This window comes from Xenopus laevis, chromosome 5L (assembly GCF_017654675.1).
Source record: "Xenopus laevis strain J_2021 chromosome 5L, Xenopus_laevis_v10.1, whole genome shotgun sequence".
NCBI lineage: Eukaryota > Metazoa > Chordata > Amphibia > Anura > Pipidae > Xenopus > Xenopus laevis.
Genome location: NC_054379.1, coordinates 33875679 through 34019857, shown reverse-complemented (window position 1 = coordinate 34019857; position 144179 = coordinate 33875679). Strand labels below are relative to the sequence as shown.

General features: G+C 38.8%; 2 protein-coding genes across 8 annotated transcripts; one reads left to right on the top strand and one right to left on the bottom strand.

The window, feature by feature from the left end:
- Positions 1 to 28942: 28942 nt before the first annotated feature.
- On the top strand, positions 28943 to 96652 carry vrk2.L (VRK serine/threonine kinase 2 L homeolog). Of its 6 annotated transcripts, none has more exons than XM_018261641.2 (16): positions 28947 to 29182; positions 35016 to 35156; positions 38570 to 38625; positions 44463 to 44532; positions 46354 to 46441; positions 52122 to 52230; positions 53483 to 53575; positions 57906 to 58038; positions 70370 to 70490; positions 79347 to 79405; positions 81044 to 81228; positions 85349 to 85447; positions 88222 to 88302; positions 89959 to 90057; positions 92702 to 92809; positions 96214 to 96652. In XM_018261641.2, exons 2-16 carry the CDS (start codon positions 35030 to 35032, stop codon positions 96478 to 96480), a joined length of 1695 nt encoding a protein of 564 aa, XP_018117130.1. In that variant the 5' UTR covers positions 28947 to 29182; positions 35016 to 35029; the 3' UTR covers positions 96481 to 96652.
- fancl.L (FA complementation group L L homeolog) lies at positions 96435 to 131831 on the bottom strand. Of its 2 annotated transcripts, NM_001095692.1 has the most exon segments (14): positions 96536 to 96571; positions 99942 to 100013; positions 103062 to 103178; positions 106383 to 106464; positions 106542 to 106587; positions 108111 to 108194; positions 109870 to 110020; positions 117109 to 117177; positions 120146 to 120242; positions 125550 to 125647; positions 125859 to 125915; positions 127550 to 127610; positions 127991 to 128049; positions 131651 to 131740. In NM_001095692.1, coding segments are annotated over 14 exon segments (1119 nt in total).
- Positions 131832 to 144179: the final 12348 nt, after the last annotated feature.

Genomic DNA, 144179 nt, shown 5'->3' with positions numbered 1-144179 from the left:
ATATGCCCCCCATTGCTCATTGGATACTATTTTCTATAAAGTTATCATTAGGTGAAGATAGAAAAACTGATTAATTAGAAACACAAAAGTGGCACCAAACACAAAAAAGATGGCATACACTGGCCACATTTATATTTACAGGGAGATATCAATGGTTTCTGGAAGGAACAATTCCTTGATATGCAGTAGGGAAGAGCTCTCTTCTATGTAATTTTTATAATAAATTAAATGTTGTGTTTTCTACCAGATCAAATAAAGCATCGACTCTTGCCTAGTGTGAAAAGTGTAATCATTCAGTTTTGCTGTTTTACCACTAGTCTATGCTGTTGTATAAATTTTAGATTTTTGTTCTACACAGAAAGCAAAATCAGTCTGATGAGCTGTGGAGCGTTCCTATACATAATTCCTATTAGGCTAAAAAAGCAAGTTTAAAACACCCATAGAAATTAGACAATATACATAAACTAGTATTCAAATACAGAATTATACTTGGCCTCATTTACTAATGCATGAGCCACCATTCGATGCATAAATGTAAGTCTGCATATAGTAAAACATTGGGGAAATATTAAAAAGCCATAAACAGAAAAACATTTACAGATATAAGAGCCTATTTTGCAATGTTATATTCTTAATTAGACAGTTATTACACCGTGCACTTTAATTGTGCATAGTGCATTTTTAAGACCTACTTATAGATGGCTTATAAAATGCAAATTTATTTCACTGGTTGGTGGGTCTCTACAGTTTTTTTTGCGAAAGCTGCATAAACTTTGTGCAAAAAAAAAATATTGTTTGCACAAATAAAAAAAAAATAACTGCATTGGCCATACCTTTTCCCATTAATAATGATATTTCTCCATATATATCATCATGATTATTTATCTCTACGGTGCCAGCAAATAATGCAGTACATTACATTAATTTATAACAAACAGGGATCTTACACTGTTGTAACAAACAAGAGTAAAAATAAGATCAGAGGGCCCTGTTCTCAAAATCTTACAATCTACATAACTGTTGCACCCAAATTACCTTATGCCTAGTCCCCATATGCTGCTTACACCTATTAATTTGAATGAGGTACAAGGTATATCATGCAAAGAAGCAAAAAGCTTTGTACTTTACATCTGCTATTGAACAGATCCAGGCTCGGACTGCTTTCTTCAGGCCTCAGGCCCTTCCTTGGGCCAGTCAGTAGGAAGAGGAACCACAGGGTGCGGATCTGGGCCGGCACAAGAGCAGGGGGCTCAGTCTGACCCTGAACAGATGTAAAGTATTGGTGCCCATTGTACTAATAGATGATAAAACTTTGTGCCTAAATAATTATGCACAATTGTGCATAAAGTAAATATATCCCACCTATAACACAACTATTTTGTCAAAGATGCTTACTTTTGTCATGCGTCAGCTGAAAACACATTTCTTAAAGTGCTTTTTATAAAGAGAACAAGTTTACCTGCAAATTACTTTTTTTTTTTTTTATTTATTAGCCACCTGATAAAAGTTGAAAATGCTGGACTACAAACACAAAACCCATATAGAAATCTAAAATTTTAGATACACTGGGCCTTTAAAGGTGAACTATACCCTAAAAATGAATAAGGCTAAAAATACCATATTTTAGATAGTGAATGTACTGCACCAGCCTAAAGGTTCAGCATCTCTATAACAGTAATGATACAGGCCTTCGCAGTTGTCACAGGGGGATCACCATATTGGATTTTTTTAGAAGTGTTGGTGACACTCACATGCTAAGAGTACTCTGGGCATTTGTTGAAAAGCTAAGCTTAGGAGTTGTTGCAAATTACTAAGCATGAGGTTTCCATGTCAAATAAAATGATGCTACAGCTTTCAGAGCTGCCACATTTTAATAATCTGAATTATTTACTAAACCTTATATTGTGACATTTATATTATATATATTCAGTATATTGGGCGTTGTTCCCTAAACTCAGTAAGTGACACCAGCACAGAGCATATGCAGTGAATCAGCAGAAAAAAAGATGGAGCTATAGGGGCATCTTTGGTGGCATAAGTCTTCCCTGCTAAAGGGCTGGGGTTGCCGTGGGCTGGTACAAAATCTAAAAATATAATCTGCAGCATTTCTGCCCTTCTGGTCTCTTTTAAAGGGCAAGTCAACCCCAAAACAAAAGAAAACATAATTCTAAGCAACTTTCCAATCCACATTTATTTAAAAATGTCAGTGCTTTTGAAAGCAGCATTTGCTTGGTTTTTACTTTTTAAACAATATTGATCAAATAAAGTAGAACAGATCAGACGATGTTCTGCCTCTGACAGCAACTGTACGAAAGTTATGTCCGACAAAAGCTGGTGACAGTCTCCCGCTGATATAGTCAGACCTGCAATACATGCAGAGATATTATCGGTAGACTACGGAAATTTTCTAACCTGTCCGATCAACTGAACGAAAGATCGCCATCTCACGAAAAATGTCGGGACCCACATGGGCCAAAAATCTTACGAAGCAGAGATTCATATGATCAAATCTTTGCGACTATGGCCAGCTTAAGTTCCCCAGCAGAGGCAGGTCTGTTAATCAGCTGCCTTGTCTTACATTGTATCAACAAACAGTCATCAGGGCAGAGAATAGAAAGGGACAGAAACACTGCTTTCAATAGCAATATATATACAAATAAATTAAAACCTATAGACACATTTTAATGAATGTATATTACAGTTACTCAAAATTATGTTTTCTTTTATTAGACAAAAAATATTTTCTTTCTAGGTTGACATTCCCTGGCTGTACATTGTACCTGGCTGTGCTTTGCAACACTTAGTGGGCAAATAATGTGTTTATTTCCATTAAAAAAATGTTTTAACCAATATATTTGCATTTTGTTGAAAATTCACAATTAGGGGTTATGTTTCATGTACAAATCAGGAATTTTGTTGACATGGCAATTGCCACTGTATGTCAGTTTTTAATTATGTTACAGTAAGAACAGATGAAAATGGAAAAAATGGCAGAGTGAGAAATTTTTGAGAAATTGAATTGCTTTCTGGATAATCAAGCCTCAACTGGGAATGTATGCTCACTGTCTATATTCATTTGTTTGATATAGGGATGCACCGAATCCACTATTTTGGATTCAGCAGAACCTCGAATCCTTCGCAAAAGATTTGTCCGAATACCGAACTGAATCCTAATTTGCATATGCAAGTTAGGGTTGGGAAGGGGAAAACATTGTTTACTCCCTTGTTTTGTGGCAAAAAGATACGCGATCTCCCTCCCCGACCCTAATTTGCATATGCATTCAGCCAGGCAGAAAGATTCGGCCGAATTCGAATCCTGCTGAAAAACGTTGAATCCTGCATGTTTTATGGTACAGAGTTGCCAATAAAAAACATACAGATATTAAACAATTGCAAAAAATCGGTCTCAAATACAAACCAAATCCATAAATATTAGTGGAAATATACATCAATAAAAGACTGTTTGGGGCCCATACACAGGCCAATAAGCTTCAGACTTGATGTGGAGTAGCCAATAACATGAGCCTGTGTATGGTCAGTTTACTGTCTGCATTATAATTCCACAAGCATAAAATTCAGGCTTCTATTGCAAACTGGTATCATAAATAATTTTACTTTAACATTGTAATTAGCAATTATTTTCCAAATAATTGTTCTATATTAATGTACATTGCTATAATATATTTCAATTATTTAAACCCACTTGTATTAAATTTGAATGACAGAGATCCTGGTTTAATAGTAAACCTGCTAATCTACTAATCAGTTGAAAAACGGTGGGAAATGAAGAAAAAAATATCTTCTTGGTCTCCACTAGGAACATATCAGATGAATCTTAAAAGGGTCCCATTATCTCCATGGGTTTCTCTGTTGAAGTTAAAAATCTAAAAATGGTTTTCATTCATTTCTGATTAATATGCAAAATTATTTAAATGAGATTGTAATTAACCATCTACTCAGTAGAAAACCTTTTCATGATAATTTATGATAAACTCGGTTGCAGCTTTGATTGAGATTGATTTTTGGTGTTAGGAAACTGTCATGAATATAAAGAAGCAGCTGAAAGAAAAAGGTCTTTAAACACCTTACTTTTTGCTTGTCTCATTACTGCTTGTGTTCACATATACAGAGCCTTGCAGACGCATTCACCCTCCTTTTTTTCCATTTTGTTGACTAAAGGTTTGCATTTATGATGAGTTTCATTAATTAAAAATAAAAAACTGAGGCATCCTGATTGCATAAGTATCCAGGTCTTTAGTTATGGCAAGCTTAAATTTGTTCAGGTGCTCATAATTACCTCGACAAGTCACACAATTAGTGGCTAGAGGGTCTTTGCACAATAAGAGAGGCTCGTATGATTTCAAAATAAATACACCTGTCTCTGAAGTGCTACTTGCTAAGGTATTTAATTTCATGCAAAGGTGCAAACCATGGGAAGAGTGAGGAGGGGGCACAACGCAAGTGAAGACACAAAAAGCACAAATGAAGAAAAAGAAGTGCAATGTGAATGAGGTTTAAACAAACTGGCAAATGCAAGAGTTGAAAAAGTTGATGGCATTAAAGGGGTTGTTTGCCTTTGAGTTAACTTTTAGTTTGATGTAGAGCGTGATATTCTGAGACAATTTGCAATTGGTTTTCGTTTTTTATTATTGGTGGTTTTTGAGTTATTTAGCTTTTAGCTCTCCAGTTTGCAATTTCTGCAATCTGGTTGCTGGGGTCCAAAAGACCTAAGCCTGACTTTGACCACTGCTGATTTGTTACCTGAACTGACCATGTGCTTGCCTTCTGACTACGCCTATGGATCCTGATTCTGTATTGTACTGACCGTTTGGTTTACGACTTTGGGCTTAATTTCCTGACTCCGCTTTGCTTTAACTCTGTCAATCTTGTGTAAACATATGGTTCCCTTGTTTGCTCAGAATGTCTGCTTTGAAACTTTCAAATCAAGACCTGGCGGCATCCGAGTAGTGGAGTGCTCCTCATGAAGTGAATGGTGTCGATTTTAGGCAGAAGAGTGGGTTGTGACCAGAATTTTAGAATTTGTTCTGGGTGTCATTTGTGACAGCTGGAAAGAGTCAGAAGTAGGCAAATAATTAAAAAACTATATAAAAAAAAAAAATGAAAGAGGTTGTTGTTCTCTGGGTTTTGGTAACTTGTTGCACCCCTTAGGGCAGATACACATTGGCAGATACAGGGAGATTAGTCGCTCGTCGACAAATCTCCTCTTCTTTGGGGCGACTAATCTCCCCGAACTGCCTTCCCTGCCTTCCAGCCGGCTAGAATGTAAATCGCTGGCAGGATTGCACTCGGAGCGTTTCATTTTGTGAGACCTGTCACACGAGATACATTTTTCTGGACATTAACATTGTATACACAGGTACAACATTCACTACTTCAGTCTACATTAAACCTATGGACAGAAACTATTTATTACTTCGTATCATCCTCCAGGGCTGTGCAAAGGTCTTCCCAAAAGCCAATTACTACGTATTACCTCCACTGCTGCTTTATATGATAAAGAATCAACTGAGATGGCGAACAAGTTTTTGGATAAAGGATACAATAGAGCCAGCTTTGAGCCTTATAGAATAAGTGTGCGTGCTATCCCTAGGAAAGAGTTACATTTTAAAAAAAAATGTGAATCCTAAGAAGACAAAAAGAATTCCTTCATTACATCTTTTGATAGCAATTCTAAAGCTATTCGTAAAATCATATCAAAATATTGGGCTATCGTAAGTTCTGATCCCAAATATGGCCATTTGTTCCAATCACCTCCTATGTTTTCATACAAATGGGGCAGAAATATCGATGACCTCATCAAACCTAGGACCCTATATAGGCATGGATGCCATGTTCCCACCAGTTGTAATTCTAATGGTACTTTTCCTTGTAGGAACCATGTTTTCTCCATTTTAACAGATAAGAAAATGTCTCCGATAATCTCCTAGGGCTAGGCAAACTCCTTACTCCCCTTCCTATATATGCAGGATGAGTTATATACTTTGTATCTATTGCGAATCTATATGTTGATGCATTTTTGCCAAGTTATTTCCTGTTTCAATGCCTGTTACTTTGTTTCATCGAATTAGTGTAGTGGCTTTTGTTGCTCACATATGGTTTATCACACCCAGTGTTGGACTGGGATGCCAGGGGCCCACCAGAAAACCTTAGACCGTGGGCCCACTTTCCAAACTATTTTTCCTCCTCTCCTCACTCAACCTCTTTATTCTCCTAGTCTTTTATATCTACTTACTATATTCTTCCATTATTAAGCATTTTTTCCCACTGACACCTGGGCCCACCGGGAGTTTTCCTGGTTTCCCGGTGGGCCAGTTTAAAAACATTTTTAACTTTTTTCATGGACTATTATTTTCATGGACTTTTCGTTCAATTCCTTTGCATTGGAACATGTTTTTTGTTCCCATGGACTACATTTCAACATCACACTTGTGTGATCTTGGATTATCCACTTGTGGTGGTGGGTTGTGTGTACTGCCATAATAATTGTACACCTAATTTATACACTTTTCCATTATGTATGTAAATCTTTCAATTTATTACCCTATATATATCTGCTCTATCACAGGTTCTGTACACTTAATAAAGGGGCGTGGCCCCAAAACATTGCACTTCCGCACAAATGATTAAAGCAAGGGTTTCTCTGCAAGCAAAAGCCTTGAGTGCTGGTATCTTTGTTCTATTGGTATTTAAGAGGTTGCCAAACCCTCCATTATTAAGCAATAGGCAGCACTCCTTATTGGTTGTTGAGGGTGTGCGCCTGCTCTAACCTGTTCCGGCGGCCCCTTTCTGTGAACCTTTCTCAGCTGTGTAGCTTTTGCAGCAAAGCAATATATTCACGGGAAAGCAACTTTGTCTGCTACTTTACATCACAGAAAGACTTACATAGAAGCTTCACAAGGGGAAAGGAATGTTTTCTAGTGTATTTTGCAGTTCAAAGGATAGGGAGGATAAGGTTCTATACACTTTATTAAGTACTGAAAGTACATTTTAGGAGACAATTTTAATTTGAAAGACCAAGTATGGAGAAATGATTACCCTCCCCCAGTATAATATAATTTCTCAAGGGGCCAATTACATCTGTGCTGTTACATAGCACACTCTTTAATCTTGAGGAATGGAGTGGGTTATTTTTAGGTTGGCATTACAGAAACGAAATATAAAAGGATAATATTTTCATACATTTCTGGACATTGTTATACATTTTCTTTTAAAAAAAGAATCTACCTGTGCATGCCTGCATTTGCCAAGTTAGGGTATTTGAAGAAAATTTCCATTTTGGGATTGTAATTTAGAGCACTCTAGCACAGAGCTGTGAGGAAGAGCATTCATTTTATTACTTCAATCACTCTAACTGCTGCTCTTTCCATTCCTGAATTTTGTTTTTTTGTCATAAAACCCTGTTTTATATGAAAGTCAGCAAGCTAGACCCCTGCAGGTAAAATTAGTATTGATGTCACAACTAATCTTAAGTTACTGAATGCTGCTGACATCGATATTAGGTTTCTTTTTATTTTTATGTTTGAGTTTGACAGTAAAAAACGTACTGAAAATGAATGCTATATTCCCAAAAGTACAGGTGTTGATTTGCTTAAAGACATATGTAATTTTCTCTGAAAAAAATATATATCTATAATTTACAGATATGCAGTGTTTTTCATTGGTTAGCAGATTATCTTCCCGTTGGAAGTGTGCAAAGATATTTGAAAAATTACACACACGCACACATATCTAGAACACAGCAAGGCCCAAATACGTGGGGGCAGTGTTAGAGGTTTGAATGGTAAAAAATTAAATCATCGAATTTGGGTGAACAACCCTAAAACTCGAATTAATCAAGTTTTCCAAGGGAAAAATTTGAATTGCTTGAATTAATCGAGTTTTCGAGCGAAAACCACAGAAAAAAAACTGGACCATCATGAAAGCTATTAACATCTTCAAATGGTTCAAGGGACCTCTGACTCCAACACGACCTTGACAAGTTTTAGCTGGAGTATTTTTGAATTCAAGCTATCTCCAGCTTTGGTATGTAATAAATCTCGAAAAATTCAAGTTTTTTTAAAACCCCAAAAATCAAGTTTTTTTTAACCTGAATATTCACGTTTTTGACTATAATGTTCTCAAATTCAATTTTTTTTGGAAAACACAACTCGACCTTTAATAAATCTGGCCCTTGTTCGTATGAAAAATAATATCCAGGTACCAAATCCAATGGAGAAAAGGAATGCAAAGTAAGAGTTTGTACTCAATGGATTTGAAGACATCTGCAATCTTTTATTACACTAATGGTTTGAGATGCCTAAGCACTATCATCCCTCATCAATTACCACAACATTCAAATAGACATACACACATATACAATTTTAATATAGCCCTCTAATTAGCACTTAAACATTGCTTTTCATAGGTTGGCACATTCTCTGGCCCCATGTTTTGTTAGTACATGTATGGGATCCCTTGTCCGGAAATCTGTTATCTAGAAAGCACTGAATTACGGGATGACCATCTCCCATAGAGTCCATTATGAACAAATAATTCTAGTTTTAAAAATGATTTTCTCCATAATAACATATTTCTATATCTCTATAACAATACAGCACAGTGGTGGCACAATAATCCCATTAGGTTTATGTAATGTTTGAATTTTTGTTTAGCAGACTTAAGGTGCGGTGATCCAAATTATGAAAAGACCCATTATACAGGGCATTGTGGATAATAGATCCTATACCAGAGTTCAAGGGGCCAATTCACTAAGGGTCGAATATCGAGGGTTAATTAACCCTAGATATTCGACTAGGAATTAAAATCCTTCGACTTCGAATATCGAAGTCAAAGGATTTAGCGCAGATAGTTCGATCGAACGATCGAAGGATAATTCCTTCGATCGAATGATAAAATCCTTCGAATCGAATTCGATTCGAAGGATTTTAATCCAACGATCGAAGGAATATCCTTCGATCAAAAAAAGTTAGCCAAGCCTATGGGGACCTTCCCCATAGGCTAACATTGACTTTGGTAGCTTTTAGATGGCGAACTAGGGGGTCGAAGTTTTTTTTAAAGAGACAGTACTTCGACTATCGAATGGTCGAATAGTCGAACGATTTTTACTACGAATCCTTCGATTCGAAGTTGTAGTCGAAGTTTGAAGTAGCCCATTCGATGGTCGAAGTAGCCCAAAAAAAACCTCGAAATTCGAAGTTTTTTACCTTCGAATCCTTCACTCGAAGTTAGTGAATCGGCCCCCAAGTGTATACATGCATACCCCTGTATTTGAAAATGTATGCTCTTGCACAACTGCCTTTTTATAGTATATGTATTTAAATCCAGCCAAACAATAGCCAAGCACAAGTCTTAAATTTGGTGAAAAACTGGATTTCTATTATCAGTGTACAAAAAACCAGATACTTAGTACCTGTATAAGTGTTTTGGGTCAGATACCGAGACCCTCATAAGGAATCAGGTGTGTAGATAGATAGATAGATAGATAGATAGATAGATAGATAGATAGATAGATAGATGATAGATAGATAAATAGATAGAGAGATGATGATGATAGATAGATAGATAGATAGATAGATAGATAGATAGATAGATAGATAGATAGATAGATAGATAGATAGATAGATAGATAGATAGATAGATAGATGATAGATAGATAGATAGATAGTTTTACATATCACAGATCAACAGCTTTCAACTTATAATATAAATATGACATTTGCCTCAATAGATTTACATTTGAATTCCTGCTGTCAGTTGTCAACGAAACACAAGAAAGTGGGATGTATATGAGGGATCGTATACAAATTTCCTCTTGGGACTGTTAAACATACCAGTGGTTCCCTCTTTTAGTGTATAAATATCAAAGACAACATATCTAAGATCCATCTTTATCCCATTTGACATTCTACTATAGGTATATTAACATTGTGATTCTGATTTTGGGGAGGTTCACTATAACAATATATTAAATATGTTAAATACAAGAAGTTGCAAAACATTGAAAGAGACCAAATTCGCACACTTTTACAGAAGAAATCTATTAAAACAATGTATAAAGTGGAGACAATGGATCAAGCTAATAAAAAAAGACAGTGGGTCCCAAATGAATATGTTTATGCCTCAAAATCACTAAGAGCATTAGTTGTACCAATTTCATAGTGTCATTTTTTTTTAATTTGCCTATATGGACTGTCATATGTTACTAAAAACTGACTTGACCTTGAGACTTCAAACTTATGGCCACCACTAAGCAACTAGAATAGGATTACAGGTATGGGATCCATTATATATAGACTCCATTTCATCCAAATAATCCAAATGTTAAAAAATGATTTTATTTTATTTATTTTTCACTGTAGGCAGGTTTTGCTTCCAATAAGGATTCATTATATTTTAGTTGGGATCAAGTTCAAGCTGTTTTATTATTACAGCGAAAAATGAAATCATTTTTAAAAATTTGGATTATTTGGATAAAATTGAGTCTATGAAATACGGCCATCCCATAATTGGGAACTTTCTGGATAATGTGTTTCTGGATAACGGATCCCATACCTTTATATGTTTTTAATTGGGTTGATTCCAATTGATATTTAATTGTAAACCTATTTTTAAACTTATGTTTTTTTCTGTCAAGCTAGCCTGTTTGGTTTTAATTTGGTAAATTGGCAATTTTAGTATAGTAAATCTGGCTTCATTACTCAATCAAAATGAGCTGAAATTAGCCTCAAAGGTATTTCCCAATAAGAGAATGTTTAAGGCCTGTCTCAGCAGTGTATCTCTCAGTGCCTTGGGAGCAATTAACACATGGTCTTAGAGCAAAACTGTTTTTAAGTGGACATTGCATATTTAACTGTATATATTTTTGACCAAAAAAAAAAACGGCAAGGCAATAAAACCTACTGGGAATATGCATTAAGCGTAACACAGAGCAGTTTCCTAATAACTCACTTGAGGCATAATCGCTTGCGAATTATCATTTATTTAACTCATGGGGATTCCCAGTGTGTTCTCTCTAACTGCTGCTAATGAAATTCTTTCAATTTGAATCAATGTAAAAATATAGTCGCGAGTGCTCAATTTTACAGCACGTCGGCCATACAAATGTAATACATATTAGCCTATTGATTCCTTAGGCTGGTTATTAGTACAGCTATGATTACGGCTCATATTGTATATGCAAATACCGCACAGGCAGTCCTATTATAACATTTAAGAAGTAATCAAACCATGAATTACAAAAAGAATGGCGCTTATTTAAAAAGTCAGTTTACAGTGACAAATATTAATCTAATCTAATTTAATATTAATCTATTTAAAAACAAATCTACATTTTGATAGAGTAGTATTAAAGGCAGGTAAAGTTTATGAAAAATGTGCTCAGTTAAAGGGGAGATAAGCTTTTCATTGTGCTTATCTCTGCAAACTACATGACCCAAGATGACTATGAAGATTTCCATTCATCCAGGTCACGGTATATCTAAAAAAAAAGAGTTTATATGCCGAGAACTTTCCACACCAGTCAGTTGAACTGAAGAAGCCGCTCGGATGAGTAGTGAAACGTCTTCATTGATCACTCAGCAAGTCCAGTTGTTTTAAAATTTACCTATACTAGATAAACATGACCCAAGCTTTATTACAGAAACAAAAGGATTGTTAATGAAGAATCATCCCTAATGGGACTACCTAAGTCATTTTGCTAACATAGGGAAAGTACTATGCAGTATTTTCTTACCAATTTTAAATGTGGTTCTAACACCTGATATAAGTGTGCACCATTTAAAAGTGCTCAAAAAGTTGCAAGTTGTGGCTAACATTTTCAAGGCTAACCTTACTTCTGGTGTGTTAAAAAAAAAAGGCATTAGCATGTGATTAGTTTGCAGTAAAGCTGTTGCAGCTATTAATGTGGGAACTAGTGATGTGCAGGTCGGGTTTTTACGAAGAACGCCCTCCCTCCACCCGCACCCGCCTACTGGCTTCCTTTTATAGACTCGGCCGAGCAGACGCAGCGTTTATATAAGAAGAAGTCGGAAGGCGGCAGTACAAGTGCTCGCCACCTGCGAAGAGGAGTGCGAGGTTGGCCCGAACCCACCCAACCCACAGGTATGGGGCTGTCAGTAGCTACAGGGTTCCCCAGCTTTAACAGATGCACTTTAAAAGTGTGGTTCACCTTTAAGTTAACTTTTAGTATGTTATAGAATGGCCAATTCTAATCAACTTTTCAACTGGTCTTCATTTATTTTCCTTTTTTATAGTTTTTGAATTATTTGCCTTCTTCTTCTGACTGTTTCCAGCTGGGGTCAGAGGGCACTGACACCATCTAAAAATCAAATGCTCTGTAAGGCTACAAAAATGTATTGTTATAACTACTTTTTATTCCTCATCTTTCTATTCAGGCCTCTCCTATTCATATTCCAGTCTCTTATTCAAAGGAATGCATGGTTTCTAGGGCAATTTGGACCCTAGCAACCAGATTGCGGAAATTGCAAACTGGAGAGCAGTTGAATAAAAAGCTAAATAATTCAAAAACCACAAATAATAAAAACACATTGCAAATTGTCTCAGAATATCCCTCTCTATATCATACTAAAAGTTAATTTAAAGGTGAACGACTCCCTTAGTAGGTGCAGCATGTTTGAAAAATAGTGAGAATACACACGCAATCCATTTTATCTCAATCACCCTTGAACTTGCAATCGTAAATGAGGCATTATTTATAGGTTTTGTTACCCATTTCCCTGGTAATTGCTTCTAAGAATAGTTATCAGGGAAGTAAAAATTAATGTACAGCAAGGAGCAGCTGGCTGGGTGGTAGCTATGCTAGATTAGGGCTTGACGATTGATGTAGCACTAGTATGAATGATTCTAACTGAATTGCCTCTTCTGTAATTCAGGCTGATATTCATACTTTTAGGACTAGGGAATGCTTACATTCCTATACTACCTTTCAAAGCATGTTTGACCAGTGAAAACATTTGAAAGGCGCTACAGTTTTAAGAAAGGGTTACTTTCCCTTTAAATTTACTATAGAATTTGGAGACAAAAGTTAAATTGGAGGAATCTACATGGCCACATATCAACACATCTCCTTAATTTTAAAAGCTACATCTCAGACCCTCCAATAAACCACGTACAGCATAAACATAGGTTTTTTTTTTAAAATACAGTTGATGTGTTGAAAAGGCAATATAAATACAATATAAATACAAATCCTCCCCATGTTTTTGTGCAGCATTAACTGTATACAACATGCAAAGAAAAGAGCCTTTGAATTGAACAGCTGAAAAATTACAGTGGCTAGAGACAAAAGGAGAGGCAGAACAAAGGTTTATAAAGATTCTAAATCACACACAAAACATTTGTTCTGCTCCAGCTCTTTGTGAACTAATTGGATCTCCTGGAGGGACAGGTAATTGTAGTTGCCTACATAAACTGTCCTGAAGCTCCCTTGGAAAGCTCCAGTAAGCTCCCAGTGTTAGCAGCTATCAAGGATTTCACAGGTCAGTCATTGGATCGATACAGCTAAAAGCAGCAGGGACTATAATGTCGACAGCAGGTTTGGAGGAAAAAAAAAAAACCTTGCTAGTGCCAGTTTGCTCCCCGTCATACAGCCACTCACGACAGCTTAATTAACCCTTGGAAAATACAATTTATCTTAAGACTTGCCAGGTCTATTCTTGGCCGTATTGGTGAAACGATAGCAAAGATAGCTGGCAGCGCCATATTCCCATTACTCTGTTACAGCTCTTACAGCAAGTTAGATAACATAATTATACGTGGATGTGAAAGTCTTGTTTAGAAGTACAGAAAGAATAAACAGAACACAAGGCACCTGAGCAGGGTGTTAGAACTCGCAGGTGATTTTAGCAACAGCTTGGCTACAAAGGACAGACACCAGGCATTCAATGTCTGGGGACAAACAGAAGGCTGGCCTAAGTTCTTGGAGTTTACAGTGTCTGTAAAGTGCTTATAGTTGTTCTAACAGCTACTAAGAATTTAAAAAAGAAACTATTCCAGTGCACAAAGCAAACACTTTTCTTAGTGTTAGAATTTGCAAATTAGAAATTCGAATTTGTAAATTAAAATCCTAGAATCATTATGGTACATCTGCTCAAATTAATCTTCACAGCAAGATAAGTATCTGAGCGGGAGACAGGGTGGCCCGGGGCACATATTTACACATACTATAGATTCTCAGGTTAGTTCAGTAGGTAAAAGTTAGAGTACAGTGGAAATTACACATAGCAGAACTTGTTTTCAAGTTGGTGAAAGTTCATTTCTGATGCAGAAAAACATGCAAATAAAAAGAGGGATGACTGGATGCAGATAAAACCAAATTTAAAAACATAGTATAAAGGCAACCATATACAGGCCGACCAGATACACTTTCTGCCTGATCAGCTCACAGAGATTGTACGATTGGCATCACACGGCATACCTTCCAACATTTTGGGAATAGAAAGAGGGACAAAAAGATTTGCTGCAATTTTTTGGACCACGCCTATTTTTGCGACCCCCTCCTAATTATCATGTTCATGGGCAGGTTACCACATTTCTGTGTTTTTTATGTTATTACTGTTTTGCAAATGAAGGTAAATTGCCCTTTAATCTGCAAGTCACAGTTTCCCCAAGAGACCTTCTTATATTAAATTGTTACAACTGTTTCTTTGCTTATCTTAATTTTTTACAAATGTATCTAAGTGCACCTGCCACATATTCTGGGCTCTCTGCAAAAAGTCAATTAAGTTTTAGAAACTTTGAATCTTTTTCTGGCTGTTCAGTGTAGGAGATCAAAGAGAAAGGGCATTTCAGTAACAATCCAAGGGGCAAATTCACTGACGGCTTAGCTCACAGCGCAACACTTCGCCAGGCGTAGATTCGCCAGGACAACGCTAATTCACTAAAATCCGAAGTTGCATCCAGGGCACCGAACGCTGGCAAATTGAGCTAGCGCTACTGCGCCAAGCGAATCCAAGTTGCGCTAGCATAGTCTAATTTGCACACGGCGGGAAGTTAAAGTTGAATGAACGTATATGTTGCAGCAAATACATTACACTACACAAGCCCAGGAAACCTTAATAAAATAAAATAAAGTTGTTATAATGTCCTACACATGAGCCCAATGTATAGTTTATGTGCCATATGGTAGTAAATGTAGGGGGAAGCCGGTTACCCCAAAAAAAAATGTATGTTCTTTTTCAGCCTATCACCCTGAAAAAGGAAAGTATGCTAGCTCTATTGCACTTCGCCTGGTCTGAGCTGGTGAAGGCAAGTCTGGCGCAAGAGGTAACGTTCAGTAAAATCCGCATCTTATTGAATTTGCGTAGTTACGTCCATTCGCCAGAGCGCAAATTCACCAGGCATTAGGGAGCAAAGTCCTGCTAGTGTCTATCTCCTTTGCTAGCAAAGTTACACTAATTAAATTGGCGAAGTACAGAAATTACGTCACGCTGGTGAATTTTCACTAGCGTAAGTCACTTCGCCCTTTAGTAAATTTGCCCCCAGGACTGTGGGTTGGAACTGGGCAGTTGGGAGTTATGACACCATATGGCTGCCTTCCTCTGCTCAGTTCGAGTCTTTTGTGTTGCAGCTCCTCTTCACCTCCTTTGCCGATGCACCATGAACTGGTCAACAAGATACATTGCCAAATTAAAATGTTCAGAGTTGTTGGGTTTTGATGCTGGTTTTTCCATGCTGGTTTTTTGGCGTCAAACACGGAAAAATTCGGGGGTTTTGTGCGAAAATACAAAAAAGTCAGTTTTTTTTATTGATAAATAAGGGCAAATTGTGGATTCTAGTTTTGTCAATCTTTTATAATTTAAAAAATCTGAAAAATTCAGATTTTGATAAATAACCCCCCAAAGATTTTCTTCTGAAAACTCTGTAAGTCCAGCTATGGTTTCCTGTTCATAAAAGTGAGATTCAGCAGCTTCATTCTATTGACAAAGAGCCTGAACTCTGTCATTTATCAGCTAGTCAAATTATGCACAGCACAGAGGCTTCTCTTTCTTAGCCTGCATATGGTTTCCTGCACATTATGGTTGTGTTATGGCTCCCAGTCATTGGTGCATAGAAGCTATAGAAATGAGACTTTATTAGTATCTCAGTGGTTGTTTCAAATAACGACAAAACAGTTGTTCATTATTGCTCATTAGATTCATATTAGACTCATCAGCAAGCGCAATACAGCCTCTATTCATTCTCAACTGCAAAATAACAGATATGATTTGACACCTGTGATATTTCAGCATTCATTAGATGCTAATAACACCAAGAGGACTTCAAAGGCAACACATGATGAACATAGCTGTAAAAATGCTGCTTTCCGTTTCACTTGTTTGCAGCAATTTTTATTAGAGCACAGTAAGAAACCCACTTTTTGCCTGCACACAGCATAAAAAAAATCATATTTTAATCAGCAAAGTAATTGTCAAAACAATGCCACAATTCCATTCATAACACATCGGGGAAATTAACTTCGTATTTACAGATTCATGCTCGTCTTAGAAAACAAAGCAGAAATATATTCAGTTATATTGCCCTAACTGCTACACTTGGCTGCTATTACACTAGTAAACCCAGAAATAGAATATCTATTTCTTTGGTGTTTTTACAATGCATCTGATTTAAAAAAAATATATATTTATAACTAATTTCTGTTTTATGTTTTGTCTACCTTTTCCCCTCCATGCCATTTACTTCTCCTGCTATCTCTGTCTGCTGCTCATTTTCCAAACCCCACTTACAGCCCCTTACTGTTGTTTATTCCCGGCTGGAATGTATTATACTTTTATTACAATATTTGCCTTTTATCCATATCATCAGTTTGTATAACCATCTTCATCCACAGTAGCAGTATGCTTTACAGAAATGAGCTACTATACTAACATGCTCTTAAAAGGAGATTTATCAAATTGTGAAAATGCTTCTTGATTTGTAATCATATTGCACAAGTTTCTCATAGACTACAATGTAAGTGGAGTGATAGAAAGGTTTTTAAAGGATAACTAAACTCTAAAAATGAATATGGCTAAAAATGCCATGTTATTATATACTGAACTTATTGCACCAGCCTAAAGTTTCCACTTCTCAATAGCAGCAATGATGTAAGGACTTCAAACTTGTCACAGGGGGTCACCATCTTGGAAAGTGTCTGCGACACTCACATGCTCAGTGGGCTCTGAGAAGCTGTTTAGAAGCTAAGCTTAGGGGTCGTCACAAATTATCCAGCAGAAAATGAGGATGGCCTGTTACTGTATATAAGCTGATGCTGAAAGGCTGATTATTAAATTCCGCTGTTAGTTGCACTAGTTTCTGGGCTACTATGTAGTAATTATCTGTATTAATTACTAATCAGCCTTATATTGTGACATTTATTTTCTATGTGTACTGTATATTGTGAGTCGGTCCCTAAGCTCAGTAAGTGACAGCAGCACAGAGCATGTGCAGTGAATCAGCAGAAAAGAAGATGGGGAGCTACTGGGGCATCTTTGGAGACACAGATCTTTACTGCTAAAGGGCTGTGGTTACCTTGGGCTGGTACAGAAGCCCAAAACATAATGTACAACATTTATAGCTACTTCTTTAGTTAAGCTTTAGTTCTCCTTTAATGGGACAAATAACAAGGTGTCCATTGGTTTGATTGGATCTCAGCAACTTTGAGCTTCCAATTAAAAAAATAAATAAAACTAGTTACAATCTTTAATAATGTTTAGTATGAAATATGTATTTTCATTATAACTGCTTAAAAAAGTCTTGAAGAGGGGCACTGGTAAATTTTGTTTATTTCCCTTTTGTACATTGAATATAAATACAAAAAGGGCAAGATGAGGAGGTGAAAATGGAAGTTAATTAGATACACTTCAGCATTCCCAATTAAAAATTGGAACATTTTAGCCTTGTGCACGCTTGCATTTTATATGCAACAGCAGTTATTATGACTACTGAGATATACATTCAAATGCAGGGGCAAAGAGCAGTCACGTCGACAGGCTTGCATGGAAATGGTGGTGATTATCCTTGCTCTGGAACTGGGTGAGCTGCAATTTTCACGCTCCCACCGAAGTTGAAGTATGCTGTGATTGTGCAACGCAATGCACATTTAGAACACTCAGTGAAATTCCAGTGCAGTGCTTGTTTTTTTGCACCTTTTAGATGCACACGACCATTATTCACCACCTTGGTACAGGTAAGGGATTGTTATCCAGAATGCTCGGGACCTAGGGTTCTCTGGATAATGGATCTTTCCATAATTTGGATCTTCATACCTTAAAGGAACAGTTCAGTGTGAAAATAAAAACTGTGTAAATAGATAGGCTGTGCAAAATAAAACATGTTTCTAATATAGTTAGTTAGCCAAAAATGAAATGTATAAAGGCTGGAGTGAACAGATGTCTAATAAAACAGCCAGAATCCAACTTCCTGCTTTTCAGCTCTATAACTCTGAGTTAGTCAGCGACTTGAGGGGGGGCCACATGGTACATTTCTGTTCAGTGAGTTTGCAATTGACCCTCAGCATTCAGCTCAGATTCAAAAGCAACAGATATGACCCATGTGCCCCCCTCAAGTCTCTGATTGGTTACTGCCTGGTAACCAGGGTAACAAGTCAGTGTAAACCAAGAAAGCTGAAAAGCAGGAAGTAGTGTTCTGACTGACATTTTAAACATCAAATCACTACAGCCTTTATACATTTTTTTGGCTAACTAACTATATTAGAAACATTTTTTATTTTGCACAGCCTATCTATTTACCCAGTTTTTATTTTTACACTGAACAATTCCTTTAAGTCTACTAGAAAATCATGTAAACATTAAATAACCCCAATAGGCTGGTTTTGCCTCCAATAAGGATTAATTATATCTTAGTTTGGATCAACTACAAGGTACTGCTTTATTTTTACAAAGAAAAAGCTAATTATTAGGATATAATGGAGTCTATGGGAGATGGATTTTCTGCAATTCAGAGCTTTCTGGATAACGGGTTTCTGGATAACGAATCCCATACCTGTACACCCAACCCCTTTTTAGTAGCTAGACAGAAGGACTAGGGAATGCTATTACTACAGGTATTAGACCTGTTATCCACAATGCTCTGGACCTGGGGCTTTCCTGATAAGGGATTTTTAAGTAATTTGGATCTCCAAATATTAAGTCTACTAAAAAATAATTTAAACATTAATCAAACCCAATAGGCTTATTTTGCCTTCAATGAGGATTAATTATATCTTAGTTGGGATCAAGTACAAGGCACTGTTTTATTATTATTACAGAAACCATTTTTAAAAATTACAATTATTTGACCCAAGTGGAAGTCTATAGGACATGGCCTTCCGGAGCTGAGCTTTCTGGATAATGGGTTTCCAGATAAGAGATCCCATACCATTACAAAGTATGTGCATTTGTTTATATTAATAACCTATACTAAATATATATATTACAGTGTGCCTTACAGTGTTATATGATTACAAACCACAAAACTAGCCTGCTACACTTTGTTGACTGGAAATAAATATGTTATTCGCACTGGTTAATTACTTACTTCTTAATTTGTTTTGTTTTCTGGTTTCTTTTTTTTTTTAAATTTGTCTTATAGTCCGGCAGTTGTATCGGTGTAGCACTAATTAGATAAGAAGCTATGGGTTATGTCTCCTACCATTTTGTCTCCTGGGTAGAATGAACCAGAGGCCTAAAATGATTCCTTATTCCAGTGTAAGTCTGGGAAACAATACTGAGCTATTAATAGCTTATGGTCAGGACTGTCTCCCATTAGTATGCCATTAATGTAATGACCCCTGTACTACATTTAAAGATCATCAGGATCAATTTTTATTCTGAGGTCAGACATATTGATTGTGTAGTAAAATGAGTCACATTTAATATATCCCATCATGATAATTAGGTTTCTGCTGAAATGTAGCAGTAACACTTGAATAATGAACATTATTGCGGATGAGGCATATAAAAGCGAAAGAGTGTTCACTGGGTAAAAGCAAAAATATCAGTGCAAAGTAATTATGTTATTATTGCCAGCGTATAGTGCTTATTATGGGCAGTGATTAATACACAATAAACATGGTTACAGTAAATCACATTACATAGTTTCTAACATTTTAATTATTACAGCTAGGAGAGTTGGGAATATTCCTCACAAATGTATTTTTTTATGGCCAAACAAAATTCTAACCAGAAGAGAGATTGTGCTGCTAAATTTTGAAATTTAAAAAGTAGCCGAATAAGGTGGCATTTAGAACAGTCAGTGGAGTCTACTTGCCACCTGAAAGTATGCATAAACCACCATGTGGAAATAGCAACTTCTATAGGCACCATAATTACACTTTAAAGGGGAACTAAAGTCAAAAATCGAATAATGCTAGGAATTCTGTACTTGTAAACTAAAAATAAACATGAACTTAATGCACCAGAAGCCTAAATAAACAAATGATTTATATTTTCAAAGTTGGCTGCAGGGGGCTGTCCTCCTGTAACTTTGTTAAACATCTTTGCAAGACCAAGACTACGCACATGCTCAGTGTGGTCTGGGCTTCAGTTGGGAGGTTAAGCTTAGGGATCGTCATAAATTATCAAAACAGCACATGTCAAATAATATTTGCCATAGAAGCCGATACCGTAAGACTGATTCATAATCAGAATATGCAGACTGCACTGGGTCTGTGGATACAAATCTCTACACAGTTACAGGGAGATAAACAAAGCTGCTTGAGTTCTGGGAAGTAAGGTGGGGGGGGGCTCACCCTGACTTTTGAAAGTATGATTGTTTCCCTGCATAGCAGTTAGGGGAATGTCTGAAGTTACCTATCTGCAGCTGTCAGAGCATGTAAAACGAGGGGGGATTTCACTGCATACAGTCATGTTTATTATAAAAACGGTATACATTTTATTAAAGTATATTGGAGATAGATTTGTGTTTCATTAAAGAAAGTAAAAATGGGATTTTATGTTTTTGCCTTTACATACCCATTAAGTTATGTGAGCCACCTCTACTAGAAATTCTCCCAAAGCTTATATTTTGTATAAATGTCTTAGGAAACGAAATCCCTGAACAATGTAGGTCTCCATAAAAATATATTAGATAAAACATTGCACATATAAAATCTTGTTTAATCTAAATAAACCATTTTCATACATATATGTTTTCAGTAGAATGTGCCACTGGGTAGTGATTAATAGAATACTGCCATTTTAAGTAGGGATGCGCCGAATCCAGGATTCGGTTCTGGGTTCGGCATTTTACAGCAGTATTTGGGCGAATCCTCGTGGCTGGCGACCCAAATTTAATTAGCATATGCAAATTAGGGGCGGGAAGGAAAACCACATAACTTTTTGTTACAAAACAAGGAAGTAAAAACATTTTTCCCACTTATTCCCTTCCTGACCCTAATTTACATATGCTAATTAGAATTTGTTTTGGTATTAGGCCAAATCTTTCATGACGGATTTGGGCTGAATACCAAATAGTGGATTCGGTGCATCCCTAGACCATGTGGTGTTGGATAAGTATTCATTTTGGGGGTATAGTCTTCCTTTAACAATCCATTATACTTTAGTGATAAAAGTCATGTTCAAATACATTTGTTGTAGGAAATCTTACATCAATATTGACTAATATGGGATATGAAGGGCTTCCCTTTATCATCTTTCTGTTAACATAATTATAAAGTAAATGCAAAAAATTAGCTTGTAAAATCTGTGGAACTAATTTATCATTAATTTGTAAAATTTAAATAAAGATTTACAAAATAAAAATGTATAACATAAAATACTGACCAAGAGCTGAAGATAACACAAAAAATTGTGTTTCCTAAAAGCTAATACATCTGACCTAGTGCTTTTCAGACTGCAGGTTTTTTATGCTTTCAGATTTGTTTCCTGAAATTGAACATTAGGAAAGATTTTTTGAAAATGTGAGATCAGAGTTTACACCAGAGTAACTCACCCATTTCTATTCATTAGTTTGGGATTTTTAATAGTATCCAGTATTTATCAATGGTAACTTTCACCCATAGGAATAAATAGAAAGTGGGTACAAGTTCAACTCTATCCTTGCAATTTTCATAAATTTGTCCCAAAGATTTTGTTAAGATTATTATTCACTTTTGACAAACCAACAGGGCAATCTAAAAGAAGTGTGCTTATCTGTCAATTGACTGATGGAGGGTATTTTAGTCTTTTATCGACCTGCAGGCAAGCAAAACAACAGAATAGAGGTTGACTATAAAAAAAACACTATTTATACAGCATTACTTACGAGACGGAGGGAGCATTAATGGTTATGCAGTGCAGTATATTTACTGCACTGTACACAACTCAAGCCACTCAGTTCTGAGTTTGCCAACTGTGTTGCTAACACGCACAGATCTTACGGTGGCCATAGACAGGGCTGGAAAAAGGTGTAGGCAGAGTTGGCATGTGCCTAGGGCGCAAAGCTCTGCCTCCTACCCCATGTCCGGTCCCCTCTTTATTCTCTGCCTGGCTGTGAACTCTTCGTGCAGGCCTATGTGCAGGCCAGGCGTCAGGGAGCCGGGATGCTCCCACCAGGGAGGTTGTCAGGATCAAGGAGGAAGCCCACAAGGTAATCAAGGTCGCGGTGTCCAAAAGGGGTTAACCAGAAGATTTATCAGAGTCCAGGCAAGAGTTCAAGGGCAGGCAGAATAATCAGCAAAGTCCAGGCAAAAGGTCAGGCAACAAACAGGAACAAGATTAGTCTCAAAATAGCAGACAGGAAACCCAGGAAACACACAGAAACGAATCCTATACTTGGGCGCCATTCTGGCGTCTTGGTAGGGTTTTTATATTTGAATTTGGCGCCATAGTGACGTCATCGGCGTCCTTGCGCCGACGTTGACGCGCTGACGTTATCGCGCCAGCGCCGCTACCCACTTTGGGAGCGACGCCGGCAGGGGAGGACACGCCGCCCAGAGCTCTTGGAACTGTTTCGGGTGGCGATCGTGACACCAGGTTGCCTAGGGTGCCTGGCCCGGTGCTGGCCATAGATGTGACAATAATGATCTTTCGTGCGACCAATACAGACTTGTTAGAGCTGAATCATCAAATATACAGACAAAAACAATAGAATTCTGCCTTTATCTGACAATTCAGCACTAACAGTGGCTGATGTTCGGGTGCCTTTGATCAAAATTTTCTGGCCAGCACGATCAACGAACTGACCAATATCCAAGTCTTCTACCGATATGGGTCGGCTTGTCTCCCACCATACATACACTGAATATTGTATGAAAATTTTTTCATAAGATATTATCTGTGTGGCTGTGCGTCTATGGCCACCTTTAGGGTGTTGTCCATGTTATATATCTGTGCACCATTAGCTCTACTGTAAAGCCTGCAGGGAAATCTGTGCCACATCCACAGGCAGAGATTTCTACTTGGCGGTGTTATTCTGTATATTGTAGAAAAACAGGAAAAGCAGGAGCAGTGGAGCAAACAGGCTATGTGCAACTGAAAATGCATTCAAAATGGATATTAACCTCAAAAATACCAGCAGGTGCAAGTAAAACTTGCTTAATTTCCTGGTGTTAACACTAAGCAAAATATATTAAACGGATTGTTTACATTCCGACAGTTTTTTTTTTAGTTTTAAGATAGTTCACCAGAAATAAAGACTTTTTTCATTTACTTTCTGTTTTCTATTTGTACTAATATAAATTTTTCACGGTCTTATGTCTTTCTAAAGCAGCTCGGGGGGGGGTCGCCGACTCTGGAAACTGTTCTTAATTGATACATTAGTAGATACATTTCTTATTTGTGTCCCTGCTTAGCAGAATCCGTGAATTTTTTTTTAAAAAATGTAAAAAAAAATGTTTGAGTTAAAAAAAAACTACATTTTTTATTTATTTATTATGCCCCAATGCTGCAAATAGCCTGAATCTAAAAATACTCCAGCTAAAACCTGTCGAGGTCATGTAAAAGTCAATGGAAGAGGTCCCTTGAACCATTTGAAGATGTATGTAGTCTTCATGAAGTTCGGGGTTTTTCTGTGGTTTTCAACCAATAGCTCGATCAATTCGAGTATTCGAGGTCCCTCCCCCCCCCGATTGCACTGATTTGAGTTTTTGAGATTCGAGCTGTGAGTTAATTTGAGGTATAATAAAACCTCACAAACCTAACCTTTGATAAACAACCCCCTAAATTTGATTTTGAAATAAAGGTCTGAAAAAAAGTCTTTGGAAGGTGAAAAAACCCTTTAAACGTGTCCATTAAAACTATATTCATTCTTACTTTACCTGCAAGGAAAAATAATGTGTACTGTATATTTTTTAACAGGATGATTTAACATAGGTGGAAAAAATAACTATTGTATTCCAGTTTACAACTGACTAATATTTTTTTAATCATTTAAAAGACATTTTTTTAAAAAAAAAAAATAACCATGTATCCGATTTTATCCAGAGACACTGACTTTAAATAAAGATAATACTGTTTCATCTGGATCTCATCCGCGGAAATATATACACAGATTTCAGAGAAAGAGGACCACGTTATTTGACTGAACTCTTCAATTAGCAAAATACATTAAAGGATGTCCACAAGGAAAAGTTAATCAGTCACAAAGTTGGCAAATTATATCTCATGTCATCCATATCCAGTATCCATCACTTCTGGACATAGCACATTAACTGACTCATTAGCTATTTCAAACCATATGGACATAGGTTTGGGTGGGTTGCTTTGATAATATGCTGAGGTGATCTTCCTAATTAACGCAATTATGTGATCTCAATCATTGGGCCAGTCATGCTAAATAGTGTCACAGCCTTTAGAATGGGTATCAGCGCAACCAAGACAATGACAGAAACGAGGACCATGAACTCTGTTGCCTGCGAGTCCCACTGTAACAAACTCATTATTTTAAAAGTTTTAGCGGACTGATCAGGCAGATAGGAGAGCATGTGCTTATTGATAGTGAAAGCAAACAGATTTCTCCATTTCAAAGCTGGCAAAACTTAACATCTTGCCGTTGCTCGGTGGTGTTTTGGCTGAGTAGGTATGTCAGCTGTGTAAATTTAGCAGTGATATTTGGAGATATGTGCCAGACTGGAAAACATGTTAATACAGGATGTGCTAAAATGTCAGTATTAAATACCACGAAAATGTTTCTGTGCAACAGTGTTAGTGAGTACATTTGTTCATATGCTGCAGAAAAATGTAACAAACCTCTTGTGTACACCTAATCCTAAAAATAATCCCTGTAATTCGTTTGGATGAACAGACTGGCTTTTCTGAGACAGATTTTTTCCTTTCCAAACCTTTTAGAAATTAAAATGTAAAAGTTTTTAATTTCTCTATTGTGTTCTTAATGTTGAGTTTATATTTGCAAATATTATACCTGTGAAATAATGACCTGACCTAATGGCCTGAGATTTTTCCTACTTCGAATGAACAAAAACAAAACCCACAATGATACCTTATTTATTAAAAAATATGAATATTAATTAATCCAATCATGGAATAAAACATTAATATCTCAAATTACTCATCAGCAAATTTTAAAAACTGAATATATAGTTTACATTTTGTCTAGTTCTCATTGACTTCTACATGACCTTGCAAACTTTTCGATGCTAAAAAGCCTTTTGTGTTTTTTTTCCACTTATTATAAACTTTTATATTCATTCATAATTTCTGAAGCAAAAGAAAAGACGATATTGTGGGAAAAATAAAAACATTATAACACACAATGTAACCCCCTGAGAGTTGAGATGCGTGTTATTTAAGGCTATTTAATGGTAGGTGCCCTTTAAGTTGAGTGTATAGCATCTACAGTATTACACAAAATTCGTTCTGCTTAGTTGCAATGTTACAATGTAAGAAAACTCACTTCTTAATGTGGTGATGTGATTTCTCTGCATAGATTTAGAAAAGTGATAGGCATTCTAATGTAAATAAATGCCAGAAGACTTAAAAGGGAAAGTCAACCCCAAAATGAAAATTTACCTTATAAAAGAAAACATAATTATAAGCAACTTTCCAATATACATGTATTAAACAATTTCAGAGCTTTTACAGTTATTTGCAAAAACAATTGCTATTGAAAACAGCATTTGCTTAACTCCTGGTTGTTACTTTTTAAACAACGTTCCAAAAATCTTAGTTCCCCAGCAAAGACAGGTCTGTTAATCAGCTGCCTTGTCTTACATTGTATCAACAGTCTGAGCCATCAGAGCAAAGAATAGACAAGGACAGGCAAACACTGCTATTAATACAAATAACTTAAAAACCAAAGAAAAGTTGCTTAGAATTATGTTTTCTTTCATTAGGCAAAAAAAAAAAAATAATCATTTTTGGTTGACATTCCCTTGGCTGCCAAGGACTGAAAAGAGGACATAACATTGGCAACAATTGGCCCCTCTTTCCCACAATAAGTAGACACCAACACACATTTTGTTTAAATTTTTTGTAAAATGTACTGAACTTACACAATATGCCAATTGCTGCTGTAAAGTCCACCAAAAGGCTACCTCACTATTGTCCAAACCCCTTTAACCTAAGGGTCAATGGAGGAGTAAATTTCTTAATCTATGCAAATAATTATATTCCTGTGGGCCATGGCCCCAGACTAGCCCATTCAGGCTGGTTTCCGTGTAGGAGCCTTTAAAGGAACAATAACGTCAAAAAATAAAAGTGTTTTAAAGTATGAAAAGTATGAAAATATAATGCAGTGTTGCCCTGCACTGGTAAAACTGCGGTGTTTGCTTAAGAAACACTACTATTGTTTATATATATAAGCTGCTGTGTAGCAATGGGGACAGCCATTCAAAGGAGAAAAGCGGTACACAGCAGATAGCAATAAAGCTCTGTCTGTCTAATACTAGTATTACAAAACAATTATGCAATATACTGCTATTTAGGATTATTATAGTGTGTTTGTTTCAGAAGCGCTGCTACAGTTAAGGGTAGGGATGCACCAAATCCAGGATTCGGTTCGGGATTCGGCGAGAATTCTGTCTTTTTCAGCAGGATTCGGATTCGGCAGAATCCTTCTGCCTGGCCGAACCGAATCCTAATTTGCATATGCAAATTAGGGGCGGGGAGGGAAAACGCTTGACTTTTTGTCACAAAACAAGGAAATAAAAAATATTTTCCCCTTCCCACCCCTAATTTGCATATGCATATGCAAATTAGGATTTGGATTCGGTTCGGTATTCGGCCGAATCTTTCGAGAAGGATTCGGGGGTTCGGCGGAATCCAAAATAGTAGATTCGGTGCATCCCTAGTTTAGGGTCAGGCCACACAGGGCGTTTTGGGGAGATTTGGTCGCCTGGCGACTAATCGCGTCGTTTTTGCGGCGACCAATCTCCCCAAATGCCTTCCCTGACTCTGTGCCTGCTAAAATGAAAAAACGCCGCCGCTAATCACACGCGGCGATTCGTCTTCCGAAGTCGCCCGAAGTTTCCTCGTGAGGCTCTCCAATTTGCAAATTTAAGCAATCCGGTTGCTCGGGTTCAAATTACTCACAACAAACAAATGACTGGCACAGCAAGGTATTCATTTAGCTGTCATTTATGAATGTCCCTTGACAAATGGTCATACCGTCAAAATGTTTAATATAATAAAAAAAAAAAAAATTGCCTTGTGTCGTCATTTGTCTGCTATCAGAACAGACACATGCTCCAACATGGAGGTATAGTTGGCACATTTTTTAGAAAAAAATAGCGGCCTTCCTATATATTTATCTTTTCCCCCTATTAATAACATTGGGATCAACCATCATTTTTACCGGCCAGGTGGTAACCCTACATGGATGGCAGAAGAGTGTCATCTGCAGTGTAGGGACGCAAATGGAGGGGATAGAAAAATCGAGAGAGGAGCACCACTGTGCTGGAAAACTGGGGAAATGACCTAATGGGAGATTGGGGGGAGTGGGTCAAATTCTTGTAATTCCCTGCAAAATCATGGGAGAAGATGTCTGTAGCAGTGGCGTAACTATAGACAGCAGACCCTGCTGTCGCTGGGGGACCAGGGGTGCTCAGGTTGAGGTGTCTGATGCAAATATATCTCCCCTCCACACTTTCTATCTTTGAATTCTGTGTACGCTCCTGAACACCTCGTCGTGAGCCAGTGGGGGAGCCTGGTTGTTGTGTGCGCCAGGGCCCTCTGAACTTTTTTTGCTGGGGGCCCAGCGACTTCTAGTTACACCTAGGGTTGCCACCTAGCTGGTATTTTATCAACCTGACCAGTAAAAATTATGGTTGATCCCAATGTTATTAATAGGGGAAAAATATAAATATATAGGAAGGCCGGTATTTTTTTCCAGAAAAGCTGGAAACCCTAGTTACACCACTGGTCTGATAGGAAGTGTCCTATAATACACATGCTCTGCTGGGAGTTGCAGGGAGTTGCAACTTAACAGGCATGTGTGAGAAAAAGTAAAATCCGAAGTTGCGTCCAGGGCGAATTTGCGCTAGCGTTACCGCGGCAAGCAAATCGAAGCTAGCGTTGCCTAATTTGCATACGGTGGGAAGTTAAAGTTGAATGGACGTATATGTTTCAGCAAAAACATTACACTACACAAGCCTGGGAAACCTTAATAAAATAAAATATAAAAACCCTCTCTCGTATAACATTTTTCGCCAAGAAATAGTTTATTCGTTAGAAAAGTTTTAAAAAAACATTTACTGAAGCTTTAATAAAATAATTTCATCCAGAAATCCGACTTTTCACGAATAGGAATACACAACATTTAATTCTCAGTGAGGGAAAATGATAGGGAGTAATCTATGCCCAATGTTCAACTGTCTGCAAAATATATTCCCCTTTTAAAACTGAACTGTTTTATACAGCCTTAGGGCCAAGTTTGAAACCAAAACAGAAAGGCAATTGGGAAATAAACTCCCTCTCTCTCCCCCCAGCATTAAGACATGGATGGTACCTCCTTACTTTGCAGGGAACGTGGTTTTTACTGTGTCCAGTCTTGAAGTTGGTGGTCACGTGACAGAGTTGTTTCTGTTTCACTTTCCGGCAGTATGTGCAGTAATTCATTCGGAGCGGCAGCACAGCCACAGGAATGCGTGTTTGTTGCCTCATAGTGAAATTGGAAAAAGGCAGCCTATTTCTATTCCAGCGCTGTGTGTGAGAGAGGGAGAGTCTCTGGGGACAGGAGGCTAATAGGAGTTCTGGACCTGATCAGAGAAGTACGTATATTGTGCAGTTATGTGTCGTGTGTGGGATCCAGTAATGATATAATATAGATTTATTCTATTGCCCAGCTGTAAAATGTCTTCTTTCTGAGGAGTTTATTTGATTTATTGGCAGCAATGTACTAACGTGTGTGTGCAGCAACAGTTACACAGGAGAGACTCCATATTAGGTCTGATAATAGTGGGAAATACTGGGGGAGGGTTTATTTACACTATCATTATTATTTCATTATAATATACAGCCTGGTTATTTCCCTATGGGACCAGACTGTAAATTATATCCTTATAATACACAAAAGCCATGAATATCTTGTAAATTATATCCTTATAAACGGTGAGTTCTGATGTCATCAGTTATAAACGGTGAGTTCTGATGTCATTTCTGTCACATGACTCACTGAAACTTGTGTATTATAATAAATTAAGTACCCCCAGTTGCAAAATATGAGGATATTAGTCTTTACCTCGGAGTTCCATGACCTGTATAAAAACACGAGGCCTTCGGTAACTTATAATATCCTTATATTTTACAAGAGGGGGTACTTTATTCACTATATAAACGGCGCGTTCTTACGTCAGAACGCGCTGTTTATAGCAGGGTCCCCCAGCCGCCGAATTTGACGCAACACATTGGAATTTGACGCAGCGTGTTAGAATTTGACGCCGCGCGTCCGAAACTGACGCCGGTGCGACCAAAATTTGACGCCGGTGACCAGAATTTCAACGCCTCTAAAGGGGGTCAACCTTCTTGGCACTGTTACAGAAACAATGTATATAGTTGTTCGCACTCACCGATGAAGATGGGTGGCCCGGGTGCAGCGCCCTGAACCCGCAGCTTGGAGTGAGATGCAAGAAAATTCCGAAATGAGCACGCACTCCTGCGGCACAACCAATGCGGATAAAAATTCGATCTTTATTCCATAAATTAAAAATAAAAGTCCTAACGCGTTTCTAGAGATGATTACCTACTCGTTAGGACTTTTGTTTTTGATTCATGGAATAAAGATCGAAATTTTTATCCCTATTGGTTGTGCCGCAGGAGTGTGTGCTCATTTCAGGATTTCCTTATAGGGTTGTTCACCTTTGAGAGAACTTTTCGTATGATGTAGTGAGTGATATTCTGAGACAATTTGTAATTGGTTTTAATTTTTGGTTTTTGAGTTATTTAGCTTTTTATTTAGCAGCTCTTCAATTTGCATTTTAAGCATTCTGGTAGCTATGGACCAAATTGCCCTAGCAACCATGCACTGATGTGAATAAGATACTGGAATATGAACAGGAGAGGCTTGAATAGAAAGACGAGGAATAAAAAAGTAGCAATAATAACAATACATTTGTAGACTTACAGAGAATTTGTTTTTTAGATGGGTGAGCGACGCCCATTTGAAAGCTGCAAAGAGTCAGGAGAAAAAGGCAAATAACTATGACTATAAAAAAATAGATAATGAAGACCAATTGAAAAGTTTTTTAGAATTGGCCATTGTATACTAAAAGTTGCCTTAAAGGTGAACCACCCCTTTAACTACAAACCAAACATACAGTACAAACCAGTATTGAGTAATGAGGACAGTCTGTAGGGGTGGGAATTAATATATGTGACATACAGGTATGGGACTTTCTGTTATCCAGAATCCTCTGTATCTGGGCTTCCGGATAAAGGATCTTTTCCGTAATTTGGTTCTTTATAACTTAAAGATATACTGTCATGTCAATAGTGCCGCGCCAGTAGACTTCTGCACTGAAATCCATAGTTCAAAAGAGCAAACTTATTTTTTTATATTTAATAATGAAATCTGACCAGACATAGTCAGACATATTGGGGCTAGACATATTGTCAGTTTCCCAGCTGCCCCCAGTCACGTGACTTGTGCGCTGACAAACTTCAGTCACTCTTTACTGCTGTACTGCAAGTTGGAGTGATATAACCCTCCTCCTGTCCCCCCCCCAGCAGCCCATCAGCAGAACAATGGGAAGCAAACCAGATGGCAGCTCCCTAACACAAGATAACAGCTCCCTGATAGATATAAGAACAGCACTAAATAGTAAAAACCCATGTCCCACTGCAAGCCCATTCAGTTACATTGATAAGGAGAAACAATAGCCTGCCAGAAAGCAGTTCCATAGTGCAGCACTGGCTCTTTCTGACAGCACATACGGTTGCCACCTGGCCGGCAAAAATTATGGTTGATTCTAATGTTATTAATAGGGAAAAAAGATAAATATATATGCTGTTTTTTTTCCTGAAAAGGTGGCAATCCTAAAAGCACACGACCAGGCAAAATGACCTGATATGGCTACCTACACAACACAATATTATAACTAAAAAAATACACTTGGTTCATTAATTATATTTTACGTAGTAGAGTGAATTGTTTGCAGTGTAAACAGTGTAATTTAGAAATAAAACTCCACCACAAAAATTATGACAGAATCCCTTTAAGTCTGCTAGAAAATCATGTAAACATTAAATAAACTCAATAGGCTGGTTTTGCTTCCAATAAGGATTCATTAATTGGGATCAAGTACAAGTACTGCGTTATTCTTACAGAGAAAAAGGAAATCGTTTTTAAAAATTTGGATTATTTGGATAAAATGGAGTCTATGGGAGATGGCCTTTCTATAATTTGGAGCTTTCCAGATAATGGATCCCATACCTTTATATTTATAACATACACTTAATTTGTATAATCACAGATTTGTAATGTTTGGTCGTTTCATGTAAAGAGGAAATTGAAACCACTGAGGGTTCACTGAGTGATTCTGATTGCTTACCTCATACCCGAGTACATTTCTCACAACCTTCTTCCACGTCTTTCTTCTTTATTTTGGGACTTACATTTTGCCCCCCCCAGTTATTATACTTCATATTTAAAAATGTCATTTCTTGCACTTTGTTCTTCACACTTCATGAATATGTATTATCTAAAGCTACAATCAAAACAATACATATGGTACTGGATTAGGCAATGCATTTGTTTATGTGGCTGATTAAAAAGGATACAAAGCAATCACATTAATTAGACTTACTCAAAATGTAACTACTTTAAAAAACAAACGTGTTAAAGGGCACCAACCAAAGGTGCGGGCTAACAGAGCCTGCATTCCAGTTGGGATAACAATCGTTTTTATAAAAAAAAAGTGCCCCCCGCCAGCGCTAGGCTACCCGCACCGGTTCACTAGCATGTGTTATCCCCCAATTGGAATGCAGGCTCTATTAGCCCGCACCTTTAGTTGGGGATAACATTTTAGCCGAACAGTAGTTTGTGCTTGATTCCAACTAAGATATAAATAATCCTTATTGGAGGCAAACTATCCTTTTAAGTTTATTTAATGTTTAAAAGATTTTTTTAGGAGACTTTAAGGGATACTGTCATGGGGAAAAAAAAATTTTATATTTAATTTTGAAATCTGACATGGGGCTAGACATATTGTCAGCTTCCCAGCTGCCCCCAGTCATCTGACTTGTGATCTGATAAACTTCAATCACTCTTTACTGCTGCACTGCAAGTTGGAGTTATATCATCCCCCTCCCCAGCAGCCTAACAACAGAACATTGGGATGGTAACCAGATAGCAGCTCCCTGACATAAGATAAGAACAGCTGCCTGGTAGATCTAAAGCTGGCCATAGATGTTAAGATTTTTAAAAGATCAGATCCTGATCGTGAAACCACGATCTTCTCAGAACGATCGTACAAATTTACCATCAACTAAAAAGACCAATTTGGCAGGAAAACAAAGGGGAGCTGCCTGCTTGGCCCTGCAAACATAGATAGATTGCACTGGGACCGACAAAGATTTTTTGACCTGGCCGATCAATTTCCTGACAGATGTTGGCCGAAAAATCGTAAAATGTGCGATCGGTCGAATCCCACTAACCGCACGATAATTTCAAAGGATTGGTCGGACTTCCCTAAAATCGGTCGTTCTGCAATAAGAATCGTCGCGTCTATGGGGAACTTAAAGGGGTTGTTCACCTTCAAACAACTAGTTGGTTTCAGATAGATCACCAGAAATAACGACTTTTTCCAATGACTTTCTATTATTATATGTGTGACGGTTTTTCTAATATTAAAGTGTAAATTGTCATTTCTCTCCTTCTGAAGCAGCTCTGGGAGGGGGGGTCGCCGATCCTGTAAACTGTTCTAAATGGATACATTTAGTTGATACATTTCTTATCTTTGTCCCTGCTGAGCAGAATCTCTGGGGTTCATTACAGGCAGCTGTTAGAATTGATACAATTGTTGCTAATACTCCAGAGATGCTGCTGAGAAATGGATCAACTCAATGTTGCAAAATTGTAACAGTTCAGAGTCTGCACCTGAATTACTGAGCTGCCAGACTCAAACACCAGAGACACGAACATTCACCTTTACACTTAGATTTTGGAAAAAACTTAAAAAATAAATAATGGAAAGTATTTGAAAAAAGTCTTTATTTCTGGGGAACAATCTAAAAACAACTGAATTGAAAAAAGTGTTTGGAAGGTGAACAACCCCTTTAAGAACTGGATCCAGGATCACACTGCAGCACATTCAGTTACATTGAGTAGGAGAAACAACAGCTTGCCAGAAAGCAGTTCCATTCTGGTTCTGGCTCTTTCTGAAAGCACATGACCAGGCAAAATGACCTGAGACGACTGCCTACACACCAATATTACAACTAAAAAAAACACTTGTTGGTTCAGGAATGAAATTTTACATGGTGAAGTGAATTGTTTGCAGTGTAAACAGTGTAATTTAGATATTAAAACAACATCATAAAAATCATGACAGAATCCCTTTAAAGTAAAGAGATCCAAATTACAGAAAGACCCCTTATCTGGAACCCCCAGATCCAGAGCATTCAGGTCCCATACCTGTATATGTATAAAAAGATTCTGAAAGCCACACTCGCTTCTATCTGAGTGCCAAGAAAAAAGAAGGCATAATACAAGCAATAAAGGTGCTGTGCATGCCAATGTCCATGTTTGTTAAAGACCATTATTCCATAAATTTCACCAAGCAGGAGTAATGAAGTTTATAGAATAAAGTTATTTAAGAAACATGACCATTCGAGTGTGGACCCCCTTTGTTTTATGTATATAGTAGAACCCCCATTTTACGTTCTTCAGGGGACCAGAAAAAATGGTGTAAAATCAGGGAAAAGTATTATGCATAATATATAGGTGGGACCACAAAACAACAATGTAAAATCAGGGGATGTAAAATTGAGGTTTCACTATATATATATATATATATATATATATATGTATATATATATATATATGTATATATATATATATGTGTATATATATATATATATATATATATATATATATATATATATATATATATATATATATATATATATATATAAAGGTATAAAGTATATACCGGTATATATTTGTCTAGAATCTTGGGGTTGGCACAATATTCTTTGGGGGGGGGGGGTAAACGGAATATACCAATGGATCTTCTAATGAGAAACTGCTTGCATATTGATTTCTTTAAGTTCCAGCACTTGGTTGCCATTCTGACAGCGTGAGGGACAGACACACTTTTGCTTCAGTCCAACACCTCTATTTTAAACTGAGCATACGCATTCTTTTAGGCTGGCCCCACACTAGGCTGTTTCTCGACCCTGTTCTTTTATTAAACTGACCTATGGTGTTTTAATTATAATATAAAATATTGTTATGTGAAGTGTTTCCCCAACTGGGACCTTAGGAGTTTCCTTTACAAGTTAATTATTGTTGCTGCAAGTTTTTCTGGCAAGAGTGCAAAGTAATGAGGAAGCTATTGCAAGCTGAATGAGTCATGTTGCTTTTTTCATGTTTGCTCTTTATAGAGTCTGAAGAGAAAATGCCCCCAAGGAGAAGTAAACTCCCTGTTCCTCTTCCAGAAGGATGGAAAGTTACAGACACCAGCAAAAAATCTTGGAGGTTGGGTAAAATGATCGGCAAAGGCGGCTTTGGGCTCATCTATTTAGGTAACTTTTTTTTTTCTTGATAGCTCACAAGCTTTTAAAATTAAACAACTTAGCACATTTTTTAATTTGGATATGACTGTACATGCATGATGGTTAATGAGTAAAATGGTTTTTACACTGAAATAAACTGTTGGTGAGGTGAAATAATTTTCCTTTCTGACTTGCATCACATATGGTATCACATCACATATGAAAAAAAAAGTTCTCTTCTATGGTTCAGACTCCTGAAGCAATGCAGCAGAGGTCTGTTCTCTACGACTGTTCATCTGCTGACTTTTGCTACATTGTTTCAAGAACCAGAATCAGCAGTGCAGGGAATAGAAAGGACAGACCAATACTACTTTGTTGATTTAAAAAAGTCAAGGTAGCAGACTCCACCAAGTGATATCAAAATGCGAACCAAAGTATTTAAAACAAATCCATCTTTATTGAACAATTTTAAAATTCCCCTGCCCGCGAATTTTAAAATTGTTCAATAAAGATGGATTTATTTTAAATACTTTGGTTCGCACTTCGATATCACTTGGTGGAGTCCGCTACCTTCACTATTTTGGATTGCTGTTTGCCGCGGCCAGAGCAGATCCAGCGGACGCACCAGAAGGCAGATTGCCCGTGTGCACTCACGGCTCCATTTTTGTAATGCTCTCCTCCTCATTTACTTTGTTTATTTGCATTTGCAAACATTTTTTTCCAAAACATTTTTTTCTAATGAAGGAATAGAGAAAAGGTGCTCACAATTGTATTTTCATTTGTTTTTGAGTGGACATGCCATTACATTTCTGTTGGTTTCTGGCTTCATATACCAGACCTTCAATGAGCAGCTCCTTTTCAGAGCTGGTGTGTCAATCACCTAGGGGTTAAACAACAATGCAGAAAATTAATAAAAATTGCAGCGTTGCTCGGAGGAGCAATCTCACTCGTTTTCATTTGGGTTTAGACATCTAAACCCAAAAAAGAAATTGATGGTTAAGTAATCAGAGTGCCTCTCTGATTTACATCTGTTTACATCCATCTTCTGTTTTTTTTGTATTTTTTGGGATACTAGTAATTTGACTGTTTAGATCCTTTTCAAGCGAATCATGTCATAGAACTGATAACTTTTGCTACATATAAGGAGTAATGGTATGGCGCTGAGGCTGCTTATACTGCAGTTATGGGCAAGGATAAATAATATTTAAGTTTACAATCTGTCCCTTTGCTGTATGACTTTGCATTCCCCTATGCAGTTACATACATGGGTTTGGCAGTTATAATTGCCAACACTGTGCTTATTAGTTGGTTTGCACATAGGGGCCTCAGTTTCACGTGCAGCTCACTTCTCATCATGCTTAAAGGAACTTTAACATCAAAAAATGAAAGTGATTTAAAGTGTTGCCCTGCACTGCTAAAACTGCTGTGTTTGCTTCAGATTCACTAGAGTCCTGCAGCGGGTCGAGCAAAAAAAGCAGGTACAATGCGGAATGAGGGTGGGATTTTCAGGTGCGGGTATATTTGCTGGTCGTGGGTCGGGTTGGGGGCCTCATCTAAATTTCTTATGTTATATTGTCTATATTTTAGTCCTTTAAAATTTTTACAAAACTTGTTGCTGTCCACTTTTAATGAAGTCACTTCCGGTTTGTAACAACATCACTTCCTGCTTGGTGGTCAGCGGGTTGCGGATAAGGCAGTTGCGGGTCCGGGTCGGGTAGCGGATCAAAGTGGTTAAATGTGCGGGTTGCAATTAGGGTCGTGGGCTGGGGGTTCGGGTTAGGTCCGGGCCTTCGAAATTGGTTCCGCTCAGGACTCTAAGATACACTACTTTAAATTAAAAAACTGCTGTGTAGCAATGGGGGCAGCCATTCAAAGGAGAAAAGGCTCAGGTTACACAGCAGATAAGCTCTGTAGAACATAATGTTATCTGTTATACACTATTTAACCTGTGCCATATAGACTTTTTTCAATTTCTGCCATTGCTAGTTTAAAGTATATGAACTATAGTAGTGTTTCTGAAGCAAACACATCAGTTTTACCAGTGCAGGGCAACACTACATGATATTTTCATTACTTTAAATCACTTTCACACAGCATTTTGCTGCGGCCTACAGATGGAGTACCTCAGGCAAAGCAACTGTCTCCACCTATTATTACTCCCTATATTACTGAATGACATGCTACCTATTGAATTAACACAGAGTGCTAACAGACTGACTTCTGTACCAGAACGTTCCTTGTCTCTACTCCATGCTCATCAAATGTGGTGCTTTTCATTCCCAGAGTAAACCCAGAGGGAACTTCCTCTGTTCTCCACCTGAGCGCAGCAGCAAGCAAAAGGCGTAAGGGCTTATTTACATTCACATTTGCAGTTAGCAAAGTGCAATTTCAAGAACATGTATTTTTCACATAATGCTGCATTTTCCCACAGAATTCCAGTATTTTGCGATCACTAGGGATGTTGTGTCTGACGCAATTGCAGCTGATCAAAAATAGTGCATTTGCCCTTGCACTTCATCACTTGACTAATTGATAGTTGGCATAATTTCCAGTTTTCGGTGTGCAAGTGATGTGTGCACTTTTTTCTGTAGATGCAAGTGCGCTGCATCGGTTGAAGCCGGGTGCTGAGGGAAACCTGGAGGTACCGCCTGGTCTGGAGTTGGCAGTAGCTCCAGGGTTCCTCTGCATTAATACAAACAGCAGCACTCGATTTGGAAGTCAGAGGCTGTAAGCACAACTATACGGAGGTTCAAGGAGTACATTTCGATGCAGGCACCTTTAAAGGGGATAGATTTTAGTATGTTATAGAATGGCCAAATATAAGCAACTTTTCAATTGGTCTTCATTTGTTTTTTTAATTATTTGCTGCCTTTTTCTGACTCTTTGTATTTTTTAAAAGGGGAGGCACTGACCCATCTAAACACAAATGCTCTGTAAGGCTACAAATGTGTTTGTATTTTGTTTTTCGTTTGTATTTAATTATAACTCTTTCTATTCAGGCCCTCTCATATTCTTATTCTAGTCTCTTATTAAAATCAGTGCATGGTTACTAGGGAAATTTGGATTCTAGCAACCAGACTGCTAAACATTGCAAATTGGAGAGCTGCCGAATATGAAGCCAAAAAAACACAAATAATAAAACATGAAAACCAATTGCAAATTGTCTCAGACTATCACTCTTTTCATCATACTAAAAGTTAATTTAAAGTTGAACAACTCCTCCAATGGAGTTTGGGATAAATTGCACAAATGTAACTGCTCTTGTGGCTGTAAATGAGCACTCTAGTCTAAATCATTACTTTCTAACAATATTCTTGCAAACCTATAAATCCAACTCCCCTGCACCCCCTAAATATTGGTTGATGATTCTCACATTACCATATGCTGGAACCTATTCTGATATTGCTTGAAGATTAAAGTTAAATTCTTTCCTTCTCCAACAGCTTCTCCACAGTGTGATACACCAGTGGGCGATGATGCAGTCCATGTAATAAAAGTGGTAATGAGCTATTTTTCTAAATCTCATTTGTGCATCAGAAATCTGTAATAAGTAAATGCATTTGCTTTTGATTTGTTGCAGTAAGCACATAGTGCAAGTGTCATAGTGAGTTTCCTGCAATAATTGAATCAAATACCAGATACAAGAAATAAAAAAAAATGCATCTTTTGGTAACACCCAGTTTCCAGTATTTTGTAAATTATCACTTCAAAAAAAATATGGGTAATATTCTTTTTAGCATACCGTATATACTCGAGTATAAGCCGTCCCGAGTATAAGCCGAGGTACCTAATTTTACCTCCAAAAACTGGGAAAGCTTATTGACTCGAGTATAAGCCTAGGGTGAGAAATGCAGCAGCTTCTGGTAAGTTTCAAACAAAAAATTGAGGGTTCTTGCGCCCATTGGAGGTGCTGGCGTCTCGTTTTTGGATGCCGGCGACCATTCTTGGACGCCGGCTAATATTCTTGGAGACTATTCTTGGACGCCGGCGACTATTCTTGGACGCCGGCGACTATTCTTAGACGCCGGCGACCGTTTTTGCGCTTGACCCGAGTATAAGCCGAGGTAGAGTTTTTCAGCATATTTTGGGGGCTGAAAAACTCTGCTTATACTCGAGTATATACGGTACTCAGTCTCTGCTGTAAACAGGGGCCAATATGAGTAGGCAAGCTTTACACTGGCATGGTATCCACGGTAAAATAAAAATATTCCTCCCATCTTAATATGAATTTAACAAATATATTTCTCGGAGGCTAGCAAAGCATTAAAAAGTGAATTACTCCCCAAAATTATCATCCTCTACTCCTTCCTACTGTGCCATGTTTGTGAAAGTAAAACAGCAGAGCACCTGCAAGCATTTAAAGCTGCTATTTGCACAGCAGGAATTCTATGGATGAATCAGACGATGCATATTGAAACTGAAAAATTAAGGAACACTTTGTGGTTCCATCATTTCCATTGTTTTTGGTTGTTTTGTTTCATATCAGGTGTATGTGCCTGTACCTAATGCTATTTGTATTTTTCTACTGCTGTTTTTAGGAAAAAGTAGCTTGTGTGATAATGGCAGTACAGGTATGGGACCTGTTATACAGAATGCTCAGGACCTGGGGTTTTCCAGATAACATCTTTCTATAATTTGGATCTGCATGCCTTAAGTTTACTAGAAAATCATGTAATAATTAAATAAACCCAATAATAAAAATTAATTATATCTTAGTTTGGATCAAGTACAATGTACTGTTTTATTATTATAGAGAAAAAGGAAATTATTCTATCTGGATTATTTGGATAAATGGAGTCTAAGGGAGACTTTCTTAATTCTGATATTTCTGGATAACGGGTATAAACATACCTCCCAATATTTAGGAAACAGAACGTGCGACATTTTTTTAACACGCCCATTTTTGTGGTCACACCCCCTAATTACCATGTTCATTTTACATAATTTGGCAGGTTATGAAAGTTTGAACACATTTCTGTGGTTTTTATATGTAATTACAGTTTTGCAAATGAAGGTGAATTGCCCTTTAAGCTGTGAGTCTTCATTCTTATCTTCTCAAACTGTTACAAAAGTATTTATTCTGGGCTGTCTGCCAAGACCCAATTAAGTTAGAAACTTTGTATCTGTTTCTGGCTGTTCAGTGCAGCAGATCAAAGAGAAACTTGGGACTTATCAGTATAAATCCGTGACAGCGGGTTGAGCAGTCAAAAGCGGGATTGTCCCGCTTAAAACGGGACAGTTGGGAGGTATGGTTTAAGGAAAACGGAACTCATACATGTGGTGACCTGTTTGTTGAATAGAAGAGAGAGTAAAAATGTTCACCACATGGGTTTGTCCTCTTCTGGCTTAATTTATCTGTTTTTTTTTGTAGGTTTGCACAATTTGTAGTAAAAATGCCCTTTGTTTTACCTTCATTACACCAATATGTGACAGAATGTGATTGCATGCCTGGAAAGGCAGCCAACAGATAGATAACAAATAGGAGTGCTTACAGTAGACTTGCCAACTCTATTTTCATTGGTCATTGCTACAGAAGATTGGAGCCTACTCTGAAAAAGTTGGGGGTAATAAGGATAAGAGAAGAGTACTAAATGGTAAAAGTTAACTGTAAATGAGCACTAATAATTAAATACATTCTGAAGAAGCTTTGTCTCCCATTAAGTAAGCCTTTTTGAAAAGAAAATGCCTGATTTCAATACCCTTGATTTATTCAAAGGCATACAGTACATTATCCGCCTGACAAAAATATATTTCACTCATTAGGACATCATTAGGAAATGTTTCCTTTTCAACTATAATGAAAAAAACCCCAAAACACATGATTGTGTAAGATGCATTTAAATATATTACGTTTAAGTAATTTTATCTCTTCTTTACATCTTTAGAAGGAAACATTTATGCAATTAACACTGAATAATAAAGATTGCTTTTTATTATAATATTAGCAAGTTAAAAAACAAAAGGTTTACCTAATCTTTGGGTTAAACAGTGAACTACTGCATATACCTCCAATGTCATCATGCATTCATGGTAAACTAAACCCCCCTAAGAGACTCCCCATCTAATAGCCCCCATTGCCCCCCCTTCCTGCATAGCCCACTATTTAAAGGAAAACTATAACCCTCACACAATGTATGTCTCTATAAAAAGATATTGCATTCATTTTTCATAACAATATACTTTTTTACTAGTATGTGCCATTGGGTAATCATAGAATAGAAAAAATAGAAAATTGTCATTTTAAAAAAATAAGGGCCGTCCCCTGGGATCGTATGATTAACCATGCACAATAACATACCAAGCAAACCAGACTTGTTAGTCACATGAGCCAATTAACAGACAGAGTTCTGTCTTATGCTTCCACACTTCTTCCTCTTACAGTTAGAGCTGTAGTATTTCTGGTCAGGTGATCTCTGAGGCAGCACACAGACCATCACAAAATGGGGGTTCAAGGCAAGAGATGTAAAAGTGCAATATTTACTTAAATATATATTCCAGTTTGATAAGATTCTTTAATGTACCACTTAATTTGATATACATTATCTGTTGCTCAAGTATTCATTTTGAGGGTATAGTTTTCCTTTAAAAAAAAGTGTCCCAGAAAGTCACACAGACTCACGGGTGCCATGTTCAGTATCTTTGGATCCTCTTTGGATCCTTTTCGGACCGTGTATGGAGAGTCCCGCCATTTTTCTTCTGCCAGAGATAGGTCATTTGGACGATCGGACAGGTTAGAAAATTTCTGTCAGCTACCGATAATATCTCTGCATGTATTGCCGATCTGACGATTTTCAGTGGGAGACTGTCACTAGCTTTTGTCGGACATAACTTTCGTACGATTGCTGTCAGGGGCAGAACATCGGCTGATCTGTTCTTCTACTATTTTATTTAATCGGAAAGGTTAGTGGCAGGTCGGGAGATGGGGAAGTCTGATTGTTCCAGGATTCGAACGATCGGATCTTTGCAACTATGGCCAGCTTTAGGGTGCTGCTATCTTGTTACCATCCCATTGTTCGGCTGATGGGGGAGGATGGGAGAATGGTGATATCACTCCAACTTGCAGTACAGCAGTAAAAAGTGACTGAAGTTTTTCAGAGCACAAGTCACATGACTGGGGGCTCCTGGGAAACTGACAATATGTCTAGCCACATGTCAGATTTCAAAAACAAATATTGAAAAATCTGTTTGCTCTTTTGAAAAACAGATTCCAATGCAGAATTCTACTAAAGCAGCACTATTAACTGATGCGTTTATGAAAAGGCATGACAGTATCCCTTTAATCGTATTGACTGCCAGTATGATTAATGCTATGAAAGCTTGCACAACAGCCATGCTGCCCTGTTCCTGATTTACTCTGCATCAGCGTAGTGGGGGAGAGGGAGGTGCTTTTTGTCATGGAAATGGGTGATCTCTGATATCTGTTTCTCAGACTGTCACTATCTTTCCACTGCTTTGGGCCCCTAGGAGAAACCCCACAGTTTGGGCACCACTGTATGATAAAACAAACCTTACAACACTGGCAATGTAATTTGTAATTAAAGGGGTGGTTCACCTTTAAGTTAACTTGTTATAGAATGGCCAAGTCTAAGCAACTTTTCAATTGGTCTTTATTATTTATGTTCTATAGTTTATTAATGATTTGCCTTCATCTTCTAACCCTTTCCAGCTTTCAGTTGGGGGTCACTGACCCCACCTAAAAATAAATGTTCTGTAAGGCTACAAATGTATTGTTTGTGCTACTTTTTATTACTCCTCTTTCTATTCAGGCCTTTCCTATTCATATCCCATTCTCTCATTCAAATCAATGTTTGGTTGCTAGTGTACTTTGGGTCCTAGCAACCAGATTGCTGAAACTGATATTTGGAGAACTTAATAAAAAGCTTAATAACTCAAAAACCACAAATAATAAAAAATGAAAACCAACTGCAAATTGTCTCGGAATTATCACACCATTATCTACATCATACTAAAAGTTAACTCAAAGATGAACAACCACTTTTAAGTAACTGATTATTATAAATCTGTGTAGTATTGCTCTTAAACTTGATAAATTATTTGCACGTATAAGATACTACCTTTATAAAGAATACATAAATGAAAAACTTGCCATATGGAACTTCATATGAAATGATATACAGTAGCTAGTGATGGGTGAATAAATTCGCCTGGCACAAATTTGCGGCGAATTTCCGCCGGTGGCGAATAAATTCGCAAATTTCCCGTGAAATTTTGCAGGTGAAAATCCGCCGGCGTCAATTTCCGATTTTCCGTTTTTTCCGTGGAAACATTCGAATTGCACGATTTTTCGATTCAAGATTTTTCGCGAATTTTTCGCCGTTTCACGAAATTCACCCATCACTAACAGTAGCTTCTAGCTACCTCATTTTCGACTGTCGGTGTTTTCCAGACATTTCTAAAATATGCAAAATTAAATCTAGCTATAGTCAAACAGGCTAATCATTTAAATGAGGTGCAGTTTGAACAGATTTGGAAAAGCCAGATTGGAAAGCCAGATTTGTGCCGATTGGCTGTCCCACTGGGCAAACAATTAGATCATAAAAGCTGTAAGGAATTGTGGCTGCTTTAATTCTCGTTAAAAAATGGCTGCAGACATGAAAAATATGACTTTAAAGGGCAAGGCAACCCCAAAGTAAAAATTTGCCTTATAAAAGAATACATACTTCTAAGCAACTTTAAAATATACATTTATTAAAAAATGTCAATGCTTTAAAGTTATCTGTAAAAACTATTTGCTATTAATAGCAGCATTTGCTTAACTCCTGCTTGTTACTTTTTAAACAACGATGCAAAAGTCTTAGTTCCCCAGCACAGACAGCTGCCTTGTCTTACATTGTATCAACAGTCTGAGTCATCAGTGTAGACAGAGAATAGAAAGGGACAGACACTGCTTTCAATAGTAATACATATACAAATAACTTAAACACCATAGAAAATGTGTAATGAATTCATATTGCAAAATTGCTTAGAATTAGGTTTTCTTGTATTAGACAAAACATTAGTTTTTGGGTTGACATTCCCTTTAAGATAATAACTAACCAGAAAAGTAAGAAATGGAAGTAGTTAGCAGACCAGCATGGTTATGGCATACCCATCTTAATGTAAGGTTATTTCTTGAAAAGTCACTGAAATTAACCAGTTTGACTCAAAAAGATCCTATCGAGAATATTGGCGTTACTGCTAAGTTAAGCAAAGCACAAATTTTTTTCTGCATTATGGCATACTAGTACTACATTATAATCCCTGTTAGTATTGCATTGAATTACTTTTGTAATAAACACACTTCTATATTGATATTTTTTACCAACATGTTTTCAGGAGTACCATCAAAACGGACCTTTGTTTTGTGAGTTGAAATTTTACCAAAGAGCAGCAAAGCCAGACAATAGTGAGTGTGGTTTATGAAATCTTTACAAATGTGTTATAAATTGACAGTATATGTCCTGTTATTCTTGCAATGTATGGGCATGTATTGCTGGATTGGGTTTTCGTGTACAAAGTTTTCTATGGTTATAAATGTTTTTATGGTTTACATGAATATAGGTAAATAGCCTGTATTTAAAATTTTGGAGAAGAAATATTTTCCAAATTAATCAATCAATTTATATTGAAAAAAAATTCCAACCTTTTTGATTAGCCCCTTCACCTTTTTGATTAGCTCCTTCAGCTGGGTGTGTTAAAAAAAAAAAGTTGCATAAACAGTATCTGAACTCCCAATATATATATATATATATATATATATATATATATATATATATATATATATATATATATATATATATATATATATATATATATATATATATATATCTATATCTTATAGTAGCGGACAGCACTCCGTTCCAAGTCCTTTGCCTGGGTGCTCGGTAAGACCAGTATATAAAGATAAAAAAGACCAGCAACACCAGGTTTTTCTACTTGCAAAAAAACCTGGTGTTGCTGGTCTTTTTTATCTTTATATATATATATATATATATATATATATATATATATATATATATCTATATATATATATATATATATATATATTTAATAAATATACCCCAATATATACTGTGTATATACGGTATATGTTATATAATTATATTTAGACATAACGAGTGGTACCAAAAAAACCCATATCATCTAGGCCAGGGGTCCCCAACCTTTTTTTCCCCGTAAGCCAGATTGAAATCTAAAAATAGTTGGGGAGCAACACAAAAAAAAGTAGTTTGGGTGCCAAATAAGGGCTTAAATTGGTTATTTGGTAGCCCCTATGTGGACTACCAGCCTACAGGAGTCTCTACTTGGCACTATTCTTAGGGGCAGATTTATCAAAGGTCAAAGTTCGAAGTTAAAAAAACTTTTGAATTTAAAAAGACCAATCGAATTGAGGTTGAAGTCTTTTGGGGTCGAAGCGGGCCGAATTTGGCCTACTTCGAATCGTACGATCGTACTTCGATCGAAGTTTTTTTTAACTTCGACCTTCGATCTCCCAAACTCCCCCAATTGCCTCCGTACAGGTTCTAGGAGGTCTCCCATAGGCTAAAACAGCACTTTGGCAGCTTTTAGGTGGCGAATGGTCGAAGTCGAAGTTTTAAAGAGACCGTACTTAAAAAAATTCGACCTTCGAATTTCAAAGTTTTTTTCAACTTCGGATCGAAGTTGGACTATTCGATGGTCGAAGTACCCAAAAATTAACTTCGAACCTTCACTTCGACCTTTGATAAATCTGCCCCTTAGTTTTTATGCAATTAAAACTTGCTTCCAAGCCTAGAATTCAAAAATAAGCACCTGCTTTGAGGACAATGAGAGCAACATCCAAGGGGTTGGAGAGAAACATGTTGCTCACGAGCTACTGATTGGGGATCACTGCTCTAGGCTACCATTGTCCTTGGTCTGACATATTTCACAGTTCCCTTCTGTAATCCCCACCATTTATGGCATGGAAAACATTGTACATTCCAGCAAAACCATTAGGAGGTATAACCTATGACTATAAAATAACAGGTCTGACAGAATACACTACATACTATAGGTTCATACTTGCAGTTCATACAAATAACTATAGCTAATGTCATTCATTTTGGAAGGTTGATTCTTAACAGTGCTTTGATATTAATTCCACTTTGTAAAATTATATTCGGTACTTTGTAATGATTTAGTGATGAAAAACCCATTAGGATTGTTTAGTTATTCAATTATTATCCTGTTTCATTTTGTTTCCCAGTTACAAAATGGAAAGCCCATAAGAAACTAGATTATTTGGGCATACCCAAGTACTGGGGATCCGGAGAAACTACATTCAATTCTCAAAGGTAAGAATATTCACAAACAAGTCACAGATTTGTCCATAGAGAAAAGATGTGGGAATTATGGCCATGTGGCCCATTTGGAGGATTGGTTCACATCTCAAGCGTTAACGTTTTAGGTTATCTGTACGAAATAAAAAAATAGTGGAATATATAAATAGGAGAGGTCTGAATAGAAAGTTGAGTAATAAAAATGAGCAATAACAAACACATTTGTAGCCTTACAGAGCATATGTTCTTTAAAAAGGGTCAGCGACGCCCATTTGAAATCTGAGTCAGAAGAAAAAGGCAAATAACTATAAAACTATACAAAAATTAAAGGGATCCTGTCATCGGAAAACATGTTTTTTTCAAAACGCATCAGTTAATAGTGCTGCTACTCCAGCAGAATTCTGCACTGAAATCCATTTCTCTTTTAAAAAATGGATTTCAGTGCAGAATTCTGCTGGATCAGCACTATTAACTGATTAATTTTGAGAAATTTTTTTTTTCCCATGACAGTATCCCTTTAATCATGAAAACCAATTGAAAAGTTGGTTAGAACTGGTCATTCTATAACATACTAAAAAGTTACTTTATAGGTGACCCACCCCTTTAACTTAGGTTAGATGAACGACATACAGGTATGGGATCCGTTATCCGGAAACCCTTTATCCAAAAAGCTCTGAATTACAGAAAGGCCATCTCTCATAGACTCCATTTTATCCACATAATCTAAAATTTTAAAAATGATTTCCTTTTTCTCTGCAAATAATAAAACAGTAACTTTTTACGTGATCCAAACTATATATAATTAAACCTTATTGGAAGCAAAACCAGCCTATTGGGTTTATTTAATGCTTGATTTTCTATTAGACTTAACGGTATGAAGAACTAAATTACAGAAAGGTCTGTTATCCGGAAAACCACAGGCCCCATGTATTCTGTATAACAGGTCCCATACCTGTATTAAGAAAAATCACATGCATCGTTTGCTCAGAACTTGTTTATGCCTTCTGCATTCCTTATACCACTTACTTTCTGCATTCTACCCTTGCATTTTAAAGCTTAATACAAATTAAAATTACCATTTTCAATTAATTCCACAAGAAAACCTTGTTTTATGGTTTTGCATGGACACTTATGGGCAGGATTCAATTAGTTTTTTTCCCATAGACTTCAATAAAGTTTTCATGTGATAAACAGTGATTTTTTTTTTCTAATTGAATTGCATCTGGCTCTGTAGGGAAATCTGCCATTGAATTAGGATGATAAGCTTTTCTCATCAAATTGAATCTGGCCCATAATGGGGTTTTTTCAGTTGTTTTCTACTTTTTATGTTTTTCTGAAATTTATTTTTAAATAATTATTTTTTCGCCTTCCTCTTCTATAAACCCTGCAAAACATATTGTCAGCTTTCTTAAATGGGTTGTTCTTTTTCCGTCTTAAAACAGTACGTCAGAAATTATAGCATATCAGTTGATTCTGTACGTCAGAAATTATAGCATATCAGTTGATTCTGGTTTTTTTTTTAGGTTTTTTTCTAAGATTGAAGTTTAAAGTTTTATTTTTTTTACCTTTTGATGTTTTTCAGTAATATCTCTGTAAGTTCAGCCCTACAGTACATTGTCCCTGTCCTTTATTAAAGTCATATTTTACAGCTGATACATTGTTTGCTGCTGCCAATGTATCAACTAATGTAGCAAATTGTAACTGGAATTGAGTCTGCATCTGTTTTACCTAGCTGTTATTCTGTAATAACTTAAATCTTAGAAACATGGCCAAAAATAATAATAAAAAAAAAAAAAAAATAGAAAGCAATTCAAAAGGGCAAGGTAGGATATACCTATTAAACATAACTATGTATGTGAAAATAACTGAGGGTAGGCCGCTGCACTATTAGAATTAGAATTTCAGCATAAATAAAATAAAAGATTAAAGCAAAGCTATCACCTTTTTGATAACTACCTGGCCAGCCTCTGATCTTAACCCAGCAGGCCGCCTTTTAACTATCCGTTCATTACTTGTTAAATCAAACATTTTTAAAATAATATTTAATACAATATTTTCGTCATGCCTATTTTTTCGGAACAAAAAAGCTTTCCACCACTTTATTAAATTTCATGCTTCGACAGGTTGGTTTTCTTCTTTTAGATAAAGAGAAACATATTTTAACATATAATTGTCTTTGTTACAAAAAAACATATAGGGGTAGATTTATCAAAGCGTGCAGAGATCTCCACAGTCCGCAGAGTGAAATACCGCCTCTCTCCATTCATTTCTATGGGATTTTTAAAGGCGTATTTATTAGTGATGGGCAAATAATTTCGCCTTGCGCGAATTTGCGACGAAAAGTTTTGCCGCGGCCGAGAGAGTCTCTCTGAAAAGTCGCTTACGTCAAAATCGACGCACGTTAACACTATTCGGACGCCCATTAATTTTAACGCAAGCGTCAGCTTGGACAAGGGCGTCAATTTCTGATTTTCACAATTATTCGTGAAAATGTCCGGTTTTCATGATTTTTTTGTAAAAATGTCAGAATTCCACAATTTCTCATATAACTTTCAGATTTCACGATTTTCCCGCAAATGTTTTGGGAAATTCGCAAATTTTTTGAAACGGGAGAAATTCGTCCATCACTAGTATTTTTCAAATGGTGATCACCCTTTGATAAATACGCTTTTAAAAATCCAATAGAAATGAATGGAGAGTGGCTGTATTTCACTCTGTGGACTGTGGAGATCTCTAACTTCACTCTTTGATAAATCTACCCCCTAATCAGGGTGGGAGGGTGGGCACCAAAGTTTCTTCCCGGCTGGCTGACATTCGCTGGATAACCGACCCGCTGTGCCCAGGTATTTATACCACCTACCCTCGACCACCTGACACTCACCCCTCCCTACTACCTATTCCCTCACCTGCCAGCCCTAATTATGAAGACCCTTGGTAGGTGACAAAAAGTAGCGATGTGGTAATGGCGGAGCTCATCCCATGCACGCCATCTCCTGCTCTCACTTCTAACCGGTTACTACATCAATCACATTTACCGTTGCGGAGCGCTGATCAAGGCATTCAGGAGTCTGGTTTATTTAATATCAATTTTCGGCTTTATTCTTGCGCATTAAAAGTTACAGAGGAGGGGGTTTACATCTTGGTAGGTGAGGTTTAATCCCTTACTGGCCATCAACCAGCCCATGCCTGTGTAGCATTAAAGGGGTGGTTCACCTTTAATTTAACTTTTAGTATGTTATAGAATGCTATTTCGAAACAACATTTTAATTGGTCTTCATTTTTTTATATTTTTTGAATTATTTGCCCTTTTTCTCTAATTCTTTTCAGCTTTCCAAATGGGGGTCACTGACCCCATCTAAAAAAACAAATGCTCTGTAAGGCTACAAATTTATTGTTATTGCTACTTTTTATTACTGATCCTTCTATTCAGTCTACCTCCCATTCATATACCAGTCTTGTATTAAAACCAGTACATGGTTGCTAGGGTAATTTGGACCCTAGCAACCAGAATGCTAAAATAGCAAACTGGAGATGTGCTGAATAAAAATCTAAATAAGTCAAAAACTACAAATAATATAAAATTTTAAATTGTAAATTATCTTAGACAATCACTCTCTACATTATACTAGGGGGCAGATTTATCAAAGGTCGAGGTGAATTTTTGAATGAAAATAAAATTTGAATTTCAAACTATTTTTTGTGTACTTCGACTAGGGAATAGTCCAAATTCGATTTGATTCAAAAATTTGAATATTGACATTTATCATGTACCGTCTCTCTAAAAATACGACTGTAAAACCTACCGAATTGCTGTTTTAGCCTATGGGGGACCTCCTAGAACCTATTTGGAGTCAATTGGTGGACTTTGAAAAATCGAAGTTTTGTTGGGGAAAAACTGAAATTAATTAGATCGAATGCGCTATTCCATCGATTTGTATCATTCGAATTCGGACCTATTCTATCGAAAACTGACCTATTCGACCAAAAAAACTTTGACTTAATATCAGTTGGTCTTTTTGAATTAGAATTTCGAAGTTTTTTTCAATTCGAAATTCCACCCTTGATAAATACGCCCTTAAAAGTTAATTTAAAGGTGAACAACCCCTTTAATTTGCTGCACAGCACATTATTGCAAATGACCTGGAGCAGGGGTAATTTTAAGGCAGAACTATGGAAATACAACAGATTTTTAGCATAACTTTGCCTCATTCCTATCAAAATACAAGTAAAACTGTGTCCGCTGCATCACTGCCTTTGGACCACTATTATGCTAGAACTAGGGAAAAAACTGTGGCCAAAAAAGGCAAAACCCCTTTCTTTTATTTTCTTTTACTTTATTTTCATTACTTTTATATTATTTTATTGTATGTTGTGACACAGGTTTGCAAATCACAACTATTCACTGGCATTTTGTATGAGATGTTGAACCTGAATAAACACAAAGTTGAAAAAAAAAAAAAAGGCAAAACCCTTGCACACTGTGCACTCTATTCATTTTTGTTGATAAGTGAGCCCTATTTATTTTTACATACTATCTGAATATGATATATTTTGTGGAAAAAAAGACCCATATCTGTTGCATATATTGTAGCTAATGATATCCAAAAAATAAAAAAAACTATAGTGGTAGCAAGGTGGAGGGAGTAAGTGCAAATCATGGAGCTATTATCCTGCTCTGGATTTAAGATCTCATTATAACATATAAAAGCAACTATGCATTCCTAGTAACAAAGTGAGAAGCTTATCACTTTCACTTTAATCATACACCAGGCATACATTCTTATCCCCTATTAAAATTCACAGCCTTTGGTCACGTTCCACTTGTAAGACTCTCATTTACATTTCATTACAGTGTCTCTTCAGTACCTTGTTGCAACAAATTGTCTGTTATTTATGTATAGAATAATCTGCCATTTCGGATTCATTTGTGAGCTTTCCTGCCTGAAAAGCAATCTTGCTACTGTGAAAGATTGCAGTGGATAGGTTTTTCAGCTGGCCTTTACAACTACCACCTTTATCTGTTTAGTGACTTTTTGGAAAGGTAGCCACAGGCTTTTTCTGTGGATCCAGTCTCCAGCTTTTTTTTTTTCAAGCATTTAGTAATAAATACTGCAACATTTGATAAATAATATGCAGAAATGATTATAAATGAAGTGGTCCAAACTTGCAGAGAGCCTGTTTTGATCTTTATAGATCTTCACAGTGGAGGATATTAGAACATTGCTTCTGTAGAGTAGGGGGTTATTTACTAAACTCGAAATGCAAAAATCACAAAAAATTCTGATATTTTTTTAAAAATTGTAAATTTATTTTTTTTACCGCAAAGCACATTTTCGGGAAAATATAATAATAAATAAGCGTAAAAAAAAAAACCCGAGCAGAGTTGATCGGAGTTTGTAGCAGAAAATATTGAGATAAATTCAGACTTTGATTAAAAAAAACCCTAGGACTTGGAAAGTGAAGCAAAGAAACCCTTTAAAAAGGTAAGAAATTGGTAATAATATTCCATAGAAACCAATTGGCAATTAATTTCGATCAGTAGTGTAAGGTAGCAAATGAAATCAAAGATTTGATTGGTTGCAATGGGGTAATAGTGGTGCAATTTAGCACCTATGTATATTATTTAGCACCTTCGTTTATTAACCCCTTATCTGTATGAAGTTCAAGAATGACATTTAACTAACTTTTGTAATAGTTACAGGTTTATGGTGATGGATCGACTCGGTGTGGATCTTCAAACAATACTGAACAAAAACAATGGGAAATTTTCCATGCAAAGAGTTATGCAATTAGGTATTTGTATGGTAAGTTAGCTTGTGTGTGTAGTTCTTCTTATAAAGTTTTGAATGTATGAACATTTTTTTCAGGTGATAAAATACAGGAAATACAGGTATGGGATCTATTATCAAGAAACCCATTATCCAGAAGGCTCCCATAGAGATTTTTGCCGCAGTTTCACAAATTTATTCGCTGGCGGCGAAACACGGAAATTCGCGCCTGGCTATTTATTTGCCCATCACTAATGAGCATACTGGGTGGTTCATAGGCTTGGCAAAAAAAATTCAGGGGTTATTTACGAAGGCCCCGGACAGAAATACAGGAGCACTGCGGGGTGCAACAGCACAAAAGCAAATAAACCATTGCTATCAGAATGAAATGGGCTAAAATATGTGATAAATTGCACCACTGAAGTTCCTCATAGAAACCAATTGGCATTTAATTTTGATTGGTAGTACAAGCAAGCGAATTAAAGAGAAGATCTGATTGGCTGCTATGGGTTACTGCACTGGGCTGCAATTTAACTCCTATAAATTATATGCAAAGTGATGCCTTCTGGAATCAGAAAGTATTTACTTGTCTCATGCCAAACACACAGCACTGCCTAGATACCAAAAATGAGAGTTTTGATTCTCCCATAAGGCATCATGGGCGGAGACATGCAAAGCACTCCTTTGTATCCCTTTGGCCAACTATGCATCCAGAACCACTAGTTTATAGCACAGGTACAGCCTGTTAGATCTCATCAGTGCAAGATATTGAAACATGGCTTCTGAGAGGTAGGACTTGGAGAGTAGCAAAGTGGGGAACAAATCGCATGCAACAAATCGCATGCGACAGAATTAAGGCAAGAGACAGAAATGTCGGATGAAGTCACATTGTTTATCCGACGCAACACGGCTGTCGGATGCAAACGCAGTGTGCAGTCCCGCCGAAAACGTCCGTGTAGTCCTACCCTTAGGGATAAAAATTATTTACATGGCTATTTACATGGCTCATAAGGCCTTATTAAAGGCGTTGCCACCAAAATTGGGGAGTGCAATGTCCGCATTTTATGGAGAGGTAATATCCCCTTAAGAAAAAAATCTTGTTTTGTGCCATTTTATGACACTTACAGCAAAAGTGCTGTTTCCCACCTTTGTATCTCACAGTATGAGGTCATGTTATTGTATACTGGCAGGACATTAGTAACTTAGCAGGTTTATGGCATGTCATAAACGTAGTCCCTTTTTATGAAAATAATAAAAACCTACAAAATGCTTATCTTCTTTGTTTTAGTTGGATGTCTTGGAATTCATACATGAAAATGAATATGTACACTGTGATATAAAAGCAGCAAACATTCTTTTAAGCTACACCAACCAGACTGAGGTAACAATGCATCAGTAACACTCTTTAATGCTTACTTATATTTCAAAGCTTTGTGTTTTGTATGTGTATATAAAGGTATGGAATCTTTTATCCAGAATGCTTGTGACCTGGGCTACAAAAATAACATTTACAGGTTAAGTGTTGCCACGGATGTGGATTCATGCAGCTTAGGTACCACCAAGTACAAGGTACAGGTATGGGACCTGTTATCCAGAATGCTCGGGACCTGGGGTTTTCCGGATAATGGATCTTTCTGTAATTTGGATTTTCATACCTTAAGTCTACTAGAAAATCATGTAAACATTAAATAAACCCAATAGGCTGATTTTGCTTCCAATAAGGATGAATTATATCTTAGTTTGGATCAAGTACAAGCTACTGTCTTGTTATTAGAGAGGAAAAGGAAATAATTTAGAAAAATTTGGATTCTTTGGCTAAAATTGAGACTATGGGAGACAGCCTTTCTATAATTCGGAGCATTCTGGATAACGGTTTTCATGATAACCGATCTCATACCTGTAGTAGAAAATAATAGAGCTAAATATTAATTATAGAGCGATTTGCTAAAAATTAACTCGATGGAAGATGGCCTTTCCTTAATTTGATGCTATCTGGATATTGGGTTTTCAGATAAGGGATCTCATACCTGTGTGTATGCATAAATAAATATGTACAATATAGATTTCCTCTGTATGCCTAGAGCAGCGATTCCCAACTAGTAGCTCGTGAGCAACATGTTGCTCTCCAACCCCTTGGATGTTGCTCTCCGTTGCCCCAAAGCTGGTGCTTATTTTTGAATTCCAGGCTTTGAAGCAAGTTTTAATTGCATAAAAAATAAGTATAGTGGCAGGTAGAGTCTCCTGTAGGCTGCCAGTCCACATAGGGGCTACCAAATAGCCAATCACAGCCCTTATTTAGCACCCCAAGAACTTTTTTCATGCTTGCATTGCTCCCCAACTCTTTTTACATTTGAATGTGGCTCACAGGTAAAAAAGGTTGGGGACCCCTGGCCTAGAGAGTTGTCCATGTACTAAATCTGCATTTATTGGAAATCAATCATTCTGGTTGTCAACATTTTTACCTTGTTAGTAACCAACCATTACCATAAGAAAAGTCATTTTCATGAGGTAAATGAGAAGTAAGGTGTGGGCTCTAGCTTTCAAAATGATGATGAATACAAAGTACTTTGAGGAGGCATGCTGCTCTACAAAAGATGCCCAGGTCTGGGGTATTCTGTATTATATTTATTTAATAATCCAGTTTGGTGACCCACGCCTGATCTGCTTACATGACTTTATAAACCCAGGCCTGACCTTTCCATATCTGACATCAACAAAGGAGACGGTATGGGACAGAGCTTGTAATAAAAGCCTCAGGCTAGAGTTAAATGAAGCTAATGAGGTAGTATGGCTGGAGGGAGTTGGGCCAGGAAGTGATGTCACCTGCACTGGACAAAATTTGGCCCAATACCTACTGGGTGTCACTGCCCCTCATTTGACTTGGAGACAACCTCAAAACCCACAGACTGGGCGGCTTCAGGGTGGCCTGTGCAAATGCAAATTACGGACGGGAAGGGAAACCATGGAAAATAATTTTTTTACTTCCTTGTTTTGCGACAAAAAGTTAAGCGCTTTCCCTTCCCATCCCCAATTTGCATATGAAAATTACATACCTCCCAACTGTCCCATTTTCAGCGGGACAGTCCCGCTTTTGACAGCTCACAACCCGCAGTCCTGCGTTTGTACTGAAAAGTCCCTGCTTTCTCTGCAATGAACAGCCAGAAAAAGTAACAAAGTTTCTAACTTAATTGGCTTTTGGCAGAGAGCTCAGAACAGCCACCAGGTGCAACTAACATACTTTGTAATAATTTTGAGATAAGCAAATAAGTAATTGCAACAATTTAGATAAGGAGGTCTCTTGGGAAAAGTTAGACTCACATCTTAAAGGGCAATTCACCTTCATTAGCAAAACTGTAATAACTGGGAAAAAAAACACAGAAATATGCTCAAACTTCCATAACCTGCCTAATTTTGTAAAATAACATGGTAGATAAGGGGTGTGGCTACAAAAATGAGCGCGGCAAATTTTTTTGTACCTTTCCCCCCCCCAAAATGTTGGAAGGTATGAAATTAGGATTCGGATTTGGTTCAGCCAGGCATGAGGAATCGGCTGAATCAGAATCCTGCTGATAAAGGCAAATCCGGAACCAAATCCTGGATTTGGTGCATCCCTACCAAATATACATATCAACATATATCTAGGGGCAGATTTATCAAGGACTGAATAGTAAATTCGAATTTTTGAGTTTCGAAATTCACACATTAAAATTTTAATCCCCCTATTTGAATATAAATTCGAATGTGAGATTTATCATATTCGCCACTTCAAACCTGCTGAGTTCATGTACAAGTCGAAGGCAGAGGTCCGTTGAGCCATTCGTAGATGTTAGAAGCCTTCCTGACATTCAAAAACTTGATTCGTACGAATCAGATACGATTAAAATTTTCGGGTCGGAACCATTCGATCGAATATTAGACATTCACATTTTTTCTTAAATAACCTCCCAGTCGAATTGTGAGTATATTTGAATTAAAAAAAATTCACATGAATTTGAAATTCAACCTTTGATAAATGGGCCTCTTAATATCCAATTTTCGGCTGAATGTAGCCCACCTCGGAACTGCAGCAAGGAGCAGCACTGCCTACTAACTATGCCTATATTTAGAATAAGTTATACTTTATTTACCGCAGGGATTTTTGATTTTCAAGCAGTAAAACACGCAGAGTTGATTTTAACATATTAACACGTTAAATTGAATGGCTTTATTGTGCAGCCACTGCAGGAAATTCAGTTGAAATGAAAACATAGCATTTCTGTTGGCTTTATACTTCCGATCCTGTAACAGGAAAACTTTTGTGCTGTACAATCAGATGCACGCCCACCAGAATTATAAACAAGATTTGCCTTTTCTGCAGCACAATTTACAAACTCTGTATGAGGCGAATACTGATTAAAGTTAACTTTTAGTATGTTATAGAATGGCCAATTGTTCAATATTTATTTTGAATAGTTTTTGAATTATTCGCCTTCTTCTTCTTCTGACTCTTTCCAGCTTTCAAATGGGGGTCACTGACCCCATCTAAAAACAAATGCTCTGTAAGGCTACAAATGTATTGTTATTGCTTCTTCTTTTATTACTCCTCTTTCTATTTAGACCCTCCCCTATGAATATTCCATATTCTCATTCAAATCACTGCCTGTTGCTATACTAATTTGGACCCTAGCAACCAGTTTGCTGACATAGCAAACTAGAGAGCTGCAGAATAAAAAAGCTAAATAACTCAAAAACCACAAATAATAAAAAATGAAACCAATTGCAAATTGTTTCAGAATATCACACTTTTTTTTTTTAATAAAATCTGACTTTTTAAAAAAAATCACAAATTTTTCAGAATTTATTAAACCCTGAGGATGTATAAGTCTGGATTTGAAAATCCGGCATCTCAGACCTGTCAAGGTTGCATATAAATCAATGGGAGAAGCCCCAATGATTTTTTGATGTGCGCTGGGTTTTTGGCAATAACCGGAAGTTTTTGGGCAAAATTCGGAGTTTTCGGGTGAAAAATCCTAAACGATCGTGAAAATCGGATGAAAAAGCAGAAAAAATCATGAAAAATCAGATTTTTCCGGATTCTTTCCCGCAAACGAATTTTTTGGGAAAGTGTATTAATAAATAAGGCAATTTGGGCTGAGTTTTTTTCAGAAAATATTGAGATAAATTCGGACTTTGATAAATAACCCCCTAAAAGTGAACAACCCCTTTAACCTCCCAAAAAGTTTTCCAATTTTGTTTCTTTGCACAATGGACAAACTTCACCTGTTTGTTTCGCTGACTGAAGTAACTTTAATACGGTTATACACTGAGTCCTTATGAATTTCAATAATAATGTGATATACCAAGGAATTCTAATTTTAGTGTAATTGCCAGAGCTTCTAAAAAAAAAATTGGAAAAGGACATATAAAAGACACATTTGCGTTTATGATGTGTAGATGCCCACCTGGAGAGATGAAGGCTAGGGAGCGAACAAAAAGATTCCGAAAAGCAGCTAAATTCAGAAACAAGATATGACTGTGATGGGAAGGATTGAAAGTAGAAGGGTAACGGTTATAGCCCCCAGACGCTCATATATTATCTTGAGGTACCATTTGGTTTAATAAAATGTAGATCAGTGCTTGTCCTCAACCTCTAAGTTTCTTAAGGCTTAATTATAAAGGTTATACTTCCAAAGGACAAAAACATTATTCATTTATCTGTTCTTGTCTTCCAGGTTTATCTTGCAGATTATGGACTTTCTTACAGATACTGCCCCAATGGGAACCACAAAGAGTATAAAGAAAACCCAAGAAAAGGCCACAACGGGACCATTGAGTTTACTAGTTTAGATGCCCACAAGGGAGTTGGTAACTTCTTTCACTTTTATTATTGTATCAGTGGTTTAATTAAGAATATGCAATTTGTACTGAGAATGTGAACCGGATCCTGTTACTTGAGCACACATTAAGAGCACGGTTTAACACCTTAATGATTAGGAAAGCAGGGCAGGTTGTATAGCAGGGAAAACGTATTATTCACACCTCCCATTTCTTTAAAAAAAAAGGCTGTTAAAAGAAATCTGCACTTAATTCACCTGGCTGCAGTCTGTACAGGTCATTAAATATAAACAGGACCAAGGTTCTTGCACATCCCTAAATAAAATTGTGTTTATTAGGGTCGTACAGAATACTGCATTTTCTTTTCTCTGTATACTGGAAACCTGAAGTGCTTGAAATTGTTTTGGAAACCTTTATTATTTTATACAAAGACAGGCTAAATTAGCTAAAGGAAATCTCTTATACTCTGTTTATATTTGTAGTGTTATTGGTGGTGGAGGAGGTCAACTCTGTGCCACTCATTTTTTAAAATGTGTATTTAGGGGGTTGTTCGCCTTTAAATTAACTTTTAGTATGATGTAGATCGTGATATTCTGAGACAATTTAATTGGTTTTAATTTTTTTATTATTTCTGGTTTTTGAGTTATTTCGTTTTTTATTCAGAGGAGTTTGGCAATCTGGTTGCTAGTGTCCAATATACCCTAGCAACCATGTATTTAACCATGTATTTAAATAAGAGATTGGGATATGAATAGGCGAGGGACTGAATAGAAAAATGAGTAATAAAAAGTAGCAATAACAAAACATTTGTAGCCTTGCAGAGCATTTGTCCTTTAGATGGGGATAATAATAATCATCCCCTTTTAAAAGCTGTAAACAGTCAGAAGAAGAAGGCACATAATTCAAACACTATAAAAAAGAAAAAATGAAGGCCAATTGAAAAGTTGCTAACAATTAGCCATTCTATAACATACTAAAAGTTAACTTAAAGGTAAATCACCCCTTCAAATGTGATATCTGGAATTTAAGAGAGAGTGATTCTTTGCTGGGCACAGGGTTTATGCTCATGTACAAATGCAGTGCAAAGTACAGGTTTGGGACCTGTTATCCAGAATGCTTGGGACCAGGGGTTTTCTGGATAATGGATCTTTCCGTAATTTGGATCTTCATGCCTTGTCTACTAGAAAATTATTTGAACATTAAATAACCCCAATAGGCTGGTTTTGCTTCCAATAAGGATTAATTATATCTTAGTTGGGATCAAGTACAAGGCACTGTTTTATTATTACAGAGAAAAAGGAAATCATTTTGAAAAGCTTGGATTATTTGGATAAAATGGAGTCTGTCGGAGATGGCCTTAATTTGGAGCTTTCTGGATAATGGGTTTCTGGATAATGGATTCCATACCTGTACAAAATTATGCCGCAAATTGCACACAATAAAGTTGTTCCCAGAATTCCTGTGTAGCAGTTAACACCTGTTGTAACTTGAGTACAATGCACCAATATGGATGGAAATGACAGCACATATTTTTTCAGTGGGAATGGCATAAGTTCAGTTGCGACTATGCGTGCAGTTGTACTGTGTGTGATTGTAAGTGAGTCCTAATATATGTGCTTGTCTTCAATTGCAGTTTCTTCACTGGTTTCTGCAGTTTAGCTTTAAAAGGAGAAGTAAACCCCTTATTAAGAGAAACCCTACCCTACATAAACCCCCCTCCCTCCTCCCCCCAGCCTAGCTGCTACCCTGGGCAAATGCCCCTCACTTTTTACTTACCCCTCGGTGCAGATCCACGGGATCAGAGTTCACAGGCGCCATCTTCTTCTTCTTTGGTCTTCTTCTGGCGCTTCGGCAATTTTCGTGACTTTCGGCGCATGCGCCAATACAGAACTTACTTCCCGAACATAAGAAGATGGCTGCGGTGCACTCCAATGTCGTGAATCTACACCGAGGGGTAAGTAAAGTTAGGGGCATTTGCCCGGGGGGGGGAAGGGACAGCTAGATTGGAGGGAGGGGGGTCTATGTAGGGAAGGGTTTTTTAATAAGGGGTTTACTTCTCCTTTAAAGGGAAACTAGCAGCCCTCTATTGATAAATGCTCCTTTGTTTCGATCCAAGGAAGTGAAAGTCCAGAAACACCAGAAAAGTGATGTGTTAGCAGATGTACAATATAATGCTGGATGGGAAACAGCCATTACTCACTGTATCAGTCCTACATTCAAAAAGGAAAAAAAAATGATCAACGCACATTCCCTGGCCCCATGTTTCACAAATGGATTTAGTATCTAAGCTAATTCATGTATTGTGCAAAACAGTTTTTAGTTACAAAATGATGGTCATAAAATTGATGAACCACCATACCACATCAAGGTAAACCCCATATGGTGGTCCTGACTGTTTATCTCTGGTCAAGATTTTTCTGGCATCTCCCTGCGTAACCAGCATGTCTCGGGGTCAGTGTCTCCAGACCAAGGCATTGGCTAAGATGGGCTTGATCCTTCCCCCATACCAGTAGCATTTTATAAGGTCAGAGGTTTGCCAAAACCAAAGCATTGATTTTATGCACAGGCTCGTTCCTTTCTCCCTGCTTTAGGCTTATAAACGAGAGTGATTGCCCAGACCATCACCAAAGTACTGATCTAACTGGGCTACTCCCTCCATTCTCAGAAAGTGTCATGTGTTTATTATATATGTGTATTTTTCATACAGCAGCATGATGTACAGCAGTGATCCCCAACCAGTGGATCGCAAGTAACATGCAAGTAAAATGTATTCTTATTGGAAGCAAAATCAGCCTATTGGGATTAATTAATGTTTAAATGATTTTCTAGTAGACAAAGTATGGAGATTCAAATTATGGAAAGATCCCTTATCGGGAAAACCCCAGGTCCCGAGCATTCTGGATAACAGGTCCCATACCTGTACCTTGTACTTGATCCAAACTAAGATATAATTAATCCTTATTGGAGGCAAAACCAGCTTATTGGGTTAAATGATGTTCTAGTAGACTTAAAGTATGGAGATCCAAATAACGGAAAGATCCCTTATCCAGAAAACCCCAGGTCCTGAGCATTCTGGATAACAGGTCCCATACCTGTACATTACATTTGTTTATAGCAGGGACACAAGTTCAGAATTTGGAAATTAATAGGCATTTTATAGAATAAATTGATGCTACATATTGATATTCCTTTTAATAGGATATATTGTGGTCACTAGAGCTTACAACAATAACGTAAAAAAAGAGCACCGTCCAATCTATCAAGAAGCATCAGCTTGAATCCTATTGTGCAATTATTTTCTCATATATTCGTATTAAAATGAACTATGGCGGTGATTTCATGTTCATCTTTTTTAAGTGTTGCCATTTTTAAATGTGTCCTTGTTGCCTTTTATATATTCAACTTACTTAAACTCACTTTGATGGTATTGGAAACACATTTCCAGCTAAATTACATACACAGTCCTTTTATTGGATATTGATTGCGCTGCCTTGCATTCCCAGGCAGACTTAATTCAACAATTCCCTAATTAGTTAAAGTCATAACCTATGTCTTGTATTCATTTACCATTAATTAAACCTTCGTTGTTTATTACACCGCAGCCTCAATCCAACAGAAGGCCAAAAGGCCCGCCCAAGATGAGGTTTAGTAGCGAAGCAGACGGGAAGGTCAGCGTTTAAAATATAGAAAGTTTTGCTGTTGTCACAACGACTGAATCAATGTGGTCAATGCAGCACAACTTGCTCGGTTGCTCTGTCACCATGACAAAAAGTCAATTGAATTATTATACAGGAGGAAAAATAGGAGTTTTACACAGATCTGTAAAACTGCAGTTTAATTCACATTGTCCATATTTGTCTTTAAACCGCAGAGAAAAAGAAAATGGGGCTGTGGCTGTAATGAACCACCCTGGAAATGTATAGAGTTTAGGTGAGGGCTGCTGGTATATGCGGAGTTAAACAAACAATTACGGTCTTGTTTGATACAGGTATGGGATCTGTTATCCAGAATGTTCGGGTCCTGGGGGTTTCCGGATAATGGATCTTTCCATAATTTGGATCGTCATACCTTAAGTCTACTAGAACATCATGTAAACATTAAATAAACCCAATAGGCTGGTTTTGCTTCCAATAAGGAACAATGATCTTAGTTGGGACAAGCTACTGTTTTATTATTACAGAGAAAAAGGAAATCATTTTTACAAATCAGAATTATTTGGAAAAAATGGAGTCTATGGGAGACTGACTTTTCATAATTCGGCGCTTTCTGGATAACGTGTTTTCGGATAACGGGGTTCCGAATAACGAATCCCATACCTGTACTACACATTGTAAACTGTATTAAAGTAGGGAGGAAAAAGTAGGCAACTGGTAAATAGTTGGATACAGGTATGGGGGCTTTCCGGATAAAGGGTCTTTTCTTAATTTGGATCTCCATAAAATAAATCTACTAAAAATCATTGAAAAATTAATTAAACCCAATAGGATTGTTTTGCCACCCATAAGGATCAAGTACTTTTTTTATCATTACAGAGAAAAAGAAAATCATTTTTACAAATTTGAATTATTTGGTTAAAATGAAGTCTATGGGAGACAAGCTTTCCGTAATTTGGAGCTTTCTGGCTAACGGGTTTTCCATGCCTGTATCTGGCTGCTGCTGCCATATTTTCATGTTGTTTAATTTTTATAGGAATATGTTAGATTATTATATAGATAGGTAAAATCATTTTTATGTACTAGGGCTTCTCAAGCAATGGGGATGAATCCCTTAGGGGAACCTCTAAAGCAATCTACTCATAGATATTATTAAACCTGTACAAATATTGAAATATTTAAATTTATTATGTGAATAACAAATCTGTATAGTGAAAAAAGTACCCGCCCCTATTATAAAATATAAGAATATTATAAGTTATGCTCCGATTATAACAGATGACATCACTAAGCACCGTTTATAAGGATATAATTTACAGGATAGACATGGCTCTTGTGTATTATATATACCCGTATATAAGCCGAGTTTTTCAGCATCCAAAATGTGCTGAAAAAGTCTACCTCGGCTTATACTCGGGTCAGCGGTACCAGACCCGAGTAGCTGAGATTGCAGTCACTTTTAATCATTCCTATACCAACAGTACACTTGGGGAGAGACTGCAATATCCCACAATGCCCTCTGTTGGTTATATGAAAGAATAACAGTGCGCCCTCTGTTGGTTATATGAAAGAATAACAGTGACTGCAATATCACACAGCGCCATCTGTTGGTTGTATGAAAGAATAACAGTGACTGCAATATCACACAGCGCCATCTGTTGGTTGTATGAAAGAATAACAGTGACTGCAATATCACAGCGCCCTCTGTTGGTTATATGAAAGATTAACAGTGACTGCAATATCACACAGCGCCCTCTGTTGGTTATAGGAAAGAATAACAGTGACTGCAATATCACACAGCGCCCTCTGTTGGTTATACGAAAGATTAACAGTGACTGCAATATCACACAGCACCCTCTGCACATGGTAGTGGGGCAGTGGGACAATGCACACAGTAATCCGTTTGGCAATTCTCTGTCACCATCAACTTTGCAAAGAAGTCCGGTTGATCGCTGGGGGGGTCGCTTTGGCAGAATGTGCACTGCTGGGAGACAGGGCTGTAGTTGTGTCTAGGCTTATACTAGAGTCAATAAGTTTTCCCAGTTTTCGTAGGTAAAATTAGGTACCTCGGCTTATACTCGGGTCGGCTTATACTCGAGTATATACGGTACAACATTTGAAGTATCTTTAAAAAAAATTCAGGAAAGTATTTGATGAATCAACTCATTTATCAAACCAGATCAATGTGTCAGTTTGTGAGTTGAACTGACTGCTGTGAGTACTGGTTACTATGGGTGTTAGAGTTCCGCAGCATTGTCCGTCTATAAGTTGGGGTATAGGCTGGCATACTGCTCTGAGTTCTGCTGTCCCTGAACAGCCACTGTTAATGGAACATATAGTTGCTGATACAGATACATGATCTGTTATCCAGTATGCTTGGGACCTGTGTTTTTCTGGATAAGGGATCTTCCTGTAATTTGTATCTCCATACCATGTCTGCTAAACCCAATAGAATTGTTTTGCCTCTAATATAGATTTATTCAACTTAGTTACCATCAAGTCTAAGCTACTGTTTAATTTGTTTTTTAAAGTTAGAATTATTTGCTTAAATGGTCTCAATGGGAGATGGTCTTACCGTAATTCAGAGCTTTTTGGATAACTGGTTTCTGTATAAGGAATCCCATACCTGTTGTTTGGGAAACGCACACTGAAAAAAGAAAAGAAATGTGTAACATAGTAAGTTACATTGAAAAAAGACACACGTAGATCAAGTTCAACCTTTAAAGTCTATATATAACCTGCCTAACTGCTAGTTGATACAGGAAGGCAGAAAAAACCTCATTTGGAGCCTCAGAGGGGGAAAAGTTCCTTCCTGACTCCAAGGGGCAGATTTACTAAAGGGCGAATTGTCACCAGCGACCGCTTTACACACATTGCACCACTTCGCCAGGCGAAAATTCGCTACCACTACGCTAATTCACTAATATGCGAAGCCGCTCCTTGGGCAATGAACGATGGCGACATTTCTCTAGCGTTACTTCGGCAGTGCGAGCATTTCAAAGCGAAGATTCACTACCGTACGGTTGTGCCGACCGAGAATTCGCTAGTGATCTTGCGCTTAGGTCAATTTGCATACGGCGGGTAATTTAAAGTTGTATGGAGGCCTTTATTATAAATGTTGGTGCAAGTGCTTGTAGTTACCACTTTTAATTACAAATGTCCAGGGAACCTTAATAAAGACAAGAGAGTTAATATAATGCCCTACACATGAGCCCACTGTAAAATTAATGTTCCATATGTTATGAAATGTCTGGTTACCCAAAAAAAGTTTGTTAGGACTTTTGCTTCAAAAAAGAAAAGTCGCCAGCGTTTTTGGAACTTTAATGCATTTTCGGCACACAGGATATGATGTAAGTGACAGAAGATTGAGGAAGATCTAGCTCCTTTTTAGCACTTCGCCTGGTCTGAGGTGGCAAAGTCAACTCTGGCGAAAGAGGTAACGTTTAGTGAAATCAGCACTTTAGTAAATTTGCGGAGTAACGATCGTTTGCCAGAGTAAAAAGTCGCCTGGCGATAGAGTGCGAATGAACGCTAGCAGAGAAAGGAGAAAAAATTTTTTACTTCCTTGTTTTGTGACAAAAAGTCACGCGATTTCCCTCCCCGTCCCTAATTTGCATATGCAAATTAGGATTCAGATTTGGTTCGGCCAGGCAGAAGGATTCAGCCAAAACCGAATCCTGCTGAAAAAGGCAGAATCCAGGCTGAATCCATATTTTATGTTTGGGATATCGTAATGGTGCAACTATATAAGGAGCAGACCCAGTAGACACGGGGGAGGCCTGGGGATCATGGGGGCACAGAATGAAGGGTCTGTTTACGCTACATTTTATATAAATCCCAACTCCCCAGGCACTGTTCTGGCTGGGAGTGGGGGAAGTGAATGCGAAGGTTGCTGGTGGGGGCAGATCAAGGGTGGCCGGGCCCCTCCCAAGATTTTTGTGCAGGGGAGCCAGGGCCGTTAAGTTGCACCAATGTATGCGAAAAAGCTGTAAAACAGAAATATTTATTAATATTGCTATATATAAGACACATATTAAGATATACATTTCTGTTGCATAAGTCTTCTATTAAAACATATACAGGTATCGGACATGTTATCCAGCATGCCCTGGACCTGGAGTTTCCAGATAACGTTTTTTTCAGTAATTTGGATCTTCAAATCTTAAAAGAAAATCATGTAAACATTAAATGAACCCAATAGGCTGGTTTTGCCTCCGATAAGGATTAATTATATCTTAGTTTGGATCAAGTACAAGGTACTGTTTTATTACAAAAAAAAGGAAAACATTTTAAAAAGTTGGATTATTTGGATAAAGTGGAGTCTACGAGAGACGGCCTTTCCGTGATTTGAGCTTTCTGGATAACAGATTTCTGGATAACTGATCCCATACCTGTACTAAATAAATGAATAGGTTTTAGTGAGAATTGTTATTAAAGGTGAATTCAACCCATACTAAAAAAAAACCCTCCCCCCCTCCAGCCTACCTGCGCCCCGCATCCCCCCCACCCCAATTTTTTACTTACTCCTCCGTGCAGATTCTGGCCTTGGAGTTCACGGCAGCCATCTTTTTTCTGAAGTTTCAGCGCATTCGGAAATTTCGTGACTTTTGGCGCATGCGCAGTTGTTCGGGACCGGAAGATCACCGGAGAAGAAGAAGATGGCTGCCGTGAATGCTGAGGCCAGAATCTGCACGGAGGGGTGAGTAAAAAATTAGGGGCAGGAGGGAAGGGGTCTACGCAGGTTAGGGTTTTTTTAAACTACAGGTTGAATTCTCCTGTAAGTTGGTATTTGTGTTTGGGGGGGGGAGAATGCATGTTTGCGAATAACCAATAAAAACAATTCTGCCTAATTTCTTTGGTGGGAAGCCCCCCAGCACATTCACGAGCCACCCTACATTCTGACAGCCCATGCACTATATGGCTTGGTAATCATTTCTGCATCAGAGCCACCCTTTTAATTTGTCTCATTGTTACCAATAATGAATGTGAGATTTCAATCAATGGATTCTATAGATTTCCCCCCCCCCCCAATCACGAGGCATGTGGTCAATAGTTCATTTCTTTGTAGATATCCCACATTTAATAAATGGATTGATTGTAAAGACTGGTAACTACGCACAAGCTAATGGGCAAATAGAATGAGGTAAATAGAAACACTAAGGATTATTTTCTTGCTCTTATAATGACATGTGGGGGGGGGGCAGAGTTGTGGGGGCAGCACAGGGAAGGCATACGATTACAGACAGTAATAGTGTTTGTTCCACTGGCCATGCCCCACACAAACCCCCGGGCCAGAAAGTCGTCTCTCTCTCATCTCCCCGATCTAAATGAACGCAGGAAGATATCTGTCCCTGCCGTACTCTTTAAAATGGTAATTTTGTTTTGCGATACGCATAAAATTTGTAGAGGATCTAGATAAGGTTTTTTTTTAGGTACTATAAGACTTCTAAGATTGACTTGTAGCGTGGCAAGTAGATAAAGCTGGATGTGCTCCATCGCTCGCAGGCAGCATTCATCCCCCCTTATGTGCTATGCTCATATGATAAACAACTGCACACTCAATATGAAAGCAGTGCTACTGTTTCTGAGAAGCTATATGTGCCTGAATGTCTCTGATTTTGAACTTGGACAGATAATTCGCTATAGTGAAAGAGAGAGATGGATCTGCTGTGGCACTTGCTGAGCTGCCATCTTGGTTTCAGTTGTGACCAGGCCACTGTCCGTTTGGAGTTTCTATATTCCCTCTGTGTGTGTGTGTATGGGGGCTTCTTCTGGTTCTCCTGCTTTCCTCCAACAGTACAAAAACATTGTGAGTCGCTAAACTGACACTGATGAAACTGACCGGTATGAAATCTGTTATCCGGAAACCCGTTATCCAGAAAGCTCAGAATTACAGAAAAGCGGTCTCCTGTAGACATTTTATCCAAATGTTTTTAAATTGTTTCCTTTTTCTCTAATAATAAAACAGTGCCTTGTACTTGATCCCAACTAAGATATAATTAATCTTTATTAGAGGCAAAACCAGGCTACTGGGTTTATTTAATGTTTACATCTTATTTTAGTACACTTAAGGTATGAAGACCGTGGCGTTACTATAGAGGAAGCAGACCCTGCAGTCACAGGGGAGCCTGGACTGCGGGGTCTGCTTCCTCTATAGCTAATTAGAAAAAAACCCCCACCCCAGCTGCTCTCTCTTATCAGCGAGAAAGGGGGAAGCAAGTCGGGTGAAGTTGGGGTGGGACATGGGTGGGCAGAAGCTGGATGTGGGTGGGGCAGAGGCGGGACAGGAAGTGAGCAGGAGGATAGGGTTCGGAGTGCGCTGGGCCCCTCTGAAGATTTTTTTGCAGGAGGGCCCGGCACACTCTAGTTACGCCACTGTATTAAGATCCAAATCATGGAATGATCCCTTATCCGGAAAACCCAGGTCCCGAGCATTCTGGATAACCGGTTCCATGTGTGTGTGTACTTGTTGCGTTGACTTAATATTGTAAGCTTCACTGAAGTAAGGACAGATTGGAATAACTATTTAAACTTGCTTAAAGTACAGGTATCCAAAAATGCTCAGGATCTGGGGTTTTCTGGATAAGGAAGCTTTCTGTAATTTGGATCTCCATAACTTAAGTCTGCTAAAAAATCAATTAAACATGAAATAAACGCAATAAGATTGTTTTGCTTCCAATAAGGATTAATTATATCTTAGTTGGGATCAAGTACAAGAGACTGATTTATTATTAAAGAGAAAAATAAACCCCTTTTTAAGAATAAAAAGCTAAATAACTCAAAAACCACAAATAATAAAAAAATGAAAACCAGTTGCAAATTGTCTCAGAATCCTAAACCTTGACTCACAGTTGAACAAGCCCTTTAATACACATAACGTTTACGTAATTGGACTGATGCTTTTTTACACATGAATCGTAGCCTAGAATCCAGCACGCGGAATATATGTGATATAATATATGTGATTGCGTGGGAATGTGTGTATTTCATCTCAGATTCCACGCACTTGTGTTTCGAGTGTGCAATTGTGTGTGTGTGTGTGTGTGTGTGTAACACGCATGTGCCAGTCAATCAAAGCCATTGTTTTTATAAAGTTGTAATCTGGTATTGCCATAATGGAAAAAGAGCTTGCGAGCACATGTGTATGAATGGAATCATTGCACAGTTAATGGGAGATTTATGACTGATAAAATCCGTACAGAACATCAAGTGGCAGAGACCGAGTTTTTTTTCATTTTAATACGAGAGCCAAGTCTTGCATTAGGGCGCTGCAGAAGCCTGTGTAGGAAATCAACGGCACCCGAGGGAGCGAGCAGCATTCTGTTAGGTTGAAGGGCCTTTAATAAGCACATAGCCTAATAGCAGTTTAGATGGAGTGTGTGTAAAAGCTAATCTTATCCTCTGATTCTGTAATAACTTATGCAGAGTAACACAAAACAGTTATGATGTGTTGGCACTGCAGCTTTTAATAGTTGACTTTTTAAATTAAAAGATAAGTTTGCTGAGTGACTTTCTCGGATTCGCTTAAGGAAAGCCCATAAAACATCTTGCAGGTTTAACAACCCCATGCAGCAGCCGACATGAAGTTTTTTTCTTTCTCTCTCTCTCTCTCTCTCTCTTCAATGGCAATAACAGATAAAATACACATCTACAATCTTGCTTACTGATTGAGGCGCAGCTTAGTCAGTCCACCCCCCACCAGAAGTGATATTGAAAATATCCCCGGCTCAATAAAACAGAAAATGGAACTTACGACGGATAATATTTTGTCGCTCTCGCTTTCACGGGTATCAGCAAGTTTTATCTATGATTATAAAGCCGCAAACACTTGCATGTTTATTCCCCCTGAAATGGAACCAAGGTTTCATCCACCTCTGCATCACTCTTTAATGTGCGAATGAATTAGTGGGATATTTTCTTTTTTTTCTTTTTTTTGCCAGTTCCTGAATTTACAAAAAAAACAAACTGCTATAACAGTGCGCTTTTAAGTGTTTTATTTTTAATGATCTTTGTTTAACTGTGAGAGACATCACCTGGGTGTAAATGAAACACCGCCTAATAAAAAGGGAAAACATTTGTTCGACTCCTCCGTCTGAAAGGGAAAAACTGCCAGGCTGCGGGCGAAGTTGACTTCCTGAGCCGTACACTAGATGGCAGTTTTGCCTTATGTTTCAGGCATTCGACACCAAGGAACAGGAAAGTCCATCAGTGTTTAGTCTGCACTCAGAGGGTCTCTGCATGGCCAGTGTAGACCCTGTGGACTTCCTGGAACATGTGTTAGCAATTTAGCTACAGACATTTATTTCTTTGTTTTACTGCCTGGCTGTTTGAGAAAGTGTTGGTGCTGGGTTATGGGCTGTCTGGATCATGTCAGAGGCCATGGGGATCAAGTTCATGTGACAGGCTAGACTAAGGAAGGATGAATTTGGAGGAGGTAAGAAAGTTGACCCTCCCTTTATACAGTGGGGGGAAAAAAAGAAAAAAAAAAAAACCTCACTCGCTGTCTGTGGTGTAAAGCCGGGACGACTGGGCGTTTTTTACTTTTAATACAGCTGAACAAACAAAACACTTTGCCCATTTAAAGTTTTCATATTTCATCACTGAGAGCCAAAGCATTCCTCAAAATAAATTCTGATACTTCATCATCATCCTCCTCATTGTTTTATATTATTATTTTTTTTTCCTTTTGTCTTTCCTTACCCTTTTAGCTCCATCGAGACGAGGGGACCTAGAGATCCTTGCTTATTGCATGCTGTTCTGGTTATGCGGGAGTCTGCCATGGGATGACAACCTGACAAATCCTACTGCTGTTCAAGATTTAAAAGCAAAGTAAACCTATTTTTTTTTTGTTTATCTTTTTAACTTTTACTGAAATAAAAAAACACTTTTAGCAGGTGGGATTTGGATTCATGACAAAGAGTTACACCAACAGCTGTATTGTTAAAGAACTACAATCTCATCCGACAGGTGATCAATGAAAACATGACATATACAGTTATGGCTCCGTTATCCAGAATGCTCAGGACCTGGGGCCTTCCAGATAAGGGATCTTTATGTAATTTGGATCTCCATACCTTAAGGGTAGTGGCAGATGCTGGGTGACTAATCACCCCTACTTCGGACGACTAATCTCCCAAAATGCCTTCCCACCGTCAAGAATACGAATCATCGACGGGATGGCATACATTTCCGAAGTTGCCTCACGAGGAAACTTTGGGCGGCTTCAGAAATCCGAAGCGATTCTTATGCCATCCCACTGGCGATTCGTATTCTTGCCGACGGGAAGGCATTTGGGGAGATTAGTCGCGGGGCGACTAATCTCCCCATCTGCCGCTACTCTAAAGGTGGCCATACACGGGCCGAATTATGATGCCGACAGACCGTGTCGGCAGCTTATTGGCCCGTGTATGGGGCCCCCCGACGGGCTTCACCGATCGAGATCTGGCTAAAAGTCGGCCAGATCTCGATCGGATGGGACAAAAAAATCCCGTCGGATCGCGGCCGCATCTATTCGGATGTGATCGGGCCCACGATCGGATCAGCCAGAAATTGCCCACCTCAAGGTGGGCATATCGGGGAGAGATCCACTTGTTTGACGGCATCGCCAAACGAGCGGATCTCTCAGTGTATGGGCACCTTTTGTCTGTTTAAAAAACCTGTATACTTTAAATAAACTCAATAGGATTGTTTTGCCTCCAATAGGATGGATCAAGTACAAGTACTGTTTTATTATTACAGAGAAAAAAGAAAATCATTTCTCAAAATCTTAATTATTTGGATAAAATGGAGTCTATGGGAGGGCTGCCTTTCTGTAATATGGAGCTTTTTGCATAACTGGTTTCCGGTTATACCTGTATTCTTATAAGTGACAGATTCTGGGTCCGTTATCCAGTTCTTAAAATCAAATCACTTTTTACATTTAACATCACTAAGAAAGAAACAAACATAACACTTTCTAACTGATTAATAGTGAATAAAGTAGCAATGCTTTCCACTTATTACCTGTATAGTATGAAATGAAATAATGAAAAGCCATCCTTTCCTCTACCCCCCCTATGCAATTTTAAAATATATTTATAATCTTGCAAACACTTTGCTAAAATGTCAGCTCACCAATGCCCCAAGTAATCTCTGCATAAACTGTGTTGTGAATGTTTGTATTATGGATATACAGGTAAGGGATCCATTATCCGGAAACCCCTTTACTCAGAAAGATCCGAATAATGGGAAGGCCGTCTCCCATAGACTCCATTTTAATCAAATAATTGAGATTTTTAAAAATAATTTCCTTTTTCTCTGTAATAATAAAACAGTACATTGTCCTTGATCCAAACTAAGATATAATTAATTCTTAATGGAAGCAGAACCAGATTATTGGGTTTATTTAATGTTTACATGATTTTCTAGTAGACTTAAGGTATGCAGATCAAAATGACAGAAAGATCTGTTATCTGGAAACCCCCAGGTTCCGAGCATTCTGGATAATAGGACCTGTATTTGGCACCATGTTTTGTTATGGTGTTAAGAAGTATGAGCATATTTTTCAGTATATACAGGGAATATACATCTATCCTCCAAAATAAGCAGCTCCACTATTTTAGCTCCACTATCTTTACTTTGTACTATCATTTATATTTGTATATCACTTTTTTTATTTTTTACCCTTAAACTTGTATTTGATTATTGCTCATAGAAAGCAACATTTTTAAATTCTAATTCCTCAGTCATTAAGCTTAATCAGGTAAGAAGGGAGTCTAAGGTTTCTCGTGGCTGCAGCAGCCCCTGATGAAATTTCAGCTCCGTTCATGTGAGACGGGCCCAATACTGAAGACGTATAATTAATAGCTGAAGTAATTGCTCGAGTGCATCATGTCAAGTAAGATAAGTGAAAGGGTTAATTCTTCTTCTTCAAGTCTCCCCCTCGCTCCTCAGCGAGGTCAGGTGGAGTGGTTGAATGTGGAATTTATTCCGATGGTTAAAAGGAAAGTTTTTAATTCTGCCAGGATTTCATCCAGAAAATGTGCGAAATTAATAGTAGAAATGAAACTTGAAAAGATTAACCTTTTTTTCCCCCATTGTTGTTTATATGGCTTAAAAAATGGTAATCTCAACATTAAATGCACTGAGTTAGAAGAATTAGAATTACGCCTTCTGCTTTGTTCTTATTATGTATGAATATAAGCCTCTTACCATGAATAATACATACGCGGATATAAAAGTGAATATCATCCGAAAGGGAAAGGGATAAAGTCTGCGCAAAAAAAGTTAACATGGTGAAAAAATAGGAGTAACCCCTTAGGGACAGATATACTGTAAAGCATTGTAGCGCTACAGCATTGGCGCTGCCCGGGCACCCAGAGGGCTAGTAATAATGCAAAATAATGTTCTGCTCTTCTTACTGGGTGTATATCAGTGAAAGGGAAGCTGCAAAATCTTGGTTACAGTCATTGATGTCTCGCTTTCTGATTGTGTGCTGAGCAAGTCCAGTCGGAGGTAAAAATAGTCATTGAAATAGATTAACTTCCTTTAGGGTAATGAATCTGTTATTCAGAATGCTCAGGACCTGGGGTTTCCCGGATAACAGAGATTTTTGTCATTTGGATCTTAAGGGGGTTATTTATGAAAAGTTGAGTTGTAAAAGCTCAAAAAATTTGATTTTTTTTTGCTAGAAAACTCACATTTTTAAAGGAAAAAAAACTTTTTTTTTTTTTAGAGATTTATTAAACTCTGATGGATCTGAAAATCCGCCATCTCAGACATGTCGAGGCCCGTATAAGCCAATGGGAAAGGCATCTATCCCAAATTGAAGTTATGGTAGTCTGCGCAGGGTTTAGCCCAAAAATCTGACTTTTTTTCTGGGGTTTTGGAAAAAATTCGGGAAAAGTATGAAAAATGTGTCCGATTATGTTTTTTCACGATCCAATTAAATCGAGTTGTTTTATTAATAAATAAGCTAAAATCCACCATGGGAGTTTAGTAGAGCTTTTTTTATTAAAATGAGATAAATTCAGATTTTAGTAAATAGCCCCCTAAGTCTACTAGAGAATCATGTAAACAATAAATAAACCCAATAGGCTGGTTTTGCTTCCAATAAGGATTAATTATATCTTAGTTTGGATCAAGTACAAGCTACTGTTTTATTATTACAGAGAAAAAGGAAAATATTTTTAAAAAGTTGGATTATTTGAATTAAATGGAGTCTATGGGAGATCGGCTTTCTGTAATTCGAAGCTTTTCTGGATAAGGGATCCCATATTTGTATATGTTGTGGTGATATATCCGAGTGTACTAATTTATTATTAACTCATAAAATAAAATATTTGATATCAGTAGTGAGGTTCTGTGGTCTAAATTAATAGCTTCATAATCAAAAAGTGCAACAGCTTAGGTTAAGGTGCAGCCCTTTAGCCCCATTTACTTCCTGTGTGCGTCATAAGCAGCCTTCCTCCTCGCACGGAGCAAATTGCACGCTTGATGTGCTGCAAAACACATGGACTGCTCCGAAGGAACCAGGAAAAGAAGTTAAGAATGATGAGATCAAGGGCTGATGGCACACATGATGCTTTTCAATCAGGCTCATCGCCTCCGCTTATATTTATTAATACAAAACAGTGAAAACTTCCGATACATTCACTTTTCAGACGAAAAGATCATATTTGGACTAAAAAGTGACTGTAACGGAGGCTTTTGCCAATCAACGAGAAGCTGAGTGTTGATTTTAGCTTTGTAATGCACTTTCATTGCATTTCTGTACCATTTTCAAGATAAAATACCTTCTCTTTCCTCTATAGTTAAAAAACATGGTGCTACAATCCTCTTTCAAGTGAAGGCCGGCTGCACTCTTGTCTATTGAGCAGAGCATCAGCCAATGGGAAGTAAGCAGGCGTTTCTGTGTGACCTTACCTGCAGTAACCAACGCCTGCTCATTTCCCATTAGCTGCCTGGCCCTCAAAAGAAAGTATATCCCAACGTCTGCTTATAAAACCTGCAAGTGAAAGAAGAGGCCTTTTGTATCTTAATAAAAATTGTATGGAAAAGAAATAATTAAGGTACATTACAAAATGGCTTGTTTTGCGCTTTAGTTGAGTGCTAGTGCACTTTCACTCAATACTTACAGTAACACAACATATATTGGTCACATGTCCACTGATCCCTTTATTTGGTTAGTTAGGGCAGAGCCAGCCAGATTTGGAAACCCTATTATACATACAAAGGACAAGTGTGTAAAAAACCGGAAGTGTATTTTGAAAAAAAAACAACAACGCGTCATAAAACAGTAAGCCCTGCATATTTTAATGCCTAAAAGGTGCACTTAAAGGCAGGGCCGGAACTAGGGGTAGGCAGAAGAGGCAGCTGCCTAGGGCGCAACGATTGGGGGGGCGCTGGGTAGCTACCTCTTCTGCCTACCCCTAGACCAGACCTGTCACTAGACCTGTGCCCCTGAATGCTGCTTCTGTGTATGCTCGTATGGAAAGTGGTACTGCGCATGCGAGCGCTGATACCGCGCATGCGCACGCGAGCGCTGATACCGCGCATGCGCACGCGAGCGCTGATACCGCGCATGCGCACGCTGATACCGCGCATGCGCACGCGAGCGCTGATACCGCGCATGCGCACGCGAGCGCTACTGATGCGCATGCGCACACGAGCGCTACTAATGCGCATGCGAGCGCTACTGATGCACATGCGAACACGAGCGCTACTAATGCGCATGCGGGCCCTGCTGCGGAGAGACGGAGATGGGGGGCGAGCTATCAGGCTGGGCTGCCTAGGGCGCCCGGCCGGATAGGCCCGCCTCTGCTTAAAGGATAAGTAAATCTTTCAAATAAATTAATGTAAAATTGATGAGAGTGCTATTCTAAGCACTTTTATCTTTTACATTCATTATTTATTTTCTTTTTATTCCAAGATATTAAGGGATATATATACTGTTAATATTAAAGAATTGTGTTACAACAGTGCCACCTGCTGGTCATTTTCCCACCATTCTGACCTCCAAGTAGTCAAGGAAGTTGTCAGGAGAAAGAAGGAGGCTGCTCTGATGTTCTTCTGCTTAGGAAAACAATTAGAAACCTTCATTAAATCAGAGCAGCCTCTTTCTTTCTCCAGACAACTTCCTTGACTACTGGTTGGTCAGAATGGTGGGAAAATGACCAGCAGGTGTCGCTGTTGGAACAAAACGCATTCATATTAACAGTACACGTATCCCTTAATATCTTGGAATAAAAAGAAAAAAAATTATGAATGTAAAAGTGCTTAGAATAGCACGCTCGGCAATTTTACATTCACTTATTATAAAGGTTTACTTACCCTACCTCATTAGGACCTTTTTCAGGATACTTTTTCAAGGATACAAGGACAAAATGTGTGTGTTTATATATATATATATATATATATATATATATATATATATATATATATATATATATATATATATATATATATATAAAATATGCAAGTAAGATCTGCACTCACAGCTCTTAAAAATGTATAAAAGTTTTATTGCAAAGGGCTAACGTTTCGGCCTCCTCTGAGGCCTTTTTCAAAGTATATAATACATAATACACACACATTAAATACCCAGATTGGCAGGAAAAAACAGGCCAACTTGAAATTGACATGTCCACTTAATCATCAGAAAGCGACTGCTACTTAGATGTCACATGTTATACAATTTTCACATAATAATTTACCACAGAAAAAATAACATAAATTACGAAAAAATATTTGATACTAGTTAAAACCAAGATACTGTGCAACAATGTTCTTAACTTCCTTTTCCATTACCATGACATTTATATTGTTATCTATGTTGCACATTGTATCGTGTTTTTGAACAGAGGTGGAAGGTCTGCACTGGGGCTCCCTCTATATTAATTAAATGAATAAACATATTCGTATCCTTATAGAGTTTAAAGTCCCTATAAAATAAAATTGTCTGCAGTACTCTGCACTTGTTAACCCCCACTTCGGCTGTGTGAATAACTCACTCAGTGTAACTGTCAACCACTAAATATTATCTAATCACTCCTATATATATGTATATGTGTGTGTGTGTGTGTATATATATATATATATATATATATATATATATATATATATATATATATATATATATATATATATATATATATATATATATATATAAAACTGCGCACCCCAATTATATGTGAAAGAAGATTTTGCCTTAGAGTGCAGATACTCATCAGACTCATCAGTCCTATGCTCAATTTTCATCTGATTCATTAAGAATTCAATTGCTTCATTATACATTTTACACAGGGACTAAGTTTTACCTGCAACTTAGTAGCTGCTTTCAAAGTAAAACTCACAAACTTGGCTGCCCTTTTATTAGACACCAGTGGGATAATGGGTTGAGTGCAGAGGACTCTTGTATTTGTCTATAGGTATTTTGTGGTCACAGCCTCATTGCACCCCCGCCTAATGGTTTTAAAAATTAGTGATGAGCACAACTTTCCCTTGTTTGTTATAGTTTATACAGGAGCAGTGACCAGCTCCATGTTGTAGCTCCCACCCTTCCCAACTATAGTCAGGTGATCCCACTGGTGTCTAAGTTTTAGTGAGTCGTGTGACAAAAATGACATCACTACTTACTACGGATGACATCACTAGTCGCCGTTTATAAGGATATCATTTACAGGATATTCATGGCTTTTGTGTATAACATACCTGTATATATAATACACAACAGCCATGAATATCTTGTAAATGATATCCTTATAAACGTTGAGTACTGATGTCATCAGTGATTAACGGTGAGTAGTGATGTCATTTCTGTTACTAGACTCACTGAAACTTGTGTATTATAATAAAGCACCCCCTGTTGCAATATATATATATATATATATACACACACATTGTATATATAAAATCATTGTTAAGTAGATGGTGCACATATGTTCTTTTGTGTATACAGTAGCCAGTGGACTTTATGAACTCTCATGCATGATATATAGTGTGCATTAAACATTATTTCCCAGCAGAGCAAAACATGTATTAAATATTTTCAGTTTTAACAGGTCGTGGAATGTTTAATATATTCCCTGTATTTTATGAATGGGAGAAGTAACACTTACGTATAGGCAGAAGGTTTGTATTTTAGCTACAAAGTGATTGTTGCATTAGTCCCAGATATAGTTACAGGGCTGCATTACTGTGTATCTGAATTCATACTGGATATACAGAGATCAACCCCACTTATTACTTATCTACTGAAAAGGAATATGAGAAGTGGAAGCTTCAATGGAAAAAAAGGAATGTTATCCCATTATCTTGTAATATTTTTATGACTTGGAATAAATGTTGGACAGGACAGAGAAACTTATTTCATGAAAATGAAATGCAATATAAATAGGGTAAATGGTGAATTTCATATATATTAAAGTCCAACTATTTTTGGGAGATATGATTTCATATTTTCTAGCATTATGTCATTTACTTGTATTCAGAAACACGAGGGGCGGTTGGCTTTTAGGTGTCTCCACTCCCTTCTTTGTGTGTCATTGAGATGGGCAAGTTAAAGGGGAACTATCGAGAAAACGAAAATTTAATATAAGCTTCCTCATACTGAAGTAACAAACTTTCTTAATACAATCCATTAAATATTCTGCATTCTAGCTTGAATCTGAAAATACACATCTAAACCCTGTCGAGGTCATGTAGAAGTTAATGGCAGAGTTCCCTTGAACCATTTGAAGATGTTTGTAGCCTTCATGATGTTTCACACAAAAACTTGAAAGAAAGTTGTGAGTTCAGCCGAGGTTTAATAAAGCTCCCATAACTCTAAAAGTCAACCTTTTTATAAATAATCACCTAAAAGTGGTTTTATCAAGTATAAATGAAAAGTCCCATCTGCCAAAATAAACTAAACTCTCTACCCCCATCAATGTCGTGTCCTGTTATAACGTTACATCATGCTGATGATGATACAGGTATGGGACCTCATACCTTTAATCAACTAGAAAATCATGTAAACATTAACTAAACCCAATAGGCTGGTTTTGTTTCCAATAAGGATTAATTATATCTTAGTTGGGATCAAGTACAAGCTATCAAACATTAAAGAAATTGGTGCACTATGCCAGTAACTGTACTATTATAAATCAAAAAAATGTCCAAAACGATTAAATGAAAGGAGAAAGATACTCACAGTTCACCCCAGTCCATGCGTGCAAAAATCTGGAACAGCAAAAACCAAAATTATAATTAAAAATTCAAATCATTTATTAGGACATGCAGATGACCGCCTAACTCGTTTCGTGCCTACTGGGGCAATACTCATAGGCGGTCATCTGCATGTCCTAATAAATTATTCGAATTTTTAACTATAATTTTGGTCTTTACTTTTTGGGAAAACTCACAACCTTTTGCTGATCACGTACAAGCTACTGTTTTATTATATATATCAATTTTTAAAAAGTTGGATTATTTGGATAAAATGGAGTCTATGGGAGACGGGCTTTCCGTAATTCGGTTCTTTCTGGATAATGAGTTTCTGGATAAAGGATCCCATACCTGTGTGTGTATACAGTATATATGTGTATACTGTGTATATATATATATATATATATATATATATATATATATATATATGAGAGCTGCATAACACCCCTTTAATTTCTATAAAAATTATTGATCAGAACTTTTTTTCCTTTCTCATTTCAGACTCCTGAGCAATCTCCCTGATTCTGTAGTGGAATGGACAGCTGGCGAGGACGGATCCTGTAAGATTAAACTCGATACAGTTCAGATCAATGTGTTGTTTTAAGGCACGGTGCAGATTGTTTAACCACTCGGGTGCCTGAGAGAACTCTCACATCAAGCCGGCCTTCCTATGCGTCAGGCAGCAATGTTTCACTTTAACAGTAACCTTTATCAGATAAGGGAATGTAACTGCTCAGAGGAGTGCCTATAATGAACTGTAACTGTTCTCCATTCATTCTGCGACAATTCAGCAGCAATGCTCATAGATATCTCATGAAGCATATTATTTTCTTTTTCACAAGTGGAAAAGGATATCAAAAATAATGGCTGGGTTTGATTGAGAGTCATAAAGGCAGGTGATTAGAGCCAGTGTTCTTGGGAGAAATGTCAAATATTATCACCCATTAAATAATCTAGTCACTAAAACCTGCACGCGCCCAATAAACATGCAATATTAAGTTAATTTGTGTTTGGCAATCAGAGATGTGATCATTCCTGCGACGCCGTCCTCCCCTCCCCATCAAATGAAAAGGCCAAATGCAAATAGAAGCGTGTTACAGTAATGTCACGGCAAAGGCCCCGTGTGCTCCTGTCACGGCTACCAAACGCCAACACAACAGCAGAGCAGCCCATCCCCTACATAAACAACAATTACACATAGAACTCAGCTCCCAGTTTATAGGTACAGCTATGGGACCTGTTATCCAGAATGCTCGGGACCTGGGGTTTGCTGGATAATTGATCTTTCTGTAATTTGGCTATTCATACCTTAAGTCTACTAGAAAATCATCCAAACATTAAATAGGCTGGTTTTGCTTCCAATAAGGATTTAATTATATCTTAGTTGGGATCAAATGGAGTCTATGGGAGCTGGTCTTTCAGTAATTCAGAGCTTTCTGGATAACAGGTTGGAATTGGTCTGCTTTAGCCTGACAAATACTTAAAAGGGATACTGTCATGGGAAAAAAAAATTTCAAAATACATCAGTTAATAGAATTCTGCACTGAAAACCGTTTTTCAAAAGGGCAAACAGATTTTTTTATATTTAATTTTAAAATCTGACATGGGGCTAAACATATTGTCAGTTTCCCAACTGCCCCCAGTCATGTGACTTGTGCTCTGATAAACTTCAGTCACTCTTTACTGCTGTACTGCAAGATGGAGTTATCTCCCCCCCCAGCAGCCTAACAAGATAACAGCTGCCTGGTAGATCTAAGAACAGCACTTAATAGTAAAATCCAGGTCCCAATGCGACACATTCAGTTACATTGAGTAGGAGAAACGACAGTCTGCCAGAAAGCAGTTCCATAGTGCAGCACTGGCTCTTTCTGAAAGCACATGACCAGGCAAAATGACCTGAGATGGCCCTACACACCAATATTACAACTAAAAGAATACACTCATTGATTCAGGAATTAAATTTTATATTGTACAGTTGATAAATTGATAAATGAGCAAAATTAACATTTCCGAAAATTTAAAGTCAGACTTTTCCCAAACGTTGGAAGAAAGGTTAAGTCATGGGAATTGTCAGAAATCCCAGTTAGTCCTTTGATAAATCAGACCCTTTGGGGCAGATGTTTTATGACCAAACTTGGCTTGTGAGCTGCAGGTCGGGGACTATCATTCTGTAATAATTTACTTTTCTGCATCTTTAGATGAAATTGCCATGTTTATGAAAGAAATTTGCCATTTAGCATATGACGCAAAGCCAGATTATGGAGCCCTGAAGAGAATCCTTTCAAATCCTCTGGCCTCCAGTGGAACAGACCGTAATTTCACTTTGACTTCCAACCCAGTGATATCCCAGCCAAGAAGACGTCCCATGACTTCCAAAGCAACAGTATGTCCAGAAACACAGTGTGCCTATTATTATTTGCTTTACTTAGGCAATTCTTCCCCACCTTGTATTTCAGCCTATTCTATGTGGTAGTTGGGTGCCTCTGCTAGAGCTAGCCTATTGTATATTCATCCGCCATCATATACTTTCACTCCATTCATTCATGTGGAATTTCTACCTCCCCCAAATCTCCCAAAACATCAGCCATGTACCATATTGACATAACTAAAGGGGTGGTTCAACTTTCAGTTAGGTATTAGGGGGTTATTTATTATAGTCCGAATGTCAAAACCTCAAAAAATTCCAGTTTTTTTTTAACTATGAAATCCAAATTTTTTGTGAAAAAAAAAAAAAACTACAATTTTTCAAGATTTATTATACCCCGAGGTTGGAAAAAGTCTAAATCGGAAAACCCAGCATCTCAGACCCGCCGAGGTTGTATATAAGTCAATGGGAGAGGTCCCTTCGTTATCCTGATCTGCTCTGGGGTTTGTGTAATAATCCGAATTTTGTGGTTTTCAGGCTGAATTTTTGGACGATTATTCGAGTTTTTTTCCGAACTGGAATTTTTCACGAAAATGGATTAATAAATAAGGGGAAATAACCCGTGCGGATTTGGTCAGAGTATATTTTAGAAAATAATCTGATAAATTCGGATTTTGATAAATAACCCCTTTAGTATGTCATATAATGGCTAATTTTAAGCAACCTTTCAAATGACTGCCATAGTTTTTTTTAATTATTTGCCTTCTTCTTCAGACTCTTTACAGATTTCAAATGGGGGTCACTGACCCCATCTAAAAAGAAATGCTCTGTAAGGCTACAAATGTATTGTTATCGGTACTTTTTATTACTCATCTTTCTATTCAGGCCTCTCCTATTCATATTCCAGTCTCCTATTCAAATCAGTGCTTGGTTGTTAGGGTAATTTGAATCCTAGCAACCAGATTGCTGGAACTGCAAACTGGAGAGAATAAAAAGCTAAATAACTCAAAAACCACAAATAATTAAAAATGAAAACCAACTGCAAATTATCTCAGAATATCCCTCTCTACATCATACTAAAAGTTCATTTAAAGCCCTTATACAAGTCTTTAGCAAGAGGTGCTACTGGTAAAGGTCAAAAAAGTTGCATCAGAAGGTAAATGTAGAGATGAAAATAATGCTTTATAATTCTCATATTTTTCATATTAATTGGACTCCTTGATAGAAAAACTCACAGATGAATGAGTTGTGGTTTTACGAATAAGAATTTGAACTGCAAAGTTTTCTGGATTATTTGCCAGCAAAAAGTCAATAATAAATCCAGAAGTGGTTTTTAAATGACACGGCCCAACCTTTATCTCTGATAATTCAAAATTCAGTCCTGCGATTTGAATTTCTAAAATTCTAGATGAAACGTACCCTTTATCAGGGTTTTAAGAGTTAACAGATCAGCATCCATTGATACTAAGCATTTTATTCCAGGGTAATTGCAGGCAATTGTGAAGTTCTGTGGGTTTTTTCCCCCAGCTGCAGTTGTTTTGTGCATGCTGAACTGATGTAACATGCAGCCATGCATCTAAATGAATTGCTAATTAGCTATGCAGGATGTGGATTCCATATGTGGCCGCTATGAGAGGGCTGGGGTGGCAACCCTATGTCCAGATGGTGTTATTTCAGGAATGCAGCACTGACTGCAGCATAATGGTGGTGGCACACGCTGCTACTTGGGAAGATTAGCCCCCATCGCCTCATCTTCCGCCGACTAATCTCCCTGAAATGCCTTTCCGCCGGATAGAATGTAAATCGCTGGCGAAATGGCACTCGGAAAGCTTCGTTTTTCAAAGTCGCCCAAAGTTGCCTCACAAGGAAACTTCGGGCGAGATTAGTTGCCCAAACAAGAGGTGACTTGTTGCTGGGGGACTGATCTCTGCAAGTATCAGCGTGTGCCACCACCCGTAGGGGCATATTTATCAAGGGTCGAATTTCGAATTGAAAAAACGTTGAAATTTGGATTCAAAAAGACCAACCGAAATTAAGTTGAATTTTTTTTTTTTGTCGAATAGGTCCATATTCGGCCAAATTAGAATCGTATGAATCAAGGGAACAGCGCATTCAATCGAATTTGATTCAAAGTTTGTCCCCCCAAAAAACTTGGATTTTTCAAAGTCCACCAATTGACTCCAAATAGGTTCTAGGAGGTCCCCCCATAGGCTAAAACAGCAATTCGGCAGGTTTTAAATGGCGAATGGTCGAAGTCGAATTTTTGAAGAGACAGTACATGATAAATTTCGATAGTCACATTTTTTTCAAATTGAATTTGGACTATTCCCCTAGTCAATGTATACAAAAAAATAGCTCGAAATTCGAATTTTTTTTTTATTCGAAAATTCACCTCGACCTTTGATAAATCTGCACCCTAGTGTCTGAGCAAGTTGCTTGAGGCTATGTTTTTCTTACCCATACTAGCTTTAAATGTCCATGAATTTAGCATCTGAAAAGCATGGGCACAGCTAACAGCCGCCATACTAGATTCATTGACATCATTCTTCATCATCAAATAACTTTGCACACGTCTGCCTATCCCATACAGGCAGATGGGTCTCCAATGTTTTTTTACCCTTGAGCCACATTCAAATGTAAAAAAAAAATCAGAGAACAATATAAGCATGAAAATAGTTCCTGTAGGTGCCAAATAAGGGCAGTGATTGGCTATTTGGTAGCCCAATGTGGACTGGCAGCCTACAGGAGACTCTACTTGGAAGTACACCTGGTTTGTATGGAACCAAAACTTCAAGCCAGGAATTCAAAAATGAGCACCTGCTTTGAGGCCACTGAGAGCAACATCCAAGGCAAGATGTTGTTCCCCACTGCCCTAACACTTAAAGGAAAACTATACCCCAAAATGAATATTTAAGCAACAGACAGTTTATATCATATTAAGTGACATATTAAAGAATATTACCAAACTGGAATATATATTTAAGTAAATTTTGCCCTTTTACATCTCTTACCTTGAACCACCATTTTGTGATGGTCTGTGTGCTGCCTCAGAGATCACCTGACCAGAAATACTGCAGCTCTAACTGTAACAGGAAGAAGTGGGGAAGCAAAAGACAGAACTCTCTCTAATTGGCTCATGTGACCTAACAAGGATAGTTTGTTTGTGTGCACCGCAAATCCTACAATCCCAGGGGCCGACCCTTATTTTTTTACTAAAAAAGTATGTTATGAAAATGGTTTATTTACATGAAGCAGCATTTTACTCAATAAGTGCAAATATCTTTTTTATAGAGACCTACTTTGTTCAGGGGTATAGTTTTCCTTTAAGCATCTCCTCTTGCAGTGCTAACGTATTTACTGTAGCGATACTATTAATTCTGCACATAAGTGTATAGAAACACAGACTTCAGTGGATATGGCACAGCCCAATTTGTTGAAATTGGCCTCTTTCAGTCTAAGCTCCAGGGGAATGCTTTGCTCACTAAGGAAGATTTTTTTTTAAAGCTGAATATAATTCATTCTGGGGATTTCCTTACTCTTCAAAGGTGTTATTTACCTTTAAATTAACTTTTAATATAATGTACAGAGTGATATTCTGAGACCATTTGCAGTAGCTTATCTTTTTATAAAATTTGTGGTTTTTGAGTTATTTCGCTTTTTATTCAGCGGCTCTCCAGTTTACAGTTTCAGCCATCTAGTTGCTAGGGTCCAAATGACCCTGATTTGAATAAGAGACTGGAATATGAATGGGAGAGGCCTGAATAGAAAGAGGAGTAATAAAAAGTAGCAATGACAATAAAGGTGTAGCCTTGCAGGTAATTTGTTTATGATGGGGTCAGTGACCCCCATTTGAAAGCTGGAAAGAATCAGAAGAAGGAAAATAATTCAAAAACTATAAACATAAATCCTGAAGACCAGTTGAAGAGTTGCTTAGAATTGGCCATTCTATAACATACACAAAGTTGAACCACAACTTTAAAAACAGCTGTGAGCCCCTATTCCTGCTCATGCCCCTACAGGCAATGTTTAGTTCTTTTGCTAGGGGTCTCTCTACAGCCACCCGAACCCCCCAATCCTCTAAAGTAAATACTGAAAATAAAATACATCGGATTTCATTGGTCTCGGGTTCTTCCAACAGACACATATCAAGAAGAGAGATTCAGGAGACACCGACTCGCCATTCAGGGATTTGGAAGAGTTTGAGGAGACAAAAATCCAGGGGACAAAACTGAAATCGGTAAACTCACAAGACAAATACATTTGCTGCGTAAAGAAGTTTGATCTTGTTGCACCTGAAATTTAAACACTTGTCGCTGTACTACCAATGTCAGGCTACTTTTCACCCCGGGCCCAGCAGCCCCATTAAAATGCAAAAAAATCCTGATCACCATTCGCATTGGTAAATTCTCTTGTATCTGTAATTACGTTTTTTAATCATCTAGTTTAGAGAACTACGGGGCAGTGGGTCGGGTTTAGATTCCCTTAAAGGAAAACTATACCCCCAAAAAGAACACTTAAGCAACAGATCGTTTACATCATATTAAGCGGCATATTAAATTGGAATATATATTTAAGTAAATCTTGCCCTTTTACATCTCTTGCCTCAAACCACCATTTTGTGATGGTCTGTGTGCTGCCTCAGAGATCACCTGACCAGAAATACTGCAGCTCTAACTGTAACAGGAAGAAGTGTTGAAGCAAAAGACAGAACTCTGTCTGTTAATTGGCTCATGTGACCTAACATGTATAGTTTGTTTGTGTGCACCGTGAATCGTACGATCCCAGGGGGCGACCCTTATTTTTTTAAAATGGCAGTTTTCTATTTATGATTACCCAATGGCACATACTACTAAAAAAGTATATTATTATGAAAATGGTTTATTGACATGAAGCAGGGTTTTACACATGAGATGTTCTATGCGAAATCTTTATATAGAGACCTACATTGTTCGGGGGGTATAATTTTCCTTTAAAGTGTTAATTCACCTTTGAATTAACTTTCGTTATGATGTAGGAATATGAATAGGAGAGGGCCTGAATAGAAAGATAAAAAGTAAAAAGAACAGTAAAATTAGCATCACAGAGCAATCTTTTTGGCTGCGGGGGTCAATGACCCCTATTTGAAAGCTGGGAAGTGGCAGAAGAGAAAGGAAGAACTATAACAAATAATGAAATCCAATTACAGGTAAGGGATCCGTTATGCAGAAACCTGTTATCCAGAAAGCTCTGAAATACAGAAAGTCCGTCTCCCATAGATTCCATTTAAAACAAATAATCCAAATTGTTAAAATTGATTTCCTCTTTTCTGTAATATTAAAACAGTAGCTTGTACTTGATCCAAACTAAGATATAATTAATCCTTATTGGAAGCAAAACCAGCCTATTGGGTTTATTTAATGTTTACAAGTAGACAAGGTATAAAGATCCAAATTACAGAAAGATCTGCTATCCAGAAACCCCAAAACATCAAGCATTCTGGATAACAGGTCCTATGCCTGCATAAAGTTGCTAGGATTAGGACATTCTATAACATACTAAAAGTTAATTTATAGCTGAAGCACCCCTTTAAAATTAAATTTGCAGTTTATTTACAATTGAATAATTCAATTCTATTGAGTTTTTATTTTATTATGCGCGAAAACAGTTGCAACAAAAATTGACACACATTCCTGATTGTATAAATAATGTGAAATGCCCCAAGACATTAGTTATAGTTTGTTCTATTTTTGCAAGTGGTAATGACATGTCATTTTAAAGGATCAGTGACATCAATTTTTAAAAAAAAAACCTTCATTTGCATACTACGAAAAAAACCACCAACGCATATTAAACTTTAAAATCACACATTCTTTATTAAGAAATAACTTACCAAATCTCCGATTGTGCTCCTCTTCAGAAAAGGTGATCGGGTGATCCATCGTGCGGCACTTGATTTTTCCTCCCTGCCTTCGTTATAGGAAATAGCCAGGGAGGAGAAATCGATTGCCACACGATGGATCGTCGCCGTCGCCTTTTCTGAAGAGGAGCGGAAGCAGAGAATCAGTAAGTTATGTCTAAATAAAGATTTTGTGATTTTAAAGTTTAACATGTGTTGGTGTTTTTTTTCTTAGTCGTTTAAAAAAAAAAAAAAAAAATCATGTTACTGGTCCTTTAACACAATCCTTTTAAATTTCCTAGGCATCTGGTGGTGTGTAAGGGTAGAGCTCCATGAGCGTTTTTGTTCGGATCGACGACTGCTGACAAAACACGCGACAAGTCGGATGGAGTCGCACGCGTGGAGATATATTTGGGCTGAATGAAAAGTCGGAGGTAACACCTACATTACATCAGACTAGCGATGCACCGAATCCACTATTTTGGATTCGGCTGAATCCCCAAATCCTTCGTGAAAGATTCGGCTGAATACCGAACCATAATTTGCATATGCATATGCAAATTAGGGGTGGGAAGGGGAAAAATGTTTTACTTCCTTGTTTTCTGACAAAAAGTCACGTGATTTCCCTCCCGCCCCTAATTTGCATATGCAAAGTAGAGTTCAGATTTGGTTCAGCCTGGCAGAAGGATTCGGCCGAATCCGAATTCTACTGAAAAAAGCAGAATCCCAAGCCGAATCCTGGATTCTGTGCATCCCTACATCGGACACAACGCAACTGTCAGATGTGGACGCAGAAAGCTGTGTCTTCATCCGACAGTTGGACCGTGTAGGCGTTACCTCCGACTTTTCATTCAGTCTAATTATATCTTCACGCGTGCGTCTCCATCCGACTTTTTTTCGCGTACGTTTTGTCGGCAGACGTCGATCAGACTGAAAACACTCGTGGAGTCCAGCTCTTACAGTTCATTACTGGATGAATTGATGGATTTAGAAAATGCCATAAAAGCTTTGATGATTGTCATAAAAATAAATGATTAAACTGCTGACAGTCCGCCTGGATCCAACAGGTCAATATACAGAATATATATAGTGAATATAATATAAAGTGAAGCTGCTCCTGTCATTGACATTTTCAGACACAGGCCAAGCCCAGAGTCTTGGGGAAAAAGGAAGAGCGGGGAAAGAAGAGAAGGGAGAAGAAAGAAGAAGAAGTGCTGGTTAGTATAGAAATAGATCATAGAGAATAACGGAGGAAGTATTTCAGGAACGTCCAACAAACATCACCCTTGTGAAAAACTAACTGCCCTCATTAAATTTAAAGGGGCAGTATACACCTTTGTTCAACATGAGGACAGTGAATAGGACTTGTGCGGAACATATTTTTTATCTGAAAACAAATCTGTCTTTTTTTTTCTTGACTTAAGAAAAACAAAAGCCACTCCATGTTTGGTCCTTGTAAGGTATATCATTACATTTTGCATTCTCTTAAGGTAGGACTCCACAATTGATTTTGTCGCGATCCAACGCGCTGCAACAAAACGCATGCGACAAAAATAAGGTAAGAGATAGAATTGTCGCATGGTGTTGCAGCGATGATCCGACGCTATCCGACTGTCGGATGCTGATGGCTGAGTCGCATGCGTTTTGTCGCAGCGCGTCGGATTGCGGCAAAATCGCTCGTGGAGTCCTACCCTAAGGGGCAGATTTATTAAAGGTCGAGTTGTATTTAACCCAAAAAATTTGATTTTTCAAGGATATTTTTCAGTTAAAAAATTTTTGGGTTAAAAAGGAAAAAATGTTTTTTTTTTTTTAAATCCTCAAGATTTATAATACCCCGAAGCTGGAAATAGCTGAATCCAAAAATACACCAGCCGAAACCTGTCGAGCTCATGTAGAATTCAATGGCAGAGATCCCTGGAACCATTTGAAGATGTTTTTAGCCTTCATTATGTTTTGTTTTTTTGTTTTTTTTGGAGGGTTTCACTCAAAATCGTAATCCGAGTGATTCAAGTTTTTTTTCCACAGAAAATTAGATCAATTCAATTTCTTCCCATTTGAGTTTTTTTTTTTTTAATTGGAAATAATTCGAGTTGCGAGTTCATTCGAGGGATAAAACACCTAATTTGACCATTGATAAATAACCCCCTTTAATGTATTGCACTTGTACCCCAGCATTAGTGTTGTGTGTTCCTTTGTTTGGTATTGACCAATTGTTGTTGGGTCTCAGCAGTTTGACGATTCACAAATGTTCTCTTCAGGCTTCTTTAGCTTTGGGTTATCAAATGTGAACCAGATTATTTTTGCTTCTATTAATATATGAGTAGTGATGGGCAAATTTGTCGTGTTTTGCCACGAATTTCGCAAATTTCCAGCGAAATTCACAAAACTAGCGATAAATTGTTGAAACAGCGATTTTGATGCCAACATCAAAATGGGCACCGGCGTCAAAGTTAAAGGACGTCTGTTTATCGTCGCCAGCATCTAAATTGCCACATGCCTCAGAACCGTCGCCGAAAAAAACGGCGCGTGAAATGCACTGGGCCTTGTACCTTTATATAGTCCATGAATAGAAGGAATTTGTACTTTATGCTGTACACTTACATTACACCATTCACATTAAATACTCTTTACCCCATATCGTTAGTAGTGATGGGCGATCGCCTTGTTTTGCGCAGAAATTACGCCCATAGACTTGTACGGTGTTGTGCGTCCAAAAAAAAAAGATGCGCTTAAGAAAAAAAAAAAAAACTATTTTTGACGCCCATAGACTTTAAGGGGCGTCGACATTTCGCTGGCGCCGAATTTTTGGCGAAACGAAATGGGTCAAATGCGCCCATCCCTATTCATTAGTTTTTCTACACATTTGATTTCAGGCAAATTTAGAAGAAGCAAATGCTCAGTGGATAAATCGAGAAGATTTCGAGGAGACAGAATCACAGCGGAAAGCTCTCAGCAGAAACCCAACGTTACACGTAAGTCTCAATTGTTTCATACAAGAATTCGACTAAAGCTTCTTCATGCAATGGGACAAAGGAGCATGAAAGCAACACTGGTAAAGGTATGGGATCTCTTATCTGGAAACCCAGTATCCAAAAAGCCACATATTAGTGGAAGGCCATCTCCCATAGTCAACTTTAAGCAAATATTACTTGTTTTTGTCATGATTTCCTTTTTCTCTGTAATAATAAAACAGTACATTGTACTTGATAATAAATAAGCTGCATGAATTCATATTGGTGCCAAAACAACCCTAATGTTTTTTGAATAGCCTTAAAGGAGAAGGAAAGGTTAAAATTAAGTAAGTTTTATCAGAAAGGTCTATATAAATACACCAGTAAACCCTCAAAGTAAGGTTGCTCTGAGTCCTCTGTCAAAAGAAACACTGCATTTCTTTCCTTATATTGTGTACACATGGGCTTCTGTATCAGACTTCCTGTTTTCAGCTTAAACCTCCTTGCCCCGGGCATGAGCATGCTCAGTTTGCTCCTCTTCCCCTCCCCCCTCCTTTCTCTGCTGTAATCTGAGCCCAGAGCTATGAGTGAGCAGGGAGAAACTCAGGCAGGAAGTGATGTCACACCAAGCTAATATTACAGCTGCTATCCTAAACCAAGAGAGCTTCTAGAGCTTTTTACTCAGGCGTGGTAAAACATTCTACAGAATAAATGTAGCATTCTAGCTTGCACTATTGCAGCTAATCTATTGGCAATAAAATGCCTCTGTAGCTTTCCTTCTCCTTTAAATAGGGATGCACCAAATCCACAATTTTAGGATTCAAAAAGAGGTATGGGATCTTTTATCCAGAGTGCTTGGGACATGAAGCTTTCCGGCTTTTCCTACGGATATTTTCCCATAATTTCCATCAACGTACTGTAGTTAAAGTTTAGGGACGCTCCTTTTCCTGGCATTCAGATTAAAAGATTTTTAAAAGAATTAGACCAAATCCAAGTGCCTGGTTTAACCAAATACAAACCCCAATTATTGTGTGACTTTACACCTAGGGGCAGATTTATCAAAGGTCGAGAAGTGTTTTCCTGAAAAATCTGAGTTGAAAACAAAAACTGCAAACAAAATGTTTTAATTTATTTATTATATCAAAGGGGGCGGGGTTGTGCCACAAAGGGGTGCAGCCAGGACAGAAACCGAAGGACAAGCTAAGTTTACAGGGGATGGGGGGCAGGCCGAGGGGTCTTTTTAAGGGTATTACAAATTTACTGGCAGCTACATTGCCGGTTTTGTAATACCGGCCCCGGCTAGGCCGGTAAAATACCGGCCAGGTGTCAACCCTAGCCCCAGGGAAAGCTGCCAACCCAGTGTATGGGATGCAGCTCTCTTGGTTTCCACTGATGGTTTACCAGGCAGTAACCAATCAGAGACTTGAGGGGGGGCCACATGGGTCATATCTGTTGCTTTTGAATCGGCGCTGAATGCGGAGAATCAATTGCAACTCACTGAACAGAAATGTCCCATGTGGCCCCCCTTCAAGTCCCTGACTAACTCAGAGTTAGAGAGCTGAAAAGCAGGAAGTAGTGTTCTGGCTATTATGTTAGACATCCAGTCACTCCAGCCTTTATACATTACATTTTTGGCTAACTAACTATATTAGAAACATTTTTTATTTTGCACAGCCTATCTATTTACCCAGTTTTCATTTTTACACTGAACTGTTCCTTTAATAGTGAGTTGTTGATCTACAACACTTCAAGATGAGAAATATGGATTTGAAATGGACTTTAACACACCAAACTGCACTGGTAACACCCCCCTACAATGATGACATCACTAAAGTGGGGTTATTTAAGGCTCACTGATGTAACCTGATGAAGAGGTGTAGACCCCCCCCCCCCCCCGAAACGTTGTTGTTTTGTGTGGCAAAACTGGCTAAATAAACAAGGAATTGCACCAGCAATGAAGTGGTGAATGCTGTGACTTCTTATTTCATCGAAGCACAATCCAGTGCGTGGAGCAGGTTTGCAGCATCATGAGACACAGATGAGCCCCGTCTTTAGCAGAGGCAAGAGCTTAGGGTCCCATTACTGCAGAGTGTTGGAGGGGGACGTCTGTGTGTCTCCTGGTGTAGCTCAAGGATAGAGTTCTGTGTAATGCCGGCCGCTCATTAGCCAAGGGGCTAGCAGTCAGTATGTGCATGCTAAAACAAAGCCAACAGTGGAAGTGCAGCTCAGTCCAAATGAAGTAACACAAATCTTTAACTTTTATAAAGAACTTTAAGGGTTAAATTGAACAGTAGTTTGAACGTTACGTCATATCCTCTTTATTCCGTTTTAGCTACACGGAATAAAATCAAGTTTTAACCTGAAGCTGGTGGCAAGCGATGGGTGAATTTCTCCCGCTTTGCTGAAAAATTTGTGTGAAACAGCGCGTCAATTTTGATGCTTGCGTTAGTCAACGGGCGTCCGAATAGTGTTGACATCCGGACGCGCGTCTAAAAATGTTTGACCCTGGCGAATTTTCGCAGCGAATTCAGCCCAGGCAAATTGATTAGCCCAAGTACAAAACAATTGTGGCTTTTTTTACATACTGCTTTTTGTAATGTAAATGAATCTTTAGAGTTAAAGGGGGAATTAAGGATCATCAGAACTGGTTGATTTATGGTTTCAGATAAGGTCAAAGAACAGAAGACAAGTTTATATTGAAAAAGACTATGACACGGACAGTGTGGGCTACTATGATCAACAAGACTTCAGTGCACCACAGAGACCATCTCAGGTAACACATTCTTCAGTTAGGAACAGATTTGCCTAAAACATCAATGTACCATCAGGAGGTCCTGGCTGGGCCCATGTGACAAACTGCGCGGGCAATAGCTCTGGCCACCTCTTTATAGAACTGGGGCCTCTCTATGGGAGGGGCTACTGTTGAGTCACATTATGGGGCAGATTTATCAAGAGTCGAATTAAGAGTTCAAAGTTATTGATAACTCCCACAAACTCGAAATTCGATCAACTGCAACTTCCAAAATTGTATTTTTGGAACTCGGGTGAATAGTATCGAATCGAATTCGCTTCTCGTTTTTTCTCCGAAAAACAACTTGAATGTCAGGAAGGCTGCAAACAACTCCAAATTGATCCCGGGACGTTCCTCCATAGGCTAAAACAGCAATTCAGCAGGTTTAAGGTGGCGAATAGTCAAAATTCCAATTCTTAAAGGGCCAGAGTATAATTAATTTATTCAAATAAAAAAACAAACAAAAAAAACTTCAATCTAATTTTAATAACTCCCTAGTCGAATTTGACAGTTTTGGTGATAAAAAAAAACTTATTCAAATTTTCACTTCGACCCTTGATAAATCTGCCCCTATATGTGCTTCAAACCCCACCTTGATTTAAAGCAGGGGTGTCCAAACTTTTGGCTCGCCGGGCCACATTGGAAAAATAAAAATTATCTGGGGCCACACATGAAATACATTTGTAAAAGTAAAGGAAATACACAGAAAAGAACTACAATACCAGTTGGATAACCAGATGGAGCTATACACTGGAATATGGGACACCTGGATATTAAATAGACTTATTATATTATTTTTACTAACTGGGCAATGGGCAGAGTCCCCCCTCCTCCTTTATCCTTTGCGACATGACGTTTCCTTGGGAACCAAGCGTTTCAAGCTGGGCCTCATTCATATGCATCTTGGGCCGCATGTGGCCCTTGGGCCGCAGTTTGGACACCCCTGATTTAAAGGGTCAGGACAACTCTATCTATTATATAAACAGGACTTCACATGTACAGTAGGTTCCAGCTGTAAAAAGTGCCACAGGTAAAACGGCCCTTAACACTTGTAGCAAATTCCATTTATATAGTGAGATCTTTAGTCCATTCAGAATGACTTTTTAGATTAAAGGGGGTTGTTCACCTTTAAATTAACATTTAGTATGATATAGATGGTTATATTCTGAGATAATTTGCAATTGTTTTATTATTATTTGTATTTTTTTAGCTTTTTATTCAGCTGCTCGCAATTTGCAGTACAATCTGGTTACTAGGGTCCAAAAATACCCTAGCAACCATGCACTGATTTCAACAAGAGGCTGGAATATGAATAGGAGAGGCCTGAATAGAAAGAAGAGTAATAAAAAGTAGCAGTAACAATAGATGTGTAGCCTTACAGAGCTTTTGTTTTCAGATGGGGTCAGTGACCCTTTTTTGGAAGCTGGAACGAGTCAGAAGAAAAAGGCAAATAATTCAAAGACTATACAAAATAAATAACGAAGACCAATAGAAAAGTTGCTTAAAATGAGCCATTCTATGACATACTAAAAGTTAATTTAAGAGATTAACAACCCCTTTAACTCTTGGCAGCTTTTGTATGGGGGTCACTGACTCTAAATAAAACACTTGCTCTGTAAAGCTACACATTTATAGGCCGATTTATCAAGGGTTGAATTTCAAGTTCACGGGAGTTATTTAAAACGGCTATAAACTCGAAATTCGCCCAATGGAAATTTATTTTAAAAAAAATCTAATTTTCAAAACTCGGGTAAATAGGCTCGAGCCAAAAACTTTTAAAAACTCGATTAGAGTTTCTTCTCCGAAAATAACTGGAATGTCAGGAAGGGTGCAAAGAACTCCAAATTGATCAGACTATTGGACTTTGTGTTTACGGAGACAATAACTCAGTGATTAGTAATTAATTCCCATTCTCAATTACACGACAGCACAGTATAAATCAGAATTTAATAGTCAGCGTTGTAGAATCAGCTTCTATGACCTCATAGCTTCTCAATGGCTGCCCAGATCACTCTGAGCATGTGCCACAAACACAATCCACCCAACTTTGAAGGCCTGAACCATAAATAGAGAGTCTGACACATTAGTCAGTATAGAAAACACAGCATTATCCATATCTGGTTTCAGGGTTTAATTCTCCTTTAAATACTAAAGTACTAAAAAATAATAAAGGGATTGTTAACTTCTAAATTAACTTTCAGTATGATGTAGAGAGTGATATTCTGAGATAATTTGTAATTGGTTTTCATTTCGTATTATTTGTGGTTTGAGTTATTTAGCTTTTTATTCAACAGCTCTCCAGTTTGCAATTTCCACAATCTGGTTGCTAGGATCCAAATTACCCTAGCAACCGTACATTGACTTGAATAAGAGACTGGAGTAGGAGAGGCCTGAATAGAAAGGTAATAAAAAGTAGCAATAACAAATGTGTAGCCTTACAGAGCATTTGTTTTAAGATGGAGTCAGTGACCCCAAATAAAAAAAAAAAAGTAAAAAAGAAAAAATGAAGGCCAGTTGAAAAGTTGCTTAGAATTATCCATTCTATAACATACTAAAGGGGTGGTTCACCTTACGTTAACTTTTAGGGGCAAATTTACATAGGATTGAATATCGAGGGTTAATTAACGTCGATATTCGACTGTCAAAGTTAAATCCTTCGACTTCGAATATAGAAGTCTAAGGATTTAGCGCTATTTGTTCGATCGATCGAAAAATACTTCGATTCGAAGGATTTTAATCCATCGATCGAACGATTTTTGTTCGATCAAAAAAAGATAGCCAAGCTAACATTGACTTCGGTAGCTTTTAGGTGGCGAACTAGGGGGTCGATGTTTTTTCTTAGAGGCAGTACTTCTACTATCGAATGGTCGAACGATTTTTAGTTCGAATCATTCGATTCGAAGTCGAAGTAGCCAAAAAAAAAAAAACATTCGAAATTCTAAGTATTTTTCCTCTATTCCTTCACTCGAGCTAAGTAAATGGGCCCCTTAGTATGTTATAGAATAATTTTTCAATTGGTCTTCATTATTATTTTTTATAGTTTAATTAATCGCCTTCTTCTTTCCAGCTTTCAAATGGGGGTCAGTGACCCCATCTAAAAAACGAATGCTCTGTAAGGCTACACATTTATTGGTATTGCTACTTTTTATTACTCATCTTTCTTTTCAGACCCTCTCCTGTTCATATTCCTGTCTCTTATTCAAATCAGTGCATGGTTGCTAGGGGAATTTGGACCCTAGCAACCAGATTGCAGAAAATGCGAACTGAGAGCTGCTGAATAAAAAACTAAATAACTCAAAAACCTTCAATAACTCAAAGGTGAACAACCCCAAACATTGCACGAGTATTTCTTCTGCTAACGAGGACGATCTGTTTTGTTCTGCTAGTTCTTCTCAGGAGAAAGGGAGGACGGCCATACTTGTTTTGTACAGGATACGGGGATTTCAAAGAGACGTTTGAGTTACACATATCCTGCAGAAGATGAAGAAGAACCGTTTCCAAACAGATACCAAAATTCATCAATCTTTCAGGACGTTTCTACCTCCGATGACAATTCTGAAGTCAGTCGTCATTATTGCAGAGACCTTTGTAAATACGGTGTGGCCATTCCTGTGCTTTTGCTGACAATTTACATTGTATTTTATGGGTTTTGATGGATTCAGCCGATTTCTCAAATCATCTCTGTCCGACAGGAAACTTCTGAATGCGTCACGATTTCTTGTTCGACATTTTTAGGGTAATGGGCTAGAAGAAAAGCAAGAATATTGAAGTAAACCGAGTGCAAACAATGTTTTAGTAATTGTAACAAAACTCAGTCTTTCTCTTAAGTAATGAAATTAAAAGTTAACGAAAAAACAGGTCTGATTACTTTCTCCAGCAAGTAACAATGGTCTTTATATTTGCTTTACACACAACTGAAAAATGATTATGTTTCTCTTTCACATGGAAATATTTAAAGGAGAAGAAAAGTTAAAAATCACTGAGGTGCCAAATTGTAGGCACCCCCAGTGATTCTAATCACTTACCTTACACCCCGGGGCTGTGTCTGTCCACAGAAAGCTGCACCGACCCGGGGCTTGTGGCTTAGAATAATATTTGGCACCTCCCAGTCATTTAACTTCTCCTTTAAAGGAGGACAGGCTATACATAAGCTTTATCAGAAAGGTCTATATAAATACACCAGTAAACCCTCAAAGTAATGTTGCTCTGAGTCCTCTGTCAAAAGAAACACAGCATTTCTTTCCTTTTATTGTGTACTCATGGGCTTCTGTATCAGACTTCCTGCCTTCAGCTTAAACCTCCAGGGCTAGGGCTTGAGCATGCTCAGTTTGTTCCTCTCCCCCTCCTCCCCTCCCTGCTGTAATCTGAGCCCAGACCTATGACTGAGAAGGGAATTGATTCATGCATGAAGTGATGTCACAGCAAGCTAATGTGACAGCTGCTATACGAAACAAACAGAAATAGATTGTAGAGTGGTTTACTAAGGTATGGTAAAGCATTCTGCAGAATAAATATAGTGTTGTACCTTCACTATTGTGGCTAATCTATTGGCAATAAACTGCTTTGGTAGTTTTCCTTCTCCTTTAAAGGAACAGTTCAGTGTGAAAATAAAAACTGGGTAAATAGATAGGCTGTGCAAAATAAAACATGTTTCTAATATCGTTAGTTAGACAAAAATGTAATGTATAAAGGCTGGAGTGACTGGATGTCTAACATAATAGCCAGAATCCAACTTCCTGCTTTGCAAATCTCTTAGTTTCCACTGATTGGTTACCCTGGTAACCAGGCAGTAACTTGAGGGAGGTCCACATGGGTCATATCTGTTGCTTTTGAATCTGAGCTGAATGCTGAGGATCAATTGCAAACTCACTGAACAGAAATTTACCATGTGGCCCCCCTTTAAAGTCGCGGACTAACTCAGAGTTAGAGAGCTGAAAAGCAGGAAGTAGTGTTCTGGCTGTTATGTTAGACATCCAGTCACTCCAGTCTTTATACATTAAATTTTTGGTTAAATAACTATATTAGACAATTTTTTTATTTTCACAGCCTAGCTACCCAGTTTTTATTTTTATACTGAACTGTTCCTTTAAGGTCGATGATAGGTGTTTTGCAGCCCATGCTAAGTCGGTGGGTATTTTTGTGCTGACAATTAGCAATTTCAGGGCAGCAGTGGCAGCAAAATCGCTGTTTCTTGTGCACTTGAGAAGCAAGAGTGGCCTGTGATGAGATTGATGTAACATGAATACATTTGCTGGACACTTGCTAGAAGTACGTAGATAGTGGGTTTGCAATAAATAGCTCATTATGGTTTGCAGAGCTGTATCGTGTAGTGTGTTCTGAAACCCAGTGGCTTATGTCAGTGCTTGTGGTTCTTGCAAAAACATAATGTAGATCGTAGAATATCAGGATCCACTTCACCTGCCCATATGTATTAGAGCAGGGGTCAGCAACCTTTACTATCAAAAGAGCCATTTTGCCCCTCTCCCACTAAAGAAAAATAGTCTGGAGCCGCAAAACATAACACAGCTTATAAACTTTTTTAACCTTTTTTTAATTTTAACTGTTACACCAACAGAATACAACAAACAGAAGTGCATTGTGTATATGTAGGGCTACTTTGAAATAAATTAAACACTGAATAGCCCTATTAAATGCTAGTGTTCTCATCTGTGACTTCTGTTTCTGAAGCTCCAGCTGATCGTCTCTCTTGTCTTGAGTGTGTGATTGCGGTAAGGACCATGATGAATCATCTTGCTGTGGCTCAGTCTTGCCTGTCACTCCTGGGACGTCTATACGGCCCTCACACCTGCTGGCGGCTTCTTGAGTGTGCTTACCGCGGTCGCACACTCAAGAACCGCCAGCAGGTATGAGGGCTGTAAATACGACCTGACAGGCAAAGCCGCAAGACTGAGCCGCAGCAAGCAGGATGAAGAGCCGCATGCGGCTCTAGAGCCGCAGGTTCCCTACCCCTGTATTAGAGTGTGGGAGCAAACTGGAGTAGTGGAAGGAAGCCAATGTAGGCAGGAGCCTGTGCAGCTTAGCCAGAATCGACTACTGGAATTGTAACCCACTGAGCCACAAGCCACTGTTGCATATTGTGTATAAATGCAAACAAAGATATTTTCCAGTTTGGCACAAACTCCACTACATATTCTGTGTGCAACTGTGCCCTGTATGACTGGGTAAGGTTTAGGGTTAGGAGTTAATTTAGGGTAGCAGTAAGTTTAGGGTTAGGAGTAGAGTTAGGGTTACAAGTAAGTTTAGGGTTAGGGTTACAAGTTTGGGTTAGGGTTACAGTAAGTTTAGGGTTAGGAGTAGGGTTACAGTAAGTTTAGGGTTAGGAGTAAGGTCAGTGTTACAAGCAGGCCCGGACTGGCAATCTGTGGGTTCTGGCAAATGCCAGAGGGGCTGCTGTATGGTTCCATAGAAAGTTACCATATAGTGGGCTGGTAGGAGGCTGTGTGGGCTGGTAGGGGGCTGTTTGGGCCTCTGTGTACTTGGAATGGCAGGGCCTATTTTGACTCCCAGTCCAGGCCTGGTTACAAGGAAGTTAAAACATAATATAGCTTGAATCTTACTGAAACATTTTACTGACTAGTAATAGGATAAATGTCCTTGTCCAAAACCAATAGGAAGAAGGTGCCTTTCCAAATGAGAATGAATAGGAAGAGACTCTTTGCTAAATGTAATTGGGGAGAGGGAAACCTACAAAGATAAACAGTAGAGTAGTGGCTACTTCCTCAACAGAAAATTCTGGGGGCTGTTGTCCAGTAACCTAGAAATGCCAGCGGTTAACAGGGGTTATGGCAAGTAAATGTAGAATGCAGGCGTAATTAGATCAGTCCCATACACATCCGTTCTGACTTTATCGAGCACATTGTTGTAATCCCTCTGTTTCCTGCTTTATTCTGAGCTGTCTCACGCTGAGTGTCACCAAACACTGACAGGTCTCATTGGAGAGTCGCTGGTAAGAATGGCCATCATTTATAAGTCAAGCTCCAAGGTGGGTCACCCCTAGTGTAATGGTTCTTGTTGTAGTAACATTTAGCTTTCTCTCAGTCAACAGGCATAGTCTGTGTATAAATAACTTAATGTTATAAAAATGTGCTCGTACCTTGTTACAGTAGGGACATTCGCCGTATATAATGTTGAAGCTTTGTCTGCTGGAGGGCAAACCTCTGAGCCACTAAGGAGAGAAAAAACGTATAAAGTCAGCGAAATAAATCTTCTTATTATTGCAAATGTACAAATAAAATATCAGTGATAATACAAGGAACACAGTGATGTGTGGGATACCCGCGGGTTGGGCAACTATTTGCAGGTCACCGGCTCGGGTTGAGCTCTTCTGCCTGATTTTCCCACCTGCAACCTTACACCGACAGCTTCCTGCTTTATAGGCAAGCCCCACCCCTTTTGTGACATCATCGGTGGGAGGGTCAGTACACGACAGGGGAGGAGGGAGGTTGAGTTTTTCTCTAACTGCACATCACATGCAGGAACAGAAAATAAGTTCTGTAATCAAGCTTGATGTGAAGCCATTCCAGTATTCAGTTGAAAGTAAAATCCAGTTGTTGGCTGATAAGACTGAGCCATTGTGAGTCAGTGGATAAAAGGGACTGATCCCCTGAGCTGCCTTTTGACCAAACGGACACGGCTCCAGAGAGCAGATTTACAACAGCCGGCTACGGCAATGACCAAACAACACTCCCACTACAGGCAGAGACAGGAGGATATTTAGGGGCAGATGTATCACGGGTCAAATTTCGAGGGGTTAAATCCCTCGAAATTCGACTGGGGAATAGAATCGAATAGGCAATTCGGGCGCATTTACGCGCTGGCGAATAGTTGAATATTCACCAAGCGAATAGGCGCACAATCGAATATTCGCTTGAAGGATTTTCATTCGATCGAATGCCTTTTTATTCTATCAAAAACTTGGAAAACAAGCCTATGGGACTCTCCAATAGGCTTTTAAAGCAATTCGGTAGGTTTTAGGTGGCGAAGTAGGCAGTCGAAGTATTTTTAAAAGAGACAGTACTTCGACTATCGAGCGCAAAAACGATAGTCGCATCGTTTTTGCGCTTGATCCAGTACTTAGACTATTGAATGGGCGAATAGTCGCAGCGTTTTTGCGCTCGATCTATTCGAATCATTCTACTCAGGCAAATTTACGCCAATTCGATAGTCGAGGAGCACAAAAAACGACTCGAAATTTGAGCTTTTTTCCCTCTATCCGTTCACCCGAGCTTGGTGAATGTGCCCCTTAGCATTTAGAGAGCTGTGCCTAGCTTTATAGGAGAAGGAAAGTCTACTTCCCCTTGGGGGTGCCAAATGTTAGGCACCCCCAAGTGATTGTATTGACTTACCTGAAACCCTGGGCTGGTGCTCCTATTAGCAGAAAACTGCACGGGCCCGGGGTTATACCAGTGAGCACCACGGAGATCTTCTTCCTGCTTTCTCTTTCTTCACGCGGCTGCGCATTAGAGCAAAAAGCCAAACTTAAACTAAAAAGTCGCCTATTTAATTCTACAGCGCATGCATCTGCCCCTGGAAATTTGAAGAAAGAAGAAGCTGAAGAAGATCGCTCCGTGGTGCCTGCTGAAATAACCCTGGGCCGGTGCAGTTTTCTGCTGATAGGAGCACTGGCCCGGGGTTTCAGGTAAGTCAATACAATCACTCGGGGGTGCCTAACATTTGGCACCCCCAAGTGCTGCAAGCCTTGCCTTCTCCTTTAAGTCTCAAGGGCATGAGAGAATGGTACAAAAAACCATCCAAACTAGATCATGCCCCTGAGACTTAAAGCTATAGCACTGTTAGAAATAACTGAGCTGTACAGAAAATTAATAAATCTTGTGCCGCTTGTTACCAGCTCTTTTCATCCAGTGGCTGTATGGCTAATTTTTAGGCAATATTTTCCGGCTCGATCTGAAGGGGCGAAATCGCTGCTTCAATCTCCCCATACACGGCCAGCAGGAGTCTTTAAAGTGTGGACGGAATAAGAGACACTGCAGGGAATTTCCTGCAACCTGATGTAACTAGTTATAACTATACAGGGGCCTATTTATCATGCTGTGTAAAACATCACCGGTCGTGTTGCCCAAAGCAACCAATAGGCAATTTGATCTCAACAATCACCTACAAGTTAGAAAACAAAAGCAAAGGTCCGATTGGTTGTTATGATCAACATCACCAGTGGAGTTTTTCTCCAATGTTTTGCAAAGCATGACTGTAACAAAGTAAAGAGTTCCAGGCAACCTCTATCTTGGGGAGCCATCAAAGCTTGCCGTGATACTCTAGTAGCCCTGTTGGTCCTAAATTGCTGGCTCGAGTGGAAAGAATACATTTATTTCAAAATACTGAGTTGGTTACAATTATAGGAGGCTTGTGATGTTCACAGCTCACTCAAGCAGATCAATTCAAGTGTCTAAAAGTGGCCGGAACTTTCCCAAGTCTATAGCTTTGGCTACATGGGTTCATCTATTCCTGTTTGTCACGGTGTTGAAATGTATATGGCAGGAATTCTGAGCTCGGTCACATTGAGGATCTTGTCTGTCCAATAGTGATGGGCAAATTTGTGGGAATTTTCGAAATGCGAAGTTTGAATTTTTTTGAAACGTCGAAAATTTGTCTAACTGGAATTTTGACTCCCGCGTCGATTTTATCCCGGTCGTTAAAGTCAATGGGCGTCGGAATTATGTTTTGACGGTTTTGATGCAAGCAACTTTTCCGACGCACATCCAAATTTTTTTTACTCTCCTGCAATTTTCGCAAATTTATTTGCCAGCGGCGAAAAGCGGAGGTTCGTGCCTGCCGAATTTATTCGCCCAACACTACTGGTCAACATATCACCTCCCCTGGTTCTGGCTTTTGAACCATACCTTCTCAGTTTTTCGAGAAAAAGTAAAATACTCGTAAGTCAGGAGTCCCGGGGACTCCCGGGGACAAAAGAAGAGCCAATTTTTTTTTTTGCAAGGACCGGGGGGGGGGGGGGGGGGTCGGAGCTCAGAGTCCAATTCACACAACACGTTAATTGTTTGGCGGCCCAATTCAGGAGTGTCCGCGGCCCGGCGGTTGGGGACCCCTGTCCTAAATGGTGTCTTTATTTCCCAGGTAAAACATATACAGTATTCGCCTTCATTCCCCTAGCGCCAATATGGCTGAAAAATAACTCCCAACTCCAATAATAGATTTCTTTCTTGACTAGTTTTATTGACAGGGGAGTGAATCCACTGACCTCATACAGACAGGCTTGATGGAAAGGCTGCCCACAACGGGGGTCGTCGCACACTTGATCTGGTATGGCAGAGTCCAGTCGATAGGCGTAACATATGCCACAATCCATGCTGAAATCCTTTAAAAAAAGAATATTATATTATATTTTTATGAGAGCCTTTGCCAGCACTATTCATTGTAACAGTTTCTTTTTTTTACCTCTCGGAGCAGAGATACAGCATCGGAGTTCACCGCAACCATCTTCCGGGTCTTCATGTCTTCTTCCGGCGCTTCAGCAGTTTCCAACCATTTAGATGCATGCGCAGTTGCTGTAAAACTGGTAAATTGTTCCAACTGCGCATGGGCCACTTTGCCGGTCTCTGTCTGAGCTCAGTGAAGACCCGGAAGATGGCTGCGGTGAACTCCGATGTTGTGACTCTGAATTGGGGGGGGAAGCTAGACTGGGGGGGGGTCAACATGGGGTGGGGGGTAGGGTTTTTTTTTGGTAAAGGGTTTGTTTCTCCTTTAAAGGACATGTAATCCCCCCCGACACCCACAAAAATGTAATCAGTGAACAGCCTCTTTGAAATCTTTAGATAGCTGCCACTCTGGTTGTTAAAAGGCTAACAGTAAGGCTGCAGCATCCCCTTAAAGGGCATGTAAAGGCAAAAATATAAAATCCCATTTTTACTTTCTTTAATGAAAAAGAAACCTATCTCCAATATACTTTAATTAAAAGATGTCTACAGTTTTTATCATAAACCTGACTGTATGCAGTGCAATTCCCCCTTCTTTTACTGCTGTGGATAGGAATTGTCAGATGGTCCCCAACTGCTGTGCAGGTAAATGATCATACTTTCAAATGGTAGGGGGAGCCCCCCCACCTTACTTCCCAGAACTCGAGCAGCAATGTTGGATTCCCTGTAGAGATTTGTATCTGTAGTGCAGTCTCTATATTATGATTATTAATCAGCCTTGCTGTATTGGCTTCTATGGCAGATATTATTTGACTTGTGCTGTTTTGATAATTTATGACGATCCCTAAGTTTAACCTCCCAACTGAAGCCCAGACCACACTGAGCATGTGCGAGTCTTGATATTGCAGAAATGTCTAACAAAGTTACAAGATGACAGCCCCCTGCGCCAACTTTGAAAGCATAAATCATTTGTCTTTTTAGGCTGCTGGTGCAGTAAGTTCATGTTTATATTTAGTATACATAATACAGCATTTCTAACATTATTCTATTTTAGACTTTAGTTGCCCTTTAATCACTTAGAATTTCTTCTCCTCCTCTAACCCACTCTCCCTCATCCCTCAGGAATTTACATTGGCTGTTGGCTCATGAGCATGCTCAGTTCTTCTCAGTTCAGATTACTAAACACACCATCCAATCTAACAGCCAAGAAATATCACTGCTGGTTCCCATAGAAACTCCAGCTGTCGGATCCTATTTTTTTTTCTCCTGAGCTCAGCTTCACCATTACAGTGCTCAACCCCAGCAGAACTTTTTATATCAAAGTATTTTGTAAACCTGCATTCTGCATTACATGAACTTTACAGCATACATGTATGTCCTGCTTTCAGATGTTACTGATGATGTGTCAGGGAATATGGCCGCTGGGTGAAAGCTGCTCTTTGTTTTAGGAAAATGTGATGGTGCTGGCAGATGGAGGGGGTATATACAGTACAAATGATGTGGCTTGGTGGGAAAGATATGCCCAACTTATATACATGGTAGGAAAATGTAGGCTTTACATGTCCTTTGAGTTAACTTTTAGTATGTTATAGTGCTAAGCAACTTTTCATTATTATTTTTTTTTTTTTTTATAGTTTTTTAATTAATTTCCCTGTTCTTTTAACTTGGCAGCTTTCATATGGGGGTCATGGACTCCATCTAAAAAAAACAAATGCTGTGTACAGCTACACATTTATTTTTATTGTTACTTTTTTATTAATCATCTTTCTATTCAGGCCTCTCCTATTCATATTCCAGTCTCTTATTCAAATCAGTGCATGGTTGCTATGGTAATTTGGAACTTAGCAACCAGATTGCTGAAATTGCAAACTGGGAAGCTGCTGAATAAAAAGCTAAATAATTCAAAAGCCACAAATAATAAAAATAAAAATAAAACCAATGTCACACGGTCTCAGAAAATCACTCTCTATGCCATACTAAAAGGTAATCTAAAGGAGAACAACCCCTTTAACTGACCCCTGCCTGCAGTACAAGTATTAAGTGTTTAGACTATTTCTAGGCTTCTTTGCAAACATTATTCTTAAAGTAAAGATCAAATGACAGGAGTCTGTATAGTGACTGCCTAAATATGTAATTACATTTGCATTGTAGTGATACACTTCCTGGAAATAATCATCCCCCTGGGAATTATAACTTATAAAAAGAGAATAGAATTAATGATAAAATAATCAGCTATGTAATGACCCATGATAGGGTGGGGGTGGGAGTGACAAGTAAAAATACATAAATGGCTGCTATTTACAATGTGCTGCTTCCAAGAAGCCAACATCACACATGGGGGACCAGTTATAATGTCAGTGCAGTGTCTTAAACAAACAATGCTCTCAAACTTTTTTTTGGCTTTAAAGGGATTGTTCGCCTTAAGATAACTTTTATTATCATGTAGAGAGTGATATTCTGAGACAATTCGGAATTGGTTTTGATTTTTTTATTATTTAAGGTTTTTGAGTTATTTAGCTTTTTATTCAGCAGCTCTTCAATTTGCAATTTCAGCAATCTGGTTGCTAGGGTTCAAATTAATTTAGCAACCATGCATTGATTTGAATAAGAGACTGGGATATGAATAGAAGAGGCCGGAATAGAAAGATGAATAGTAAAAAGTAACAATAATACATTTGAAGCCTTACAGAGCATTTGTTTTTTAAATGGGGTCAGCGACGCCCATTTGAAAGCTGCAAATATTCAGAAGAAAAAGGCAAATAACTACAAAACTAAAAAAATAAAAAACAATTGAAAAGTTGCTTAGAGTTGGCCATTCTCTAATATAATAAAAGTTACCTTAAAGGTGATCCACCTCTTTAAATCAAAAAAAGTAGGGATGAAGCAAATCCACTATTTTGTATTCAGCCGAACTCCCGAATCCTTCGCGAAAGATTCGTCTGAATACCGAACCTAATCCTAACTTTCATATCAAATTAGAGGTGAGAAGGGGAAAACATTTTTTTTACTTCCTTGTTTTGTGACCTAAAGTCACCCGATTTCCCTTCCCACCTCGGTTTGGCCGGGCAAAAGGATTCGGCCGAATCCTGCTGAAAAAGCTCGAATCCCAAACGGTGCATCCCTAAAAAAAAAGGTGAAAGACTTACAGACTTTTCGACACTAGATCGTGGCGGAAATTCAATTTCCAAGACATCTTTCAAGTTCTGCAGTAAGCCGTTTTCTGGATCCCTACAATGTAAAATAAACACGTGAAATGCAGCTGAAAATCGCGCCATTGGATTTGATGGAAAGGAGCTCTTACTCACCATAAGTGAATATTTAAATTCAGTTTCTCTCTTAATGGATTCACCACTAAAAGTAGAAATGAAGAAGAATATTTTATCATAAAATAAAAATAAATGACGATTGTAGAAGTTTCTCTGCCCTCTAGGTCTCTCCCACTCCTTTGTCTTTCAACAGTACAAATATAATTCTCATTGCACCAAAACACTTCATCTCACTTGTACAGGTATGGGACCTGCTTTCCAGAATCCTTTGGACCCCTTACCATTCCAGATTAGGGGTCTTTCTGTAATTTGGATCTCCATACCTTAAGGGGCCGATTCACTAACTTCGAGTGAAGGATTTGAAGTAAAAAAAACTCGACCATCGAATGGGCTACTTCGACTACGAATCGAAGGATTCGTAGTAAAAATCGTTCGACTATTCGACCATTCGATAGTCGAAGTACTGTCTCTTTAAAAAAAACTTTAACCCCCTAGTTCGCCATCTAAAAGCTACCGAAGTCAATGTTAGCCTATGGGGAAGGTCCCCATAGGCTTGGCTAACTTTTTTTGATCGAAGGATTTTCCTTCGATCGTTGGATTTAAAACCTTCGAATCGTTCCATTCGAAGGATTTAATCGTTCGATCGAAGGAATAATCGTTCGATCGAACTATCTGCGCTAAATCCTTCGACTTCGATGTCGAAGGATTTCGATTCCTAGTCGAATATCGAGGGTTAATTAACCCTCGATATTCGACCCTTAGTGAATCAGCCCCCACGACTCCTAAAAAAAATAATTCAAACATTAAACCCAATAGGGCAGTTTTGCCACCACCAAGGATTATTTATAATCATAATAATAATACAGGTATGGGATCCAGAAAGCTCCCGATTACAGAAAGGCCATCTCCCATAGACTCCATTTTATCCAAATTTTGAAAAATGATTTCCTATTTTCTCTGTAATAATAAAACATTACCTTGTACTTGATCCCAACTAATATGTTATTAATCCTTATAGGAAGCAAAACCATACTAGAAATAATGGAAATAAGTACATGGTACTGTTTTATTACAGAGAAATATGAAATAATTTTAAATTTGATTAAACTGGATTCAGTGGGAGATGGCCTCCTCGTAATCGGTAACTCTCTGGATAACAGGCTTCTGGAAAACAGATCCCATAACTGTACCATGTCTCAGCTAGAGCAGATATAGAGGTATACTTTCAAGGAGTTATCAGTTTACCCACTCACTTGTTTAGGGGCAAAATCCTGTACAAGTGAATAGTTTGCTGCAGTGTTGTGGTGTGGTGAAGCATTTGGTCCTGCCGTTGCTCTCATCCAAACTCTGCGGCAACTCCTTTGTGCTCTCACACTTCCCCCTTTTAAAATCAATTTAAAATAAAGACGCTGGAGAAATGTGGTGCTGCTAATACTAAGATATAATTAATCCTTATTGGAGGCAAAACAATCCTATTGGGTCTAATGAATCTTTAAATCATTTTTTATTGGACTTAAGGCATTGAGATCCAAAATATGGAAAGATCCCTTATCCAGAAAAGAACTTTGGAAAACAGGTCCCATACCTGCAATGGGATCAGTATCCTACCGTGCTCAGCTCCAAGGAAATAGCATTCCGGAAGCATTGCTGGGTGCTTAGGGTCCACATCTATTGTAATGGATACATTGTTACCTACAACATAAACACAGGAATAAAATATTATTAAGGACATTTCTTGGTGACAAACTGTCGAATTGTATATGGGAGAGATTTCATTCTCTAGTCCCGTAGAAAGCCATGAATGAGATTTGACCCTGTATATTTTAATGTGTAAGAACTAAAGCCATTGTATTCCACAGAGTGTATCTATTAGATCTGCTGTATAACCCGGGCCTCTGTTCTGCCCTGTTCATCTTGAATGGCTGCCCCCATGGTTATACAGCAGCTTATTTATGTAACTTACAGTAGTGTTTCATAAAGGGCACCTGTTGGGTAAAAAGGTTATCCCCAACCAAAGGTGCAAGCTAATAGAGCCTGCATTCCGGTTGTGGATAACAGTTGTTTCTTTTAAAATGCCCCCCGCCAGCGCTATGCTACCCGCACCGGGAGGGAGCGAGCAGCCATGTCCGGTTACTCGCATGTGCATAACAAAAATGTGCGTGACGTCACATGAACGTTATGCGCATGCGAGTGACACAACATGGCTGCTCGCTCGCTCGCTCGCTCCCGGTGTGGGTAGCGTAGCACTGGCGGGGTGGGCATTTTTTTAAAAAAAAAAACTACTGTTATCCCCAACCGGAATGCGGCCTCTATTCGCCCACACCTTTGGTTGGGGATAACAGGTGCCCTTTAAAGGAGAAGGAAAGGTTAAAACTATGTAAGCCTTATCAGAAAGGTCCATCTAAATATACCAGTAAACCCGAAAAGTAGTGCTGCTCTGAGTCCCCTGTCAAAAGAAACACTGCATTTCTTTCCTTCTATTGTGTACTCATGGGCTTCTGTATCAGACTTCCTGCCTTCAGCTTAAACCTCATTGCCCTGGGCAAGAGCATGCTCAGTTTGCTCCTCTTCCCCTCCCCCTCCCTTCTCTACTGTAATCTGAGCCCAGAGCAGGGAGAGACTCAGGCAGGAAGTGATGTCACACCATGTTAATACTGCAGCTCCTATCCTAAACAAACAGAGAGTTTCTTGAGCTATTTATTCAGGTATGGTAAAACATTCTACAGAATAAATATAGCATTCTAGCTTGCACTATTGCAGCTAATCTATTGGCAATAAAATACCTCCGTAGCTTTCCTTCTCCTTTAAAGGAGAATTCAACCCTTAACTAAAAAAAAAAAACCCTACCCCCCCTACCCTATGTAGGTCCCCCTCCCTCCTCCCCAGCCTAGCTGCTAACCCGGGGAACTGCCACTAACTTTTTAACTTACCCCTCGGTGCAGAGCGAGGGGTCGCACTTCACGGCAGCCATCTTCCGGGGCTTCATTCAGGCGATTCGGCAATTTCTATATTTCGGCGCATGCGAAGTTGTTGCGAGTCTGAAAATTGCTCCACCTGCACATGCGCCGCTTTGCCGGTCTCCATCTCAGTTTACTGAACCCGGAAGATGGCTGCCATGAACTGCGAACCCTGAATCTGCATGGAAGGGTAAGTAAAAAGTTTGGGGCATTTTGCCAGGTTAGCAGCTAGGCTGTGAGGGGTCTACAAGGGTAGGGTTTTTTTTTTAAGTTAAGGGTTGAATACTCCTTTAAGAAAACACATTTTTTACAAGGAGTGCATTAATGTTTTTGGTGTGACTGTTCCTTTCATGTGTACAATGTTCCGTATCAGACAGCGCCATGTTAGAAAAAAAAGAATAAGATCTCACCAATCACAATCCGTCTCATAGTAGAACTGCGCATGGGCTTTTCGGGTTCCAACACCCACGTTTTCTGGTCTATTTCATCTAAAGCATCCCAAAAACCTTTCAATGACTCCAGTGCGGAGGAGACTTGCTTATAAATGTTCAGCAGGGAACTCTGCAAATGAAATGGTGTTGAGAGAAACAAACAAGAGAAATCTTTGCAGGGTTGTAAGGAATGTGAAAATCATTCAGCAGTTAGGGGCCGATTCACTAACTTCGAGTGAAGGATTCGAAGTAAAAAAACTTCGAATTTGGAGTCGTTTTTTGTGCTCCTCGACTATCGAATTGGCGTAAATTCGCCTGACTAGAATGATTCGAATAGATCGAGCGCAAAAACGATGCAACTATTCGCCCATTCGATAGTCGAAGTACTGTCTCTTTTAAAAATACTTCGACTGCCTACTTCGCCACCTAAAACCTACCGAATTGCTTTAAAAGCCTGTGGGAAAGTCCCATAGGCTTGTTTTCCAAGTTTTTGATCAAATAAAAAGGCATTCGATCGAATGAAAATCCTTCGAGCGAATATTCAATCGAGCGCCTATTCGCCTGGCGAACATTCGCCAATTCGACTATTCGCCAGCGCGTAAATTCGTCCGAATTGCCTATTCGATTCTATTCCCCAGTCGAATTTCGAGGGATTTGACCCCTCGAAATTCGACCCTTGATGAATTTGCCCCTAAGTGAAACTAGCAATATACATAGTTTCATTGGAGTGGGGCTCATTTATAAACAGTGGGCAAATGTGCAGCTGGACACTAACCCATAGCAACCAATAAGAATTGCTTTTAGTGCTTAAAGGGATACTGTCATGGGAAAAAAAAAAAATTTCAAAATGAATCAGTTAATAGTGCTGCTCCAGCAGAATTCTGCACTGAAATCCATTTCTCAAAAGAGCAAACAGATTTTTTTATATTATATATATTCAATTTTGAAATCTGACATGGGGCTAGACATATTGTCAATTTCCCAGCTGCCCCAAGTCATGTGACTTGTGCTCTGATAAACGTCAATCACTCTTTACTGCTGTACTGCAAGTTGGAGTGATATCACCCCCCCTCCCTTTTCTCCCCAGCAGCCAAACAAAAGAACAATGGGAAGGTAACCAGATAGCAGCTCCCAAACACAAGATAACAGCTGCCTGGTAGATCTAAGAACAGCACTCAATAGTAAAAACCCATGTCCCACTGAGACACATTCAGTTACATTGAAAAAGAAAAACAGCAGCCTGCCAGAAAGCATTTCTCTCCTAAAGTGCAGACACAAGTCACATGACATGGGGCAGCTGGGAAATTGACAAAATGTCTAGCCCCATGTCAGATTTCAAAATTGAATATAAAAAAATCTGTTTGCTCTTTTGAGAAATGGATTTCAGTGCAGAATTCTGCTGGAGCAGCACTATTAACTGATGTGTTTTGAAAAAATTTTTTTTTCCCATGACAGTATCCCTTTAACCTGCGGCTGGCTGTAAAAAGCTAATCACTGATAGGTTGCTATGGGTTACTGCCCAGTTGCACATTTGCCACTGTTTATAAATGAGCCCCGATGTGTTATGTTTGTTAATAAACCAATTGACATGAATATGTTCTATAATAAAGCCTTCTGATCATTCTAAGCACTTGCCCTGCCAGTCCTTTGCTTTCACAGGACTAGTTATAAGAACAAATGGTGTGTTTGGAACGAGTGTAGTTCAGTGGTAGAGGTGCTGCAAACCTTTTGTGTATAAAAAAAACAAAAAAACAAGGATGCAACAAATTCATTCATTTTGCATTTCGCCAATAACCAAAACTCCAACAAAAGATTTGTCTAAATATAGAGAAAAAAAACAATAAAGCTTACAAAATGCAGCCCAATGAAAAAATGTCAGTCTCTTAGATTATTTCTTGCCGACCCCTTCACAGTCTCTCAACTGTACATGAATCCAAAATCGAATATATATAAACCCCCAAAAAAGGGAATATGTATAGGGAGCGATCAGCGCCTGTGGCAACAGAAATAAAAAACAAAAATAGCGCAATACGTTTGCAATGTAGAATATCACCCCGTGCTTGCACTGGATGTGTTTTCCCCTTTTCCTTCAGGTGGCTATTAGTGAATGAAAGTGGCAATTCAAGTGAACAGAGGGGCGGAAGAGTGCTTTTCCTGTGAAAATGGAATATGTTCCAAGGATGCAGGTGCCTCCACCTTCTATATAAAATGCCTACTTACAAACCACTGGCGTGGTATAATGCGTTTAATATGAAGCTCTCTCAGGTTTCTCCTCCAGTGTTCGACTCCTTCCAGGTTCCCAAAGTAGGAATACAAACCGATGATAGTGTAACACCGTTTATTTAAAACATAATTAAAAGCAATTAAAATTTACACTCACATTTCCCTTGCGGGTTTTTGCGCATTGAGTCCAACAAACAGTTTTTCTGGGGTCCCCAGAGGCAGTCCTGCCAGCTTGCTCCAAAAATCTTTTCTGCTCGCTCCAGGTGCCTTGGTCCAGGTTGTTGCGTACCCCCCCCCCCCCGTCGTTTGGGGGACGCAACAACCTGGACCAAGGCACCTGGAGCGAGCAGAAAAGATTTTTGGAGCAAGCTGGCAGGACTGCCTCTGGGGACCCCAGAAAAACTGTTTGTTGGACTCAATGCGCAAAAACCCGCAAGGGAAATGTGAGTGTAAATTTTAATTGCTTTTAATTATGTTTTAAATAAACGGTGTTACACTATCATCGGTTTGTATTCCTACTTTGGGAACCTGGAAGGAGTCGAACACTGGAGGAGAAACCTGAGAGAGCTTCATATTAAACGCATTATACCACGCCAGTGGTTTGTAAGTAGGCATTTTATATAGAAGGTGGAGGCACCTGCATCCTTGGAACATATTCCATTTTCACAGGAAAAGCACTCTTCCGCCCCTCTGTTCACTTGAATTGCCACTTTCATTCACTAATAGCCACCTGAAGGAAAAGGGGAAAACACATCCACTTAACATCCAGTGCAAGCACGGGGTGATATTCTACATTGCAAACGTATTGCGCTATTTTTGTTTTTTGTTTTTTATTTCTGTTGCCACAGGCGCTGATCGCTCCCTATACATATTCCCTTTTTTGGGGGTTTATATATATTCGATAGAGAAAAAAAAGAACATTTTTAAAAATAAGAATAATTTGGAGTCAATAGGAGATGACCTTCCTGTTTTTTTATATTTTGCCTTTAAAGGAGAACTCAAAACCCTTCCTCCCCCAGCCTAGCTGCCCCTCGGGGAAACTTTTTACTTATTCAGGGACTTTCAGATTCAGGGATCGCAGTTCACGGCAGCCACCTTCTGGGTCTTCAGTAATCTGAGACTCAAACCGGCAAATGCGCAGTTGGAACAATTTCCAGGTTTGCAACAACTGCGCATGCCCCGAAATGGATGGAAATTGCTGAAGTTCCGGAGGAAGATACAAAGACCCGGAAGATGGCTGCCGTGAACTGCGATCCCTGATTCTGCACCAAGGGGTAAGTAAAAAGTTAGGGGCATTTCCCCGGGGGTCTACCTAGGGTAGGGTTTTATTAGTTAATGGTTGCATTCTCCTTTAAGAGTTCAAACTCTGTTCAGTAGTATCCCACTGACATCTTGCAAAAAAAAAGGTTACGATTGTACCAAATCCTGAACTGAATCGTAGATTCAGTGCATCCCTAATAAATGAGATACAAGAACTTTAAAACCGATTGCTGTTTGCATTGTTCCTGTACTTCAGTTACTCAGAATGTGAAATAATCTTAGTCCTTAGCGGGTGGTCAGTAAGTGCTCCACCTTTTAAATAATGCAATCCCTGTTATATGGCAGCTTTGGCATGTATAAATGTATAGGGATGCACCGAATCCACGATTTGGTTCGGGATTCGGCCGAATCGAATCCTAATTTGCACATGCAAATTAGGGGTGGGGAGGGAAATCATATGACTTTTGGTCACAAAACAAAGAAGTAAAAAAAATGTTTTTCCCTTCCGGCCCCTAAGTTGCATATGCAAATTAGTATTCGGTTTGGTCTTCGGCTGGATCTTTCACGAAGGATTCGGGGGTTCGGCCGAATCCAAAATTGTGGATTCGCTGCATCCCTAAATAGAAGTTTATTTCAATCCATTTTTTTTTTATATTTGACAAAATAAAACGGCTCTGGAACGAACTGCCCATTAACCACTGATTGAAATGGTTCTGACGTACACTTGTATTAACAAAAGCCTTACATAAGAAAGCATGTAGTACAAACAGGGCTGTGCTTTTCTATTTTATGATTAAGCGCAAGCAAGAATAATAATCCTTTAAGGGGATCCATCCTGTGACATGTTCATTTCAGTGACTAATCATAGCAAGTACAATGTCGCTCTAATGATGGCAAGGGGATAGTGTCATTTACAACCATTCTCTTTCCAGGCCTTCATACTTTAGGGCATCTTGGGTTCCGCAGCCCCATTTGTCATTTTCAGTCCGAATTTGCATCACATTGATGCATGGTCAGAAGGTGCGGGTAATTATTCTTGATGGTCTTAAATATTCCGGCGTGTGGCTTCTTGCGACAAAAGCAGCTTTTCATGCTAAACATTTAATGAATAACAAATTATCCTGTTAATTAAAACAAAAATCGACGACTCAAATGAAGGAACGATTTGCCACTTGTCACTGAGCAGCGGTTTTGTATTTATTTGACGAACACGGTAACGGCGGAGGCACTGCCCTTGGTGGTGATTTCTTACCACTGTGAATGTCTCCTCTGAGCCAGAATACACTCGCTGTTTGTGATCATGCTGTGAGACACCTGCACTGGCTACTAGACTTGTCATGACGCACAAAACCCCACCATCTTCAGCTTGACATTGTGCAAGTTATAATTATTCATCCAAATGAATATGTCAGAGCAGCAGCGGCAGACCTCTCATCAGAGCAAAGGAAAAATACATCAAAACATTATCAACCCAGCAGGAAGACAGGGACCATAAGGAAAATTACCCATTTTTAATATGGATGCCACAAAGCAGTGTCTATTATTTTTCACATACACATAGGGAAGAAAAAAAAAAAAAAAAAAAAAGAAAAAGAAAGCCATCCAAGTTTTGAAGTCCATCTGTACTAACAAAGCCAAAGAATGGACAAAGGAGCAGACGAAAATAAAAAAATATAAAATCAATTGCACCATCTTGCTTTGGAGTCTTGATGCACATTTTCAAAAATAAATCCGAGACGGCTGCCTAATGACGACGGCAATCTATTTTTTTTTTTTTCTTCTTCTCAGGCAAACAAATGTTAAGTGAGGCTTTTCCGAGCCGTTGGATCAGATGTGCTTCTTTGAAAAAAGTGCTGGGAGAAAGTCTTTCATTAAATAAAGGAAGTTTGTGCAGAACAGCACTGCCTTCGTTATCAAGGGAGGGAAGTTGATGGCTGAAACGCGTGGTTAACATTGTAAAGTTGGATGTGACACTGGACACAAAGCAGCTCTCCAGTGATAGTAACTTGGGTCAGCGACACATAACTGTATCTGAGCCATAGAGTGGAGAAGCGAAACAAGTTGCAGGCACGGATGTCGCTGTTCTGATATATGTGAAACAGACTGATGTGTAAAGTGCGGTATAAGCAGCATAATAATAATATTACATGTAAACGAGCAGAAACTGGCAAGGGAAAGTGTTATGTAGCTAAAGCCCCATAGGTTTAAATGCATCGTTTGTGGGTCTGGAAGAGGCTGAGATGCTGTGGGTGTTGTACCCATTACAGATATGGGATCTGTTATCCGGAACTGTTATCCAGACGACTCCAAATTACGGGAAGGCCACCCCCCATAGACTCCATTTTATCCAAATAATACAATTTTTTTTAAAAGTTATTTCCCTTTTCTAAGTAAAAACAGCACAGATATAATTAATCCTTATTGGAGGCAAACCCAGCCTGTTGGGTTTATATAATGTATAAACGGAAGCAGAACAATCCTATTGGGTTTCTTTAATGATTTGTTTTAGTAGGCAAAGTATGGAGATCTAACTTATGGATAGATCCCTTATCTGGAACACTCCAGGTTCCAAGCATTCAGGATAACAAGTACAATACATATACTTCATTTACTAGCGATTCATTTACATATTGCATTATATTTCTGTTGCAGTTCTTGGGCCGGACTGTCCTTGTGAATGCTTCCAATCAGACATAGATCAGGCAACACTCCGGATAAAATAAGAGAATCTTTATTGCGGCAGGTCGAGGATCTACATTGCCTGACGCGTTTCGGGAGAAACTCCCTTAATCATAGCCTATGATTAAGGAAGTTTCTCCTGAAACGCGTCAGGCAATTTACTGTAGGTAATGCCACATATATTTTCAGCGTTACTACTGGGATTCCAATTTTTTACGAGTCCTGCGGTAAACTTTTAAATTAGTTAACAAGTTTAGTGCCGGTTTTAAGCTCACCCTTCAAAACTGATGGCCCGGTGCTTATAGCCCCAGACCCCTCATTAAAACACCGGAACAGTTCAAACTCCCAAGGCATATATAACATATAATCTTACCCGGACATCGATGTGACCCAGGTGCTGCGACCCTGAGTCCGTCGCTATGGGGAACGAAAATGCTGCACACACCAAATTTACGGACAGCGCACTCTCAGGAACCACATCAAGGAATCGCATACTCATCAATTCATCGATAAAAGAACTTCATTTTATTTATTAAACATATTGACAAACTGTTAACTCTGTGCCATGATGTCTGACGCGTTTTGTGTCTCTGATGAAGTGCAGTGTCACGAAACGCATCAGACCTCATGGCGCAGTTTGTCAATATGTTTAATAAATAAAATGAAGTTCTTTTATCGATGAATTGATGAGTATGCGATTCCTTGATGTGGTTCCTGAGAGTGCGCTGTCTGTAAATTTGGTGTGGACAATTTACTGTAGATCCCCGACATGTTGCAATAAAAATTCTTATTTTTTCCGGAGTGTTGCCTAATCCATGGTTGAGTGGAAGCATTTCACAGTCTGGACGCTGGTGGCTGGGCACCTGGGACCTTTGTGGAGCATATGAGTCTGGAGCGGTTCGTTTTATTGACTGTCCTTGTGAACGGCTCAGAGGAAGTGATAAGAATTAGGTGAGTGTAAGTGTGCGGCATTGTGCAAAGGACACTTGTGCTTAGAGTGTCAGAACAAGCCTTTATACTTTGCATATCTTTGGAAAAAAAGAGAAGTGTGATTACCTGTGGTGTCCAGGATATGGTGAAAGGAATTGGAAAGTCAACAGAGCAATCAGGAGCTTCATAAGGGTACTGAAATAGACAGATACATGTATAAATTAAAAAAATATCAGCTATATTATTTATTTAACATTCTTCTGGGTTAGTTAAAAAGGCATTTTCTTATTACAAAAATAAATTGGGGGAAATGTGTTCTTAGATAAAATCTTGATACAAACGCCTTCACCAACATTTGCTGCCTATTTTTTGACACATGTCAATAGACCATGTACTATGCGGCGATACTGAAACTGCTAAAGCCTAATATAAATGGATTTTTATAAGTAAAATCATATCCTCTCATTGAATGAGCAATGGTTTTTTAATTGGGATTTTTGTGGATTGCCTTTTTCTTTATGGTACAGGTATGGGACCTGTTATCCAGAATGCTCAGGACCTGGTGTTTTCTGAATAAAGGATCTTTCTGTAATTTGGATCTTCATACCTTAAGTCTACTAGAAAATCATGTAAACATTATATAAACCCAATAGGCTGGTTTTGCTTCCAATAAGAATTAATTATATCTTAGTTTGGATCAAGTATAAGATACTGTTTTATTATTACAGAGAAAAAGGAAATCATTTTTAAAAATCTGAATTGAGTTTATGGGAGACGGCCTTTCCTTAATTCTGATCTTTTTGGATAATGAGTTTTTCCGGGTAACGGATCCCATATCTGTATAAGGTTAGCTTTATTGCTTAAGGTGGCCATTTATGACCAATTAAGATCTTTCCTGTGACCAGGAAAGAGTATTCATTAAAGACATTTAGAGCTGAATGGTCAGATATATAGTGAATAAAATACCCCCTCTTGTAAAATATAAGGATATTATAAGTTACCGAGGAGTTTCATGACCATATAAAAACACGAGGCCGAAAGTCATGGAACTCCGAGGTGACTTCTAATATCCTCATATTTTCCAATAGGGGGTACTTTATTTAGTATAATACACAAGTTTTAGTGAGTCATGTGACCAAAATGACATCACTACTCACCGTTTATAACTGATGACATCACTAGTTACCGTTTATAAGGATATCTTTTACAAGACATTTATGGCTTTTGTGTATTAGAAACAATAGAATTCTAACTGCAGCTGACGATTCAGCAATAAACCCTGAGAACCAATACAGCATATTACTCACGTTGCCTTTGTAAGAACAAACGTGGATATTAATGTGAACAGAAAAAAATATAATGTATAATTCTCGTGTTTTCTTGGCATAAGGCCAGTTGTATGTTTTAATCATTTAAAATATGATTGTTATTAATACAGTTACTGTTGAGGCAAATTAAATACTAGCCTTTTTTTTATCCTTTTTAACTGGATACAGGATTACAAGCAGACCATTACAAATATCCATGCCCCAGTTCCATTTATCTTCTCCTGGGCAAAGATAAAAGCTGAAAAATTGAACTACTTAGCTTTGTGAGCTTAGGGGAGCCTGAGTGGCTAGAGGCAAGAAAGGGTATTATTAAAAAGTCACAAACAGTTCAGAAAACCTTGGTTTAAATAATGAGAGACGCAGCATTAATGCTGGCACATTACAAACTTCTTTTAATGTACCAGATGCTTCCCTATACGTTACATGGAAGTGCAGATTACAACCAGCCAAACTGTGCTTTTCTTTATTAACTCCATCTTTCTGCTGATGGGAATGTGCAGTTTAACGGTGAACACAAAGAATGTAAGATTACTTAAAACCATTATAAAGATGGCATCATCGCCTGCTTCAGGAAGTCTTGCCTCCGTTTATAATGTAGGGTAAAATTAAAAAGATACCTTCCGAGGAAGAAAGCACAGAGTAATCACCTTTATAGCATTGCTTAACAGACTAGTGAGTGAAACAGCTATTTCCCCAACTGTGAAATGGCTTTAAAAGAAAGTTCTTCAGACAATTTACTTAATAACGTAGGCATTAAGAAGTTACAGTAATCCTTAATGAGCATAGCGATTCATTAAAATAAACAATCATACAGGACAATTCGCTTATCCAAAAGCTACAGTACATGCCTTGAATTTCCTATCTATCCATATCTCAAACCTTGATTTTTTTCTGGTCAAGGTTTTTAGGGGGAAAATTGATGCTCAATTTTGCTGCTACTTTTTTTACGCTCCGATTTCTCATAGAAAAGTTAAATTCGTGAAAGGGAGTTTGGTCGACTTTGTTTTTATAAAAAAAAAACGGAGAATTTGAGTTTTAAATCGAAATATTTAGCAAGCAGCAAGTCAAGTCTGTGATACAGTTACAGGCTATATCAAGGGAGCTGGACAGAAGTAGGGATGCACCGAATCCAGGATTCGGCCGAATCCCTCTTCGCGGCCGAACGTAATTCTAATTTGCATATGCAAATTCGGGACGGGGAGGGAAATCCCGTGCACACAAATTAGTTTTTTGCACACATACGCGAGAAGGAATTAGAGGGAACATTGCTAAGGGGCCTATTTAATTAAACCTAATTGTTTTCTGTTTCAGTTTTTGAAGGGGAAAATTTGAATTTTTAGAGGAAAAAACCTTGAATTTTTAGAGATTTATTATAAAAAAAAACAACCCTCCCACATGTGTATCTTGATGGCTGATGGCACTGAAGTGCCTACAAATGTTGTGCTGAAGTTTCCCATTCAATTGGCAAAATGCCTTTACCTTGTGCACGTTTCCTCTTTGGTGCCTGTAGGTTATCTGCCCACTTAGAATGTAAGCTCTACGGGACAGGGAGCATCTTCTTTGGTCTCTTTAACCACATGGCACTTAGGTTCTGTGTACTTATATACTCTGTGTACTTGTCCACCCTATGTGTACTTGTATATATTGTACAGTGCTTTACATACAAGTACCAGCACAAGTGATTTTGGGGGCTTCTCTTCTTGGCTATTTCGTACACACGCACTTCACACTCACGACCACCAACCATTTAGAGCTAATTTGCAGATAAACAGAAAAGGGGGTGTTATATACCATTAAGTGTTTATTTGCAGCCAAAACAAGGGGGGGAGGATTACCTTAGCATTTAGTTTGAGTGTGACTAAATGATCACGTCCAGATGTATCCTCGATTTTTAACTGGATCATACTCAATTCAGTATCCACAAAGGACAATCTGTGAAAGAAAAATACAAAAACATAGTAGTGAAATATCTTTTCTAGTGAAAAGACCTTAAAATAACCTTTCCTGTATTTCATTTTCATTATCAAAACCCTGGATATATACATATATAGATATAGATAGATAGATAGATAGATAGATAGATAGAACAATCCCAGTCAGGTGCATTCTCTACCAAAAGTCATCCGCCTGGGTGCTGGTAAAAATATCACTATATTCACATCACACAAACCGCACTCCAAGGACTTGTCAGGTGCAAAAATCAAATGCCTTAATTTCAAAGTTTCGGCTCTCACACGCGAGCCATCTTCAGGAAAGTGAAAAAACGTTTATTGGAGGCTGAGAGAGGGTCATACTCTGTTTAAGAAGCACACCAGCTTTTGCAAGCGGTGAGAGGAGTAAACGATTTTCCCGCAGTTGAAAGCGTTAGTGCTCACCATGCCAACGTGGGCGGGGCTAACGTCAGACGCTACAGGTGAGCGGTGAGCTGGTGTCTCTGGGAACCGGAAAGCGAATAGGCGGACAGGGGAAGCAGCAACTTACACTGGTATGATCTGCCAATACTGGGACTACAAGGGAGAGATCGGCCCATACCTTAGATCGCCTGGGGTTAAGTGTTTTTATTTTTTCCCTGACGAGAGTCGGGGGACACAGCCAGATCAAGTGATGGCTGCTTTTTAAACCCACGCTGGGGAAGTATTGGCACAAATTAACATCACTGTGTCACTGATGCAATTATTGTATTATTTTATTCACGGACTATACAACATACTATAATCATGAACTCAAGTTACACATTGTATACACCCACTAATGATGACGTCATCTGCAGAAATTTGGCGCCATTCTTTCACCTTTAAAAACTGTTCCACTGTTGTAGAGTTTTTTCACTTTCCTGAAGACGGCTCGCGTGTGAGAGCGGAAACGTTGAAATAAAGGCATTTGATTTTTGCACCTGACAAGTCCTTGGAGTGCGGTTTTTGTGTGATGTGAATAAATATATATATATATATATATATATATATATATATATATATATATATATATATATATATATATATATATATATATATACACACACATACACGCACACATACAGGGTCTTGATTACAGAGTGTAAAACAAATGATGTGGTCCTAAAGCAATGCATTAATGGATTAATTTTTGGGCCGAGCCTTTCTTGCAACTGCTTCAAGCCCCCAGAGGCGTTAGGCCAATAGTTTGGGAACGGCTTCACTAGACCTATCAGTCTAGCTGATAGGTGAGTGTGGCAGTTGGAGTTTAGCCAGAATATTGATACCTGTCTGACCTAAGCTTGGTCAAGCAGAAATAATGGCCTGGTCTGCTTTTTTTGTGGTCTGGGCTGATGCTCCTGTTGCCGTTTAAAGCTGCGTGCAATAATAGTGCAATAGCAAAACAGTCCTATTGAGTATTAATGCATAAATGGTTTTCGTAGTCTCCAAATTACAGAAAAAGCAGATCCAGAACCCGATCATTCCTGATAACAGATCCCATAACTGTAGTGTGAACTAGGCATTTAATGTAAAGGCATTTAATGATTTTATGAGGCTGGAGGAAGGATGTGGTGCTATAGCACGCATAGCAATCATTAATTAAAATAACCGTATATTAAATAATCATATGCAGAGATTCATTTATTAAAGAAATTAGATGAGAATGAAATGGCACCCATGCATTGTGATTTCTGTTTTTATTAACACCAGCCGAACAGCAGTTGTTAGGAAATGGTCTAGCAAAGAAGTATCTTCTTTTACTGTCATATATTAAGCAAATGCAGCTGTTCTAAATGCCTTGTATCCAGAGATCTTTGTTGTTTGCCCAAAACTGAACAATGTAATTAAGTTTTTGGTGAGGTAATTTAAATGGGATTAAACTTTGACAGGCATATTTGCATATTAAAAAGGTGGAATCTTAGCTCTTCAGTCCCAAGAAACACAACAAAATGCGCAAAATATTACAGTAATCCCCAATATGGTTTAAATGACAATACATTAAGGAAACCTGCACTCCTTCCATCTTTTAAAGTGCCATAGTCTTATTCCCCATACCATTTGTTTTATAAGCTTTAATTAAAATGTTTTCTCTTGCAATGTATTACAAAGTTATTTTGATTAATGTGCATTCTGCTCAATGGCCACTTCAACCACAAGTCAGGTATACGGGCTATACTTGTTAATGAAAGCAGATGTGAGTTGCATCCAATATCAAACTTTGTGCTTAAGACTGAATGAAAAAAAATATAAAAAATCAGAACGTGACCGGTTTAGCTGTTCCCCTCAGCTTCTTTTTTATTACTTATCTACAACACATCTATTCAGTTTGCATTGTTCTTCATAACTTTTCTTCTATTATCTCCCCATGTCTTCCTTCAACTTTCTAGTTCCAACATCCCTTAAAGGAGGTGGTTCACCTTTAAGTTCCCTTTTAGTATGTTATAGAATGGCTAATTCTAAGTGACTTTTCAATAGGTCTTCATTTTTTTAGACACCATCTAAAAACCAAATGCTCTGTAAGGCTACAAATTTATTGTTATTGCTAATTTGTAGATTACATTTTTAATTTAAATCAATGCATGGTTGCTAGGGTAATTTGGACCCCAGCAACCAGATTGCTAAAAGTGCAAATTGCAGAGCCGCTGAATAAAAAGCTAAATAACGCAACAAATTTAAAACAAATTGCAAATTATATTACGCTCTGCATCATATTAAAAGTTTTTAAAGGTGAAGAACCCCTTCAAGAAGTTTCTCTCTTTGGCATCATTTCACTATATAAAGGTGGCCATTATTTTTAATTTGTGTGAAAGTAGGGAGGGGTGTGTGTATGGATGCTGGGTTTTCATTTGGAGGGGTTGAACTTGATGGACTTTGTCTTCTTTCAACCCTATATAACTATAAATATGTGACTATACACGGGCAGATTTAAGATGGTGATATAGGTCAGATTAGACCGATTTGGCATTTTATCTGCCTGTGTATGGGGCATTCCGACGGGCCTCCCTGATCGATATCTGGTCAAAAATAGGACAGATACCCATCAGCCAGGTTTGATTTCCCTTGCAATCGAGGACCACATCAGATAGTTGATGCGGTCCTTTGTCCAGTCTGCGCCCATTTCCATCGTTGTAATCCGATAGTTTGGCCCTAGGGCCTGATATCACCCCTCCTTGTGGTGGGCATATCGGGGAAAGACCCGCTCATTTGACAACCTCAACAAACGGGCGGATCTAATTGTGTGAGGCCACTTTACTTCAGGCAACTTGGCCAGACCAGACTCTTCATTTGATCAATCCTACCAGCATATCAAACAATTCTCTCTCACCACCTTCAAAGAAGGAATTGTTCTTCTTCTGATCTGACCATGTTGCATAACGGTCTATAGAGTGCATGAAAACTTAAGCTGACCATAGACGCAAAGATCCGATCGTACGAATCCTCGATTCGTACGATTTTCTGACCGTGTGTGGAGAGTCCCGATATTTTTCGTCCCATTGAGATCGGACGTTTGGACCTGGATCGGCCAGGTTAAAAGATTTTAATTGGCTGACGATAATATCTCTGCATGTATTGCCGACTGGATGATTTTCAGTGGGAGACGGTCAGTGGCTTTTGTTGGACATAAACTTTCGTACGATTGCTGTTACAGGCAGAACATCGACTGATCTGTTCTTTTACTACCTTATTTAAACTGAAGATTCATGGCTGGTTTGGACATGGGGACGTCCGTTCGTCCGATATTGCAGGTAATCTGCACGTCTATGGCCAGCTTTATGCTAACTTTGAGTTCAGGTCCTCATCTTACCTCAACACAAAGGTTTACACAGATGAAAAGGTTATTGAAGTTTCAAGAACATAGATAAATGCATAATTAATATTACATAAAGCAATACTCAACTGTACGGTCAGTTAGATTGGTGTTCTGGGAATGAAGAAAGGCAAGACGCCAGTGATAGTCATCCAAGAAACTGTATGCTGCATTAGCAAGGTATTCAAATATCCTATAATCCATTATATTCTTATGATGGGTTAACTTAATGAAAAGCAACCCAAAACTCCACTACTTCAGTTGTTTAAGAGTAATGGAATGCAGGACAATTCCAAGAACCGTCACCCAAGAGTTTTCCAGTCCAGCAAATCATAAAATACTTGTATTCACCCTCCATACATCCCTATAAGAATAGCCTGCACCCGCGGATCAGGCAATTCCTATAGGAGTGACTGAAGAGCGATTCAGAGTGTTTGTTGCTCTTACTGTATTATTTGTGTGTGTGGCATACTAGTCCACATTCTATCTTGTGTATGTTAAAACCTTTATTTTTAAAATAAACATCATTAACAAGACATCTGTTTACGAAATTAAAACCTCTAAAGCAATGGGAGATTTACAAAGTATATTTACCACTAAGCAAATGGACATTGCTTTAACATGCACAAAAAAGTTTTCAAAAAGTCAACAGTACATAGAAACCTCAAAGAAGATTGCTTATAGAGGGCATTTATAGCAGACAAGGCTTGCTCATATCTGCAGGGATTGGTCAGAATCACACTGGGGAGGCTTCGGACAAGTTGCGTCAATATTGGACATTTGGAGGTGCTGTTCAAAAATGAAGGACTTCTGGAGAAACGTTTTTGCTTTAATAGGAAAACTAATCACACTCAAGTTGGCTTCTCAACCCAGCAATTGCTCTTTTGGGCATTTTCCATACACAAACCAGCAAAAATAATCTAAATATTTTTTTACCATATTTTGTAAAAGGCATATTGGCCTTAGCAAGGAGATGGAAAGCAGCAGAATTCCTGACAATTATTCAGATAATTTCCGAAATCAACATTAAAGCAAAATATGAACTCTACTTTGCTAAACTCAGGAAATCTTGAAAAAGTTAAGACTCCAAGCCACATGGAGATTTTTGACTGCCACCTCCAATTCCATTACTTGACTGTTACTCAAACTCTGAACTCATAATCTAAGGGAATACTAGAATCTATTTTTATTTATTTTGTCCTATTTGACCAAACTGTACATTTCTATACTTTTAGAAATGTTGTCATGAGGCAGATGCTCCTTTCTCCCCTATGTTCTCCTTTTCCCTTCAACTATTGTTCCTATAATTTCTGTTGCCTTATCTCTTGTTCTCATGATTTTAGTGACTGTTGTACTTCCTCCTTTGATTATGTTATGTTTAAAAGGATAACTCGATAAAGCATACATAAGAAAAAAAAGATAAAAAAAAAAAAACTTATTTTTAATTCTGGTTTTTTTTTTTTTACAACTTTAACATACTTATCCCAGCCAAGGCTCTCAATGTCTTTAACAAGGCAGGAATAATACTGGGGAGCTGGTGGTGTCTGCATTGCATTTGTATTCTTCAGAGCGGCTTCCTGAAATACCAAATTATTAGCATTAATAAATATAATGTTACATGTCTCACTTTGAAATAAATAAAATACACAAGGCTCAACATTTTCCTTGACTTTTTTTATAGCATACTTTGATCTGAAAGTATTATTAAAATGTAAAATATAGGTGTCTGTAAATATCTTTTGACTTTATTCAAATAAAACCTGACAAATCAAAATCGTTGTTCCTCACCAAAATGGTCTTTAGCTCCATCATAAAGCTTTCGAGGTTAACACTATGTTGTAGCCTCTACAAAAGAAATTGAAAAAGTAATATCAACGACAATAATAAAATAGGTAGAGCAGTAACTAAATGGAGTAAGTAGTACATTTTCCAATTAAAAATTCAGTACCATTTCTGAAATAATCGCTCCCTGCTTTATGTCTTTTTTACATTCTCTCTCCATGGAGTCAGATTTTTATTGGCAGGTCATATAAATCACTGGTGTGTGCTCCCTTTGCTTGGGCAATGTGTTAGGCCATGGTCCCCACACTTTTATACTAATGAGTCACATTCAGATGTAAAAAGATTTGAGAAGCAATGTAATAAGCATGACAAATATTACTGGGTGGTACAGGAGGCTACAGGAGACTCTGTTTGGCAGAACAGAAGGAGCAACATCCAAGGGGTCGATGAGCAACATGTTTATATTCACTATTCCTCTCTCAGCATCTGTTTCTCTTCATTCTGTCTTCATGCAGCAGTTGGGTGTCAGATGAATGACCCAATATATCTTATATGGGGGCTCCCTTTCCTAGCAGATGTATTAGAGGTCACTCAAATAACCAGTACAAACAAAATCTAACAAAATAACTGCCTTTTGCACAAATCCTGCATGTAGAGAGACATGATGTTTGGTGATTTTAATAGAGTGAGCTCTAATACATCTTCTAGGCAAAAGGAGCCCCCCTATAAGATATATTGGATCATTCATCTGACACCCAAACTTCTGAATAAAGACAGAATGAGGAGAAACAGATGCTGAGAGAGGAATAGTGAAGATAAACTTGATTATTTCAGAAACTGTACAGAATTTTTAATTGATTGTATTTAGAAAGTTTTGTTTCAGTATACTGAAGCTTAAATTGAATTTTCATTCCCTGCGATAATTCCCCTTTAAACATGACACAAAACATCATGACATGAGACTAATGAAGATATTCCTGATGGGAGGTAGCTTGGTTATTGATTGATTGATTATTAAAAAAAAAAAAAAAACACAATACAGAATATTCAATTGACTAGATCTAGAATGTTTGTTATATAAGAATTAGGGATGCACCGAATCCACTATTTTGGATTCGGCTGGACCTCTGAATCCTTCGTGAAAGATTCGGCCGAATACCGAACCAAATCCTAATTTGCACATGCAAATTAGGGGTGGGAAGGGGAAAACATTTTTTACTTTCTTGTTTTGTGACAAAAAGTCACACGATTTCCCTCCCTGCCCCTAATTTGCATATGCTAGTTTTCATTTGCATATGCAAATTAGGATTCTAATTTGTTACGGGCAGGCAGAAGGATTCAGCAAGTATCCTGCTGAAAAAGGCAGAATCCTGGCCGAATCCCGAACCGAAGCCTGGATTCGGTGCATCCCTAATAAGGATTCTAAGGATTCAGGCAAATCCCGAACCAACTTTTAATTTGCATTTGCAAATTAGCATAATTGGGGGGCGCATGCATCAAAAACACAAAAAAGTCCCGTCAGTTTATGTAGTCACATGATTTTAAGGATATTGGATTCAGCTAAATCCCAATCCTGCCAAGAAATAGGCTAGGATTTGGCTGAATCGCAAATCAAATCGAGGATTTAGTGCATTCCTAAACGAAAAGCAAAATATAATCTAAAATTCCTCCAAAAACGCATAATTTTGCAGTTATACCTGCTTCACAATCTGATCATAAGCTTGCAGAACTTTCTTTAACTTCCAGCTGCACTCTATCCTGCACAACACAAAAAAAAACAATTTATGTCACCGTCATGAACCAAACAAGGAAGGTAAGAGCTTGCTCTATAACATAAAACTGAGCGTAACCGTTGTATAAAGAGCCAGACGTGATTAAATTTGCTGAAGCCGCTGCAGAGCCACATACGCTGAAAGTGATGCACAAATTGTCTAAAACAAATATATGAAGTGTAAGAGCGTATATGCTTAGGTAAGTGACTTCACTGTTAATGATGCATACGGCTAATTTGAGGCCTGTTCAATTTCGTTACATTTTACAACATAATGCCTTTGTCAATAGATAGAGACTTTTGAGTGATTTTAGCTCTAATTCCTTTATGATATACAAATTCTACTTGCGTGAATTAGGGAACATACTTTGCATTTGCCAGCTGTAAATCTTCAGGCAAAATGACCCTGAGCCGAAAATCCTTATCCTGTAAAACGGAAAACAAATCCTCATTAAAAGGATTGTAACGATATATAGCTGGATCACCTGTAATTTTATTAGAACTAATACCAAACCGGCACACAAAGAGACGAACATACATTTATCATTTTTTGTGTTTCCAGACAAATGCGATACAATAAATACACTATATGCATTCTAGGTAAAAACTAAAAACCATTAGCAGGTTTTCCAATTAAAAAATATGTAAATGTAATTTTAGATTGATGAAAGACTGATATTCTCAGGCAATTTACAATTGATCTTCATTTCTTGTTGTTTTTTGACTTAGTTAGCTTTTAATTCACAAGCTCTTAGGTTTGGAATGTCAGCCAATATATGCTTGCAAGGGCCTAATCTACCCAAAAGAGTAACAATAACAATAAAATTGTAGCCTCACACAGCAATCATTTTTTTGGCGGAGGAGGGCAGCGACACGCTGAACAGAAGCAGAATGCAAAGCCAAATAATTCAAAAAGTATTTAAAAAAAGCCAACCAATTAAAAAGTTAGCTTAAAGGTGTGCTACTCCTTAAAGGAACAGTAACATTAAAAAAAAAAACCAAAGTGTTTTAAAGGAACAGTTGAGTGTGAAAATAAAAACTGGGTAAATAGAAAGGATGTGCAAAATAAAAAACGTTTCTAATATAGTTAGTTAGCCAAAAATGTAGTGTATAAAGGCTGAAGTGACTGGATGTGCAACATAATAGCCAGAACACTACTTCCTGCTTTTCAGCTCTATAACTCTAAATTAGTCAGGGACTTGAAGGGGGGCCACATGGTACATTTCTGTTCAGTGAGTTTGCAATTGATCCTCAGCATTCAGCTCAGATTCAAAAGCAACAGATATGACCCATGTGGCCCCCCTCAAGTCTCTGATTGGTTACTGCCTGGTAACCAGGATAACCAGTCAGTGTAAACCAAGAGAGCTGAAAAGCAGGAAGTAGTGTTCTGGCTATTATGTTAGACATCCAGTCACTCCAGCCTTTATACATAACATTTTTGGCTACCCAGTTTTTATTTTTACACTGAACAATTCCTTTAAAGTAATAAAAATATAATGCAGTTTTGCCCTGCACTGGTAAAACTGCTGTGTTTTGCTTCAGAAATACTACCATAGTTCATATAAATAAGCTGCTGTGTAGCAATGGGGGCAGCCATTCAAAGGAGAAAAGGCTCAAGTTATACAAAAGATAGCAGATAAGCTCTGTAGAACATAATGGTGTTATCGGTTATCTTGTATACCTGTGCCATATAGCCCTTTTTTTTCAATTTCCGCCATTGCTACATAGCAGCTTGTTTATATGAATTATAATAGTTTTTCTGAACATTGTCTGAGTGGGCCGGCGGGAAACCGGGAAAAAACCCGGTCCTAGATTGGCCCCCCTTGCAGAAAAAAAAAAGTTTCCCTGGTACCTTCAGTCATGTGACTTGTGCTCTGATAAACTTCAGTCTTTACTAGGGATGCACCGAATCCAGGATTCGGTTCGGGATTCGGCCTTTTTCAGCAGGATTCGGATTCGGCCGAATCCTTCTGCCCGGCCGAACCGAATCCGAATTCTAATTTGCATATGCAAATTAGGGGCAGGGAGGGAAATTGCGTGACTTTTTGTCAGAAAACAAGGAAGTAAAAAATGTTTTCCCCTTCCCACCCCTAATTTGCATATGCAAATTAGGGTTCGGATTCGGTTTGGTATTCGGCCGAATCCTTCGTGAAGGATTCGGGGGTTCGGCCGAATCCAAAAAAGTGGATTCGGTGCATCCCTAGTCTTTACTGTTACATTGCAAGTTGAAGTGATATCACCACCCCCCCCCCCATCCCAGTGGTCTGTGGGAAAAAGATAACTCCCTAACAGATACGAGAGTAGTAGTAAAAAAACAAGTTACAGTGTGTCCTTCAGTTGCACTGAGTAGGGGAAACAATAGCTTATCTTAAAGCAGTTCCATTCTGAAGTGCTGGATCTTTATAAAAACACAGGATCAGGCAAAATGACCCGAGATATCTGCCTTCATACCAATATTACAAAAAAGATTCACTTGATTGTTGAGTAATAAAATGGTAAAGTGAATTTAATTTTTTGCAGTGTAAACAATGTAATTTAGAAATAAAATCGACACCATTAAAATCATAACAGAATCCCTTTAAGTTGCTTGGAAGGTATGGTTTCCCTTTAATTATCAACAATGACAAAGATCAATGGCAGCCAATGACAAGTGATACCATATCTCCATTGTACCTTCTACCAAAGTTAACTACAAGCTGGTAGGGCTGCTGCCTATTCAGGAAAACACATCTTCCCTCTCTAATCATAACATTATCCTTGATTATTATCTCTATTATTGCTAGTCAGATGCCAACTCCAGAGCAGCCATAGCTGGTACTGGAAACAGTCAGGTCTGGACTGGTATTCAAAATAGCCTGTGGCATATCAAGTACACAGAGTCCCAAAAGATAGTGACTATGGCATCTTACAGCAGCCCCTCTGACATTTGCCAAAATCAACAGACTGACAGTCACAGGCTGGACCTAGTCATTTTAAGGGCCCAGGACATTTTATATGGTTCTGTCAGAGGCCACAAATATTAAACCCGTGTCCCAGAAATAAACGTAGCATTGTATTGGGCAACTCTACCAGCTGGGCATGCAATCTCTCCTGCTGAGTGTCTGTGCCCTACAAGCATGGGAATTACTACAGAGGAAGTAGACCCTGAGGCTGCAGGGGTGCCAGGAGGCACATCTATTTGTAAAACAGGACAATGTCTGGATATGTTGTGGGCCCTCAAACATCTAGTTTCACCACTGCCAACAAGCCCCATTTACTCCTAACACAGCAAAGCCCTACTCAACTTCTGATTGGTTAATCACTCCTAACACAGCAATACCCTACTCAATTTCTGATTGGTCACTCACTCCTAACACAGCAAAACCCTGCTCAACTTCTGATTGGTTACTCACTCCTAACACAGGAAAGCCCTGCTCAACTTCTGATTGGTTACTCACGCCTAACACTGCAAAGCCCTACTCAACTTCTGATTGGTTACTCACGCCTAACACTGCAAAGCCCTACTCAACTTCTGATTGGTTACTCACTCCTAACACTGCAAAGCCCTACTCAACTTCTGATTGGTTACTCACTCCTAACACTGCAAAGCCCTACTCAACTTCTGATTGGTTACTCACTCCTAACACTGCAAAGCCCTGCTCAACTTCTGATTGGTTACTTACTCCTAACACAGCAAAGCCCTGCTCAACTTCTGATTGGTTACTTACTCCTAACACAGCAAAGCCCTGCTCAACTTCTGATTGGTTACTCACTCCTAACACTGCAAAGCCCTACTCAACTTTTGATTGCTCACTCACTCACAGCAAAACCCTACTCACTCCAACCACAGCAAAGCCCTAATCAACTTCTGATTGGTTACTCACTCCTAACACAGCAAAACCCTGCTCAACCTCTGATTGGTTACTGTGACGAGACTTATGGTGCCAAGATGCTGCTATAGGGAACTCAGAAGCTGTCCCATTAGCTGCAAGGCTCTCTGCCACAGAGTAATACTACAGTCACAAGATTAAGGTGGAACACACAGTACTTGTATGCTGAGGAATCCATCGTACACTCTCCCTTGTAGATCCTGGGGTATGAGGAGAGGACACTGGCGCAGCATTCCCCCCGCCGACATTGTGGTATCAACTATAACCCGCCCCGTTGCAACTATTATCACGTCACACGAGATAGACTTCCTCTCTGGAAACTGAAAGCGCGCCTCAAAACTTCAAGTTATGGGCGGGGACACGTGACACGCTGCCGACGTGAAGATCTTGATGGGGGAGGAGCTAGAGTGTTAGTGCGCGCGTTACTGTAATGTTGCCGTTTGACACTTATAAATGGAACGTGTTTTGCCAGACATTCACCTCAGTATACAGTGGCTCTGGCACATTTAACATTCGTGTCCTGCGCAGCTGCTGTTAGTGTCCAAACCAAGTAGTTCTCTGCAGGCGTTACTCGTGGGTAGAACTTCACTAAAAGTTTTAATGATTCGGCACATTTGCTCAAAAACAGATCTATCTGATAAACTGCTTGGAGCAGTCAAACCACTATTTTGTTCTCTGGGCAGCAGCACTAAGCGCTGACAATTATTAAACATTGTAACAGATGAGCCCCTGAATAAAGTGAAGTTCCTAAATTACCAGCAAAACCGCTACTTGACAAATCTATACCTACTTTAAAATGGGTCTGTTGGTGGTGTGTCCAAGATGGTGTCCTGATAAGACAAGCTTTGTGCCTGCTCCAAATGGCTGAAGACTAAAACACAGTGGGGCAACTTCATTAATCTCCGAAAATTCGCCAGCAACGGCTTCGCTCACAGCGCAACACTTCGCCAGGCGTAGATTTGCCAGGACAACGCTAATTCACTAAAATCCAAAGTTGCGTCCAGGGCACTGAACGCTGGCAAAGTTGCGCTACCGTTTCTGCGCTAAGCTAATCGAAGTTGCGCTAGCGTTGCCTCATTTGCATACGGCGGGAAGTTAAAGTTGAATGGACATATATGTTGCAGCAAATACATTACACTACACAAGCCCAGGGAAACCTTAATAAAAATAAAATAGAGTTGCTATATTTTGCCCTACACATGAGCCCAGTGTATAGTTTATGTGTCATATGTTAGAAAATGTAGGGGGGGAGTCGGTTACCCCAAAAATATTTTACACTCTTTTGCAGCCTATCACCCTGAAAAAAAGGAAAAGACGCTAACGTATTTTGTGACTTAGAAAATTTTTCAACTATTGTTTTAAGAAGTCCTATCTACTCTATTGCACTTCGCCTGCTCTGAGGTGGTTAAGGCAAGTCTGGCGCAAGAGGTAACGTTCAATAAATTCCACATCTTTGTGAAATTGCGTAGTTACGTCCATTCGCCAGAGTGCAAATTCGCCTGGCGTCAGGGAGCGAAGTACCGCTAGAGTCTATCTTCTTTGCTAGCAAAGTTATGCCAGCGACCGTTAGTAAATTGGCGAAGTTCCGAAATGACGTCAAAGGGCACACGGTCTGTGCTCACTGTCTGGGTTTCCGGTCTTCCGGAAGATTAATATCTGCCATGTGCCCTGCCTTACTTCTGGAGCAAGCAGAAGAGCTTAGAATGTGTTTCGTCCTAACGCATTTTTTGAAATGCAGCACACAACAGGAAGCTGAATTTTATCTAGGTATTTATGTATAATGCAATAAAAACTTTGTCCAAGATACATTTGTTATTTGCGGGGGAGGGGGTGGAATGAATATTATATAAACATTTTTTTTAGTGTTACTGTTTCTTTAAGCAGGTAGAACTTATTGTGAAGCAATTCCTTTACACACTACAGTGGAATTTTGACCAGGGGGGGAAAATAGTAACATGCTGGCACATCTCACCAAATTTTGCAATGCAGAAAAAGCGGTGCCTAGATTGGTATGGCAAGATAACATGTAGATCGGTGACCCCTGGGGCATTGCACAAGAATTTACCTATTACTATGCCACTCTATATGTAATCAGACCAAATAAATGCCTTTCTCTTTACGGTACCTTTAAAATCTTTAGACCCCAAACAGGTGGCCTATTTTGATTCCCCAATCTCCCAATAAGCAGCATTAGTGGTCCAAAACCTCCCTTTCTGGCACATTGGTACCCAGCAAAAGCGAGGACCATAATTCCACATCTACACAATACCTTGGTATAAGCCCAAGCCAAAGGCCATCTCCCTCAATCTGTGCAAGAAACTTTCATAGCGGTCATACCAAAATAAGCACGGCAGCCTGCCCAGTGTGAGGCTTACAGGACAATCCCACTGCTCAATGTAGATTCCAAAGTGCTCGCTTCAGTCTTTGCCACAAGATAAACTAAAATTATCACTACACTTAGGCAAATCTGGGTTCATGCCACAAGAAGCCATGTATATAAATATTAAAAGGCTGTATGCTAACTTGCATATCTGGCAGGACAATACAGTCTGTATGCCAACTTGCAGATCCTCCAGTCTCAGAGCCATTTTGTCAATTGACTGGGAGAAAGCATTCGACTCCACCACTGTAAGTCGCCTACTACGTAGAACATGGCAAGGCTGACCACTATCCTCTCTGCTCTTTGAACTTGCAATAGAGTCTTTGGCAACCACCATTTGCTGTGAACGGTGGGTTGGGGCCTTAGAGGAGAACATTTCTTTCCAAATGGATGATATCCTTCTGTATCTCCAGAACACTGGCCCATCCCTGACAGCAGCTATGGATAAAATACAGGAATCTGGCACACACTCCAGGGTAAAAGTGAAAAAGAGTCAGTCCTCTTCTCTCTAGATGTGACCCCTGCCAAAACCTGCTCCCCTAGGCAGGACCGCTAAATCACAGACTCCTTAAAATACTTACTTCTTAGAAAACATAAGATCTTACCTGATTTTATCAAAATAAACCTGTAACCCAACACGTTACCTGAAGTGGCAGCATCTGCCACTCACACTTTTGGGCAGAGGGATACTATTCAAAACGATTTTCCTCCCAAAATCTCTTTACCTGCTCCATAACACCCAGTACACGTATTGAATAAAGAAAATTAATTAAACTCTAACTAAATTTGGAAAAGCAAAATCCCTAAAATAGCCAGAGAGACAAGGTATGCCCACCTAGATAGTGGGGGTTTGGCATTGACGCAAAAAACAGCAATTAATGGAGGGTACTCCCTTTATTCAAATCCCCTTGAAAGGACTAGGGGGCCCATTTACTTAGCTCTGAAGAAGGAATAGAAGAAAAAAAAACGTTGAATTTCGAATGATTTTTTTGGCTACTTCTACCATCGAATTGGCTACTTCAACCTACGACTTCGACTTTGAATCGAACGATTCGAACTAAAAATCATTCGAATATTCGACCATTCGATAATCAAATTACTGTCTCTTTAAAAAAAACTTCGACCCCCTACTTCGCCATCTAAAACCCACCGAGGTGCAATGTTAGCCTATGGGGAAGGTCCCCATAGGCTTCCTAGCAATTATTGGTCGTAGAAAAATCGTTCGATCTATGGATTAAAATCCTTCGAATTGTTCGATTCGAAGGATTTAATCGTTTGATCAACGATTTTTCGCTCGAACGTTCGAACGAACTAATTGCGGTAAATCCTTCGACTTCGATATTGAAGTCGAAGGATTTACATTAGGTAAATCTGCCCCACAGTGTCCAAAACATTCCCCCACACACCAACTTACAAGCCTTACAAGCCTGAGTGCTGCTGTTCTTTTTCGGACAATGTGTTGTGGTATGTGGCATGTACTAAATTATATGTTGTAATGCCATTGTAATTATACATTGTTGTAATTATATGCTTTATTAAACCATTTATTTGCATACCTTAAGGGGCAGATTTATCACGGGTCCAATTTAGAGTTCATGGGAGTTTCGTAAAACTCCCATAAACTCCCATGAACCTTGGGACCTTCAGTAGTAAACATAACCTACAGGGCTTGGACAACAGTCCTTCATAAAACAGGAGTAGACCCCACTTATCTTACCAAACTCCAATCTTGTCTGCTTCATGAATTGGCCACTGAGACGGGGATTACATAATGGTTATATGTTCTGACCTTAGAGCTAAAATGATACCTTGCAATTTAAGGTTACTACAGAAGGGATTGTTCACTTTCCGAAGACTTTTTTCAGTGCAGTTCACAAGAAATAAAGACTTTTTTTTTCAATTGCTTTCCTTTTTTTTTTTTTTTTTTAAATGTCAGTTTATTTGTGGTAGAGAAAACCTAAAATTACAAATTTTGATAATTAACCCTTTTAGGATTACCCATACTTAATATAAAAAGTCAATTACAAATGTCCCTTCATATGGATTAAAATATTTTTTGAGAGGTTTGCCATTCTGATAAAATTATCTAGACTTGTTTATACGGTTCTCTTAATTGCTTGTAAATTTAATTCATGTATCAAGCTCATTTCTCCCTGACTTCTGCCTCTTTCAGTCTCTAAAATCAAAATTCTTTCTGTTTTTATTGTTGCAGTTTGAAGTTCTCTCCAGGAAACTTGCAGCTTTTTATTTTACTACAGGTGGTTCTGGTGTATGGATTTATGAATGTTCCAGTTATGCAACTAATAACCTCATCTTTTATTCTAAAAAATAATTATGCCACATTTACACAATTCTCTTTGGAAAACACTCACAAATTGCAGGATGCTCCACAAAGATTTTATTCTGCACCTTTCCTGTTCGTTGTAATTCTTGCTAAATTAAAGTCCATTTTTACTTATTGTGCTTGTGTTTTGGCTTGACAATAGATAGAAATGCTGATCTTTTGTGGTTTGCAAGTGTCACTTATTACAGACTAATAATTTAAATTTATAAAACTGTTTGCTCAGATAATTGTCAGTTCACAAAGAGTGTCTCCATGTATCAATTGTCTATATATTATTTCCATTTGTTTACTTTTTATTTTATTTATTAGTACTGAAATTAATAAATAGAATAAATCCATATACATTTTAATTTCAAATATAGGTCAGTAAAAATTTACCATCCTATCACTTTTGCAGATATTCTACTCATCTGCAGTCTTGGGGGGTTCCTACGACAGGTTTTAAAAACTCCTATGCAACACGAGGAAATAGTTCTCTGCTTTATAGGATAGTTTTGGAATAAGATGCAAAGAGTACTGGGGTGTAGGAGGCTGCCTATGTATGTATATGCTCCCTCATCCTGTAAAATACATTCAGCAAGAAAATCTTAGTGGATTAAAGTATTTGTGATATCGGGGTGGGTGTTTCAGAATTTTTTTTCTAAACAGTCAGATATCCCATATATGAGAATATCATTTTAAAATCTAGGGTGAGTCTGATGGCTATGAAAAAAACAAAAAAAGGCTTTCAGTTGGACATTACAGATTTAGGTTAATATTGCTTTTTTTTTGAAGTAGTTGATTTGTAAGACGCATTTCTTTTCATGATGTCTGCATCTAACAATATGATTTCCACTTAGGGCAGAGACACACATGGAGATTCAGGAAGATTTAGTCGCCTGGCGACAAATCGACCTCTTCTTCGGGCGACTAATCTCCCCGACCTGCCATCCCACCAGTGATTTCGATTCTAGCTGGCAGGAATGTAGTTAGGGGAGATTAGTCGCCCAAAGAAGAGGCAATTTGTCGCTGGGCGACTAATCTCTCTGAATCTCCACGTGTGTCTCTGCCCTAAAATGAAGAAACGGAAATACATTATGTAGGAGTCAAGAGCTTATTTTAGAAATTAAGGACCTAATTTACTTTTTAAGACATACCAAATGGGGCTTTTGACCCTTTTTATAAAATGTAGTTTTGTTGAAAATAAACAGACTTAGAAAATATATTAATACTAACACCAAACAAAGCATTCAGAATCACAAATCTAAACTGAAAAAATGTGCTGACTGTACAAACCATTCAGAAGGAAACATTACAGAACAAATAACATCTCACGATACTCTAATAGACACTGTCATTTTACAGGAAGATTTGTTAGTTACTTTGAAAAGGAAATTAGAAGATCTAGAAGATCACTTTAGACCAAATAACATAAAGATAAGAGGCATTCCTGAGGAAATGCAACAAGCACAGTTAAAGCGATACTGACACGTTCCTATAAAAATCATAGGTCAGTATCAAGTATGTGCTGCATCCGGAATAATTTCCCTCAAAGCCGCCCCTAGCCCGGTCTCAAAGCCGCCCCTAGCCCGGTCTTTCAACAGTGTCGGAGGGTAGGGTCAGTGCAAGGGGCTGGGAAAATATTCCGGGTGCAGCACATACTTGATACTGCCACGTATGGTTTTTATAGGAACGTGTCAGTATCGCTTTAACCTAATATAGACAAAAACAACTTTTTGCATACATTCCAGAGACACCTGCAGATGACCTAGCCATTGAATGCACCCAAAAACTATACTGAAAGCCAATGGTGCATTAAGGGACACCGTACTCCACATTTTCTTTTCCATGTCAAGGACTCTGCAAAACCCTGGGATGGGATGATGATGGAAGGGCAGGGTGCAATCAAATATCACAACATAGCAACAGTTTTACATAATATACAAGACATGACAACAAGTTATGCCTAGTAACATGTTAACATAATTAAACCAATATAATAACTTAATAGTTATGCTGCCTTCTTCCTGACATAAGCTCATATATTTTATACCTAAGTCAATGTGGGTGTCTTAGGGACTGTGGTGGTTTTCCACTGTAAAAATGTAAACCATGGCTAAACAAGGGAAAGATCCCCAATCATGTGCTAGTTATCGGCCTATTTCATTAATAAACATAGATTTCAAAATGAATGCCAAAATGATAGCGTATAGACTAAAACAATACTTAGTCTGGTATAGTTCCTTAAGGAAAGGGAAGGATAATACATATAAATTGATCTCCTTGATCTACGGTGTTAAAATGGAACAAATACCTTATTTTTATTTACCATGGATGCCGAAAAAGCCTTTGACAGGGTCTCCTGGAACTATCTCTGTGGAATGCTGCTTGGATTTGGCCTTAGAGAAACAACAATACAATGAATATTTGCTTTACATTATAACCCAACTGCTAGGGTGTTATTTATCAAAGTCCAAATTTATCTCAATATTTTCTGCTACAAACTCTGATCAAATCCGCTTGGGTTTTTTACACTTATTTATTATTAAATTTTCCCGAAAAATTTGCTTTGCAGGGAAAAAAAAACGGATTTTCACTAATTTTTCAGACTTTTGCATCCAATTTTCACGATTTTTTGTGATTTTCACCCGAAAACTTCAAGGTATTGCCCGAAACCCAGCGCAATCAAAAAATAATTGGGACTTCTCCCATTGACTTATATGCAACCTCGACAGGTCTGAGAAATTTTCATTTTCTGACTTTTCCATCCTCGGGGGTTTAATAAATTCTGAAAATGTTGTGATATTTTAAAAGTCAGATTTTATAAAAAAAATAAATCTAATTTTTTTTGTGATTTTTGCATTTGCAGTTTAGTAAATAACCCCCCTAGAGGCCCAGTTAATTGTGTCTTGTCCTTCACAGTGAAAACCTCTTAATTGTACTAGGCAGGGTTGCCCCCTGTCCCCACTTTTATTTGTCTTAGTAATAGAAAAGTTGTTAACCCATATCAGAAATTACCCGGATATATCTGGCATTACTATACTAAGCAACAAATACAAAACTGCAGTTTTCGCTGATGCTCTAGTAATGTTTATAATAAAACCATACAATCCTCATAACATAGTTTGCTGAAATCCTGTCAGCTTGTCTTGCTTGTTCAGTATTCCTTCTTTTATAGCAAGGCTTTCTAGGTAGCATGTCATGTTGAATATATTTGTCAAACCTGTAAAACACAATTACCATCCAATTATTACAAAAAAATTAAAACTATGAATGCACTTTAGAATTCCACAGTTTCATTCTGTCAGGGAACCGGGAGTTCCCTCTGGGGGAGTAGTCCGGATCTCGGAGGAAGCCCCTCAGGAGGGATCAGGATCGTGGTATCCAGGGATTCGGCAGAAGGGGTAATGGAGTTCAGGCAACAGGTCACAAGGCAGGCAGAATACAAACAGAGTCCAAAGTCCAGGCAGGGGGTCAATAACAAGAGATCAATCAGGAATATCCTCAGGGATAACAGGAATAGGAGCAGGAAACCCAGGAATCTTCTCAGGAACGAGATCCTATTTTCGGGCGCCATCTTGGCGCCTCAGGCGTCCTTTTAAAGGGGTTTTTTGGCGCCCTTGCGTCGGCGTCAGCACGTCTGCGACCGACGCGCTGCGCCTGCGTCCGTCGCGCCGTTGTGACGTCTTCGCGCCTGCGCACAGGCGTCTCTGCGCCGGCGCCGCTACCCACGTGGCGGCCATGGGCGCCGCCATTTTGGGAGCGGCGTCAGAAGTGGTAGCTGCGCCGCCCGGAGCTCCTGGTCCTGCTCCGGGCGGCGATCGTGACAGTACCCCCCCCATCACGGGGGCCTCAGGACCACCGGGACAAGGCTTCTGGGAAACTTGGCGTGAAAATCCCTCACCAGACGAGGAGCGTGAACATCACGGTGTCCTTCCCAGGAGCATTCTTCAGGGCCAAAGCCCCTCCACTGAATGAGGTACTGAAGGGACCCTCTGGAGATCCTGGAGTCTAGGATTTTCTCCACCTCGTACTCGAGTTGACCCTCCACAGAGATGGCAGGAGGAGGAGATTGACCGCCAGAGAACCGGTTGGAGATGGCGGGTTTCACCAGAGACACGTGGAACACGTTGGGGATTCTCATCTCTGGTGGAAGCTGGAGTCTGAGAGCCACAGAGTTGATTATCTCCAAGATGGGAAATGGACCCACGAATTTTGGACCCAACTTGGGAGATGGTATCTTCAACCGGATATTCCTGGAAGAGAGCCAGACATTATCACCCACCTTGTAGGGAGGAGAGGATCTTCGACGACGATCCGCGAAAGTCTTATGAACAAGAGCGCTCTTCTCTAGGTTCAACTTGGTAGCAGCCCAAATAGCAGACATATGGGCTGCGGAATCGTCAGCAGCCGGGACGTCAGATAGTACAAAGTCTTGGGGAAAAGCTTGAGGATGCTGACCATACACCGACATGAACGGAGACCTTCCTGTAGAGGAATGACAAGCATTATTATGAGCGAATTCCGCCCATGGGAGGAGATCAGACCAGTCATCCTGGCAGAGGGATACGTGGTTCCTCAGGAACTGTTCCAGGGCTTGGTTGACACGTTCAGCTGCCCCATTCGTCTGCGGATGGTATGCAGATGAAAACTGAAGAACAATTCCCAGGTCTTTGCATAGGGAACGCCAGAATTTGGCAGTAAACTGGGTGCCTCTATCGGAGACGATCTCCACCGGGAAACCATGCAGGCGGAAGATGTACTGGATAAATAGCTGGGACAACTCCACCGCAGAGGGCAACTTCTTCAGAGGGATGAAATGGGCCATTTTGGAGAATCGATCAATGACAACCCAGATCACAGTGTTCCCACAAGAGGGAGGAAGTTCGACAATGAAGTCCATGGACAGGTGGGTCCAGGGACGGGAAGGAACCGGCAAAGGCTGTAGTAACCCACTGGGGCGGGAATGGCTTGACTTAGATGTGCCACAAACATTACAAGCAGCAACAAAGTCCTTCACATCTTTGCGGATATCAGGCCACCAGACCAGGCGTCGTAAGAGTTCAAGAGTCTTAGCTGGGCCAGGGTGTCCGGCTTGCCTGGAGCAATGGGTCTGTTGCAGGATAGGCAGACGCAGCTCAGGAGGAACAAATGCCATTCCAATGGGAGTATCTGAAGGAGCAGAAGACTGACCAGCCAGGATTTGGTCGGCAAACTGTGGATACAGGGAGGCAATAATCTTGACTGGAGGGATGATTGGCTCTTGTCTCTCAGGAGAGCGGTCCACCGGAGTGAAGCTACGAGACAAGGCATCGGCCTTCTGATTCTTGGAGCCTGGGCGATAAGTCAAGATAAATTAAATCGAGAGAAGAAGAGAGCCCACCTTGCTTGTCTGGGGTTTAGCCTCTTGAGGGACTGGATGAACTCGAGATTCTTATGATCGGTGTAAATCTGAACAGGAATCAGAGAACCCTCCAGGAGGTGACGCCACTCTTCAAGGGCAAGTTTAACAGCCAAGAGTTCACGGTTCCCGACATCGTAGTTCTGCTCTGCGGACGAGAACTTCTTGGAGAAATAAGCACAGGGATGCAACTTCCCATCAGCGGGGTGTCTCTGAGACAGGATGGCTCCGGCTCCGACTTCAGAAGCATCAACTTCGATGCAGAAGGGTAGTTCGGGATTGGGGTGTCGGAGGACAGAAGCGGACGTGAAGGCCTCTTTCAAGGACTGAAAAGCTTCAATGGCAGATGGAGGCCACAAGCTGGGTTTACCCCCTTTCCGGATGAGGGCCAGGATAGGTGCAATGCGGGAAGAGAACCCCCGGATGAACTGCCGATAGTAGTTAGCAAATCCGATAAATCTCTGGATTGCCTTGGTACTCAGCGGAGAGGCCACTCCTGGATGGCAGACACTTTCACGGGGTCCATCTCAAATCCCTCAGGAGAGATAATGTATCCTAGGAAGGGGATCTTGGACACCTCGAAGACGCACTTCTCCAACTTGGCGAAGAGAGAGTTCTTCCTCAGACGAGAGAGTACCTCCTTCACCTGGGAGCGATGGCTTTCTAGGTCTTTAGAAAAGATCAGGATGTCGTCCAGGTACACGACTACGAACCTTCCTAGGAGATCCCGGAACACATCGTTAACAAACTCCTGGAAGACGGCAGGGGCATTGCAAAGGCCGAAGGGCATAACGAGATATTCATAGTGCCCGTCACGAGTGTTGAAAGCCGTCTTCCATTCATCACCCTCACGGATGCGAATGAGGTTGTACGCCCCCCGGAGATCCAACTTAGAGAATATCTTCGCCCCCTTCAGCTGGTCGAAGAGCTCTACGATCAAGGGCAGAGGGTACCTGTTTTTTACAGTGATTTTATTCAGGCCCCGGTAATCTATACATGGCCGAAGGCCTCCGTCCTTCTTCTCCACGAAGAAGAACCCAGCCCCTGCAGGAGAGGTAGAAGGGCGGATAAACCCCCGCTGGAGATTTTCTTGGATGTATTCCTTCATTGCGGTAGTCTCAGCAGGAGAGAGAGGGTAAGTGCGGCCTCTGGGGGCATGGCTCCTGGCAGGAGTTCGACAGGACAGTCGTAGGAGCGATGTGGAGGAAGGAATTCCGCAGACTTCTTACAGAACACATCGGAGAATTCTTTATAACAGGAGGGAAGAGACTTTAACTCGGTTGAGGAGATAGTTACCTTCTTGAGGGGTTTAGCAGGAAGGCAATGCTGTAGGCAGAATGGGCTCCAACGAGAAACCTGCCCTGTGGACCAGTCTATGGTGGGATTGTGCAGGCGCAGCCAGGGGAGACCCAAAACAACTGGAACAGCGGGACAAGAGATAATAAGAAACGAAAGTCTCTCTTTATGCAGGGTCCCAACCTGCACAAGTAGTTCGCCAGTGGTCATCGTGATTACAGACTCCAGGGGTTTATCATCTATGGCGACGATCCTCATGGGAGAAGGCAAAGGAAATAAGGGAATTCCCATGTACTTAGCAAAGAGAGCGTCCATGAAGTTACCCCCGGCTCCGGAATCGATGAAAGCATTCCCGAAGATGGTCTTATCCGTCAGACGAATCTGGAAGGGAAGGAGAAACCTGTGTGAGTTTCCTTGGGTCTTCCCCTGAGACCTATCTCGAGACTTTTGAGTAGTGCCCCCTACATGAGTTACCATAGACATACCTCGGGGTACAAAACTCTTAGCCTTTGCAGGACAGGCATTGGCGAAGTGGGAATGTCCGCCACAATACAGACACAGGCCTGACATCCGTCTGCGGAGTCTCTCTTGTTCAGTGAGGCGAGTTCTTCCCACTTGCATGGGTTCCTCCTGGAGAGAAATGGATGCTTGGGCAGGTGAGGTGACAGGAGCCTGCAGGAGAGGCCTCTTGAAGCGGGGTGCCAACATGGGTTGAAACTTCCTGACACGATCTCTCAGGGTTTGATGCTCTCTCAGAAGAGTGTCCACCTTGACAGCCAAGGCGATGAGGTCTTCAACTTGCGTGGGTAATTCACGGGAGACCAGGTCATCTTTGATGCGGAGGGAGAGACCATTATAAAATGCAGTATGGTATGCGTCGTTGTTCCAACGAGTCTCAGCAGCAAGTGTACGGAATTCAATAGCATACTCCGCTACACTGCGACTCCCTTGGCGGATTTGGAACAGACGGGAAGCAGCGGATGTCACCCGGCCGGGAGCATCGAAGACGATCCGAAATTCTTTGAGAAATGCTTCTGCGTCATCCATCAGTGGGGACTGCTTCTCCCAGTGTGGAGATGCCCACTCGAGAGCTTTCCCTGCCAGACGAGTAATCACAAACCCCACCTTGGCACGTTCAGAGTCAAATTCAGTGGGGTGTAGGGCAAATCGAATCTGGCACTGATTCACGAATCCTCGACAGGCTTGAGGATCACCATCGTAGAGAGGCGTAACAGGAGTATGTGGACCAGAAGTGGAGGACTGGGTAGCCATGGCAGCAGCCGCTTG

Coding starts and splice junctions, on each gene's coding strand:
- vrk2.L (XM_018261641.2), top strand. CDS start 35,030: ATGCCCCCAAGGAGAAGTAAACTCCCTGTTCCTCTTCCAGAAGGATGG. Junction 53,576..57,905: donor GCTACACCAACCAGACTGAG/GTAACAATGCAT, acceptor CTTGTCTTCCAG/GTTTATCTTGCAGATTATGG. Junction 88,303..89,958: donor AGAAAGAAGAAGAAGTGCTG/GTTAGTATAGAA, acceptor ATTTGATTTCAG/GCAAATTTAGAAGAAGCAAA.
- fancl.L (XM_041562311.1), bottom strand. CDS start 131,740: ATGTCGGCGGGGGGAATGCTGCGCCAGTGTCCTCTCCTCATACCCCAG. Junction 125,916..127,549: donor ATGATCAGATTGTGAAGCAG/GTATAACTGCAA, acceptor TTTCTTTTGTAG/AGGCTACAACATAGTGTTAA. Junction 106,588..108,110: donor TTTCCTTGGAGCTGAGCACG/GTAGGATACTGA, acceptor TTCTACTTTTAG/TGGTGAATCCATTAAGAGAG.